Here is a 144179-nt window from a genome sequence, read left to right as displayed (position 1 = left end):
TCCTCAATGAACTGTATCTCCACATGAATCTGAAGTGTACTGCAGAGGATCCAACTTTAGGGAAATCTGTTATATGATTGAAGATCATGCATTTCCTTTGGTCCCCTGTCTTTATAGGATCCAGTAATTGTGTTCTCATGTGACATCTGATGTTATACTTCTTACATACAATTAGAAACTTGGCTTAATCCAGATGTTTCTTTGCTCCTCAGGACGAGGTCCGATTGAAGGTAACTGCAATGGAAGTCCAACCCATCGACCACAGGGAATACAGCAGGAGACTCCTCAGCAATATCCGCAAACTGGCCGGGTAAACTGGTCCCAGTCATCCAAACAGCTGCCTGATGATTAAACCAGTCTTCCGCTGATCTCTGACTGGTTTTCGACTTTTTCCACCAGTGAGATAACAGCATATCTGACTGAGGCAGCAGATGGGTAGTCAGTGATTCATCATGCTTAAATGGCAGCCAAGCAAAAGACTAACATTAAATTGTTATTTTTTTTTTTTTGAACTGGCCTGTTGTAAAACACCCAAATTTTTACTTTAACCTTTTAATTTAATAACTGTTTAAAAAAGAGGTTTGATAAGACTCTGTTTTAATGTATATACATTATTTGTATGTTTATCATGTTTCATATGCACTCTAAAATCAAGGTTTTCTCTTGTTTGATTCATATGATTCATGTCTTTGGTTTCAGATTAGTTATTGCCCAGAGTGAGATATGTGAGATGTAGATGAGTCAGACTTATTTAATTTTTATTGTTTAAAAAAAGACAGCGTGGGAGATGCACGTGTTAGCAATTGTTTTAACGTCTCATTGTCTTTTATGCTTGTTCAACTTATTCGAGTGTTGAGGCTGTGGGTTTGCTTTGTGGGCTTCCAAAACATGTCATGCAAGAAAAGAGTGATTAAAAGAAAGTTCATGTAGAGCTGTGTCACTGTTTCAACAGTTTCCTACTAAAAGAAAATGAAACTTTCTACAATAGGATGTTATCTTCTTCCTGGATGTTCTCTAAATATAAGCAGTTGTGGGCAAGTAAAGCTGGCTACACACTAGACGATTTTGGTGTCGATCCTCCAACAATCGTGCGGGCATGGTGGATTTCTGGTTTTGGTTATTTGTCCAAATAATCCTCCAGTGTGAAGTGTCACTACAGTTATTTTACTGCTCCTCGTCTAGTTGGAGCCTCCCTGATCTGAAATGTTTGATATTTACGATTCCAGATCGGACTGCGTCCATCTAAATACCAGCAGCAGCCAGTAAGAGTGAGCAGATTCAGATTGTTATATTATCTGATTGTGTGTACAGGAGGCTATTAGAGTTTCAACATCATCAGTCCTGTGGCAAATAAAGTCCCTAATGATTGGCTGTCTTCATAGTGAGCAAACCTTTATTAACTGTTTGTCATTGGCATTTATTGCCCTCACTGAGTAGCCTACACATTTCACAGATCATTTAAGCATTTTTCCATCCTAAGTTGCACCACTCATACCTGTTTTACATAGAAGTGGGGAGTCAGTCTGCACTTAAATCTCTGTCTGAACATCTATCACACTTCTTTACGTTCACTGCGAGTATACATTTAGAGACGGGGAAGCAAGGTCAGTGTTTCCGAGGCGTTGTCTCCCCACAAAGGTGTGGCTCAAGGACACGACTGATTTATGTCGTCATCAAGCCGCCTGCTCCACTCACTCAGAGCTCCATCAGCACCATCTCCTGCCTGCTGCCCGCCGAGCTTTGTGTGTGTGTGTGTGTGTGTGTGTGGAGGCTTGGGAGATTAGAAAACACTCACACACTGATCTTTTCATCCCAGTGTCACCTTTCTCCTAACTTTTCATTATCTCTGCCTAACTTGCTTTCTCTTTGTTCCAGCTGTCCAGGGCCTGAGCTTCTGATCATTTTCAGGACAACACAGTATGATGTAATGGTCTAACATTTGCATAAACAAACAGGATTCAAAAGTGATACAAAAAATAGAGATTCATTTTGATGCTTGTGTCACAGGACACCAACTTCCACCAACTATTTCAGAAAAATTCACCATTATCTTTTTAAATTCTGCCAAATGTTTAAGTCTGCTTTACTCTTCAACTGTACCAGGTCAGAAACAAGGAAGTGTTTAATTTGCTGGCATAAGCAAGTACAGAAAGTGTAAAAAAAAATTCAAAAAACGGGTCCATGAGATCAGAAAGTCATTTCCAACTTAAAGCCTTGCTGGTGATTGAGACTTAAGATGGAGACGCGTCGGTCTGCAGCCCGAATAACCCCAAGGCATTATGGGACAGCGGAGGACATCGTGAAGAGATTAAGAAAAATACATTTTTTTGTATTATCCTCAGAGAACTTTATCTGAATGTGATGTGCTAAGCAGTAGTGAACTGAATTCCTAGTAAGCTTGTCATATCTCCTCTTTGGGAATGTGGGACCTCCAGTCTGGTGAATATGCAGTGTGTGTCTATCTGCACAATATGTGTGTGTGTGTGTGTGTGTGTGAGACACTACAAGGACAGCCGATGGAAATGAGCCGCTGTTATCACACAGGTCGTAGCCCTGATCACAGTCTATCTGACCGTAGTCTTATCTTAAAACACACTGTAGTCCAGTTAAGCCTTTCTGTGTGTGTGTGTGTGTGTGTGTGTGTGTGTGTGTGTGTGTGTGTGTGTGTGTGTGTGTGCGTGCGTGCGTGCGTGCGTGCGTGCGTGCGTGCGTGCGTGCGTGCGCGTGCGAGACTGTAAAAGGACCAGTACAGTCAACTCCTCAATTCCATTATGGATTTTTCATAGTCCTAAGTGCTTTTTTTTATCGTGTTTGTAATTTGTAACACCATCAAGAGGACTTACTTTGTTTTTATGGACAAAAGAAAAAAAAGAACCGAAGAAATGGTGTTGGATCATGAAATGAGTGATATAAGTTAATACCATCAAAACAAAGATTCAGCAAACAAAATAACAAAAAAAAAGAAAACATGTTTACTTTCATGGCCTTGGAAACAAGAGGGGATAATGTTCCTCAATAAGTGTTTGTGATTGGTGAACATGAGATTCAGACCTCTGACTCATAAGGTTTAAAAGACACATAACACTGATATGAAGGGCCCTGCTCACCCCCACACGTATTTTCAATCACTCTGGCTGATTAGACCTCTGTTTAGAGGGGAAGCTGGGTGAAGTAAAGCAAGAAACAACATAAAGGGAATATAACTGGAGATGTTCCTGCTATTTTTCTCTTTCCCAATAACAGCAACAGGATTTGCTAAAAAATATCGATACGATGCAAGGACAACAGTCTAAATAGTATGTTATCACACTATCTAAAAAAAAAAAGTTGATCGTGAAATGGGCATTTAAGAGACACGTAAACATGGTCCAACTGAAATCATGCTGTCAAATTTCTCAAAAGGCACAGAAAAATGAGGATCCTCTCTTTTTGCAACTCTTAAACACTTGTTGCTCGTGGCAGCAATATCCGGTATATTGGCTTTACAAAGTGACTTAATCTGCAGTACTTCAGCAGTGTAGATGTTCTCATTTCTAGTAAAAAAAAAAGATTAGTGTAATTTTGTAGGGCTTATGTAATATGATAATTGCTGTGTGCATTGCTTTGCATAGTTGCTGAACCAAAAACATTTAAGGCTGTACCAGAGGCTTTTACCCAAAAAAAATTAAAAATCAGTACAACTCTAAGAATGAACAATGTGTACAGAGTACAATATGGAAAAAATAATAGAGGTGGAAGAAGGCTGTCAGTCAGTTTTTCTTGGCTTCCAGTAGATATCCTAATCACTGATGAGTAGCTGCCATGTGCATTTTGAGAGTATGTATCCAGTTTAAGTCCCTGGATGTATTTAGTTTTCTTTCCATATCTACTTCTGATGCACACAAAGACATTGAAGTGTAAATATAGGCTGTGGATGTTGAGGAGTTGCTTATGATATATGGCCTAATGGGATTTCCATATATTCTAAGCATATTTATGCAATGTAAAATCAACTGATAATAAACCTCTTCATGTTGAGTATAGATTCTTTAATTCCCTATTTAGTCATGTGCTCATTAAGTTTGTGTAAATCTAATGTAACGCTGTGTGATTCCCAGGGCAATTAACTCTTTTGCATTGCTGATGAAGTATGAGCCTGCTAAGTTCACTCTCTGGCTAATAAAAGTTAAAATATACATAGGAAATTGATAGTTAGTATGCAGGTCTCCTTCACTGTAGAGGACCTGGATTTTGAGAGGCTTTAAGTAGCCGTGTAAAGATTCCATGTTTTAGTCATTTATTGAGGATTTGACTGATTTACACATTAATCCAAAGCAATCGGCATTAGAGCGAATAATTCAGCATGTGGGTGAGATAAGACAACGAAAGCTTTGGTGAAGGTTTGAGAAATATCATCATTCAGGTTGAAAGAGTCCTGCTGAGGGCCCCACTTTGGCTAGGAGCAGCCCTGACCAAAAGAATGCTGCATCCATCCAGCACAAGTGGATGGTGTGTTAACAAAAACGCCCTGGACAGTACAACGAATAAGTAATGTAATTGGGGAGGATGGGAGTTAGTGGCTGTAGGCAGTGTTGAAGATGTGAGTTTTCAGGGATTTCTTGAGGGAAGTGAGTGTTATTATAGCTGTATAGTATCAGAATTTTGGCAGCATGTCAGTTATTTTAATACGTTTTTCGTCATCATGTTTTAAGTACATTTTTAAAGGGACAGTGCTGAAATATCCAAATGTAGATTCAAATCCCTTCTGTTTCACTCTCTAGAAACGTATGAATGAAACACCTGGTTCTTTAGCTGCTTAATATGTCTAAGATTTTTATGCAATGCTTTTGACAGCCGAACAGCTATATCAAAGCTGAAACTTATGTAAGGCTGAGGGGAGCTGCATATCCAGGTAATGGTTTTTCACTGTTCAAATTTCCATTTTAATAATTGTTTTAATAAGAATATGGACCAAACCATGAATCACTGAAAATAATCTACAAATCATGAAATAAAAAGGAGGTATAGGAAGGAAAGGAAACGTTTTTTTCCCAACCAAGTCAATAATCGTCGAAACACATTTAAATCTTTATAGGTCTACAAATATTTGACGTTTCACATTTGTAGACCTATAAAGATTTAAAAACGTCAAATATGAAAAGTTTGCATTTGTTCAAGGGGTCACAGTCTCTGTTTTTATATCTTTTTATAAAGACTCAAACAAATATGGGAACACAAAAGTGCTGCAGGGATTCAGATTCAATCAGCCAACAGAATCCCATCGACTACTGTATCAACATGTTGTGCTTTGTAGTGCATGTAACTTAAAAATGCTTGTTTAATCCACGGTATGCATTTTGCTGGCAGTAAAAAGAAGAAGCTCAGCGAGGACAGTGTTCATCTTCATCTTTGTAGGTCTAACTGAACAGTTTGATAGACAGTTTTACTGCCTGTTTCTGCTCAAGGATTTCACCACGAGATCAAGGACACTTCACTCTCACAAGGGTATTTATGGGCTCTGTTTGCTGTGTGTTAGTGTGCATGAATGAGTGTAGGATCTCAGTTATTCCAGTTAAAAGGGGCCTCAAGAGGCAGCTGTGCAGGTGTTCTGCTGCGTGCTGTGCACTTTCATGTCACATGTTCCTGGCAGGGAGCTGTTGCTGCAGATACCTCACTCTTACTCTCTTAACTTTCTTTTCTGTAAGAGGCCATTCTTCCTTCTTTTTTCTTCTCCCTTGCCTCCTTCTACTCTTTACATAAATTACCCCAGCCCCCCCCTAATGCTCATCAACCATATCTTCCTGTCAACCTACAATAGCTGCTGTTTTGTTTTGCTGTTTCCACCAGCATCGTCATCATTTCTTCCTGAGCTGCTGATCGATTTCTTTCTCCACCCTGCGCTGCCTCTTATCTTCTGCCGTCTTTTCTTCCTCCTACCCACCACCAGTTAAATAAACGTTCCCTTTTTGGCCCTCTCTTTCCGTCTGGAAATAGATTTTGACTGAAGGCATTGCTGTACATTTTTGCCGGCTGCACATGCAGACCCAGAGGCCATGCTGACACCAAGGCCAGTATGCACTGTGCAAGCTATATCCCTGTACTTATGTATGATAGCTGCTCAGAGAGGCAAATATTTTAAATATCAATGCAGTGTTAGCCACTTTACAAGTTGAGGAAATTCATGAATCAAGACCTAAATGTTGAATTGAATGCATACAGATAACAAGTAGATCTATACCAGTAGGTATAGTTTACCTACTGTAAGATACAGTACTGAATAGCTGCACGGCTATGATTATCTTTGCTCTTAACAAATCACAGAAATGCTACAATTCAATAGAACAACACAACTTTTCGACTGTTATTGCTTTTAACAGTTGTAAAAACAGTGATAAGCTACAGCGAAGATGAACATTTTTCAATTGGCTCCACCAACTCTACAAGTTTTGCGTCTTTGCTGGAACTGAAGTAAAGCAGAACAAACCAAAAATGTTCTTATACTATTGTTAATTTCTGTTTGTTCAAATATTTTTGTTCAGGTATTAATTCAAAAATAATTTGAGCCAACATGTCCAATTTTGTGGCAATCTGTAATACTAATTTACATTATGAAGACCACCCAGGCAGAGTGATTAACATAGTTAAAAGTCTCAGTGCTGTTATACACTATCAGCACATATGGTTTGTCAACATTTACTGGTATAATATCAGGTATCATCAGTCTGTCATTCAGGGGTTAATTTGTAATGAATCCTTTAAATTATAATTCATTATTTATTTAAAACAGGGACAGTGCACATTTATGAACACAAACATGAATATATGCCAGATTGTAGCCAAAGGCATAGTTTCCATTTGTAGTCCCTTGGCAGGTTGTTGCTACACATGTATACAAATTGACATTAACCATGTAACCAATCCAAAAAAACAACATAAACTGTGCACAAGTTGACAGAGACACACACGCATAAAAAGAGAGAGTGCAGTGCTGTTCAAAACAAAGCAGGATAAAGTGACCTTCACAGTTAAAGTGCGTCAAGTATTGCACATGAATGTTCGGTACTGATGTAAATTGCGCATTTGTGAAGGAGTCTATAACTTTAGAGTGCTGGTGTGATTGACCATAGCCCTATTGCACGGAGCTTGATACGGACATGTGTATGCACATATTGCAATGGGGATAACATACACTGATGTGTTTATGTATGCAGTATTTTACTGGGGATATTTTGGCACAGATCTGATCATCTCCATGTCTGTGTACACATATTTAGTTCTTTGAGTTTGTATCCAAAAACTAATGAATGTCACATTTTTAAAGATCCCCTGCAGACATGTTTTAAACTGTAGAGGCTCTGCCTTGAATTAAAATGTATCAAACATGTTTTGTTCTCCACCCGTCTAATCTAACTCTCATTAGGAAATACTGAATCTATGAATACACCAATAATTTTATTTTAAAAACCACTGGACACAAGAAGTAAAGTTGGTTTACTTGCAAACTGTGACCAATTAATGTGAATGCTATTTCTTGGGCCAAACTTGGCTAATTCATCATTCTGACAGTGAAGGTAAAGAAAAACCCTCCAGTCCACAATTAATGAAACATCAAAATAGTTTTTATAAAGTGCTATATGGTGAAGGATGGATTTTTAGGATAAAACGGAGAATCCAAGAGCCCAAAGTATATTGGACTCTTATATGTCTGTGGCAAAGCAGGAGGTGGTGTGACATTATTTTGAAAAGCTGCTTACTCAAGGAGGTGGACGGATGGGTCAACAAATGGTTGGCCTTTAACACGGTCACATACTGTTCTTTTCCTGTTTCTGCCTGGCTGTCAACATGATTTCTGTCAGCCATGACAGCAGTTGTCCCCTGATAGAAACTGTGTGTGTTCTCATTTTTACAATAAAAACTTTTTTTGTTTTTCTCACAAGCTGTGGTGTAGCATCCAACAACAATTTTGTTATTATTTGTTGTATTGGAGAAAAAAAAAAATTTAGTGTTTAATTTGAAGTGCATGCTGTGCTTTCTACCTGCAAAATCCCTCACAGTTGCATAGTTAGTACAGATAAACAATAATCCCCTTCATAATTCTTTCCACAATTGCCTACTGTATTGGTGCACAGAGGATTTGATTGCATGTTTATAGGTGGGATAGGCTGAGAATGGGTTGCACTTATGAAGTAAGTGAAGACAGCAATAATAATATCAAGAGATTCAAGAGAAGCAGTATGAGACAATTGTGCATGACTAGCAGGCATTACTCAAAACACTGTGTAATATTTTGGTGCATTGTGGCTGCTGTCGATGGATAAATTGGTGTCTCTGGGCTCAGTTTCATAGAGTCAATGGTGCAGAGTGCTGCACTCTCTGTGAGACAGCTGACTTTTGGATATTTTATTGCTAAAGGCATGCGGCACAGCTGAAGTGCATTTGGAAACAGGGTATGATTTGGAAACTGCATTATGAGGACAGGGTAGGGGCTCACGTCAGTCATCATCAATCAAATAAGCTTCTTTTTTTAAAGATTGGTTTCTGCTTCATGGAGCTCAGTCTGTGATATGGATTCATTCCTGGAGCTTATCTGAAGAGGACACTGATGTTCTCTTGTGTGAGGTGCTGAATGAATGAGTGTAAGGCTCCTTAAACCATTTAAAGTTTACACTGATGAGTTGTTGTAGGAAAACTGTTATTCAATGTGAAAAAACATTTGATGCTATGAATTGAAACAGAACATCCTTTCTGAGGAGTGCATTGGTTAGCCAGAATTATCATTATCCACTAATTGATATCATACTTTCCCGCCTCTTTTACATAGTTCATCAGGTTTTCTTAAACTGCATATTATCCCAGCAGAATGTTTCAACCTGTTTTGTCTGGTAGTGCTTGTCGTATCTCTCTTAATTCATTTGCAAAGAGAAGATCTTTTGATGAACATAAAAAGAAACAACTTTTTGGCAATAAGCTTGTGCATTTGTGCATCCTATCAGTTTACATTCTTAAATATTCAAAATTCAAAAAAAGTTTTTTTGTTGTGGTTGCCACAAATAAGGTTAGCCACAAATATGAACTGCTTGTCATCTAATTTACAGCACATCCACCTCTGATTTCTTAATGAAAACATTTAGAATATCTAAATACGTTTACTTGCAGATTGAGGATTTCGCTTCTTTTACTGGGAAAGTTTTCACAAACCTTGAGCCTTGAGAAGAGTTCTATCAACCGGTTGATCAGATCATTGATCTTGGACTCAGTGGGAATATTTGTTATTCCATTTTAACAGTATATACCAAACAAATCTTTAAATGTTTGTTTTATTATTTATCACTGTTTGACACTATAACACTGTTTGTTCCTCACCCATCCATACAACTCTGGTGTTTCCACACCTCTGCACACCTGTCGCTGCTTCCTCATTGGTTGTTGGTTGCCCTCATCTCATATCTTAACACTGCTTCTGTACTGTATCTACCAGTTATATGTACCTGACATTTTGCCTGCTGGCTTTTGTCAGGTTGTCCTGACTTGTCTGTTTTTTTTTGCCACCCACACAACCACCTACACACTTGTTTTTTTTCTTTTGCATGTATGTTCCTACGATTTATTTAGCTCTTCATTTTGCTGAGGTGCTCACTCTAAAACCATTTCCCCCCCTTTTTGAGTCCACAAAACCCCCAATTTTATTCAAACACCACTAACAGGTAGGAGGCTGACAACCATGAAAGATACTGATATAAACAAATCTATGAAAATGGAATTTATTTTTAGTATTTCTATGAAGTCCACAAGCTGTACCCAGTCAGTGGCCCAGTCTCTTTCAGTCTGTCCACATGATGCCACATGATGCCACATGATGCCACACGTAGAGCACCTGTAGTGTGTCAGTGTGAGCCAGTAGATAACTGTCCTAAGCCTCTATCTTCATAACCTGCTATCTGATGGCAGAGAGATGGCTGCGATAACTCTTCCTTGTTTGCTTTGCTTATCTGCAGGATTAGATACCCCCACTGGGACGACACTTTTCTATTAGCAGGTAGAAAGAGGAAGACAGAGGCGGACTCATGCATGAATAATAATAATAATGCTGAGGTTTTAACCCATTCAGGTCTCACTTGATCTGAGGTAAAATGTGTCCAAGATCTATTTATCAAGTGCTGCATTTAAGTACAAGTTTAAATACCTTGTACTTTGAAGTACCTTTCAATTTATACAGCATTTTATTTTATTCTTCTCAATTAAATCTTAAAGGGGAATGTTGAAGTTTTTACTCTACCGCATCTTTCTATTAGAAACATAGAGCTAAAAATAGATTGTGGCTAAAACGCTACTCTGAATGATAAAAGATATCACTTGGTGTTTGCTGGATGTGTAAATGGGCCACTGATGCAAACCTATTGCCAAGTTGGAAAGTTATAAATATGATGTATTCACTGGCTACAAAGTGTTTAAAAAGTTATTATCCATATTCTTAAAATTAGGATCAAAGGCCTCTGGTTTAGCTCAGGCAGTAGAGCAAGCGCCCCATATTCAGAGGCAAAACCCTCTGTTTATCAGCCACTGGTTTGACTCAGGGCCACGGCCCTTTGCTGCATATCTGACCCACTCTTTTCTTTTTAGTTTTCATATTAATAAAGGCATAAAGGCCCCAAAGTTTTTTTTTTTTTTTTAAAGGAATAAAGTGTCAGACAAAAAGAGAAACGTACAGAACTATAGCAGCACAATAGCAAACCAACATCCCCCCGAAAAGCCAAATATATGAAACAGTAAGCTGAACACGGTTTGAAAACTAAATCTATGCGATCATCAGTGTCACACTCATTACACCCTTAAGCAATTTGTTCAAATTCAAAACATTGAAGCGTAATGAATTTCTTGTTATTCATGTTTTAGGAATTCAACATGATTCACATAATCAACCGAACAAGAGAAATGACAAAGTATAGTTCGGGAAATTCTGTCTCAAATCTAAAAGAGAGCATGTATACAATTTAAAGCTCACTTTAGGATTAAGGTGCTGTGTTAGCGTATTCTGGTTTTATCAACCAAATCAGATTTATTCAATGAAAAATGTAAATGCCAGACTGACATGATTCTGCAGATGCCTCTGTGTGCTGTTTGTTTTCTCACAGTGTGTTCGGCTTGGAGGGCGGAGGAGCTGAGCATGAGAGGAAGTTTGTGATTGTACGTGCAGCATATGGATAATTCTCATTATGCTGGCATGTGTTTTGCAATGATTTGTTTCAGTATTGCATTATCCTGCGTTGGAATCAGAGTGAACAGATGTGGTGAAGTCTCTGTCTGCCGCTCTGCTCGCCCCCTCTCCCTGTTTCCAGCTGAGAGCTAAGTGGAGATGCGGCTAATTATCCAGTTTACACCACAAACGTAATTACACCCCTATGGGAAGTTACACCACGAGTGTGCAGTACGTACTGAATGTGAGGAAAGTGGGTGGGAGGATGAGGAGACTCTTTCCTCAGTGTGTGTGTGTGTGTGTGTGTGTGTGTGTGTGTGTGTTTCATCACAGGTACATCAGTAGAGTGGAACTTGGAAGATCTTCAAGTTTTAAGGGGAGGTTTAAATCTTGTCTAGTATTTCAACACCATTGATTTTTTCCATTTCAGTGGGATTAATAGAAAAGAAGTTTGTTGTAGTGAATATATAAGTACCTTTATGACCTTATTGTGAACCTTTAATGTGTATTTTCTAGGAAGATAAATCAGAGCTAAGAGATTAGTCAAACTTGATCTTAAACATAAGAAAAATGATGAATTCAAAAAACAATTATATTCAATTCAAATTTGGATTCAGTTATGGAATCCTTTAAAAACATATAATATTCAGTCTCATGCATAGTCTCATATTTTATTTATTTGTATTTAGTACTTGTTTTTTAAAGTTTTTTTTTCTCCATGTTCAGATCTTTATATTTTGTGCTGACTTTTTCACCCTGATCTAGCATTGGGCCACTGCATCAACTGATTGAGGGATTTGAGTGACACCATCAAAAAGAAGGTTGAGGACCTTCTTTAGTCATTATACCTTCAGGAACTGTTGCCAATAAAAGACTAAGAAGTCAACACTTTCACCATATTGACATTATTTTGGGGGGGAAAAAGACGCAAGCTCCTATGTATCTAACTTGTAATACAAAAACGCAGCTTCAAGTCTAATATCTCTCTCTCTCCCAGCGGTATGTGGCTAATCACTGGAGCACCACATGTCTGCAGTTGCAGTATGTCTGTAATTTAGCCAGATTATCAGTGCAGGAGGTAGAATGCAACAATGCTGCAGGCCACATTTTTAAACACAATGCCTCAGGAGGGGGTGACTGCTGTGAATTTTGCAACCTTTTATTGAGTTACATTTAAAAGAAGGACGAAGACGCTGATATTAAATGGGGGATTGGAGAGTAGAAGCTGTCAGAGTGGAGTTAATGTGTAAAAAATGATCTTTCCTTCCTCGTGCCATTGCATCAAGCTGCTCGCAGACATCCTTTGTCGTGTGGAGCATGTGTGCTCACATATTTTATTAAACACAATCATGCACAAGATCACCCACAAATCAATAACACTTCTCAAAATGCTTCTATTATTTGAGCTCACGGCCTTTTTCTGTCATTACCTCAATCTTTTTCACTTGCCCAAGTATTCATGAATTTCATACAAACACAACTGAAGATATATAAAAAAAACCCACCAGAAATGGAAACCAGAATAACAGTAAAAGCCTCAATCAAAAACCTATCACCGTCTCACATAAGGAGTAAAGCTGGTGCAATATTCAATTATCCCTCTTTGGGTAACCTCTGATGAAGTGTTTTTACTTATACAGAAACTGATGTAACGGATTTAACCAAGGTATTACTCAAAGCAGAGTGCACATCCCAGCACAAAAGAGACAGAAATAAAAAGTCAGACTTGAGTGTCTCTGTCACAAGAGCATGTCTTCATCTTTCAGCACCAGCTGTCTCTCTTCTTTGTGCCCTAAAAATTGATGTTTACCCTCCACCCGGCAAACTGTCTCTAAATCGTTGTGAAGAGAAAAAAGCAGCTTTGTTTGAGGTCACACTTGAGTTTTCCTTTACACAGTCATTTTGCCGGGTAAAACATTTTGTGGCCCTTGTAAAATAGTAAACCAAGTTCAACATCTGGCCAACTGTGCAGGCACTTAAAAGAACAATGCTCAGGTTACCTGTAGACATTGCAAGTGGCAAAGTGTCCTCATGTGCAGACTTCATAAAGCAGTAGTAAATGAGCCTTAATTTAATTTAAAAGTATCAGAACTAAACTGCTTAAAGAGTGGGAAATGTGAGTGTGGTGCAACAAATGCAGGTTTCTACTTGAAGCACACAGACTGCTCTGAATACTAAGCAGGAATCAGCTGTGCCTGTAATATAATCATCACAAAACAAGGTCTGCTGAATATGCCAGATACCACCTGCAGATATATCATGGACTTTCTTTCTGACTGGAGGAAGCACATGAAACTCAGAGAACATATATATCTGACTCCTGGTCCAGTAGCATCAGCTCTCCTCCTCCAAGGCTGCATCATTTCTACTCTTCTATGTCCACAAACAGTTGCACCACCAGTCATTCGTTTGTCAAGTTCCCTGATGTTCGTGGATGACACCCTCATCATTGGGTTCATTTGAGATGGCAAAGCATTTAGGTTGGAGATTAACCATCTGGTGACCTATTTAGGACTAAATAAGCTCAAAACTCTGAGCTCTGAAAAATAACCCTGAGCCACTTATTATCAATACTGTACCTGCTGGTGATGGATATGAGGAAACATTGCGACATCATGCACTTTTACTTGTCTTATTCATCGTTGGAAGGTTGATCTTTTTTTATTTATTTCAATATCCTCCACTATATTGTGGGTTTTTTTGTCACTTGTGTAATTATGTTCCCCAGGAAGCAGTAGAATTTTTAATGGTTTTACTCATTTATATGGGGTCCCAATTAGCAGTTACTACAGTAACAAATAGCCCCCCTGGGGTTCATACAAAAACAAACAAAATTACGAGATCAAACAATTATCAACATCAGTAAAGAAACAAAATTAAAAACCCGAATAAAACAAACAAAGACCTGATCCTACTCCTCAAATCACAGCCATCAACACTGTTCATGGTTAAACCAGTAATTTACCTCATTAGTAATTTAGCATCACTTTTTCTACCTTCAATCAATCCAATGTTATTTTAGTTCATATACAAAATGTTATATGTAGACCAAAAATGATTTATATTTTAATAATCTGTTTTTAAAATGTATCTCATACGTGATCTGGATCAAATGTAGCAGGATTTATTCCAGTTGAACATTGCCCTATGCACGACAGTCCTCTTTTAAGAGGACATATGATACCCCTGTTCCACCTTTTCAAACAGTCCCCTGTGGTCTAAATGAAAAATCTGTGCTAAGCTTTGGTCAAAATATAACATGAATCAAGCACCAGAGGAGGTTTGTGACCCTTGTATAAACCAGTTCTCTCAGAACGCTCCGTTTTGGTGTGTGTGTCTCTTTAAATGCAACGAGCCCCCCTGAGTTTTCACTTCAGTAGCGAGAATAAAAATGGCAGACCTGCGCAAAAGTTTTGCTCTAGTATGGGGGTGGAGTCCATGGGTGTAGATACCAGGGGAGGGGAGGGCATTTCTTTATACCACAATCCCACTGTGACATCACAAGGAGACCAAATTTGAAACGGAGCATTTTTCTTTGTGTTGTAAGACTTGTGCTTTAGTATACCCACAATGCATTTGGGTTAGTTTCATACAGAAAGATAGTACTTAATGTTCCTATCCATTTAACTCCACCAGGCACCTTTTTAACTTTTACTCCAAGAACAGACCGTTCTCTTCTGTAAGTGCTGTAATGTGTTAATGGCAGTTTTACAATACAAATGATTACATAGAAAGACTTTGAAAAGTAACGATGGGTACATTTAGTGTGTGATGTTTGCCTGACTGATTCCTCTAGCATACGCACTCAGTCACCGTGGATGCTCCTTCTTTGTCCAACATTGCTGTGCAAACTTTGATTTTCTGGCTGATTAGAAGGCAGTGAGCGGTAAAGCCAAGCCATAATCTTCAAAATGCCCATTTGGAAACCTGTGAGTGAGAGGCTCAACGCCTTTTCAGAGAGATTTTCACTTCACCACAGCCCGCAAGCACACGTCTTATTAATTCAATTCAAGGTGACATGGTTAAAAGAAAGGACACAGCAGTTATGTGTTCACTGAAAACATCTGAAAGTTCCACTGACAGATGACCATGAATTTCTCTGGTGTAAGCTTTAGTATATGCTTCAAGCTTTCGTGTTTGCAAATATGTTGTTAGCTTTGTGGCCTTTTAAGAGATCACATCTGCATCATTGTTTTGATTGCATGTGTAGACATATTATCTTGATTAATTGTCAAAGTGCAATAAGACAATGGATGCTTTAAGTCATAATTAGTCCTGTAACTGGCCAGTAAACACATGGAAATTGATAATAATAATAATAATAATAATAATAATAACTTTATTTATATAGCACCTTTAAAAACACAGGTTTACAAAGTGCTTTGACAAACAGCAAAAACAAGAACAAAGCAAACTAAACCAAACACAGAAGAACATTAACAACAGCAAGAATATAACAGATGCAAAATACTAAAAATAATTAAATACAATTCAACAGAAAAGAACCCAAAGAGCACGATATCCAACAGACATATATAACCCGACCATCACAAGAATGATGTATTCATATCCAATGAAAAGATAGCAACAGTTTCTCAAGTATTCTCTACCTACTTCTATTCTAGTTCAAATCTTTGGTCATGAGCAGAGCTCTTGACACATTTTTGCAGAGATACTGAAATCTGTGTCAGTCAGTTCTCTTTTAAACTCGAGCACAATGGTCGAGCAGTTTTGCCTCGAGATAACATGAAAGAGAAGAAAGAAATGCTTTGAACTCAATCGGGTTGGACACAATTTGAATTTTTTAAATGAAAAATTCTGTGTGTAGTCCTATTTATAAAACATCTTTAAAGATTAGCATGAAAATAGGGCTGAGCAGTGCTGCAAGTATAGAACCAAGCTTTAGGACAGATCTATCTTTTGTAAAACAAAGATTTTAACTTTGTTGTTTTTATACCGACACACTTCAATGTGAGCATCATGAAATTAGCCAAATGACAGTTTTCATACATCCTCCTCATCATGTTTGTCCACAAACTCCCTCAGCCCAAAGTAGTTGCTGCTCTCTCTCAGATGTAACTCCATCCACCTTTCAAGTCTCCTTCTTTATCAGCATTTAGCTGAATGCCTTTTTTAAAGAACAGGTCTACACCATGATTCAGTAGTTAGCTCGGTTGGTTCCAATACCCTGTCAGACTCGACCTTCCTGTGTGGAGTTTACATGTTCTACTACCCAACGGTTCCCTCAGGCTTCCTCCTACTGACGCTAGGGGACCAGGAGTCCAAAGACACGCTTGTATGGTTAATCGGTGACTCAGACTAAGATTCAGAGAACTTTATTTATCCCAGAAGGGCAATTCAGTTTCACAGCCTACCAAGCCATTGAAGGAAACAAAGATAAACAAACAAACAGAGTCACAGCAGCATTTAGACAGTTACATTCACATGTCAGTAACAACAATTCAACAGACGAACAGGTTGTCAAATGAGAATTGAATTAGTTGTGAAATAGTTGAAACAGTTGTGCATGTGATTGTTTGTTTGTCTGTCTCTTAAAATCGACCATTTTTTTGGGGGGGCGCTGATGACCTAACTGTAAGGTCGTGCGCCATATACTGCGACAGTCCTCCAAGCGGGCAGCCTGGGTTCAAGTCCGACCTGCAGTTCCTTTACCGCAAGTCATTCCCCACTGTCCCTCTCTCTCTCTCTTCTCTCTCTCTCCTGGATTCCTATAATCCACTGTCCTATCTAAATAAAGGCAAAAGCCCCCAAAACATCTTTCAAAATGTTTAAATGTCATGTATTTTGGGCTCTGCTCTATATCAGCTTTGTTGACATTAAACAGCATAATGATCCACATGGACAAACAAAAAGTAATATAATTGTTGCAATAAATGATTTAAAAAAAAAACTGTTATTATTGTTATATATTCCACACGTTTAGGTGTGCTAAAAGTTGTCAACTAATTATGTTTTTAATAAGACTACGTATAAAATTCATGCACTAAAGTCTTCTTAATCCTTAGCAAGTCCTCAGTGGTCTTTTTGTCTTCACTTTATCTCTCCTCAGTCCTCTGCCTCCACATTGCTCATCAACTGTCTGCTAATGAGTTAAGCTTAATCAGGCATCCCATTTCACTTAGAAACCACTGAAATGTTGAGCTCATTCGCCAGGAGTTTCATTTTTGAAGAAAGATTTCTAGCTCTGTCTTTTTTTCAAAATACAGTTGTTCTGTTTGCAGCTGCTTCAGGGTCACAGCAGATTACTTTAACACAATGATGTGCATTCTCGGTTTGTGTTTCTGGAACAAAGACACAATTGCAGGGAAGGTTAGAAAACCGTGGAAGGCAGGCTGAAAGAGGTGTTTCACAGAGGAATGATTACATATTTTACTATGTAGTTACTGTTTCCAGAGGAAAGGTGACTCACTGTGCTTATTTTTATGATTGAGAGGACAATGTGCACAAAGGATTACGTGGCTTGCTCCAATCTTACAGTTCTTCGGACAATAGAACTGGACGACTGTTCACAGACGAAACCTGTTTACTGGTTGCTGTGCATTCAGGAGCAGGATCAAAGTGTGGGATTCAAGCTGATGGGCTAAATTATGGCCCAGCTATGTTTCAAATGCAATGACTCAGAAGGAGACATGTTGTGAGTGGGCTGATGGAATCAGTGACACACCTCCTTCTGTTACGTGTGTGTGAATGAGGTACAAAGAGGTAAGCATTGAGAAACAGAGTGTTGTTAAGAAATAAGGCACTGGACTGATTTCTGTATTAGTATTAGGTCTTTGTTGACAGTTTGGTTTTACTGGTCACCTCTCATGTGTAACTACCTGCACAGGACAGGGGTGTAAGATTTATAGCTGTGCACAGCTAAAGCTGAGTCATTTGCAGATTTGGAAATTGTAAAGCATTTGGGCATTTTTGGATAGTCTGGCACTAATGCTACTATTGAGTGATGATGAAGAGTCCACACAGATCCAGTTGATACTCAGAGCCGCGGAGTCATTCAGTGTCTGGATTACACTTGATCCTCAGGTTGAGAGTGCTGTTAGAATAAGTGTTGGGGCTACGATTAAGAGTGGAGTCAGGATTGGGGTTTCAATTAGTTAAAGGAGAGCAGAAAATGCATTAGGATTTTTGTGTGTGTTAAATAGTCTTTTTTATTGTGTCACACATTTACCTATATCCAGTCTGGACGGGCCTACAAGACTCCAAATGTTTATATAATCTGTGGTTGAAATTCTAAACATTGGAGATAGATATGTGTATTAATTGTCATATGTCATATATCCACCTGCTTACACTAAGCTCCACTCCTAAACCAAAAAAGACCAAAAGAAAATAGGAGAAAATGTTGACCAAATAAAATTGAAGAAATAAGTGGAGGGAAAAATGTCCCTACTGGGGTGGTGCATGGTGGTCGGGTAATTAAAAATACTATGGCTAAGGCTAAGATACTGAAGAGGATGGTGACAGATGAAGCCGAGAGAAAAAGAGAGAAGTGACCGAGCAAGAATCAGAGTGTACATCCCTGCAGATATTATTCATTATAGATTGCGACGGAGCCTTAGGCCGTATCATTATCGGTGTCATCGTTGTCTCATGTTTAGTGGATTTTCTGGGTGCGGTAAGTCATCTAAACCAAGTTGTGTCTCAAGTTTGCACACAAATAAACAAATCCATCCTATGCCAAGAAGTTGTCTCTTTCCTTGTCGAACTTCCAGTGAGCTTCAAAAGTTTGGAACCACCAGCATTAACCTCTTCACTGAGGCCATTTATCCACAGCCCATAGATAACTGTAACTGTTACACAGATACTCAACATGCGAACAGTTTGCAAACATCGGTCTGAAAAGGCTTGCAGAGTCATATTTGTGCAAAATCGACGGGGTTGTCTGACTTCTTACAGCATCTTTGCCAAATTCCCAACCCTCTGTTTGTCAATAAATCCACGTTGTCTAAGAGGGGTAGACATGTGTTTTACGACAATGAAGTTGTAAGCTGAGACCTTTGGTGTGCGCCAAACTGCACCAAATCAAACTCCTCAATGTTGTACCTCACAATTTTTAATCTTCAGACTATACTTGTCCTCTGAAAATTATAAAAATTTATCATAGGCACACAAAAGAGCAGACTCAAAAAAATTGAATAACTACTAATTAAATCATCCATCTTGCGTTCTCTTCAAAAACTTTGTGATAACTTTAACAAATTAAAATTCAGCTGTTTGAATTTTGCTTATTTGTCCAGAGGAATATTTCCGGGTTTTGTTGCTCCATTAAATTGGACATTTGCTGACTTCATAATAATTAATACTGTTCAAAATTAAAGCACGACTCACTTTCTACTTCACTATTAGAAATCAGGGTTGATTTTTCTTTAGAACATTTTCTTCCTATTTAAAGAATCGAGTTTTGTTTATTGGCATTAATTCCTCTAAAAGCCTTCTGTTCACAAGGAAACACAATTGTCTGAAAATACTTAAGATTACAGGTTCAAAGTGTTTGGTTTTATAACTCTTTTTATCAGAAGTAAAGAAAATAGCACAAATCAAATTGTTGCTTATTTTTTGACATGCATTACTTTACATTATATGTATTTTTCTATAGTTATATTTTGCCCATGTTTGCCTTAATTTGATAGGACAGCTGAAGAGAGACAGGAAATGTTGGGAGGAGAGAGTGGGGCTGGACATGCAGCAAAAGGCCGAAGTCGGATTCGAACCCACGGTCGCTGCAATGAGGACTATGTCCTCAGTACATGGAGCGTGCGACATAACTGTTTGGCTATCCGGCGCCTCACATGATATGTTTTTGGTTTAAGGTTGAGTCATTTCTTTGGCTGATTAAATATGGACTAAATCTCTTGGTAGCTTCCTAACACTCCAGGTGCTCCTGAGGACTCATGGGTGTTTTGGGATTGAGTCTGAGTCTCAGCAGTGTTAGGCATAGTCCTATCTAATCATATAATAGTATGTTGTAACAGCTACTCAAGCATATTAACATTCGGGAATAGACATGAGACATTTTTAAGAATATAACGTCACTGCATCTTCTTTGACTTTGATCTTTTCCTCTGCAGCATGTTTGAGATGTCATGATTGGACCTTGTTAATTTGAGGCAGGTGAGTGAGGTCCTACCATTGTACATCGAGTTGAACTTGTTATGTTCATCAGACAGTAATTTGACTGTACTGAGCCATCAGTCCATGTAGTTCACATAAACTCCCAGCATATAAAACTAACCCATGTGTCCTGTCCTGCCTCTCTTCTTTCAGCTAGCATCCTCCACTGCATCTTCTCATCCACCTTCAACACCTCTACAGCACATCACTCACACATCCACGTTATTACTGATGAGCTCATATCCTAGTGTTCACTCTTTGACAACTGCAATTTTAATAGAGTACATCTATTTGTGTAAATGCTTCAGAGAGCTGACATCTCTCTGGTTTGTGACACTTTATCATCCAAAGAGGATTTTCACTTTGTCAGGAGTGCGAAAGATGCAAAAAAGACATTACAATGCTGCAGTTTTCTGTGAGAATGTGATGAATGAATGAAACAAGTTGAATATAATAACATGCAGTGTCACATGAAAAGTGTTTAACTTCAATTGTACATTTTTTTGTTTTTTTTTACCAGATGGTGCATGGAAACCAGTCGCTGCTTTTCCCTGTACAGTTTTCACTCTGGGACAGTAAAAACAGACCTGTCCCAGAAAATCTGAAACATTGGTACTGTTCTTACTGGAACTAAGCAGCAGATCAGAATTTGATTTTAAAGTCAGTTCTTTGAAAGCATGTCAAGAAGTCTGGCTTGCATCAGCACGTTGAATGTCTATTATAACACCAGTTGTCATCAGAAGCACAATATATATACCTCCTAGTTTACCAAGAAAGTGACACATGCAAACAATAAGGTGGCAAAACCAAGCAGCAACTTCAGGTGTGGCAAAATAAAGCCAATCCCTTTAGTGTCCACTTGAGGCTGGTTGCAAAAACCAAGGATACCCATTTAGATCCCATATTAAAATGCCCATTTTAGCAGCAAAAATGTTTACAGTCTGGTTCAAAAAGTTTTCGGTCTTAATACCTAATTTCTGTATCTGTAAAAACTTCATGGAGGGGGAATTTTTCTATCTATTGGACTATATTTAGACCAAGACCAACATTCATTAGCATCATTAGCCACAATAGTGGGTGTGGCCTATTTAACTGACAGGGAGGCACATTGTAGCTGATGGCCAGGACACTTGACTTATGTATCTAAATCTCATTACTGACCTTTAACTGTCATCTTTTTTTCATGTTGTTTTCATCAATTGTCATATGTTAGATGATGACCTAGACTAGCTACATGTTTAATTAGCCTCCATATTGTTTGCCTGTTACTTGGGTGTTTTTATACTTGTATTTAACTTAATACAGAAAGGTAACACAGACCACCAGACAGAACAACATTTGGAACATGTAGGTTAGCATTTATGAGGGAACAAACACTATCCATCTGGGACTATTCACCAGAGACAATGTGTGCGTAGAACTGTGTATGTGTGTGTATAACCTAAAGACTTATACTTTAGAAGCCTTCTTATTTGTGTCTGCTACCCAGAAGTCCTGGTAGAGAACATGTGCGAGAGTTCCCCCGGCCTGTAGAGTAAGTTAACTGTCATCAATAAATAGCTGCCTGTGTGGTACTGTGGGCCACTGGGCGGGCAGAAATAACGAGGACCGAGGACCAAGCCAGATGGAGCTTCACACACACACACTGTCTCTGCTCAACGTCCTAATGGACAGCGTTTTGTTAAGGAGCAGAAAAAAAAACTTGGGTCCATTTTCTGTCAGTTGTGTTTACTTCCAAAAATAGAGGGATCTTTATTAGTGGTACAAAAATGCTGATGTGGAAATACTGCAGGATGATAAAAACATGCACATGGCTCAGCAGTCAGCATATTGTAACAGTCTGGAGCCTTGTAAGATCAGCATTATTTTCACCTCAGGAGATAAAATTACAAAGCAGTTTGTGATTAAATAAACTTATATAGTAAATCATTCAAGCAAAAATAGAAAGGGCTAAATAGCCTGTACATTGCAGGATCCCATAGCCCTTTGAACTGTCTGAAGACGAAAACATCTTTTTTAAAAAATGATGCCAATTTCTCACAGAATTTTACATAACTGAAGATGACTACACTGGATTGTTTTTGCCATAAGTGAACATCTTCCATGTTCATGTTGGCATTTATGAGCTTGCATGTTTGTTTTCGTGTCTGGAGCGTTGACATTTATGTTTGCAGAACAAATGGTTTAGTGGAGTGTACAAGCAAAGCCAGCTGTATTTCCCTGCTATAAAAAAAACAACCAAAAAAACAATCTGGTATCACCAGAGCACATTGTCTGAGTCACCCGAGTGTGTTTGCATGCATGTGTGTCTGACTTAAGCTTAAACTCATTGTGAAACGAAGGAAATTACATGAAAAAAACAAATGCACTGTGTTTCTGTGAGCGCTCTTATAAACTTTTGAACAGCAGCCACACAGTAGTCACAGAGCATGAAGTGAATGTGGGGAAGCTGGATGTGGTTATTGGATGCTGTAATACATTGCCTGCAGTGAGGGCAAATATTACATCAGACTGTAGTGCTCACACAACAAAAACGGTTAGTAGGAGCAACTATTTTTACCCAGCGAAAAGAACATTCTTTGTACAACCCTGTTCAGAGCAAACTATTGTTGTAGAAGGATGTACATTTGTGGTTAAATGATGTATCAGGTCATACCTCACAGGGTGGTGACAAAGCCAACATTTGCCTAGCACATACTTATTTGGATAAACATATAACATATATCAGACTTTCATAATAAAAGTGTCATTACTTTCATACCTGAGGTCTAAATCAGTGATTCCTGAAATCAAAGGGCACATCCACTAAATGCACAAACACGCAGTGAAGCAGCTCTCCAAACATCTGTTCACATGTCCCTGCAGAGGTAATAAATCAGGGGAGTTTTCAAAGGTTGATGCAAAATTAGAGCACACAAGAGAGAGAGTCCAACTCAAAGAAAAGGACTCTGTTGTTTTGAGAATTTTTTAAAAACAGACTTTTGTTTCAGTATGCAAACAGAAATAGTGCTGATTTCGGCGGTCACAAAGCAACAACAGGGTGGATTGTATCCAGGTATTTTCCTTTCTATCCTTGACTTGAAACTAACATCTATCAGGTCTAAAACAATCATGTGTAAATGTATGATTAATAAACTAAGCCTGATAAAGCTTGATAAAGTTGGAACCTTTGGCTAGCAAAAAGACGGACAAACAGGCTCTTACTGAAAGTTATGATGATTATGGAGATAATGTGGACCTGCCAAAACGGCAGCACAACTCTCACAGCTTTATTTCAATAATAGAAGTGACACATGCAGAGTGAAAGGTCAAAAATTAGCTTAAAATCTTTCATATATATTTTAGCTCTGAAGGGGAAGTTCCTCAGGCGGAATAATGGGGTAAATAGAAACCTCAGACATTTCTATTAAGTCTGTACTGAGGTGGAGTTTAGGCAACTTTGTCACAGCAGAGCATAGAAAAGTCTTACAAAGTAACAAGAAGGAGAGATGGTTTTTTTTTACTTGACAGGGATGGAGGAAGTGATGGATCACAGAAAGTTGCTGCAGAAGAATAGATCCTCATAAAGGGATGAAGAGGGAGTGACAGGGTGACATGGCTGGCTGTTGCACCCTCCTCCCTTTCCATTGGTCTTACACTGATGAAAGTGTCAGCAGCGAAGACAGTTATCTAGGAGGCACAGGAGGAGGGAGAGAAGCAGTAGGAGAAGAGGGAGGAGAAGAAATCGAGAAGAGAAAAGAAGAGGAAGGAGGATAAGACAGAGAGAGAGAGGAAGGGAGCTGAAAGAGAAGGAGGTAACCATGAGGATGAAGTGAGAGTGTAAGGGTGGGAGGAAAAGGAGGAACAGCAGGAGGCATAAACACTTCGAATGTGAATCATAGACATCTGGCAGGAACGGAGAGGTAGCGGGGAGGGAGGGGGGGATTGAGATGTGAGACATAAGGAGAGGTGACAGAGTTGGAGTGGGTGAGTGAGATGAAAGTAGGCAGACTGATGGAGGAAATGAGAGGCACATAGGGAACAAAATGCGGGAACTGAGAAATAAGCGACGAGCAGAGAAATAGATTGTAATACATGAAGATCAGCACGTTTATTCTCGTGTCCTTTTCCATGGCTTTCTTATTTATTTGGTTAGAGCTTGTGAGCGTGATGGGCTTCCCTACTCAAATGTGTTGCAGTGTGTTTATGCAAGAAAGCAAGCAGGAGGGAGGGAGGGAGGGAGGGAGGAAAGAGATTGAAATGTGACAAATCTTGTCAACTTGCTGTCCTCCCACATAATCTGCAGACGGCTTTTTCTGTCCAGTAAAAAAAAAAAAAAAGAAGTAAAAAAGACAGATTTCATTTTTCTACAGACATTAATGGGCTCTCAGATGGGGAGCTAAGAGAAGATTTTAGAGAGAAACAGTGAGTGACAATGAGAAGCCAGTTGCTTTCTTGGGGGTCTGTTAAGCAGAGTATAAGGAATTCACAGCTTTCCTGTATTTATCACAAAACACGCAAAGGTTTTCTATTGATTTCTTAGATTTTAACCTTATATAATACAGTCTGTCTTTTGCGTCAAATAAAGAGAAATGAGGCATGTTATGACAGCTTTGCATGAGTCACAATCAAACTTGTGCATCTTTCTTGTTTTGGGGAGTAAGAATACAGGGGCGTCTTAATTAAGAGGGTTTTCCCTGCAGGTTCTGCTTTTGATAAAATGCCTGTTTGAACTCAGTGAAATTCAGGCTGAGCTCCATTTGAAGAGCTTGAAAGGTTTGTCAAAAAAAAGTCAGATTTTTGGGAGCTTTTACCTGACAGTTTGCCTCGCAACAGATTTTATCCATGCATTTATCCATTGCCTTCCAACAACGTTTTCCAGCTCCCTCAGGAGGACCCAAGTGCTGCCCAGGCCAGGTGGGATATTTAATACCTCCAGGGGGGGCCTGGGTCTACCTCATTCGATGCCCAAATTAACCCAAAAGGCCCCTAATTCAGACTCTAATATATGCACAAAATAGTCTCTCCAATAAGGCATTAAAAGCCTGTCAATCAATCTTATCTTAATCCAATTTATTCCTCAAACTAAAATTAACAGGCATCAATGATATTCTTAGATCTTCAAAAATTTAGAAAAATGGTTAGTCTGAGTTAGCATATCAACTGAACTTGCTCTTGGAAGTTAAAAAAAATATCCCTGTTTATACTTAATTTAAATTACTAAGTGGGTCCAAAGAAAGTCAGGTTCGTCTCATATTTAGAGCGATTGTATCATAGTAGTTCTACAGTTGTAAATGCTCTCTGTGTCTGACACTGGATCATAATAACCTTTTGTTTGAGGATACATCAGAGTCTTTCACTATAAATCACTGTCACAAAAGCAGTTCATATGACAGCGGGACAACAAAACAATCTCACAAACAAACTCAAGCACCACTTGCTCCATAAATAAATCATTAAAAACTCAAAATAATCTCAACTCAAGTGGGCTGTGAGTTGAGATTATTTCTATCACGCATTCTCATTCCAAGGTCAAGAATAAACTCATATGGTCAAAATGAATTTGATAAGAGCAGTGGCGTCGCCAGCAGTAATCCTGTACGCACTGAGCACACATTTTATTACCGGTCTAACTTTTTTATATCAAAACTGAACTGTGACAATGGCAGATCCTGTGTTTACATTTTTTCCCCCTTTCTTTCCTCTCTTCTGTTGAGCTGCAGTCTGTGGCTGTGTCAACTCAACGTCATGACAAATACATTTGAAGGCATATGTTTTGTGCGTGACTTGTAGCAGTAACTGTCAAGGATTGTTAGACTATCAAAACCTTTCTGCCGCTGAACTGTGACGTTAGCTACCTGTCTGTAAAATAAGTTTATTGTGGGTGTGTTGGGAAACATTTTGTGGCAACACTTTACAGTGAAGCTCGGGTGCTACTAGCACATAGTCTGCTATAGTGCTGACAGAAGGCAGCAGCCTTCTGCTGAAGTCTGGGAGGAAATCTAAGATTGCAGATGCCTCTATCAGCGACTGTTTGCAAGCTCAGAAGACTCAGATAGTTTCCCCACACAGCAGCTAATATCCATAGTATGTGATACCTCAGCTTCTCCAGGTGAGGCTGATGAGCTACAAAGGGCATTGGACTCAAACTAAATATGTTGCAGGCTAGATTCAAGTGACGTTCCGACTTTTATTTTCCATTCCTCTGGATTATCTGATTATGATTATGATGATTGAATAATAATTATTATTATGGTGTATGATACTACAATAAATTGCTCCTATCAATTGGCTGTTTGTTGTTTTAAGGCCAGTTTTGGTTCATCCGAGTTTTGGTGTTGTGTAGATAACGTGCACTGGCTTTCTCTCTCTCTCGCTCTCTTTCAGTCACTGTGATTACTTATGTGTGTGGTAACCGAGAAGATAAAGGTGTCCTACATGCATTGGAATGGTTCTTGTGCGTGCTATGAAATGTAATCCTGCCCGTGCCACTGCGTAAGAGTGTTTAAAGCTCAAGAGGTTCTAGAATTTGCATTGTGCTCTACATTTGCTAGTATGCAGACAGGCAACTTTGACAACATTTATTGATGGAAACAAATAGATTCCCTACTCAATGAACCAGCTATAGGTCGATCTTGTTGTAATGAGGGAAACGTAAAAATAAATAGTGACTTATTATTTTATGGAACGACTGGTACCTGTGTTAGAATGTCTGTAGCGATAAAACCAATAAAAAGTGTGAAACAAAAGATTCAAATGTTTTGTGTTTTCTAATCAGAAGCTGCTGGAGATAAGGTTTGGGTTTAAGCATTAAAATATTTGGTAAAGAAAAGTAATCAAAAGATCGGAGTAAAAGTTAAAAGAAAAAAAACATATAGCCTACAGTTTGAAGGAAACAGAATGTAAACAGTTGATGTTGAACTTGCCGAGTCTTTTTTCGGACACGAAAGGGTTTTAATTCACCCAACCAAAGGAAGTCCTTCTCAGGCAACAGTAAACCGACAAATATATTTGAAATTTTGGAAATTTGAACCAAAAGCATATATTTTAAAGATTTTGAAATTCTTATTCAACACTATCGCACGTGATAAAAAATGTGTATCTGTATCAGCTTCTTTAAAGTATTCATGGAGGCTAAAATTTTGGTTAAAAAAAAATGTTTTTGAAGTCGTATTAATTGAACAACTTCTTCTGGAGTCATAGCTAGTAGACCCTTGGGTTAAAAAAAAAAAATGTTCGGCCTGTGTAGAAAACTCAAACAGTGTGGCCATAGCGGCTTGTTGTGAAATTCAACGTCTCCCCCTGAAACAGAAAAACCTTCTATGTTCAGACAGACCCCTGTTTAACCTACTGGTAAGAGATAGTACAACTTGGCTGACATGCAACATTTGGTTACCATAAAATATAAAATATGTTGTCAGCACTTGATAGTGTGTCGAAGACAAACAACTATTAGGTCAAGAGTGAAGTACACTGTGCGACTGTACCACACCCTGATGCCTTCTGAGGTGGTCTGTTAAGAGTAAAAAGGTCTTCAAAAGTTACTCTGAACTGTTTAAGGCTCTTTAACCAAATGTAGCGATTGGACAGTTTGTGGGATTTGGGTTTTGTTGTAATTATAATACAACTTTTACCTGCTTGAATAAAGGAAAAGAAAATGAAGGGAAGCAGCTCTAATGACTGCAGATGCTGCACACAAAAGTGATAGTGGTACTCGGGAACTATTTGTTGGTGTATTTCGCATTCTGTCTTCAATTGTGGAAGCCAGCAATTATCTTCTCAAACAGTTCTGTGAAGCTTGCGCACATCCACCGGTTAAAAATATATTTTCTTCCACTAAACAAGGAAACTGCCCATCATCCAAACGATGATAAGTACCGTGGCAACCATTTCTGCGAAGGATTTATCAATAAATACCATGGCAACATGTCTTCAGTAGTATTCCTGCTGTGTGGAGTTACATGATTGCTACATCAATGGCAATCTCTAAGGACACTGAGCAGTCTTGTGACTTTGAATTGTTGATAACCAAATCAACATTGCATTCTTTGTAGTAACCAGCCCCTTGCTACACAAACACATACACTTTAAGGTGTTTGGGACACACAAGTCCCATGCAGGCTCATAAAAACAGATTAAACTATGATGGATCAGGAAATGTGCAACACCAGTCAGATAAACAGGGCAAGGTTATGAAGAGGAGGAGGAGAAAGGGATGATAATGACAAGAAGATCTTTTGTTTCTCGTTTATTTTCTTAGTCCTGCACCCACCAAGCTTTCTTCCTCCCCCTGACTGTTTTCCCTGCCATTATGCACACACTTAAAATGTGCACCCATACACACACACACACAAAAAGCTCAAGGCACAAACCACCTACACTTTAGTCATTGTTCTCTCGCTCTCTCCCTCACTCAATGCGGTTTTAATTTTCCAAATGCTTAGGCTTTAATTAATAAGGGAAAGGGAGAAGCCCTTAATTGAAAGCATTCCTGCGAATATCAACTACTACTCCTGAGGACTGCTCCATTTTCTCACTGTTAACAACACAACGTCCAACCACATCCTTATACTCCGTGTCTCTCTCCCAAGTTGTACTATGAAGTAACTGCACTCCAAGTGTATTTCTGTGGGACTTTCTGTGTTGAAGGAATTTGTTCAAAACAAATACTTTCTTACATTGTGCAGGCATATGGGTATTACATGTATTACTTAAAAAACAAAGGGTTGTAGATATTGAGGTATCTCATGAGCTAGAGTATAGATTCGATAAAATACCCCAAAATGTATTAAGTCAAACACCAGACAACAGTATAGGATGAAATAATAGCTCCAAAAGCAGCTGCAGAAAACTGACATAGCATGAAAACACATTTTTGGCCCAGCATAACCTTACAGCAAATTTCTACAGCAGCTGATCAAACTGGAGCAGTTCAGAGTTGAAACCCTCACACACACACACACACACACACACACACACACACACACACACACACACATCCCCCCCCCCCCCCCCCACAGACTAAGAGGATTAGTGCTGAACATCATCCGTCGTCCGCAGACAGACCAAAGTCATTCTTGACTTTAAGAAGGACAATCTCAGTATTGTGTGCTCTGAGACCTGATTGGCCCTTTTGTACATTGGCCTATTGCTCTTTGAGACACTTTCAACTCTGCACTGTTAGCAGCTGTGCCAGAGCTGCCACACTGGCTGGAAATGCAAACTTTCATTTGGTTTCCACTCACATGCAGCCCATTTTCTCAGTAATTAGAAATTTCAATAAATTTCAGTCTCACAAAACAAGTCAACCGATATGAGTGAGATGAACATGAGTGCATGATAGTGGGTTTTGTACAGGACTAAAGGGGTTTTGAACACTCTGAAGTGGCAAAAACTTAAAAGGGCCCTCTGGGGGACAACAGCTTGAAACAGAAACCCAAGCCGACCTGCCAACCAGCAGCTTTGAACCAACAACCTTTTTATTGTGAGGCAATCGTGCTGACAACCAAACCACCCTCCTGCTCTGTAGTAATTTATTTTTCCATTACACTATTCAAATTCAACATTGTGTTGTAACAGACTCCAACGTGGGGAAGCCAGAACAAGCAAGCTCCAAACACAGGGCTGTAACCCATGGACGTGAAACCACAACTTTGTTGGAAAAATGACTTTGCTGACCTCGACAAGAATGTGCCACAAAGCAGCATTCATTATTTCCATAGTTTACAATAAAGGCCCCCATCGAGGATATTCAAACTTTTTGCTGTGAGGCTACAGCAATAACCACTACATCTCTTGTCTTTATACATTCTCTGTAACTGAAGTCCCAACATTTTCACCGCTATAATAAACTCTACTACTCTACTACTTTACCCCTCACTATACTCAAGTGGTTCAACGCCACAATAAAAGTTTGATAGCTGATTTAGGCTACTTACAGTCCAAATGTTCTTTCATTTCATAATTTGTGATAACACTATTTTCTTAACTTTGCTTTGTGTACTTTGGTTCAAATTGGTTCAATCAATTGTCTTTGTTGTTTCTTACCTTACTGCTGTGCTCTCCTCACTGGTTTGGCAAAAGCTTCTTTTCAGGGCATTCATTTAGTTGCATTACAGCCATCTTCCCTTGGGTGGAAAGGCAAAGAAGTATGTGATCTGACAGTAATTATTATTATGATAATTATTTAGGCTATATATTTATATGATACAACTTTTACATTTCTCTATCGCTGAGCTGACAGAGCTGAGCTGTTTGAGCAAACATCAGCTGCTTAAATCTACCTGGCTGTTTCACATCCCTGAACAGGCCTAGTGGACGACCTGTAACTGTTAAGGTGACAAGACCTAAACAACAACCTGTTTTTAAGATGATTTCACAGTGAGACAGCAGCTAGTCGCACCCGATGATGCGAGATACCTTCAGCTGTCTGACAGCAAGTGAAGATATCACATACTGTAGATCGTTTATGATGTGAAAGACTCACCACTTTGTTTTTAAATAGCACAAAAACGACACTTATTCATAAGTATTCAAGGTCATGATTTTCAATAACAAACGAAGGCAGAGTGGTGCCTCTTCCTTTAATAACACTATCTTTGACCAGGACAGGTGTAACTTTGCCAACAACTACTAGGAGGAGGAGGCGATATCTGATTTATGTTAGCTACATCAACAAAACTTGACAGTGACGGATAACATGCTGGTAGTTGTTAAAACTAATTTAGGCTGTCTTTAGTTTGACAGTTGTACAGTTGAAATTGTATATTTGATATGAAGACAATTAGTCTTTCACTAACTAATGGCCTCCTGAGGTCTGTAGCTAAGCCTACTCTACTTGTTACAACATAGGCTTACTGTCCATCCAAAAACAAGTCAATATTTCTTTCAGAAATACCTTTTTAGTTAGTAGGCCATATGAAATCAGTCATGCTTAGCCTATCATTTCATTTACAACACCTGCTCATACAGCCTTTTATAAAGAAAAATAACCTGAGCAGAGTACTATCCTTTGCTCCAGGATGTTCTCTTTTCTTTGGAGGGAAATGTCTGTGTGTGTCCACTCTGACTAACCAACTGGAAGCCCAAAGCAATGCTGATTTGGCTTACAAAGGTAAGTTTGCTTTGCTTATGCCTGCAAACATAGACATCTGGGATGTCTGATTATTCTTTTTTTTTTGTGTGTGTGTGTGTGCTTTGCAATATGGTCGCTGTGTATTTCTATAAATCTTTGTCCATGAACTGTGCTGTGTTGTTTACATATTCTAGTTGTCTCATGCTAATTTAATCTTGTCGCAGACTGGTTGTTGGATATCAGATATCAGTGTCTGCCTTTTAAGAAAGATATAGTGGCCTATTGTGTTGGCTCAAGTCATGGTTGTAATTTTTGTGTCTGCTTGCTGTGACCGTCTTTATTGGAGTAGCCTATTTTATGCATTTGTTTTCATTTCGACTAACTGTTTTGTTGTGGTTTATTTTTCGGCTTCTATAATGTTCCAGTTTTTCAACGCATCTTTTCAATATTGACTGCTGGTGTTGTAATCTGGATTTCCTGTCTGATAGATGCAAACTTGGCATAATGATAAACAATTGTTTGAAATGCACCAATTGTAAAATTCAGGGCAGATAGCCTTGCCAGTATTTAAAATAACAATTCAGCTGATTCTGATAACAATGTTGTTGTTTTTTTCATACCTTCTATTTTCAGTGATGAGCAAGCTATCTGTAAAGTGTGTACTAAGCTACTAGTTACTTAAACTTAGCTTCACTACTCAAAAGAGAAATATAACAAGCTGAGCTACAGCAACATATCAAAGGATGTTTTATTAGTTAATTTATTTACTATTTTTATTGAACTAATTTAATACAATATTTTTGTACTTAAAGTTGGACTGCCTTGAACTGAAATAATAAGCTTTATCTACATTTGAAGCAAACAACTTTGGCCAGCTACTGAAAGTTAACTTAACTAACCTATGATTTAGTTTGAATTGACCAACGGACACATATCAGCTACTGACATCAGTGCATGCCACATTATTTGAGGATGGGCTGATGTCTGTAAACAGTGTCATCATGGGCTGATGTTCAGCTGATACATCGGTGTATCCCTAAAAAAAAGAATGACATTCAAATGTTAATTGTTATCATGCAAACAACAAACTAAGATAATCACTGTATGGCTTTATAATTTTAAAAAAATCAAGCAGACAATGTTATTAACGTTTTCCTCCTGAGCTTAACATTAATTCAGCATTTTGTTTTGATTGCTCCTATTCTGTGGCTTGTCCTGCTCTGGCGTCCGCTGCACCTGTTCTCAGTCTTTACCGTGGGATTGTTTACTGACGGCCATCTGCAGCTTATCTTGGCTTGGTCCCAGCCATTCATCTGTGATTTGTAAGAGAATAATCTAAGTGCAATGCAGTTTGTGTGTCTGATCCTGCTGCTGCAAGTCAGATGGACCGTTGGATTTAGATTGTTCTGTATCAGAGGCCTAAATCCTTCATTTTCTGCGCTGCTTTGATGTTGTTCTTGTGGGAAGTATCTCCATTACCTTTCCGTAATGTCTGCTGTTGAACCCTGTTATGTGGTTTGTAGGTTGTTTTTTCATCACTGTGGGATCACTGCGGGATCTCTGCTGAGCTTGTGGATAGTGATACATTCAGATATCATTTTTTACATGTCGTATTCACATGAGTAGTCTTTGTCTGTGTATTTATAATATATATTATAGTATTTATATGTGTGATACAGTCAGCAAAGTTTTAAGATAATAGTTTAGGCAATCGATCAATGTTTTACAAAATTACAGCACGCACCTTTTTACATTTTCACCTTGATGTATATTTCTTCTAACAACATTTGAGTCAAATTGACATATTTATATAGCTCTTCTTAAAATAAAAAATACATGCATCCCTGAAAGCCACTTAAACACTCCCCTTTAGTAACCAATGGGTGATGTCACTGAGACTGTTTGTCCATGTTTGTCCAACATGTCCATGTTTCTGTCCATGTCTATGATCCTTACAAGTCCAGTTGGATCTTGACCATGGTTGCTTTATAACATTTGAAATGTATTTTTAATCAGAGCAATACTTAGTCCTCTTCAGAGGAGTAGCTTAGTTTCGAAGTGAGGAAATCTAGCCTTTGTTTAATACTCAAACTGATGGATGTTATGTAAAATGAAACACTTCTGCTCTCTCTTGTTCAGTAAGAAGGTCAGATGGCACAATTTCATTCATTACAAAGCCAGTGGAAGGTTTTTGATATGAATGCAAGCTTGAGTCAAGTCAAGTTTTTTTTTGTCATTGGATGGGTTAAACAAGCATCTAAAAAATGTAAAATAGAGAGACTCACTCCCCAAAGAAGCTAACAATAATTTATTATATAAAGGGTCTTATGGTGTATGAATTAAGCCGGGACAGCATCTAAATGACAGATGGAGGACTAAAAGTGAGATGCTTGCTCGTCTGGGAATGGTTTCAAACCATTCAGCACAGCAGTGCACTCAGAAATAATAGATAGGACCCCATTAGCGGGGGAGCTCTGGGTGATGTTTCTTACTTTTTCATTTCTTTTTTTTAGAGGAAAAGTAGGGGGAAATACAGTAAAAGTCTTTTCTGAATTCTCAGGGAAGGTTTGAAGTGGGAGGAGCTGAGAAGTATGAGGCAGAAACATTCAAAATACTCCACAACTGTGGGCAAGTTTTTTTTTTTTCAATGATGATGCTTTTCTATTTACACCTTGACCTTGAAGTGTGTCACTAAACTGGACTATACTGATGCCTGACCGGTGTCTAACCTTTGAGATCTGATGGATTCTAATGCAGTCAGGGTTTTTTTTGTAGATGTCTAAAAATCATCTTAACTAACTAGAAAAAAAAAAAACCTTTGATGTGCTGCAGAAGACAGTTGCCCCGGGGTCATTGTTCAGGTAAACCGCTCACAAGCACATCCTCTCGAGGTCTTGATGTGAGATATGACTGCTAGCTCAAGTAGCCACTTATTTATATCCAAAAAGTGTTTGCTGTAACGTATTCAGGTCAACCATTTCCAAATTCATAGTAAAGATACAAGATAGTGCTATCTGCTAGTTCTTGCATTGGAGGTAATTTCGACATGATTTGTTTGTGTTTTTTTTTGCATTTTTTGAGTCACTATTTGAAAGAAGCAACACATCAGCAAGAATCCTCAAGATGATTGTCTGCTAAGCTGATCTCTTTATGTCTCGCATTAAAAGTCACATTTTTGCAAACAAAATTAAAGATTTGTAATTGTCAGAGGTTATATTCTTGAATATTGTCTTGGAAGACATTGTGCTAAAAGTTGCTTATTTATTATGACTTTTATATCACAAGAGAAACAAATGCTTGTTGGTTTATCTTTGGCAGTACTATTATAAGTTACCATTGCATTATAAAGCCAGTTTCAATAGCAAACATTAAGTGCAAGTAGTTGGTGATGTTTTGCCCTGTACCCGTTTCATTCCAGCCAGCCTGTAGGTGGCAACTACAGCACAAGCAAAGACCTGACCGGAAACAATTACAGAAAAAAAGTTTACACCAAGAACTGCTGGAAGAGTCCAGAGGGAATGTGAGGGAGAGGTGAGGGGTTAAACAGGTTACAGTCAAAGTAATTGGCAGTTATGTCTACAGGAAGTCTCTACTCTCATGCAGTGTCTGGAGAAAATCAATAGTGAGTGAGTGATAGAAGGTCTACAAATGCATGAGCACATGTGTTCCACACAGGTATTTTCACACAGCCAGGTTTTTTCAATGTTTTGGGACATGATTGCATTGATATGCAATGCTTATATTCATTTCTGGATATCAAATCAAAAATTCAAATAAAGAATACTCATGATCTGACAAATAAGCAACATTAAAAAAGCCAAGAAAACAGTGAAGTAAATTTAGCAAAGAATATTTGAAATCAGAAATGGCTAACATTGGGAGAAACATGATCTATTCAGACGACGATAAAATATACTTACTATGATCTTACTGAGAATGGCTCAGTAAAGGGAAGTGACAAGTAGGAAGCAAGAGTTGAGCTAAATTGAGTAGTGCAGTATCCCTTTTTGACTCGCAAATAACACACAAAAGATGTGGATTTGCTGAATCAAGATGATTGGATGAGATTAATTCCGGTGTCGCTCGAAGAAGTGATGGAGTTGGAGCTTCTTTCTCTGTGCTGACAATTTTCATGGAGGAAAAAAATGAGGAGAAAAACATTGACAGCCAAGTACAGTACAGAGTGGCTTCAAAGAGTGGCTGGAGGACCTGGCACAGGAACTTGTTATCCCGGTGACAGCAAGAATTGCTCCTCAACCAACAGTACCTGAGGGAGCCATATCTGAGCATGACTGAGAAACTCTCTAAAGAGAAACACTGCAGGGAGTTACACTGATGTTCATGCCAGTGGGATCATCTGAGTACAGACAGTGCAAAGACTCTGTGTGGATCTTACTCTGGCAAGAATGTCCCTAGATTTCTTATACAGCGTTGATAAAATACACTGTATTCACTGTCTTCAAACTATGAGATGCAGATATCATCCTACCAGTGAGTGGCTGTGGCTCAGTTGGTAGAGTTGTTGCAAGACACTTAACCCCAAGTTGCTCCCGCTGCTTCAGTGGTGGTGCACTATATAAGCTCAAGTCCATTTACCACTACCAGCTTGTTCAACTGATCTTCATAGATCTATCTACTGCAAAGGCTGAGAAATGAAGTTGTAATCGATGGTTTGTTGGATGGTAATGTGTTATTAAAAACCTCTGGCCTTAGGTTGTAATCTTTATCTAGAGGGCACTAGCTGAAATTTACGAAACACATCCACGTTCACACATTCACACCTGAAAATTGTCCTGCTTATCTCCTTTTACATATTATAAGATGAGACATCTTTTAGGTGGGGACAGAAATAGAAACACTTTGGAGGACTGTTCTATGGTACATACCATGGTACATACTGTAGTATATGAAGAAACACTGAGTGGTATGGACACCTCATGTGTATGATGGTTAATTGTGGCTCATATTAAGTATGCCCTTTTACATTGTTTATAGATTCATATTAGTCAATGCAATGTCGACCTAGTTGAGTTGGAGCAGACAAACTTGGAATCCTATCCATCACACAGAAAATAATACAACCCACTAGTAATGTTGGTGCCAACATTTAATCATTTAGTGTTCTAATCAGGCAGATCAATAGTATGAGACCACCAATTAAGATTTGGAACCTTCTCCTAAAGGCACTGGACTGCTTCCATGAATTAGAATTGTATATTGTGTTCACTGTTTTTCAGTATTGCATATAACATTAACATGCTGGATATTATAGATGTTGGCAGCTTCTAAACATTTTTTCCTACGAGTGTGTCTTTTTTTCAGAATTGATGTATTCATACAAACAGACAAATTTACAAATGGCTGGATGTATACTCTTTCAGGATTGATTTCGATTTGAATTACAATAAGGACAACTCTTGTTACTTTCTTTCTGAGTTCCATCATTGTTATATCACTGTTTGTCATAATATTCAGAACTAGCATGGTGACAATTATGCCTGAAAAGTGTCACTTTCATTCAGATGTGTTTGAATTAATGTTGACATCTCTTTCAAGACTGTTTGGTTGAGGGAAGGTTCATTAAAAATGCATTTAGAAACACAAATATTGTTTCTGTGGGCGCACAGTGCAGATAGAGAGGCTTCACTGATTTAAAACATTAATCCAGGGTGATGAAACATTTAATAAAGCTGCAGCAAGACTCTAAAACTGATGAAAACACATCGACACTCTTGATTTAAAATGCACACACAGCAGATGATGAAGACATAAACTGTGTGTTCAAAAGTCACTTCTAAGATTTCCTTATGTAAGCCTCTGCTGCTGAAATGTTAAAAATACCTGTACGGGTTTCCCTTTTTCGTTCAAATACACATTCAACCCTTTAAATCTGCAATAGTTAGACTTGTCCATTTACAATTATATGTTGACATACTGAACAAAGGAACCTCCCAGTATGGTGGAGTGTATTCGAAGAAAGAATAAAGGAAGCTGTCCATAAAGGTAAAAATGTGAATTAATTTGATGAAAGTTTTGACCTGAAACAGACAGAAATTCAATTTTCCAACAAATCAAAACTAGATCAAGCAGAGTATAGGCCTCTGGTTTCAAAGCTGCAGGTCCTCTTTGGCTCCATTGCGGTTCCATACTTTGACCTTGGTCCTAATTAGAATCAGATATATGCCTATAATGAGTGTAATGAAGCCTGATGGAGTTATGGCAGCGACAAGGCGGCTGGTGTTAAATGGTGCTTACAGGAAGGTAGCTGGTGTAAGGCATGTGAGCTGGCGCGTGATAGATGCAATGCGCTTGGCTGGTGATCGGAACAAAAATCCAATCATATTGTGGGAATATTTCGCTTGCATTCCTCTGGAGAAAGAATGCAGTGAAGAACAATGTGTGGATCAGTTTGTTTGAAACATTTGCATTTCACTGAAGGTGTCTCATTTCTCAGTTTTCCGCTTGTTTCACAAAATCTATCACTGTTTTTTTTTTTTTTTTTTTTTTAGGAGCTGTGCTTTATTCCTTTTTTTTATAAATCTTCCTTGCTCTCTTCAGTTTTTTCTCTTGCTGAGTCTCAACTCTTCAGGGATTCACACAGAGAAATCAATTTTGCTTGGCCTCTTTGCCTTTGGAAGGGAACACAGGCATGTATAAATATTCACATGCGGCTATTTCAGATCCTCAGCTTAGGGACTGAACTAGTGGATGAGCTGTTCTTCTGTTTGATCATGAAGCCTGTATACATGGGCCTCTATGGATGATTTCTCCCTCTCTCCCTGTCCATACCTCTTTTTCTCAGCTCTTTCCTCGCTGCCTTGTTTTCTCCTTTAATACCTTTCCTCGCATACTTTTGATCGTCCTCAACATGTACTTTATATCTTCACTTTCTTTTGCCTCCTATTGCCTTCACTCTTTGTCCTCTTGTGCTTTCTTTTTCTTCTCTTCCTCTCACTCCTCTCCTGTCAATTTATCATTGAATCCCATCCGTCTTTGCCTTTATCCTTCCTCACCTCCACACTTATCATGTTTTTCATAAACTTTGTTCATTGCTTTAACTGATTTACATCTACATTCCTTTTCAACTGGGTATCTTTCCGACATCTTCTTCCCTTTATCACTTCATTTCTTCATCCCTCTACTTCTTTAATGAGACTCTGGCTTGATTTATGATTCCCTTTATTTTTGTTTTTTAAATCTCCCTTCCTTTTTTTTAATTCTTAGTCTTCCTTTCCTCAATGCTACACTCATTTCTTGTTTCTTCTGTCCTTCCACTCACTTGGCCTTGAACGCTCAACATCATTGGTCTTTTTTTCCATTGTTCTTAAAAACGTGCATTATTTATATACCTTTTAATTTTGAGTCTCTTAATAATGAATGTGCATTTCCCATGGCCTCTTCTAGAGACTGCTTCATATTTCACATTTTACCAGAGCTCATGTCTATAGTACACACATCTTCTGTCTTTTCATAGGTTGATATAGACTGAATACAAGGCTTTGGATAGAACGCATGCTGTGATTGGCTAGCCATATTATTATTGCCCCTCCCGGTCCCCTGGCTGCTGGTCTGTTTTGGTACTGATAACTGCTTCATGGACTTCTTTGGTAGATATCTCCAACCCCCTGCCTTTAAATCCTTGTGCGTTACTTATTCCCCCTCTCTCTCTCTCTCTCTCTCACTGTCTCTTTCTCTTTCTCTCTCTCTCTCTCTCTCCCAATTGTCAGCTTAGTTTTACAAACCGAGCAGTGATACTGTCTCTCAGAGGCACACCTCTTCCCCTGCCCTGGCCAGCTGTCAGACTGGATCTGCCTGACAATGGCGTGACAATGGGCATCCTTTGTGAACCGGTGGACTCGCGTCACACATCTAACACACAAACACATACAGAAATAGAGCATTTCAATGCTGCACAGTGTTCACATGCATTAACGTGAACACTGTGCAAACAATTAAAGTAGACTTGGCATAGGCTAGCGCTCTGTTTGACCTCACCTTGACCTCACACAAGACACATCCCTCTCTCCCTCACTGCTAACACAGCTCGACAGGTGTGTATGTGTGAGTGGGTTTTTGTGTGAGTGTGTGCGTGTGTCATTCTGATATATATTTCATACAAGTCTGCTGAGTGCACAAGTTAAACTAGGACATGAAGCAGGCCAAAATATACCCTGGTTTAATGTGGGCGTGTTTTTCTCCCAGTAATAGATGAATTTGTGTCCTTATTCCATTACCATTTTTAATTTTTAACCATTTTTTTCTCTTTCATTTCATGACTTTATCACGAAGCCTTGGGACTCTTTTTTGAGGTCTGTCTATTAGCCATTCACACACATACATTCACCAACACACAGATGTGCATATGCGCTAACAAAAGGGAAGCAAACAAACAGACCACCTCAGCCGTTTGAGGACACTTTCTGTTTAATGTTATTTATAAACAGCTTTTGAGTCTGGCATTGTTTGATAACCACATACAAAACATTTGGGTTGCACAAATGAAGAGAGGAGTGGAAAGAATAAGGAGGAGAGGACGGAGAAGATTGAGAAGAAGGAGAAGAATAGGTAGACAGACTGAAAGAGAAGGGGTGGGTAAAAGAGGGAGGAAAAGACAGGATGAATAGGAGGATAGGAAAGAATAGAGGAGGTGCAGGAGGGGGCAAGTGCAGTGTACGGCTTATCTTGAATGAGTCAGCAAAACCAAAAAGGCAGAACTGAAAAAGTATTAAATAATGATAATGATCACATTAAATAAAAAATTAAGTTCCAGCCCCAAGCTCCCTGTTTATTTTTTTTAGGGAACTACAGAGACACAATGGAACATTTCTCTTTTTTTTTTCTATCTTTTTTTTTTTTTTTTATACAAAAAAAAATCATCCTCACAGGAATAAACAGACACAATTTACATCACCTCTGGGTTCACAGCAGCACAAACAAGTTCACCAGTAGGGGTCTCTAATCCTACATTTCATGAGAACGACACCAGTGACAGGCTTCTGTTCATCCCCGACATTTAGATAGACATGAAAAGATGTGGCTCAGCAGGAAACACAAACATGCAGGGTACAAAAGTGGTCCCTGCTCTTGGCTTCCTATCCAAACTGCACATTTTTAGGTTAACAGCAAACCAGATGAATAATTTTTGTGCTTTCTGTCAGCATGTCAGGAATTTATCTTTTAGCTTAGTCATCCAATGCACACAAGGGCAACCCCTTTTAAAAGTAGAACTTGTATACTTGTAATGCTTTAAGACTACGAGAGAGTTTTAGCATCAATAGTTAAGGTATCAGGATGGCTTTGTAAATCTCTACTGGTTTCCATCTCTACAGGATTTGCAATCGAGCACTTGAGAGTGAGTGACTGGAATGGTCCGGGTCAAAGATCAAAACATACACAACATATTGTGCTCTGCTGTGGGATTTGAAAGCCCTGAACTTAACAAGGGTTAATGGTTGCAGTGGGAGAGGACCACTGTGAAGGTGACTGGGCTTTGTTAGGGGTGTGTGCTTGAACCACTCCAGTTCATATTGGGTAGTGTTACCCACAGTCTTTTCTGTTCTTTGTATTTCCTGACGAAGAATCCCAACACTGAGAAAAAGGATTTTCTCAGACGTAGCAGCATTAAAATCCAACTCTCCAATCAGGGCTTAGAGGATGTTCAGTCCATCTGTTTGGAGCACACTAAATACACCAAAGAGAACAAAAATAAGAACTCCAGTAGCAGGTTGTCATTTCCGTTCCCCTTTTTCTTTCTGTGATGATCATCAGAGATTCTGAACTGCTTTTGTTATCCAGTTCAGCAACTGATTAGACAATTGCAGGTGATATATTGCAAAGTTGTTGTGGTGCAATGTTGTATTCCTCCCCGATTAGGACCTTTTTTTCCCCCCAGCATTCAAAACCCTCCTGTGACTTTTTGGATTGAATCTTCTGTTTTTGAAGGATATATGTTTGTCCTTTTAGCCAGCACAGCATTGCAAAGAAACTCACATACAGGTTTTGGGGTCAGAAGTTCTTGGAGCAAAGGCTATGGCCTCAGCTTTTCCTTTTCCTCCTTCCGTTGACCTCTTAGGCTTGTTGGGGCCTTTTTTTTTTGTAGCCTGTGAGAGTGAATGAAACCATCCGCTTTTTTTGTCCTCTTTGGCTCACTGGCTCTTGTTAGGCACTCTTGCTAATCTAGTGTCGTTCTACCTGCATGGCTTTAGTATTTATTGTAAGTGGACACACACTCGTACAAAAAACAGAAATCTTCACATGTTCACTCACTCACTCATTTTAACTGACTGTGACCAGTTGGCTCTTATAATGATAGGTCAGTTCTGAATGGCTTTTAAGGGCAATGATAATGAAAGAGTAATGTTATGTATAAAGATGTGTCACATCTCCAATGGTGTTTTTTTCACAGTCTCGTCTCTCGACTAAACGTCAAGCATAGTGTGATGCCATCAAGTGGGTCCACCTTACTGTGCGACATGTCAAAATAAAACCACTTTGATGATATATCGTGTTAGAGTTTTTACTGCTAAAGCAATGACTCATGTTACTGCCACTTGTGTCTGCAGTGTTTTGGATCTTAAGGTGCTGTTGAGTGATTAGTGTGACAGTTAAGAATGACTGTGCCTCTGTCTCAGCATGAGTGACAGATGGATGGTGAGCTGAGAGAGCAGTATTGTGTGAAGAGGGCTAAACATGGAGAACGAGCCTTGAACTATTTTGATTTGAATTGTGTATTCTTCTTGTAATCATTTGAATAAATCATTGGCTCCTTATTTTATGTGGCTGTACAGTTTGTTTTTTAAGTTCATCAATTTTGTGAGGCAATCAGTGCCACGCAGAGAGATGTAAAGTTTTTTTTTTTTTTCCTGTTGTTTCCCTTGGTGACATCATCAAAGAAATGGGCTTTGCTAAATTGATTTCCCTGACTGCCTTTATTGTGACTCGTAAAGACTCCTGCCACAATACCACAGGGATACTTCGACAGTAGATATTTGATAATGTTCTTTGTACAGAGTCATGTACACACACACAGTTTTGCATGTGCCTCATTTAAAGAGCTGGGGCAGAGTGGTTCAGCAGAGTGAATCCATTGGCTGCATCACCTGCAAAAACGTGTCCACTCCCTTTCTCAGCGTAGGATCACCGAGATGAGTGATAGCAGCAGAGTTGATGGTAAACAGAAAATAGAATCTGCAAAGGTGGACTCTGCTCTGTTATTTGCTCTCTGGACCCCACTTGGTGGGCGGACAGAAGTTCTGGGGATGCACTTGTTCTTCCTTCTTGCAGTTCCAGAAATGCCATATTTACCTGCCTCTGGAGAATAGTCCTTCTCACCTTCCACCTGGTGTACCTGCACCTCATTGAGCCCGCCCTTTGCCTTACGCCCCCTGCGAGTACAGTTTCTGCGACCTCCCTTTGGCGGCCGTGGCAGAGGCGAGGGCGAGGGCAGGCTGTACTGGTCCCCGTGGGGCAAATATGGCCGCTGATGGTGGTTGTGATGATTCCTGTGACGATTCAGATGGTTCAAAGACTCTCCGTGCTCCATCTCCCTACCAGGGCCACCATGACCATGACCCTCGACCGACAAGCAACTGGGCAGCTCTTCTTTCTTCAGCTCTTTCAGGTCCTTTCCAACCAGCTCTGGTGGTGACACACACACAAGAGAGGAGGTGGAGCCTCTGAACCTTCTCAGCCAATCCCAAAGTGACAGGGCCTTACAGTCACACTCCCAGGGGTTGTTGTTAAGTCGTAGATACTCCAGGGCTGTCAGTAGAGTCAAGCTGGCACCAGATAGCTCAGTCAAGGAGTTATTAAACAAGTACAGTGTGGTGAGGCGTCGCAGGTCATGGAAAGCCTGTCGATCCACCCACTGGATTCGGTTCTGGTGGAGTAGAAGGCGGTCTAAGACCCCCAGACCACGGAAAGTGTTCTGGCGTAGACTCCATAGTCGATTGCCATGTAGGAAGAGATGACTGAGGTTGAGCAGGTCAATGAACAGGTCGTCCTCCAGGAATTCCAACTGGTTGTCCTGTAAGGGTGAAGAGGAAGAAGGCAACGTTAAGACTAAGGCTCCAGCATTTGCAGCAACTATCTTTAGTCCAGCCTCAGTTTAAGTATAGTCACACTAAACTCCTACATGAGTCTAATCATTTGACACTCAAGATTTAATATCTTTTTGGGTCATTGTAATATGGAAACTTCAGAACACCACAAAGTCAGAGAAAGTACAGGTATGTGTACCACAAGATCCGAGCACCAAGGAGCGTCTCTCCCACCAGCTGTTGAATGTTATCAGCCAAAGATTCAATCAGAGTGGAGGACAGCAGAACAGGTTGTAAAAGAATGTAATGTTACCACATTCTGGTTCAAATGTGGCTTAGCCAACCTCAATGACAGTCATCACCGAAGTGTTGGGGAAGCTGACAGTTTGGAGTCATGCTGTCCTGCCTCACACTGTCCAATGTCATACTTCCCTTTTATTCTAACACCCTTTTCCACTTCAATCAAAGCTAGTTATTTTTCAGTTTTCAGTTAGTTGGTTAAGTTAGTCACACTGTTGTTACTGCATTGCGGGACAATCAATTACGTAGTTTATATTTAGAGAGCATAAATTCCACTGGCTGTGGTCATTAATTCAGGACAAAATATATAATAAAGTACTTTCAATTTGTGTTCCTAAAATATTCAGTACCATTGATAAGTCAGACATGTGGTATCCATAGAATATGCAAAAACTAGTAGAAGTGAGAGTATCTTTAAGTATCAGATAAGCACAATCAGTATTAACGTCATAGTCAATGGAATGACTTTGTACATAATAAATTAAAGAATGCACTGTACATGCAGGGCATAGCTTGAAGTTCAAGGTATTTTGGATTCAGTGTTATTTTAAATGCAGTATGGCTGGCTATTCAGTGATCGATACAGCCTGTGGAGTGTAACTTTCTTTCCCTTTGATCAGTGCTTTGAAATTCAAGAAGTCTATTAAAGATTGGAGACCTATGGCCAAAGATTGTACAATCTAGTCAAGACTAGCTTTTGTTGTCTGTACATTTGACAAGCTGTTGTACCACAAGGTTATAGATGACATGCAAATGCTTTCAGACATTCAAGAGCTAACCTTTACCTCACACTCTGTCGATATTAGATTGATTTTCCCATCAATAATATGAATATGAGATCTTTTTTTATAAACTAGAAGCTGTTCTCCCAATAACCCTGACATATAATGAATTATTTAATTCAAATCCTTCATCCTGGATTTGAGCGCCTGTCCTGTTTGCCTTCAGCGGTTAACCACAGGAGCTATTCTGAAAACTGCTTTGTAGTATTTTCCCTGCACTTAGGATAACAGGGAGCATTTGATCAGCGTCCAATTCATAGGCAGCAAGTGCTGAGCCAGGCTGATGGACAGATTACACTATAATGCGATTGTGGCTGCTGCTGCAATATACAGTAGAGATAAAAGGTGGCTGTTATCCATGTACCTGTAGGTAGAGATACTGGAGATTATGGAGCCCCGCAAAGATCCCTGGAGGCAGGCTGATCAGACCACAGTGGTACAGATGCAGCGCGTGTAGCCGACCCAGGCCAATAAAGGTGTCTGAAGCGATGGCTTTCAGGTGTTTGTTGTCCCCAAGGTCGAGCTCCTCCAGGCGGTCGAAGCCGTGGAAGGTGGACGGCTGTATGTAAGAGATGTTGTTGGAGTAAAGCCACAACATGGTGGTGGTTGGTGAGAAGTGGCCACGCAGAAGCCGCTGGATTTTGTTGTTCTGTAGGAAGACACGCTCACTCTGGGCGGGGATGCCCTCGGGCACGGCATGGTAGTTGTGGGCCTGGCAGGAGACGGTGCTAGGTGAAGTGTAGCAGATGCAGTGGCGAGGGCACGGCAGAGAGAGATCCAGGCCACAGAGCACCAAGAGTAACTCCACCCCGCCATAACCTTTGAGGACAGGAAAGATGAGGAGAAGAGGATGAATGGGAAGTGGAGATGGAGAGAAAGAGAGTTGGAGAGAAAACACAAGCCACATTAATTGAATTCATACAGCAGAGCTCCTGTTATCAGACGCATCTTAAGTGAAAACTCATTGCTCTCAGTTTACAAGGACAACAATAGCCATGGTTCAGTGCAGACAAATTACAATGCTGACACAAATCTCTTTGCAACACACGCACCCAGACAAACATTCATGTATTGTTTCGTGTGCCAATTCTCCTGACAGACTTTTCAATCATTCCCAAACTGTTTACCCTTAACCTTGAATTCCCTTGACAGTTATCTTCATTTTAAACTGTTTCAAAACCCTAAATCCAAACTCAGGGGACTGTTGTTCTTGTTTTGACTATCCTTAATACCCTTTGCCACTCCACACAGGTGCTAAAAAAGCCTGCTCAGGTCACCCTTTCTGGTGCAGAATGTGTGTGGTCTTGTGTTTTTTTTTTGTTTTTTTTATTGTTCGGTTGTGTGATTGTCACAGAGGTACCCACATTTTTATTTTTCCCTTCCTCTAACCAATCTTGATGATACGGCGCACACACTCACACGTGCAGCGTTCTGTCACACACCGCACAATGTTATATTCTTTGGTTATCCTCTAAAGGCGACAGAAAATCGATGCTACTCCTGCTTACAAGCAAACACGCACCACACCTGTAATACATTCCCACAATAAGAGGAAACCACAGAATAGAGAGAGAGAGAGAGGAGGTGGAGTATAGAGCTGGAATCACTTGCATTATTCCTCTGAAGTGGATATAACTTTTTGTTTTCAGACTCCCCTCACTCCCTTTTGATTCATTTTTTACCCCTCCCATCCCCTCTGGTGTTCGATGTATAGTGGGGCCGCAGATAAAAAAGCGGGTTAAGGGAAAAAGGGCTGAAGGTGGGGACATGCTGATCCAACAGGGAGATCCAACCCAATATGAATATCAAGTGCTGACATGTGTCCAGCCTTCTGTGTGTGTCAGTGACACGGGCAGATGTGAGAGACAGATGTCCAGATCACCGTGACACTGCTGCTCTGTTAAGAACGGCATGTTCTGAAACATCCGCAGAGGACACAGCAGTATTACTCAGAGAGGAACACATGTGTCTCTATAGCTGGGTACGCTTGTGTAACCTTATACGCACAGGTACACACTGTGCGTGTGGGTACGTCCGTGTGTTTCTCTGTATATGTTACATTTAATCTGAAACATTGTGACAGCAGTGTCTGTTGTGGTTGACAAGTATGACCTTTTTCATCAAAAAAAGGAAAACAACAACTAACAGCTGTTGTCACGGCATCCTGTCTGCAGTGCTGTTGTGTACACAACCAATAAATGCTGCACTGTCGTCTGTAGTTTGAGCTTTTATATGTGGTTTGTTGAAAACAATCACAAAACCTTACACTGAGACACACACTTATAGCTTATTTCAAATCTTTTTTAGGTGTCTAAAGTTTATGTTAATGTAAATATAATTATAAACCTTAGTTTAATGGGGATTTATTATTTCATTATATTTAGCGACACTGGCTGTGGATTGGGATGCCAGCCGTTTTAGTTGGGACAAAAAAAATCGTAACTATTAAACATGACATTTTTATTGAGTCATTTGTGTCTGCAGAGCTTGAACCTTGCTTATTTTTGCGTTTCCTCTGACTTTTCAGCTATATCAGGAGGTTGACAGTTTTGATTGGAGCAGAAATGTTCATCCATCTCCTGTATGGATTGCTGACAAATTTAAGACAGATATTCACAAACGGTACAAATTAGTTACCGCTTTAATGATTCTCTATAGTTCCACCATCAGGTCAGTATTTGTATGTCTAACACTTTGGTTTGTGAGATTAACAACAACAGCAGCGGCTGCAATGTTCTTTAGTTCTAACAAGAAAATGTTAGAAGAGCAACATTTTAAATGAAAAAGAAGAATGGACAAAATACACATAATCAACTATCTGCAATATTAACAATTATATTTAGCAATACTATCAATCATAAGAATACAATTAACCCTATTCTGGATTCCCCACTGCCATGTTTTTCTGTATCATAATGCAGGTTATTATTAAATGTGATCCATAATATCACATGGTAAAATGTGACTTTGTTTTTACACATACTAAGCATGAGGAGATCTTTTTGTAGGTTTGTTTGTATTTATAGACCAACTGTCGACTCTGAGATGGGTTGACTAATGAATATCAAACACATCAATCACATCGCAAATTACGAATAGTTCTTGACAGCAGTGCAGATAAAAACCTTCTTCCTCTCTCGTCTCCCTTTTCTATCCCGCCCCCATTCACAGACACAACTGTGACTGTTATCTGTTTCCCGTACGTTTTTTTTTCTCACATGCTGCCTATAGCTTAAATTGGTGGAATATGATTGTTATGAGCTGTAACATACAGTGTGTATGTCCCTCAGGGTTGCAAAGTCATTTTTTTATCTCTCTGTGCTTTCCTTGTCTGTTGTATCTGTCCATCTGGACTGTCCTTTGCTTCATGCTTCTCTGCCTCCCTTTCTGCACAGCTTTTACACTTCCACAGCTTTATCTCTGCACACTGCTCTGCCCCGCCTGCTGGCTCTCTTAATTAGATATACGGCTGCTATTAGTCACTTTGTGCTTGTAAGTGTGTAAAAATGTGTGTATTTGTTTGCCTACATGAATCACTGACTCTGTGTCGTTGTGTCTTAGTGATTCTTCAGGAGAATCAGTGTACGGCACTTGACTTCGCTGTAGTTTCTTCAAGTGAATAACAACGTTTGCTCTTCATTTTATTACTTATTATCTGTATCGAGGGGTCTGGCTTTAAGGATATGAAGTTTTCTGGTTTTCTGTTTCTATTACATTGAGTACTATTGACCAATCTTGAATCAGCTGGCTTTGCTCTATGCAGGGAAAAAACAGAACGTGAGGAAACAAGAAGAAGGCGGAACACAATCAATGCAGTGATGGCATTTAAGCTCCCATTGACACTTATCTGACAACAAATGTAATGATCTCTATATTTAGATATCTGCATGAAAGTGCAGCTCACAATACGTACAAGATTCAAATTTTAACTTGAGCTATTAATCTGTTTGACGCTGTTCCACAAAAGCAGATGTGTAGCAGTCGTGTTTGGATTTACAGACGTGCTTGAATGCATCACAAAAGATCGATATGACCTCCACTTAGAAGTTGTTTTCTCCCCCTCGTTAGGAAAGACCTGACCGAGCTTACATTTTAATTTTCACAAATAAGCATCATAATATTGTTGTTTTTTTTTTTGACAAACTTAAGAACAGTTGATTTCAGGTAAATCACAAGAAATCTTTTTATTGGTGTCATACTGCTGAAGTTAGCCAGAATCGAGCCTCTTTGTGACTTTTCTTTAACTTTACTGTTAAACTGAGCCAGAAACAGATGAACGGGCACAACTCTGGCGATGTAATGAACCAAGAAATGACAGGTTTTGCAGACAGTTTTATTTTGCACACATGTCTGGAGGGGCGACTTTTCCCTGCAGACACAGTTGCTTCTCAAGATGCTAGGTGGGTAAACACTCACAGCTCACAGAAAAGGAAGTGTTGTCTGGAAGTGGTTTATGGGTAAGGGCTTGCTACACCAGAATGCCCGAAACAATTTGGCCATTGTTCCTATAAGCATATATCATCTTCTGAGATCAAACGACTTTAAACATATTTGTAAGAAAACTTAAAGGAAGGTGACATTCAGCTCTTGTTGTTTATGTTAAGGTCTTCACGTCTTGATAAATACATGAACATAGCAGCTACAAAGGGGACTTTAAATTGGAACACACTTATTTTTTATGCTTAAATTTCACCTACGTCATGAATAATGTTTGAGACTCCTCAGCCAATACAAGTACAAGTTAAGTTTGATTTCACCAATGAGCTGCTCCCACTGGTCCCATTTTCTTTCTTTAAAAAAAAAAAAAAAGATTCAAACTGTGTGCTTGACACATTCTTGTGAGAGTGCCTATAGCGTTAGTTTGCATTTCCAATTGCTTTTGCTTCCTTGTTGGCTTCTGTTTACCCCTGCAGTCTTTTGTGTGTGTGTGTATGTTTTCATCATCTTCTCCTTATATCTGACTATCTTATTCTGCCCCTTTGCCTCCCTTATTCATTCCAACAATATTCTCTATCTTTCTGCTATTAGACATGCAAGATAATGTATGCACGGGGTGGAAAAATGAAAGCGTGTTGTCTTTAGTTGTGTGAGTACACCTGGAGTATCTTCGCATCTTCAGAGCATCTTTGCAAAACCGTGTGCAGATTTGTGAGTCTCTGCTTGAATGTGTGTTGTGGGAGTGGAGTTTACAGAATGAAGGATGGATGTGAAAGGTGATATAAAAATTCTGCCCTCTGTAAAATGCCTCTGACACTGAGGGCAGCATTCAGTTGTTCAGACATCTCAGTTATTTATCATTTGCCTCGTAAAACATGGAATTATCCTTGTTGTGTCCTTGTATCCTAATTCTAGAGTTATTCTGCTCTTGATAGTAAGGCGGCAAATGAGAAAAAAAAAATCTTTCAATAGTGGAAACATTTAGATGATGCCTAAGCTGTTTTCAGGGGAAATCTCAAATCCCACTTCAGAAACAAAATCCATGATACCTGGTTTCCCCAAAAGCATTTTTCCAAACATTTTTACTCCCAGTCAGCACATTCTTGGATAGACAACAGTAGATTGTAGACTGTCTTAAGCTCCACAGCATGTGCACAGCCTGATATACATAAATAGTCATCTAATTGCAAAACAGCAATTACATGAGGCATCAATCTGGCATTAAGCCAAGCCTTAAACCTGTAGCTAGTGCCAGTTAGGAGCATCAAGGTACATGAAAATCAGTTTCACCAGTAATTCTTCTGAACACATTTCCCCATGAACTGCTGTTCAATAGAAACATGAATCAGGGTGAGCCCCATTTAAGTACTTTGTGCCTGGTGTGAATCCTTAGTGAAAGGGTGTAAAGTTATATTTTATTGCTCATCTGATATGATCAACGTGATAATGTCAACGATGTGCAATGTTGAACAAAGATGGTCTGTATGTGGGCTGCATTTTAATTGGTTTAAGTTTTCAGTGCGAAGTCATTTGCTAATTTGATCCCTGAACTCTGGGAAAAGAAAAACATTCAGGAATGAAAATACATATTTTTTCTTCTGCTCATTAAATGTATGAACAAGTTTGTTACACAATTACCGTCAACTTTAAATTTACAATGTACAGACAGCCTTTCAGTAAGTTGACGTCTTAACATGACACCCAAAGGGTTTTCATTTCAGCTATCAGGTGCCCTGCCTGTGAACTTTACAGTCTGACGTTTTAATCCACAGACCTTTGTTGTATCTCTCTCTCTCCTCATTTGTCATCTTTCACATTGTCTGTAATAAAGGCTTAAAAAATGGGCAAAAAAATACTTAAAAATAATCTGCTGCCACAGTATAACAGCCTCCACTCCTCTGCAAAAGCCTTTCATAAGGTTTTTGAACCGGCTGCAGGGATTTGCATTAGTGAGATCATACACTGATGTCCAATGATAGACCTGGCTCACAGTCGGCGTTCGAGTTAATCCCAGAGGTGTTAGATCAGGTGAGGGTCAGTGCTTTGTGCAGACCTGCATCTCACAGCAAACATGGAAAACCCTTTATTTACGGACCTGTGACTGTGCCTGGAGGTATGGTCATGTTGAGGCAGGAAAGCAACTCCCCTAAAACCATAAGCACACTTTTGTCTTATACACAAGAATATATAAATATCACAATTTCTTTATCTATGCAAGTTTGTTGGCTAAAATTGTAGTCTGGCTTCAAGTGATAGTGCTGGCACTCTTAACTGATTGGTTCAATATGAATGTGGGCGGAAAACAGAAAAAAGAAAATAAATGTCACAATGATGATTTAATGATATTTAAAGGCTGACCCAAATCATTAGCCATTGCATTTGGCCTTCATTCAAACTGGACCTGTAAACCTTAAAAAAGAATCTTGTTTGTGCAACATGTCGCTTCAGTCATGTACCTGTGGTTCTTCTCAAGTTTGAACTGCTCATCCTTTTAAAAGCTATGCTCGCTAAGAACCTCAGCTGAGATTTGGCAAAAAAAAGACAGAGAGCTGTAACCAGAAGTGGAAATTCAGTGTTGAAAGACCCTTCTTTTAGAGCTACAGAACATGCTAGCTTTAACTCTCACACTTTCGGAAATACTCACTTAAGTGATCAATTGGTCCTCTTAAAAGCCCTTAAGCAACAGATTTGTTGAATTAGTAATTGTACATGCCCACACATGTGACCAATAAAATACTTAACACAGGCATCATATTATTAGTATCCTTTCAGATGTTACCCCCTTACACAGCTCAAATTTGTTTCACTTTAAGTTAGCACAGAATACAGTAACATTAATATAGCCCACATATGAATTGATACACCGAATCATAATCATCTCTGAGGGCTGTCCACAAACGTTTGACCATATCCTTCAAATCTACCCTTAAAAAGTGATGCAGTAGTGTCCACTTAGTCAAAGAGTTTTTGCTGTTCTAATAACAGCTCCATTGGATCATTATCACACGGTGGATGGCGTCTTTTTTGTCCTCTGGGTTAGTAGACTTGCACTGCGATCACTTTCTGCCAGTAATTGTCCATTTCAGCAAGTGATGCCTTTTATAATCAAAAATCTCTCTCCCTCTCTTTTTCTCATTTTCTCTGTTGCGCTCTCTGTGTCTCTGCGTCCATTTCCCGCTGGTTGTTTTGTCTAAATTCTCATCTTAGCGTTCCTGGTTGGATATTTGCTGAAAGCTTCATCAAGCACAGCCAGGGTTCAATTACAAGAGCCGTCTCCTTCTTTTGTCTCTCTCTCACCCATTTCTGCACACCAGTCCTAATGTGCACATACACAGAAATGCACAACGCACTGCTTGTCAGACAATCATCACAACCGCCTCACAAGTACAAGCTGGCATCTGGAGGAGGCACCTGCCACTCATTCTGGCAAACACAAGTAGAGAGTAGTAGAGAGAGAGAGGAGGGAGAGGGAGGGGCAAGGAGAGGGGGTAGCCAAGAGAGGAGGAATGGGCAATATCGTACTCAAAGGGAATGAGGAGCTCTTAAAACATGAAAGCGAAGGCAGGGGAAGAGAGGCACAGTGTGGCGGTGTGGGAGGGAAGAGAGCAGAGCAAGTAAGACTGGAGCTAAAAAAGGATGATGGGGATGACAGGGATCTTCTGCTGAGCGTAGACCATTATACGGGAAGATGTGTAAATGCCTGTCTGCTCTGCACACAACACCACTGTGACTTCTGCTGAAATCCCAAGTAATTCTGTGACCTTGGGGGGGGGGGGGGGGGAGTCAGGTAAATACTTGCAAATTGATTACACGTAACACACATGTATCGTCACTCGAAGACAAAACAGAAGCACATGTTTTCTCTTGTGCATCCAGGTGCTCAAATACACCCGTGTACACGTAGGCTTCAGGCGCATGCACCCACATTCAGACACAGATAATCAACTCTAATTAAGGAGCAGTGGCAGGATTAAAAATGAAAAAAAAAGTAAGAGCAAAAAAAAAAAAAAGAAAGAAAAGAGTGCAAAATAAGAGTGGAATTTACAAAAACGGCGAGGAGGCTGAGAGTGAGAAAAATGGTGCAGGAGGGACGTCAGCTATATCTCACTCACTCAATATAGATGCTGCTCCTCTCTTGTTGGTGGTTGATTTAGCTTAGCATAATCCCAAAGATCATTTAGCGTTGCTCATTCAAATGGTGATAAATCTCTGGCAGAGTTAATGAGAGATTTAAATGGCGTCACTGCCTCAAAGACAGAGCTGAAATATCTCCACACTATATAATCCTCCCCTCTCATGTAATATAGTAACCAGTACATCCATCTCCATATTGGAGACCAAATCAGCCCAGTAGTTTGTGATCTGCACAAAAAAAGGACTACAAATGACTATCTTGTAGTTCTACGTGTTCCTGCCTCTTGACACCAAATAAAACACTCAAATAGAGCTCGGAAAAACAACTGACTGATCAGGCAGAGTTGAGTAACAATTGATTTCTTGACACAAAGGTGAGCTGACTTTCCTTTCATGTCCCTGTCTGACTGTTTACAGAACATGATAGGAGTTCAGCGGGAGCATTTTGGAAATGGATACCTATTAGATTACAACCAAAAATAACCTGTGCTGTCAATATCCAGGGATGAGTGGGTCTATGTAGGCCATCACTTCTTTTAAAGGATACAGGAATTCCCTCAAGACATTGACGAGGCCAAAAAGATTACAGACAGGGAATGCAATGTGACAGTTTATCTTTATCTAGCCCTAACCCTTTTCTAGCATGTATTTGGATTGATTTTGATTGAGTTCATGTACTTGAATTGTGCACTTTACAGTTGTATTATCTTGTAAAAATGCAGCTACAGGTCTAAGATTTAATCAACGATACCAGATCCAAATTCAGTCTTGACAGATAATCAGTTTTAAAAGACCCACATAGGATTAAGGGACATTTTTTTCTTGCTTGAAAAAAAGGATAAATATTTGAGAAGTAGGAATGTTTCAGCTCATGTTCCACATTTCTGTATTTTGCTTCAAACTATTAATCTGTTAGTCACTCAGAGGAAATGAAATGGCAACAGTTATCAAATTTGATCAATCACTTGACTAATGATTTATGCTAAAATGAAACTGGCTCAAGCTCCCAATGTGCTCATGAGACTGGACTGAAGATATTAGAGTTTATACCAAACAAGACATTTACAGGCATGGTTCTACTGGCTGTTTTTCTTTTTTTTTTTTTACATTTTCCTGACATTTTCTTAGAGCAATCCTAAGATACATAAAGATTTCTTGGACTAATAATGATGAATTTAAGCGTGACCATCAGCCAGAAAGTCAGCTCTCGTTACTACTGGCCATTTTTAAGGCTCACTATAGTCTTTGGATCTTGCGCTTAAACAGCCATTGGGTTTTTTACTTAATGGTAATGACGGGCTCAGTGTGATGCACCGGCAATCTCAAGCAAGATGACAGCTCAGCTAGCTCAGTGGATGCCTAAGGGAAGATATCTTAAGAAACATTATATGAGAATGGTATATAGCCATTGTTGAAGTGCCTAAGCATGCATATCAACCACTTTCAGTCCTGTTTAATTCTGTATTACAAAAGTTAACCGCAGGCACTCAAACACGAGGATCACCAGCATGCGCTGTTGTCTGTCTCTGCCCAGCAGGGAGGCAAAGTGCTTAAAGTTGAAAGAAAAATCGATGTTCATTATCATGAAGCACCTTAAGTGGTACTCTTACTGTTTAACAAATCTGAGAAGACTTGTTTTAAAGCTATTTTTCAAGGTATCTTATAATTAGAGCAGCTCCTGTGTGGTCTATTCTGCTCATCCTGACAATCCTGACTGATCCTCTGCTGCGGCATCCTCAGCCTCTGGAGCGGCATGGTGACATCTGTTCCACACACAACATTCTGGCCCAATAAAAACACACACACACACACACTCTTTACTATGATTGGAGTGAGTGCATGTGTGTGTGTGTGTGTGACAGTGATGCTAAGACATGGAGAGAGAGAGAGAGAAAATGCAAAAATAACCTCTACCCTCTTTGCATGCAGTAATTGGGTCATTTGAAAGGCTAAGCTTATCTCAACACTAATCAAGCTCTAATTATACTCAGAAAACTTTGCCCACCCCTTTCCTCCATACACACACACACACGCGCACTCACACACACACACACACACACACACACACACACACACACACACTCACATGCTCCTCATGCATAATCAGATGATGCAGGTCACAGCGCTCCCTATTTAACTTCTTCCTATTAGAGGATGTAAGATGTGAGATGGGAGTTCAGAGCTGCCACCGCTTGCTGCCCTGCATCTTGTCCTGCCATGCTGAGGCCACAACGATAACACAGATTGACAGGGTGGCGTGGAAACAGGGGTTGCCTTCAAACTTTGATGAGCAGGTGTGACACCCCCCCCTCCAGGCAACAAAGTCTAATGGTTTCAGGCACGCAAGGACACAAAAGGCAAAGACCCATGAACTCCTTTATTCATTCGATAAGCATAATAAAAAAGCATACTTTGGTGCATTGTTTTGAAAAAGAAACTGGAAAATCGACTTCTGCACAGTAGTGCAAGTTAAATATTTAATTTCAGACAGATATTCCAATATCAATTTTGGGGGATAAATGTTTATAAGTATCAGATTTTCTATTGACTGGCATACCAGCTGATACCAAAACTGATAGCGGGAGTTATACTGATGTTTATCGATTATGATACTGATATCATATAAGGTTGTATCAGAGGCCGGTACTAATACAGTATTGGCAGTGTTGTGTTGTAATGAAGTATTACTTGAATTGTTGTATTTTTGGCAACATCTATTTTTGCTCGACCACAGTGACCAGATAAAAAGTGTACCTTTCCTCTGATACATTTTCCCTAAGAAGCTGTGTTACTTGTTACTCTAAATCGAAAGCATTTGGTGTTCTGTTTATTTCAGATTTGTTTTTAATGAAAGTGTGGCTTCAAGTGAATAAAAAAAATAACTAAGAACTGAGAGTGACAGACATGTAACATCTTGGATGCCGACTGGCGTAAAAAAAACCTCAAAAAATATGAAGAAGAATTACATTGTCATCCCTCATTCCTTTCTCTCTGCTTCGCTTCATTCAGCATCACTCTGCCGCTCTCTCTTTCATTCACATAACCTTTCCTTCACTACATCCCTCCGGACACAAACAGGGGAGAGGAGAAATGATGCAGTGTTCATGTCCTTTCAGAAAAAATCAAATGCATCTCAGTCTCCTCTGATTGTTCCACAACAATTGTAGGCTGAGAGTTAGGAGTTAGACTCTAAAGTAGAAAATGTAGACAAATACGATGTTGTGCCTTTGTCTTAATCCTGATTGTAGGTGCTATTGTTAAGCCCAGTGGTGTGATCACACAGCTTTTATGCGAACCCTTCAGATAGGCAGACAGACAGCTGCTGATGATGAATAGAAAGAGAAGAGAGAAACATCAGCAGACGAGAGAGAGAGAGAGAGAGAGAGAGAGAGAGAGAGAGAGAGAGAGAGAGAGAGAGAGAGAGAGGTGAACAGTGCTGCTGCATCTGAAAATGAGTGAAATTGTAGGAAAACCATGAACTCTATAATTTGCTCGATTACTGTTTGGTGTTTATTTATAAATCACATGTTGCTTTGTTCCCTTAAAAGGCATACCTGAAAACATTTTTGTTCACTAGCCGATTGCTTTAAGCAAAATGAGGAATGGCCTCATTACTGAAAAACAACTGATCACTGACTAACAAGGTTAAAAACAGGATTTTTAGGGGTCATTAAGTTGTGAAGACTTTGATTTATTCATGAGACTCAATTTCTAAAGGTGGTATACAGTTAAAAATAAAGTTAATGACCCTTTAGTCCTGAGAACTTGATTTTTGATTAACATCATTTATGTTTTTATTAGCCTTTTGATACTTGTAAACAATATGAGATTAGAATAGTAGCAGAATAAATTACTATCCCTTCTACCAAACTCATTTGTCTGGTATAATATCCGTTCTTTTACTCAAGGCTTTCAGGTGCTTCATCAACCACTGTATTGGTAAAGGTGTAACTCTGATTTAAGAATCACATTTTAGGTTTCAGGCAAAGAACTGCCCGTTCACTGCCTCTTTTCTAAGTAGTAAGAAGTATTCTTGTGCAGTAGTTGCTCATTTTCATTGTCCTAAATTCTCTTCAATTTCTGCTACAAGAAGTCTTGTTTTACTTTTTGAACTGTTGGTATTGATGGACAATAACTTGTTGACTGTAAATCCTCGTGATCAGGCTCCTCAAAAATGTGGAAAGCAGTGATAAAATAAAATCAGCTTGGAAGTGTTTCGCTGAAAATCGGTAAACAAGTGATAACGATGACCGAACATGCACAGTAACATCAAGATTTACACCCCCGGTGAGAGCCAATACACAGCAGTCACAGGAATTTCACAGCTGACTGACCCTGATCTGGCAGAAGGCATCTGTTTCTGCTGAGATGGTGTGCATAAACGTGTGCTCTTTAAACATCGCTGTGTGTCTGTGCGTGGCGGAGGTTCTGGCCACTCTCCTGTGTCTTGCCATCGCCAGATCTGGAACGCTCTTTGGCAGATATCCTCAGCGGAGAGCGGGCGAGAAATGAGCCTGTCCAACGCGCCGGTGAGAAGCTGAAGAGAGAGTGCATCATGGGGGTGAACTGGTTCTTCTCTTAATAGCTGTTTGTCCAATTCCCCCAGCAAGAGGGAAAGCTCTCTTCCACTTCTTGTGACTAAATCATTCCTTGCTCTGTGCTCCACACTGCAGGTATGAATCACCCTTTGTCACCCTCCTCCACTCTCCTCCATGTTGTTCCTTTAGTTTCCCATCTGTCTCTATTACAAAGACTGTTAAAAGTACATCAGGACTTATTATTGCATAAATCTTTCACAGCACTGACTGTTTGCGCTCTTGCACCTTGTTTCCACAGTATTTGTTTCAGAGGCTCTCGGAGGGTGTCATTTCCTTCATGCGCAGGGATTACACTTGTAAATCAGACACTCACAGACTCAAGAAATGAGAAAAGATGAATAAGATGATGGGTTGCAAATTCAAACATCCAGAATGACAAGTGAAGTGACATGTCATCTGTCACCAGGGTTGTGTCACGAAAAAGGCTGCGCACTTTCTGAGCCAATCGCAGGGAAGTGTTGGCCACTTTTCAGTCTGCCTGGCCAAAAACAGAAAGCAAGAGATATCGGCATTGGGTCTCTCATTAAGCAGCCTCCCTGTGGAGAATAATTTTAAGCACCATGGAGCTGTCAATGCTTGATGCAATCACTTTGGTTCCAAAATGACTTATCCAGCAGCTGACAAATGTGAGACCTACAGCGACAAAATGATTAATGACTTGAGAGCACAACTACATATACAGTAAACCGCAGTGGAATGAAAATGCTGGATCAACCCCCCTTCGTCTAAATCCAGAGTGTCAAGCTGAACTGTTTCTAATAGCTTTCAACTGACAGCAATTCAACCGTTCTCACAACACCATTAGCATGATATTAGCTTATAGCAAAGTGCTCTGCTTCCCCCTTCGGCCTGCTTTTTTTGTTGTTGACATGTTTCACACCGTGCCACTTGAGGAAAGTACATTGAGGTGGAATGACAGGGAAATAGTGCAGAAGAGACATCAGTCAGGAAATATGAGAAGGGCAACGGGAGGGAGGGGGAAAGGGAAGGATGTATGACGGGAGAACAGGAGGAGGTGTCACAGCTTTTCTCCATCAGCTAAAGAGAGATGGATGAGATGGAGAGCATTGTCAGTTTCAACTCCCCCCATTACTCATCGGACTTGGCTAATCTGAAGGTTGCCGGTTAAAGTCCACCATCAGTCATGGTGTTTGGCTTCTTTGAAGGTTAGAATCATCTGGAAATGTCTTGTCCTGCTCCCCTGGTCTTTGTGATCACACTGCGCCCCGTCTAAAGTGTTCCGTTTTATTTCTCAAGTCCTCGTTTTATACGTGACGAGATACTCTGCTGTCTGGGGTATGAAATATTTACCGCCTGAAGGATTGAAAAGTGATTCTGTAAAGTTTTGTAGCCTGCTCCTCCGCTGAGGACGGCCGCCGTACAGCTTGGCTTCACAGCAGTGACAATGGATTCCAGTGATGACTCAGTCACAGCATGAAAACGTCTGTAAACGTACCAAAACATTCTGAAACATTTCAAACCCCTCCTGCAGTACAATCTTTTTCTCTGCTGTTGAGCTATATGCCCCCCATGTTCCAGATGATCTCACTGTCATTTAATCACTAAATATTCTGCTTCACTTTTCAGCCAAAGGGAGTCGATGCAGAGGAAAAGGCTTTCAGCAAGGGTTTTAAAAAGCTGTCGCTATTGTTGCTGTTTGGGAAAGGGAAAGATTAAAGCCTATAGCACAAAATCTGCTCTGTATTTTTCAAAGGCTGTTGTGCTGTGGAAAATAACTTTTCGTGTTGCCTATACCTAGCAAATCAACAAGCTTCCTTTGTGGTTTCTGTATTCAAAGGTTAAAGTTACTACTATAACGATTAATTGATTTATCAGTCAACACAATTAATTGCCAATTATTTTGCCGACCGATATCTACCTTGGTTTCAAAAGCCATGCAGTGATCGTCAGGTAAACAGAGGGGAGGAAGCAGAAGGGGTTCGAACTGTGTGTCATGACGATTGTCTTTCATACACCACGAATCGATGCATTCAGAAAAAGTCTTTGTATTGAGCATTATTGCTCCCGTTTAACACACCACCCATGTTTGGCTTTTTTCCATGATCTCGAGCTTTGGTTCCTATACATTAAGATAACACGTGGCACTTAAAGAGGCCTGACATTGTTATGTATGGCAAGCATGTGTTGTAGCAGAGATTTCAACGTAGAGCCTGATGCAAACATCACACAATGTAGTGGGCGATTCCATATAGCAAAGGTATGGTGCCTTGACCATGATCATAAGTAGCCCATAGATTTAATATAAGCTTTCTACAGCATCACTGCCTCTGATGTCTATCACACAACAACATCAAACCTGCCTCTTCACATAACAACTGCACTCTATTTAAACACATTTTCTTTTCTTTGATAATATGTCACGACAAGCAGCACCAAATGCAGGCATGGACACTGGAAATATTCTCTTTTTCAACCATCCTCCACCCCCAATGCTTCCAGTTTTTATATGCTGTAACCCACCATCTTCATAACTTTAAAGGAATTTAACAAGACTTGTGGTCTTATTTTTATTCATAAATGTGATGTCAAAATCCCTTCAGTTGAAACAAGCAATGAAGACATATAACATTTCTCATCCTGGGTTTTGTTGCTGATCTAAACTGTGCTGTGTGCTTTGTACATTTGGCACCCTGAGAGAAGACTCCATAAAAATAGCCAAAGGCTTGTTGGCACTGATAGGTGTGGAAAGTTGATTATTCTAAAAATAAATACGCTTTTCAAATGGAACATCAGACACTTCATGCAGTATGAATTCAAAGTAGGTTTAAAATCCAGACAGGTATATGGACTTTTGGTTAAGTCCTATATTTTTGATAATTTTGACCTCTAAAATGTCAATGTGCATTAAGATCTCAACCAGGCTATGAAAGCATTCCTTTTTTTTTGGAATATGTGTTCACAATCAATATATAATAAATAACCAATTATGAAGTTAAGAGACTTTTTCTTGTGAATATACCCAAGGGGTTCTTGAATTTAGCATCTTGTTGGCCTCCACATGTGTCCAAACTGGTGGGTTGAAAAAACATCTGAACTTAAATTTCACTTTTAAAACAATAGTGTCAGAAAAGAACAAGAACATTTTAATGTTTGAGTGCTTGTTCTTTTGTTTCCTCATTTGAATTGAATGTTGGTGAGAGGAACAGAGGGATTTCAAGCAACCCTCGTTATCTTTCTCTCTATGACTCTTCTGAAGGATATTGTAGCAGCTCATGGTTCCAAAATGTCTTTTGGTAGAAGTAGGCAGAATGAAATCAGATCACAGAGAGGTCAGAGGATTATCCAGTGTAACTGGGACATAGTTTCTAGAAAGACATGTCCATGTGGAGGTTTTCATATGGCTTTTATCTGTGCTTTGAGCACTGCAAAATTAAATTGGACTCACCTACATTGACTTCGGGGTGGCGGCAGGAGTTTAAGAGAAAAATAGAAAATTATCTGCATGGTGAGATACTCACTAGGGGCATATGAGGAAATGGTTTATCAGATGTGGGTGTAACAACCCTTTTTGAGATTGGTTCTGTCAGTTTGAGTTGGGTCATGACTGGGTTTGGGTCAACCACAATTTGTACACACTGCCTTCAAGGCTAAATTCAGGGCAAGAAACTTCCCCTTCTTTTTACTATTCAACAAATTCCCATCTATTTTTACACTCGCACACAAGGAAGAGAACTCTTCAACAAAAGAAATCCTCATGAATGAGAATTTTGAACTACATAAAACATTTTATTCCAGACATAGTGGTTCAGCTCTCTCCCTCACCTGAGGCGAGTACAGCAGAGAAAAGCGTACCCACAGTGCTGTGCGTCCCTGATCTTTTTTTCCAGCGCGGGGGCAACAGCACTCACCACAACACCGTAAATGTTTTGAATGTTTTCCTCAAGGCTACAAAACACACCTCCAATGGCTGACCTATGCGATCAGCCATTGAAAAAACACAAACATGAGGCACACGCAGGCCCCCACATGTAAGCACACACACTACCACACTGGAGAATAACACTCTCAATAGCCCCCTTTCTATGCCAGGAAGCGTCCATGAAGACACATTTTTTGCTTCTACTATGTGCTTAGTTTTGTGACACACACACACACGCATGTTTAAATAAAAACTCCAGCTGGAAAATTAATTAAGAATTTATATTCTCTTCTCCATCCTACGTTATTACTAACCCTCACCTTGGCTTCATAATCCTTTTAATTTCACCCGTGTTTTCTCCTGTACATCCCTCTTCTGTTACCCCATCACCTCTCTTCTCTCTCTCTCCCCCCCCCCCTTCTCCGTTGTGTCTTTGTACCTGAATAAGAGGCCAACTTATTGCTGGTTGGTTCTGAATTCTGATCAAGTAATGCATTTGTTGCATCGGTGCAAGACTGAGTCCACATTTTCACAGATACAGATAAAGTTAAAGTAATTGTATACAGGTTACCATATATCAGCTGTCTTAGGCTGTGTTTCAAGTTTTGTTTTCATGCTTGAACATGAGATAAATTGTGCATCTACCCCTGCTCTCCATCATCAGTGTTTCAACACAACTGAACCAACGCTGCAGTTATTTTCATAAACACTACCTGCTAACCATGCAATCAGTATTTACTGTGCTACTGCACCAACACGTCAATCTAATCCCAATTTTATGATCGCATAGAGTGACAGCAGCTGCGGCGAGTAATCAGCTAAATAGACATTTAAGATGAGTGATCACAGGAAAAGTTAGAGGCAACAGAAAGTCACAATGTCGCCAAGCAGCCTTTGAATGCATCAGCAGTTTTTTAGAAGCCTCTGTTCTTTTGTCTGCGCTGAAACAAGAGGCCTAAATTTGCTCTGCTGTGCAGTGAATCAGAGCTGAAGCGCTTAGTTAATAACTAATTGGTCAACAAAAAATAAAAAAAAACTGCTTGATAATCATTTTTACATTTCACAGGGTGCAGGTGGCCTAATGGTTAGTTCTCACGCCCTATGTACATAGGCTACTGTCCTCTAAGCGGGCTGGCCAGATTTGAATCCGAGCTGTGGCTCATTTGCCACGAGTCAATCCCCACTCTCTCAAAAATGTACCTTAATGATATCTTCTACAAAAGTAACGCGTCTCAATCATCCCTTATGGGCCTCCATACATAATGGGGAATGTGTCTGCAGACCATGTCTTCTGTCTGTATTTTGATGGGTTTTTTTATGCTTTGTGTTTAAGAGGAGTTCAGCATATTGTGTTTAAAAAGCTACATCTACACTCACAGATTGAAAATTGTTATTACAGTAAGTTCTGTGCTGCAGGGTTACACGCACACACACACACACGCACACACACACACACAAACTGTCTTTCTGTCCCTCTGTCTCTCCCTCTATTTGTCTTCTTCCCTCGATTAGAGTCCATATGCTAGAAGCCCTCCAGCTCTCCGTTTGCCCCCTCGAAGGGAAGTTGACTTAAAAAACAAATGTTAAAAAAAACCCAGCATTCACAGAGCTGAGATAGGGTAGCACACACACATACTGTACACACACACAAATTCATAAAAAAATATTCATTTACATGCATGTCTTACGGCCTCACATACGTGTGTGCAGAAACACATCTCGCTTGGATGAGTTATGAATAAATTCAGCCTACATTTAAATACATAATGCAGACACAAACAAACTGTTACCATATTAATGTGTCATTAAATATTCAATCTGACCTCTGCCTGTTTCGTGAATGTACAGAATGAAACATGCTGAGAGATGCATAAATAGAAAAGAAAAGTCAAAGTAAGTGGCATGCTGAATGTACTTCAACGCTGAAGTCTGCTGCATTAGGGTTAAGCGCTCCCTGCTGAATGTAGAGCATGCAGGTTTGGGAAATTGGATTTTTGAAGTTATTTTGTCCTCTCTCTCTCTCTCTTTTTGACTTCATAGATTTGTCTGCTCAAAGAGTTCACTGCACAGGGATTTGTTACCCTCTCTGTCTCCCTCAGGTCTGCCCTGACCAAACATACACAGTGATGTTAGAGTTTGCAAAATTCACAGAGCTGCATGCACTCAGGCAGAAACAGACATGGGGAAAAAAAAGGTTGGTTTGGCAAATTTGTATGTCCCCTCATAAAAGGCCTTGCAATCACCCTCCTGCAGTGTCTAAATACAATCTAATTAACAGCACTATATCTGGTTGTGTGAAACAAACCAGAAATAAATAAACTTAATCTTAACTCATGTTCAGATGTTTCTGGAGTTTTCATAATTGCTTCTAGTTAAATAAAGATTTATACAATACAATATAAGAAGCCCCTCCCCATTATGGTTGCTTTGTCGATCAGGTCTTCTTTTCTTGAGCTTTTGCATTGTGTAAAGAGGAACAGTCCTCCTCTAGAAATTACCGTAACATTTAACAAATGGATTTGATTTCAAACAGAATCAAACAAAGTCAAGTTTCTCTTGTTGGGTCAAACACAGAAGATAAAGTCAGCTAAAACTGAAGATCTTATTTAGTTGAGCTTGCTTGTGGGATCATGCCAACTCTGGTATGCCATTATAGGATTCTTACAGAAAATATGCGGACTGCTATATTATTACATGCTTAAAGACTGAACTTAAATCTATATCTTACAGTCAAAAAGGTCAGTTTCCTGGGGATGGAGCTATAGGTGCCTAGGTCTGTATGGTAGTACAGTATTGTTTAGTCAAAATGGAATTATAGACTGAAGTTAAGAAGTTAAGCTTAAATGTTTGTTTCAGCAGTTCCCTTCACTACTAATATCAGAAAGTATGGTAATATATATATGGGTAGAAACGGATGTAAGCTCTATTCTAGATCGCTAAAGACATGCATCATTCCTCTGATATTACACAAGGTGTCTACTGTTAAAAACAACAAACAACAAAAAGGCCCGTCACACAAACAGACTTTAGCGCTTGTAAATAGAAACCTAGGTGACACCCATGCAATTCCAATTTCAAGAGCAATCTTCTCTGCGACTCCTGTGATAGGACAGAGTCTGAAAGCACTCCAGGAGGGGAGAGGAGAGTATTTTCTTTCTCCTCCGGTCTCCGGAGGTTAAACTATTAGATTTTTACTTTTTAACGGCGTTGAGTCATACATCCTTTATGAAATGACTTTAACAGGGACATGAAGGTGAGAAGGGAGTAGCAGATGCTCGTTGCATGCATGCGCGGCCTCTCTACATACATGTGACATGTGTCTTAACACATCCAGGCATGTTTCTGTGTGTGGGTGAGTGTATGTCAGTGATTCTCATATTCCTGTTCTCTGGTGCTGCATGTAATTAACCAGGTCACCTGTCAGCTCAGGTGTAAATCACATCCTAATTAGACTGCGAGAATGAAAAGTGCTTTGACAGACTGAAAACCCAGAATGAGAGGATTTGGGGAACTCTGGTGCATATATTCAAACCTGACAGCGTGGTGCTCTGAATCACACCCGCCTCTTGACAGGAGTGACTTCTCCTCACTGACTACATTTACATGCCCACCAGAAAACAGATTACTGTGAGAAATACGTTCAAGGGGAGAAATTACCTGAAGAGTTCACACATAGTTAAGTTTTCTCATAATTGCAAAACCCACAATGATCCGATTTCTTCCATTTCAACCAAATGCACTTCTCCTGAATCAATACTAAACCATGCATGAAACTTTACTGAACAAACTTTCTTCCATAAGAGTTCCCATACCCATGAATTTAGAGTTTTTGCAAACCAACCATTTTTTTTATCACTGGTTTCTCATTATTGTTAAAGGTAGGTATCATATTATACAAAATACACTTTACCATGTTCTTCGAACACTATATATGTGTCCCTAGTTTGTCTACAAACCCCCCAATTATGAGAAAAGTCCATCCTCTCTGTCTTTTGCCTGCTCCACTTTTAAGAAAAATGTGTGCTCAAACATTCTGTTTAGAGATTTTCCCTTCATGACATCACAAAGGGTAGTAACCCCTCCCCCAGATGGGTGACACTCCCACAGCTAGGTGTTTGTTCTGCCCTCTGAGTCTGCCTTCTCACCGTAAACAATAGGGCAAGCCCAAGAGAAAGCCCAAGTCACATCCTCTTCCAGAGGGGTGTGGTCAGACACAGCTCACTTGCATTTAAAGCTACAGACACAGAAACAGTCTGTTCTGTGCAGGGCTGAAATAGAGGGGTTTATTGGCATGATCAAATATTGGATCAGAGTGGATTTATAACAAGAAACATGTTTTTAGGAGGTCTGAGATTTATTTAATCTTGTTGAAAAGGTGTAATATATGTGAACTTTAACTTGCGTCCAAAGTGTTTTATTTTTGTTGGGCTGTCTATTTTTCTTTCCCTGCTGTTCTGACAATAAGGAGCCACATTCCCTTCTTGCATTTTGAATTTAAACAAGAAAGTAAATCCATGTAAATATTTTAGAGGTTTGGATTTGTAGTGTGTTGTAGCTTGTTTTGCTCCTTATCTAATCCGCTATGGTTATGTGTGATATCTGCTTTGATCAGACAGTATTGTGAGTTATTTCAGATTTTTGGCTGGATAACATGTTTGTGTATGATAAAATAGAACATCATGTTCCGTTGCTTTCTAGTGCATTGACATATATTGTTGTCTTTTACACCGTCTTCCATTATACCCCACACTGCATATGTTTAACAATTTCTTGAGTGGAAGGTTATAATTACAATTTTTAGTGTAAAATGCAAATTCTTGCCATCATGCAAAGAGTCCTCATATAAAACTAGTGGGGGTTTAGTATTGAACCTTTTTGCTCTCTAAGAAAGTGTCACTCTGTCTCTACTTGTGCAGCGCAATAAATAATCAATATCATCTTAATAATTTGAGAAACATATTTTAAAAAAGAAGTCTGCTAGTCTTTAATTTATGAAATTTTGATGTTTTGAGAATCATTTTGTTCACATAACAGCAACAAACGCAGTGTCTGGGTTTTATGTACATGGATGTTGGTTAATTTATCAGTCGACGAGTCTCGGAGCACAATTTGAAATGCGCGTCTCTGTGTGACGTGGAGATACACACATGGGTGAATGGGTTTACTGAAGACATCCATGAAACTAAACAGAAGAGCAGAGAGAGGAAGCAGATGGGAGGATCATGCTAATGTAAACATGTGTCGAGTGAACTTTGAAGATCACAAGAAAAATCTGTTGCTCTCGAGCAACATTATCTCCAAAACGTCTCTTCTGACCTTTTGAAGTTTTCCTACGACAGCAACTCGGTGGCAAATAGTTTACTGAACATCTGTCATGTATGATAAAGTTAACTGCTTGGATGATCACAAAGTTTAGATTAATGTGCAGGTTTATCGAGGGTAAACTTGAAAGTTTCAGTGCAAACAAGAAATGATAATTCAATCTAAGAGATAGAAGTGTGGTTGAGATGTTGCCATAAAAGAGTGGGGACATAAAGTATCATGTATAAAAGCTGACCTTGCTGTGTGTAGCATTACATTTTCACTCTCAATTTACCTCTTAACCAAGAATGAACCTACAGTTACAGAGGTGGGAAAAAAAAAAAACGTTTATGTAAAAATCGAGATTCTTATCTCCTGAGATTTTAAATCGATTCATAACTTCCAAAAAATGTTGGGGGGCTAATCAGTCACTCCCTGCTAAGTGCTAAGGCTCTTTAACTCAGTAGAATGCCAAATAGAGCAGCGAGAAATTCAGCCAGTCTCACAGGTGACTGGAGTATGTACTCATTCAAAAATAGACTTTGACTCCATGGATTCAAAATCGTTTTGAATCGTTAATAGACTCTGAATCGGGTCGTGAGACACCCAAAGATTCCCAGCCCAATGTTCGATTCACTAAACATTACTTGTGTTCATTCAGACTGTAGGAAAATCAGATTATTTTCTCAAATTGCATACTTAAGACGAACTGCTTACAGGTATTTGCAATGGATCACGTCAGATGTGTGTGCATCACTACCTACCTATCTGCATGGATTGCTGTCCAGACAATGTTGACAACAGATAACTTAGATTTACAAAGCAGTAATCACCAATCATTTAAAGGCACCTCCATCTGTTGATTAGATCCAATGTCAATCCAATGTCATTGGAGTTTAATATGAATTTTTGTTGTCCAAACTATGTAAAATGATTACAATACATCGTGGATTGCAGTCTGAGGATACTGCGTATGCTGCAAACATTTTTGAAAATCATGAACCATATTAATATGAGGAGTTTCATGTGGAGTTTTATCTGTTTTCATTTTTAGTTTGTGGGGGATTTTCCAGATTTCTGGAAAAAATAAAGAACGTGGATTTACACGTCAGTTTACACGAAAGCTGTTGTAATTACTTAAAATAGGGAAGCATTCAAAAGACAAGACACAGAGTGTGTTTGTGTCAGAGATCTAAAAATGAAGGAGGCATGTCAGCAAAATGCTCTTCATCTTCGTATTTGTATTTCAGATCTTAGTTCTTGACATCATCCCGTCTGATATGAGCATGAAATGATTACATTGTTATCACAAGTGTGCTGTGGAAGCATTCAACTTCTTCCTCCACTCAGTCCAGGCTTTGGTTTGAGGGCGGTTTTCTCTTTATTTTTCTCTTTTTTTTTTTTTTTATCTTTGCACACTTACAGTCCACTGTATTTGTGATGTGTGTGTGTTGTAGAAAGTGCACGTTACTACACTTTACTGTAAGCGGGTCGAGCATTATCCAGATCTTAAAATACTGCACAGTGGGTTATCTGCCTAGAGACAGACGAAGACGCACATGGAGAGATTGAGTAAGAGAGTGAAGATGAAAGGGGGAGAACAGCACAGTACAAGGCAGGCTGAATGGATAATAGGCTATCTATAATGGATGACAAGTTGACCAAGTTCTTTCTGTCTTTTCCTATCAGTATTTCTCCCTCCCTTTTTTTTATTGTTGTTGCTTTTTTTTATTGTCGTTCTCCTGTCTTCCTCTGTGCATCTCTCTCGCTGTGACACCATGTCACTGCTTTGAGGCACATGTTCTGGAAGAAGACGGCGACTGCCATCCTCCCCTGAGCCTCTTAGCTGCCTTTGGAAGCGAGCCGCATTGCTTTGTGGGCCGTTCAAATCTCTTGGAGACGTTCTCCTCTCTCTACTTCTGGAAGGAGTACGATTAGAGGACGAGGGATGTAGCAAAGACAGAGGAAAGAAGAATGACTGCGAAGCCATATAGTAAACACCTATAGATTCTCACTAAAAAGTCAAAAGGGAAACCGTGTAAATGACAAGAAGGTGAAACAATTGACACCTGTTTATGGTCTCCTGCACTTTGCGGGACTTTGTCATTATCCACTAAAAATGGATAAATTGATTCTAAACATTCAGTGAATCATCAATGAATGAGCGCTTTATTGCCCCTACTCTCCTGTTGTACAATACACTGTAAAAAATATTGATTTTGTTCTTTTCTGGATGCTTTTTACAACTTTTCTCTGTTATTCCAAACACCAAGAATAACGATACAAGACTAAACTGTCTCCGAAACGTGTCATTGAAATTTACAGGACAATAAAATTAGTAAATATCTGTAGACATTTTCAAGCACCCCTACAGCCAGAACTTCTTCATCCATGTTTCTGCTAATTTATATTTCTCCTTCGTTGTCTGTGAAACATTTGCCCTTGTTACGAGTGAGCGCCGCATGGAAAAATGTTCCATGTTGGGGATAGAGCGGGACGCAGACGGCAGCAGCTCTGTGTTGTTTTGTCTAACAGCTGTGTTGGTTGTCCATGTAAGCTTCTAAGCTTTCTACCCTGCCGTGCCTCTCACAGACCGCCTGTAGAGCTTCTCTGGTAAGTTGATTGTACACATCAAAACAGAGCACTGAGCGTATAGTGACGTGTAGAGAGCTGGAAATAAGAGGCCGGCAAACATATACACTCTTTGTCTCAATGCACCTTTGTTTTTTTTGGTTGAGGCGGAGATATGATTTCTTCTTCATGGATCCGATATGTGCTTGTTATTGGATTTTAATGCTATAGCTGAACAAACAGAAATATTCAAGTGGGGGTATGTGTCGCTGGCAGAGGCAGAGGGAGTAAACATAGTGAAAAAAGACAGCGATAAGAGAAAAGTAAATCTACATCAACTAGTCCCTGTTGTTGTAACAGTTTTTCAGAAGTCAACGACTCAATAAGCAGCAATGTAGAGGACTTCTCTCCTCCAGAGCTGTATCAGTTTGAACTTGAAGCACAGGCAGTGAGTGCTGAGACATTGCAGAGGACGGTAAGGGACAGGAGAGGATGGGGGACGTCTCTGATTGGTAGAAGCTGCCCCCATATTTCACATCAAGCCACTGAGATTTGAGTTGTAATCAACCCCGCACAATTCTCTCAATCCACTTGACTCCCAACAGTTTGCTGAGTCGGCTGAGGTAGTTTTAATGGTGACGGAAGCTGGTACCACATACGTCACCAAACTCCAGATCAGCCAATAGAAAAATCAAATTGCAGTAGCCGGATTTCGACAGTTGCTATGTATATTTGTAACACAATATGTAGAATTTCTATACTTTGTACTAACATGTTGAGATTTGGACCAGTATTGCTCAACGGCACTACTTATTAATCATATACATATTCGATTTTAGCTGGAAAAAAAATGGTCCAGGGGGTTTAGTTACTCTCCAAAACATATTTTGCCCCACAAGTTTTATCAGCTCACACTTTTAACAAAATCGGTACTCAAATCAGTTTCTATTCTAAGATAAACAAAGATTAGAAACTGATATATCTATTTTGATTCAGTTTGATCTGTACTCTTCTATCTTTCAGCTGTTCACCACATCAATACCATCTCTCTCTCTCTCTCTCTTTCTCTCTCTCGCTCTCTCTCTCAGTACAGCAAACTCCTGTGAGAACATCCGCTGAAATATTTAAAACTCCTCTCCCTAAATCCACACTCAGCATACGAGAGGTGCTATGTTAGCGGCATAAAATGCACTCAGAACCATGCTGATGTTCTGTTCAATGCATCGCTCTCACTACCTGTAACTAATTGGTATTGTGTGAGATTAACGAGGTCACAGACTTATTTTAAAATTAGTTCAGCACATCCAATTCTAGGACGAGCTGAAGCCAGTACTCTGACACAAACATTTGTCAGCCGAAGCATTTGACAACATATATTCACACTTGACGCACACACTGATTCTAGTTGACGAAGATGCATCTTTTTGTGAAATGTAAACAAAATACTTTTGTCAAAGATTGTGAATGTTGGCTGAAACTGTGGTTTTGCATGCCAAACATCCAAATTCCATTTTACAATTTAACATACTGGATAACGGATGCTTCTGATGGCTGACTGAGTAGATTTGCAATTATTTCAAAATTGGGCGTGTAGGATTTTCTTTCAGGGAAATCTTTCTCCATTTACTGTTATCATACCCCAAAGATGTCTCTCTTTGTAACATTCTGCACACCATTAACTTAATACCAAATCCCTGGCCTACAGATATTTTGTTTTATACTGTAGTACGCCCACCGCCATCCCTAGCCTCGCAAGAAAAAAAACCCCTTCAAAAATATCAGCTAGAAACGCCTAATTAGTTGCATATTTTTCTGATGTGGAAGGTTTCCTCAAGCGACGCACTTACAAGCCGAGCAAAAATCTAAAAAGATGACCTTTGGAGACCAGAAAGAGTCTTGATCATGAGTCAGCTGAGGCAAAAGTGCCCAAAGTTATCGTCAGCATTGTTAGGAAAACTACAAAATCAAGCAAATACATGCACATACACAAACGGGAACAAAAATATGAAACGCATTTACACATTAAACACCAGATAATAAGTCTTTTCCTCATGAATCTGCCTCTGTGGTAGCAGCATAAGAAAGCCGGGGCACAGCAGGATGTTGGGTATAGAAACAGAAGTGTTAGAATGTTCCTGCATAAAGTAAAAGAACCAAACGTACAATTCTTCTGTCTTTACAAAAGTCCTCTTTTATACATATTTGCGTGCGTGTGTGTGTGTGCATTTGTGTTGGGTACCACGACTGTTTGACTGACAGCGGAGGTAATTATAGTTCCACAGTGGGAGTAACCCCCACACAACCTCTCAGGCTGAGTCCTCAGCACTGATGAACCCCAGCATGCAGGCTAATGCCAAAACTCACGCTACCTCTGCTGAAAATATACCTACTAAATGACCGCGGGAGGAGAGAGACAGACCGAGTGAGGCAGAAGGAAATAAAAGAGAAGAAGAAGTTTGACTGAAATTGAACTGACCAGCCATGAGGAGGGAAAGAGAAGAGATGAAGATTAGCAGGAGGAAATAAGTTAAGGTGTTAAAGAGAGGGAGGGAAGGAGTGAGTAAAGTGGTGGTAGATAAGGTTGACAACTACGGCGCGCTGCTGGGCTAATAGGCACAGGACCAAAATAGACGTGCAAGACCGAGCAGAGGTGAGAAGAGGCAAGTCTCTTTAATACAGAAGCCGGGACGAAAAACAAGAGCGGTGAAGAGCGAGGGAGGCTGAGGGGAAGGAGAACGGAGTAAGTGGTTGTGTGAGCAGAGGGAAAACAAGTGTAATAGAATAAAAGGTAAAGGGAAGATATAAAAGAGAGTGAGCACTGGACTGAGTTGCAGCAGCTATTAGTCAATTGATTTCTTTTAATTTTAAATATAAGTGTGTGTAACTCCCTGCAAAGGTAGCATGAAGCTGGTCTGAAAACTAGCCATTAACAACACCAGGTTACAGCTTTCGGTCTTAAAATCTATATTTGTAAATAAAGAAAGGGTGAAATTATGTTGTAATTTTATGAGTTTTTACTTATCGGTTATAAATCCTCAGGAAACTAACATCTATGACTAAAGCTCCCCTCAGGTATACTGTGTGTGTTGAATGTGTTTAAGATCATAATTTAATGACTAAACCTCTTTTTGGGATTGCATCAGTGTTATTTTCAGCGGCAGTGGGCAGTTGTTTCCAGGGAAAAATCTCTAATAAATTTCTTGCTATCTGCCTTGCACTAAAAAAAAATAACAATAAAAGACGGCCCTTTCAAAATGAGCGACTAGCCGGTTAATAAAGTTTAGCATAACACACTTCAAGAGCCAGAAAGTTCCTTTAGGAGTTGGTGGAAATTGCATTGCATCTGCGGCCGTGGCTCGGTTGGTAGAGTCGGTTGTCTCTCTTACCAGAAGGTTGTTACTTTACATAACAACCACTGCCTTCAGTGTGTGAACGGGTAGGTGTGATCTAGAAGACTGGAAAGAACAATACAAGCTCAAGTCCATTTATCATTTACACCAAATGTAACAGAATTTCCTTTAATGTACTTTGTTACCACAGCAAATATTAACCGGCCGTGGTTGATCAGGATATGGTCATACAGATCTTTATTTTGTTGTGCTGCTGCAGATAATACTCTTTTTAGGGAAAAGAAATGACAAACTCATTTTAAGTTTGGAGGAGAAGGTGTTTTTGTTGAAGCATTTTAATTAAGTAAGGCACCGGCCACCTCTTCGTTGAGGTACAACTACACTAAAGTTTGAATTCATGGACAGCTGGTATCAACTGGATTCAGCTGAAGATGCACTTTATTTTTTTTCCTTAACTCTCCCCCACCTCTCTCACTTTCTCTTCCTCTGTTTCCATCTTTTTGCAAGTTTAATAAAATATTCATCTTCTCCTTGCGTAGTCCGGCTCTTACCCCCTCCCTTTCTCTTCACATGTTTCCCTCTGCCTTTAAAACCCAAATCACAGTCATCCTGTCCTACCTCATCCTGAACCCATCTGTGCTTCCTCTCCTTTTCTATCACTCCCTCCATCCCCGTCCACCTCTCCCTGATGTCTCTTGTCCTCCTCCTGTCATCTTTTAATCTAACTATGCTCAAATAATCCATAATCGCTGGGTTTAGTCAGTGCAACCGCTGTACTAGACATAAAGAATCACAGAGCGGGGGATTACATAAATTAATGTGATGTACAGTAACAGAACAGCTCAGTGAAGCTATGTTAGTCTGCCATCTGATATACAGCAGAGGGAAATGTGCTCTGCTCAGCCTCACAGGACTCTGTAGCAGAAGAAAATTGAAAAAAATATCATAGGTAGAAATAATGTATCTCTTCAAAATGTCATACTTTAACTTATTTTAAATCATCTTCATGTGGAGTGGATTCAGGAGATCAACATCCTTAAAAGAGAAGTCACAATTCAGCTGAAAGTGGGCACATGCATCCCATCATAGGATTTGACATATTAAGGTCAAATTTTGATTATATTTTAGGATGTGAGCTTTAGGTCCCACTCAGTAGAAATCTGTTTGCTTAGGCTTTCTGCTGCATCTGTAACTTTTGCTAAGCAGCTATAAACCATCCAGACAGCACTCAGTGAATGCATTCCTCCGCTAAGACGGCGCAATCCTCCCGTTTTAATGACAAGGTTTTAGTATGCGGACATTTATTTATAGACCGTCATGGGACATATTCACCATTAAAGTAAGTGCAGCAATTTTAAAGAAAATGATGCAAATGTCAAAATGACCTCAATTTCAGATCAGATTTGAAACCCGTTCTAACCCACGAAAATAAAGATGTTCTGATTAAATGTTTGTCCTTTTTAAATACAAATTCCAACACCTGCATTTGTGAATTGGCCTATTGCAAGAACCGATCTGATACCAGGGAAATAATCCTTAACTACCTTTTACTTTATACCCTTTACTTAATTTACGAATGCTTCCACTTTTATGTGGCTCCTCGCAGAGAATGTATGACAGGTGACTTTTCACTATTTGGTGTTTTGAAAGTTAGGCCTTCTAAGAAATAACCTCATAAATCTCTGATAAAATTACAATCCTGGATGGACAAGATTTATTGAGTTCCCCTTTGCTGCTCTAGTAGGTTCTGGTTACAGCTATAAAACCTGCCTGTTGGCAGGACAGCTCAGCTGTAAATACTGTTTTGAAGTTGACTTTTTTGGGCTAATAAATTACAATATTTAGATAATTATAGTTGTTGCATGGACTGGCGTAAATGCTGATCTCTTATCCTGCATTATAGACAGTATATGAGAAGGTGAAGTCATTAACGATACTGGATACTAGCTTTGATTCATTTAAAGTCATATCTTCCGCTCTTTTACTCACTTAACAATTTGAAATCTTGAAGGCTTAGTCCAGAGGTCGGCAACCTTTTTCAATCAAAAGAGCCAGTTTTGCCTGCCGCTCCTCCCAAAAAATCTGTCTGGCTCCGTAAAACATATTTATACCTTTCACTTTAGAGACTGTAAAAAAAAACTTCAAAGTAGAAAATCATAAGTAAAAAAAAAAAAGATTTTCCCTTTTAGCAAAACTACAGAGAGCTCCAGGAGAGGGGCAAAAGAGCCGCAGGTTGCTGACCCCATGGCTTAGTCAGTATGATAATTAATGTCTTAAAATCACATAATGTCAAGAACTGTTATGGGGTCATGTGTAGTTACTGTCTGAAAACTTGTCCTATAACTCCTAAAATATCCTCATTTTCAAAGGTTGTTCAATTTGCAGGTTTGTTTCCAAAAAGGGAACAATCAGAAAGCATATCAAATCTTGTAGAGGAAAGAAAGAGTAACCAGGACAGTTCTCTATTTTGGAGAGTATTAAGTCGTGACAGTTTTATCGTGTAAGGATAATACTTGAACAGGAGTTGAGATCAGCTGTGCTCCCACAGGAATGTCTTTGGATAGAAATAAAGATCATCAGATCATTTTTCTTTGAAGGAATTCTCATGCCTCTGTGCGCCTTTGCTTTGCCATGACATTGTGAGACATGTTTGTGAGAACATGAAACTAAAAGAACAAGATGATTTACATGACGACAACATGGACCTGATGTATGCACTCTCAATCACATGCTCTTCATGATTACTTTGGGGAGTAGAGTGCAGATATGACTCCATTTCAATAATTTAGATTCAATATCATTACATTGAAGTGCTTTGGTGAAAAGCAGAGAAAAAATAGCCCCCTTGTGTGTGTGTGTGTGTGTGTGTGTGTGTGTGTGTGTGTGTGTGTGTGTGTGTGATTCCTCATGCTTTTCTGTGTTCCTAAATGTGTGAGCTCCTTCAAGAGTGTCAGACACAGAGACACACAAGCCCTGTCTGCGTATCACATAGAAACTGCACGGCAATGCTCAGAGCCAATCAGAATCTCTGGAATGGAGCTTGTCCAATCAAGGCAGAGTTTTATTATGAGGTGGAGGGAGAGAAAAAACTTAAGCGGTGCAGTGAAAGGAGGCAAGAAAAAGAGAACGATGTTGGCCATGAGGCTTAAAGCGAACATATTTCAAGTTTTCTTCTGTCAAGGAAGCAAAATAGAATTTTGAACAGGAAAAATTACTCACAATTGACCTCCAATGACTGGAAACCAAAATAACCGTCTGAAGTTTCCTTTTAGTCTTTCCATTCTGCTAGCTCCAACTCGTAATTGGCTGTTTCCATGTTGATTGCAGTGTTTGTATTAAACTGTCAGCACTTATTTTCCTGGCTGTCCATGCTGGGGGAGTTTCAGATGTGTGAATGTGCAATCTCATTTGTAAATAAACCATTAACACCATAGAGAATTGCAAAGTTTTTCTCATTTACATTCACAGCAGAGAAGATAAGACATCACAAGTTCACCCTGATAAATAAATGTATTGATTCGGACGTCCGTTTTTTTTTGTTTTTTTTTAAAATCCCCACTGCAGAGCGAGCACCGTTCAGCACTCACATGCGAGCGACTATTTGTCTACTCGGCTGTCAGCCTGTGATGGAAACATGGTGCATGTGTGACTTTAAATAACACCACACGCTGGTCTCTCTTTCTCTGTTACACACACACACACACACACACACACACACACACACACACACACACACACACACACACACACACACCCCCACTTACAAAAACACACACGCATGCAGTGAGGCAGAACTGCTGACAACAGTCTCCGGATTATCTTTGAGCCTCTCCATCCTTCTTTACGATTCTCACCACTGCCGCTGTCCTTCTCTGTCCACCTCTGCATCCGCTCAGTCGCTGGTGCTTATTTTCGATTCCATCTCCCATATTTTCCTTGTATTCCTTTATGTTCTATGTATGTGTGCATGTAAGTACAGAATGTAGAATAAAAGGTGGACTCGCTGCTTCCTAGCAAGCGCGTTTTCTAATGATCATACTCACATCTAGATTAATTTTCGAATATTGTGCAAAATAAGCAAATCTATGGCTGTAGTTGAATCAGTTTTTCTTGACTCAATTTAAAGATTGTGCGATGAGAATATTGTTACCAGTGCGTTGGCAGCAGTGGCTGATGTGCGTGTGTCACTTCAATGTCTGTCAGGTGCATCAGTCATACTGCTGAACAGGGGCCGGGCTACACAGGAAGGCCAAGACACGGCGACCAGTGGTTAATGAGGTGTGTTCAGCACACTGGCAACTCTAACCATTATCTAGCATGCAGGGGAACAAAGCCGCGGGAGGCTATCGATTATCTATTTGACATGCTGCTGAAGCCAGGAGGGCAGGAAGAAAAAGGGCAAGGACACACATACACAAACAGAAGGGGAAAAAAAAAAAAACAGAGTAAGAAAAGTGGCTGGAGACACGGACAAACCGGACAGTAAGACAGTGAAACAGGAGTCAAACAGCGAGCTATGATTAAAATTAGCAGGGTCTGCAGAAAAATCAAACACAAGGGAGACACAAAAATGGACGTTCTTGCAAGATTACAGTAATTTTCCTCTCTTCTAATGATTAGTTTGAAGACGAATGCACTTTAATTTTTTGACAAGATTCACACTCTTGTAAAGTCAAAGTAATAAAACAGGATTTTTGCTGGATGATAAGCAGCTAAGTGGGTATACACAGCCAACTTTCTGTCATTGCCCAGCTCTGTTGAAATACTGTAAACACAGTCAACGTGCTGTATCCATTCCAAAAGTGTGAATATGTACACACCACTGCTGACCACGTTTATCCTCGACGCAACACCAGCTCAGATACTCTGCAGCAAGCTAGCCCACTCAAGTCTCAGTGAGCCATGACAGTGTGAGTCTGAGCCAACGAGCACTACACCAGGACCTTTTGACTAAAGGAGCTTAATTGAATTCTTCCATCATTAACTTTATCTATACCTGTTCTTTAATACTGATTGAAACTACTGTCCTAATGTCTTCTATGATGGCCTCTTCATTAGTTACATTACGGCCACTAATCCTAACACTGTCTCTTACTTTGACGTTTCAAACAGTAAACACGTTTACAAAGAAGAATTCATAATCTCATGTTTTTTTTCCTCAGGTAGTTTGCGTCTGATTCCTCCTGTTCACACACATTTTCAAACAACCTCAGTCTTTAGGGGCCAATCTGAACTGTTCATCTAATATGGGGCGGGACTTTTGCGTTAATGAATTGGTCGGTGTTCAGTGGACAGACTGGTCCAGAGTTTGCGAGCGGAGTACAGTGGCTGCCTGAAGGAGGGAAGAAGGAAGGTGCTTTTTTGGTTTTTACACAAAAGTTGTCTTATTTACTGTTTTTGTCTTTTTAGCTGCTGGCCTCCTCTTCTTGTTCCTTGTTTGCTTGTTAATCTACATGTAGGATGCTGTTGACATGGAGGCGGCGTTGGAGTTGTTGAATGGCACCTCAAAAAGAGATGCTTCGAGATTGTCACTCATTCCGGTGGGTTGAGTGACAGAGTTATGTAATGAGTCATGTAACTAATTACCTCTGCGGCTGAGAAAAAAAAGCAATATAATTACTGTTCAGTTTGTTAAAAGAAGAAGAAAAAAAAAGCGTACAACAATGACTCGCCAACTTGTGAATTAGGAATACAGCAGTGTTTGGTGTGCTTGTCATCTGCAGAAAATCAGGCAATAAAAATGGTAATAAATAGTTGATGCAAGAAACAGTATAAAAAACATCACACCAAAGTCTACATAAAAGCTGCAATAATCCGACAGATGTGTCAGTTCAGGGCTAACCATGCTTCGAGAGTGTGACTTCTTTCTTAAGTAGGACATCACCATCAGTTCATGTTTTTGTGTGTGTGTGTGTGTGTGTGTGTGTGTGTCTTTGTCAGTGTCTCTTTCACAGCTGGAAACCAGAAAATCAAGACTTAAGTCTGTGATGTTTTGCTGATTTACATCTTAGTGTTGCTCATATCACAGTTAATCAGGGTCTAACATTGAGGAATCCTGATTGAATATCATATTCAGATCATTTAAAATGCATCATTATAATTGGTTCTGAAAAAGATTTGTAAAAAAAAAAAAGCAAAGACCTGAATTCCTTCTTAAAATGTGCATACAAATAAGACAATTTTCACATAGCTGTCATGCAAAACAGTTTCGTCGTGTACCTGAGGACGGGTGAATTATATTTTCATAACACTAAATAAACAAAAGAGAGAGGAGTGTAGGGTAAAGGATTTTACTTGACTATAAAACGGGGCAATACAAAGCAAGGCTGTAATTGGGGTAACATTTCTTACTTCGTGAAAGAAACGTGTTCGATGTCAGTGTTTGGTATTTACAGGCACCCTGTGGAGTTTCTACAAGTGCCGCCGTGGAGCACTGCTTTCTGTGAGCGGGTACCAGCTTTACTTTTAACACCTGCACGATGGCACTGTGATGCCACTCAGAGGAATGTTATTTAAAGTACTGCGTAATGAGAGTTGTATTAAAGCATTTGTATTCTTCACAATGCTACAGTAAGACACGTTGTAAGATTCGGCTTGATGTTGTCTTCACTTCAGAATCACATGTTTGTTTTTTCAGAGGCGGCGGCTGTACTGTAGTGGCAGTGTTTCATTTGTGAAGACAACAAAGTATTGTCAGTTACCACTAGTGAATGATCTTCTTTTTTTTTTTTTTTTTGTCCGACATGAGTTGAACTTTCTTGAATCTCATACAATCCAACCTTTAAAGTTTGTTATTAAGGACTGTGGAGAGCTTCAGGACAAGAGATAGAAGCAATACCACTGCGTTATCTGTATTCACATTCTGAAAACAATATCCTAACCGTTTGATGTGGAGCCTATTCTCCACAAATAATCAACCCTGTGGTCAATTGTTAATTCTTATGGTTCAAAGGAATTTCTTGTCTTCAAAGAAATCTTGTTTTCTAGCTGAGCTGAGGTGTGGTCCGGTACCAGTTTACTTATCAGGGATCTTTCTATCTGACTTTAATTACACATGTTATGTTAGCACTGATAGCTTCAGCTTGATCGACATCAAGTTTTCTTAGATTCCATTTAGATTATTTCTTAGAATCCCTGTTTCCCTTTGTATTTCTTCACAATATATTACAACTTGAAATGTACAAATGTGATATTGGTTGGGTTATTATCCATGTTTGAGGCCCATTCACTGCTTTTGTTGTCGTTATGGGGACAGTTGCCTTTTTAGTAAGCTCGTTCAGATAATGCCTGAAATGCTGCCTTGGAGTACTTGTGATAATGTCAGTCAGTGCATCGATCTGATACCAAAATAAACACCACTGGTTACAGCAAAATGATGATATAGTCATACACTCTGCATTTTACAGTTTAATTCCTGCATGTCATTAACGTTTCCCAGACTGTGCTGTTTCTAAGTTGCTGGGTGTTGGGAGCATTAGTGGAAAGGTCAGTTGGTTGCCATTACTTAAACTGTTGTTTTTCTGCCCAACGCAGCACAATGTGACACACCATCCATCCCTTCTCAAAATAACTGCTCCCTTAGGGATGGAACCCCCCCCCCCCCCCCCAAACCCCCCTCACACAGGCCCTCCATTATCAAAGACTCCAGCTAAAGACCTACATCAATACCTTCAAATTGACCGGCTGTGTCAAAGAGAAGCCGTGTTACTTCAGGGTCACAGGATCATCTTCATATTAAATGTTCAGTCTTACAGTCATTCAGGTGTAGAGGTCAGTGCTTCTGTCCGTGTGTGTGTCTGTGTGCTTGTGTGAGTGAGTGTGTGTGTCTCCAGGCCTGAATAAATGTTAGTGTGCAGGGATCTGTAAAAAGACCTCAAGTAACTGGCTTCATGTTTCATTTCCCCACAGCACTTTTCACTGGCTTAGCCAAGGTCAGAGGTTATCGAGGAGTGAGGAAAAATAGGATTTGGTGTGCGATGTTTGCTACCTTTAGCAGGGCGCAGACAGACGTTAGAGCAAGATTAAAATGTTGAACGCGGCGAGAGCAGTACTCAGACGTGCAGATTACAGCAAACACAAAAGAAAAGGCAGAGAAAGTGAAAGGAGACATGAAACTAGGGGAATTATTTTGAAATATGCAAAAGGCTTGAGAAAATTGTCTCTTTTCTGTTGCACTAATTGCCCCATTTTCACACACACAAATGTAAACATCATGTTTATTCTCATTCTAAGAAAATTTTGGTAAAAGTTGATGGGGAAAAAGGTTCAGTGAAGCCATACTGATGTTTGTTAGGCATTTTACCCTTCCTGAGAGAGGGAAAAATAGCTCTAAATGTAAGAGGATATAATAGTTGACGCATGTGGGTATTAGTGCTGTGAGATTAACTGCTATGATAACATATCAGATGATGGTAAATAAATAAGCTAGCCCGCCTGCCAACATGGAAAGTCCCCCTCACGATGAAGCAGAACATAGCAGCTGAGGGACATTATGTTCGGTTAGCCGTGCTGCTTGTTCGGAGTGCACCGATTAAGAGAAAACGTCACAGACTTGTTCCTGGAAAGCATGCAGTACCATTGTCTTTTTTAAAGGTTAGGATGTTCAGTTTCAGACTTAGAAACATTTTGAATTTAAAAAAGTGCATACGTGAAAGTCATATCTGCCTCCCATCTGAGCTCATGCTTCTTAAAATTTTGTCATTGTAGTGATAGGGAAAGATTTCTTGCAGAACAGGGAGATGTAACTCAACACATCTGAGTGATCACCTAATGAAGCGTGGCGCTGGATGGTTATTGGACGGTCACTAAGCAAGGAGGTCAGAGGTGGAGAAAAAAAATGTAGATGAAAGCTATAAGGAGGACGGGTTTATACATTAAACATAATGTCGAGTAGGTCAGCTTCAAAGTGTCAAACTCGATGTGCAGGAGGTACAGAAACATGACCGTAGTTCATGGCTCTTTATGTATGTTCATGTTGGTGGCATATCGCCTTGAGAAAACATGGCAGAGGAAGCCTTACAGTCATCAAACAGGATGCTCTGAGCTGTAAAATGCACATACGGTATCCGCATAATCACCTCCAGTGACATCGATGGAGAATATGATAATTGTGAATCGCTGTGGGGACTCATGAAACATGTGTTCTGTAATGGCACAACGCAACTCTCAGCTCCACAGTAAACGTTCAGGTCACTCTGGATGAACTGTGGAGAGTGTGAGATGTTGGTGGAACACAACCGGGACTTATAGTCAGTGATTTTGTTCCTGTAGCTTGAACAGGAATTCAAGTTATAGCTGCTGTTTAAAGCTAATATTTCTGCTGTTTTGTGTTCTCTGTTCCTTATTCTCTATTTTATCCAGCAGTTTTTTCTGCCACTTAGCAATTGTTATAACGTTTAACTAGTCATAACTTTAACTGAAAGATATTGCTGTGTTAAAGACACAGTTTGTGTGTCTATGTCTCAAGTGCCTTGTTAGCGTCTCTGAGGTTGCAGATTGGCAAATGCTAATGTCAGCACATGCTACAACGTGATGTAGATATATTCAACTGTTACCATCAACCACTTTTTTTGTGTGCATGCTCGTGATTGCTAACCAGCACTCCTAATTGCAGCTGAATTTGACATGCAATTCCGAAAGTGAAATTCTGGTGCAAGAAGAAACTTCTTCTTGGTGATTACCAAGGTTTGTACAATTCACTCTGTTAACATTGTGAATGCTAATGAATTCATTTCATGGAAATCCGACTGATATTTGTTGTAGTGTGTCAGCTTTGACCAACACGCTCTACCTTCAGGACCTGCCAGTGTTGCTTAAACCAAAGCAAAGTGAAGAACACTGCGTATGAGCAAGAGTTGATGTCACAAGTGTTTTGCTGCTGAGCATAAGACGCTAACAGTTACAGGCAGGGACCAGCAGTGATATGACTCATCCGTAATGAGCATCAGCTCCAAAACTGAACCATGACTGGTCCTGACTGTACATCATTTAAATGTACAACTGGAACCAACGCAGATGGAAATGCAGAGTGACTCTTGTGGGTCAAACATGATGAGAGTTACATACGGACCATGGCATGTATATAGCAGACACTTCGAAAGTATTACATGCAAACACTAGTTTGTGCACTAAATCACAGTGCAACACAACTGTCCATCTATTATACCCTCTTTAATGCTGCAGTGCTGCAGGCAGAGGCCAATGGCATGAATACTGACAGGGAAAAATGCTGCTGTACAAATCATAATTATGGAAATATTAATGATATGGAAATAACTAAAGGAAACAATGCATATATGTCATTGTATAAGAGCAGAGTTAAGGAATTCCTGCACTCAGACAGGCATATGGCGAAAATTAATTCAAGTATAAGTGCAGAATGAGACGGGCTTGGACCAGAATAAGCATGTTTTTCTGCAGCAAAAAAACACTTGAATCCCAGCAGAACATTTGCATATTGTTTTAAGCCGAAAGACAGCATCTGAACGGCTGCAAGTTAACGCATACAGGCATTTGGAAGAATCAAAGCCTCGACTCTTGCATTATGCAAAAGTACATGTTCTGAACAATGATAATTCTATAATATCCCCTTCTTAACAATTCCCTGCTCTGTCTCTCTTACTGCTCGCCCTTGAGATGCACAAACTTCGGCTGTACTCACTTCTGTCACTTTGCTGTCACGCAGTCAAATTGTGGGCTTATTCTTTCATGAAATATTGTGATTTTACCCAGAGTGCAGTGGATGATCACTGCATAGAAGAAACTGATTGTGTCTTTGTGATATTGCCTCTTTTTTTTTTGGTTTGAATCCCCCTACTGACAAAATCTTGGCTGGGAAAGTGAATGAGTAATGCTTTATCCCTCTTTTTATGCATTCATTCCACAGAAGGGGAGAGGTTTAAGCATGCAGACTCAACCCATAGACCATTTGTTGGTCTTGTATTTCAGCCTTTACTAGAGGGAAGCAAACATTTAGTCCAGCAGCAGCTCAGAAAACCAGCTAAAACGACAACTGTTGAGATTTTCAGAAAACAAATTCAAAAAGTTGCCAAATTCTCTGCAAGCAATCCCATTTAGACTTGACTTCTTTGATGCATAAAATGTGTGTGTAAAAATCCAAAATGAGACCCCCTGCTCCTTTTGAGGTCCCCCCTCCCGCCCCCACCCTTCTCCCCTCTCTTCATAGTGAAGAGTATACTGTATGTAGTACCACTATTCCCAAACTGGGGTAAGTGTACCTCCAGGAGTTTTTTCGTTCTCCAGAGGGGGTGCAAGAGGAGATTCTAAATTCGGCATCAAATTATTAACGATGAACCTCATTAACTTTGAGAGCCTCCTGCTTATCATCGCCTCCCATAAATGCGAGCACGACTTGAATCCTTAAAAATGTAAATGCAAAATAAGTTGAAAGCTACAGCAATTTTCTGTTCTCACTCCTCGGTAGTCTTAAATCCTTTCTTTAAAATCTTAAAGTGCCTACATTCTTTTCGACTGTCCGCTCTATTTTTTGTCCTGCTTCTTTCTTAACAATCACGTTGTAGTTTTCTTTTAATAAATCTCACTGCTCAGGTTGTACTTCCAGGATGAGTGCATTACTATCTCTCTCTCTCTCTCTGACATACGATGATGTTTTATTTATTTATTTTTTCATCAAGGAGTCCAAATGAGAAGTCGAGAAGAATCTTGTTTAAAATCTTGTTGCAACATTGCAGATTAGCTTCCTCTTTGATCTGCACTGTTTCAGTGTGAGCCCACGGCAACAGAGGGATGCAAAGCAGCAGGCAAACAGTAGATCTGTCAGACACACAGCACATTTGATATTCCTGAATCTCATCCGCTGGTAGTCCAGCCTGTGACGGTGTGCTGCTCGTTGTTGTTGTTGTTGTTGTGAAGAATTGCCTGTTCCATCTCCTCTCACACGGACAAGGCTGTACGTCATCCATTAAAAGCAGCTGTAGATGAAAGTGTGGTCAAACATAAAAGCACAAACACTGTCAGTCTAAAATACCAAACCTGCGAAAAACCTTTTGTTGAACTGAGGAGATATTGATCACTAGCAGCATTACTGGAAATGATTCAGTTTCAAGCAATTGATTGCCTGAGATGACAACCAGTGCTGATCCATCCTCAAATTGACACTCCAAAAGTATCATTCCCAGTATGTATTGAATGCTTCCCTTTCAAATGTCCCTAATGTGACCCACACGAGCATGGGGGAGAGAGCTTTCTAACTCTGGAACTCACTGCCTTTGGACATTAAAACACAAGCTCTCTGGGTGGTGTTAAAAGTAAACTCAAGATTTACCTTTTTAATCTGGCGTTACATTTGGAGTCATTTTGTAGCTCTGTTATAGCCTTGGTCAATGTTTTTATTGTTTTTACATTATCTTTGATTTTAATGTATTAGTTCCTACTAGGGCTGGGTATATCCCACAACCCCAGGATACGATACGTATCACAATACGATACATATCGTGATATACATTGATTTTGGATAATGATCATGTCCTTTACAGAATTCACTACAACAGCTGTTCTTTATTGTTGAGAATAACAGCAGAGGCAAGTATCCTACAACTTCACTTCAGTTCAGGTCCTCAAAGATCCTAGAAATACATTCAAATATTTGAATCCCAGAGCTCTGGCTATGGTGTCAATGTGAACTGCACCATAGGTCAATTGTCTTTCAAAACTGTCATCACAGCTCTGCAGCCATATCGACTCTGTAACATCTACATTAACTTGCAAGGAGCACATGACGATATATTACCATCAATTTTTTGAGAACAGAAAGTTCCTACATATTTTATTATTTCCTTCTGTATTTCATTTGTATTTTAATTACCGACTCTCCTGTTTGAGTCTTTCAGGATTTTAGCTATCGTTGTTTAATTTCTGTTTTTGTCTGTTCTTTTTTGAAGCACTTTGGGCTGCATGCTTATAGTGTGGTTGAAGAAATGGAGTATTTATTCAGTACTTGCCCATTTTTACTAAGAAGTAATAGTGATGATAACAAGAAGAAGTAGGAGGGGGGAGAGGGAGAAGAAGGAGGAGAGAGAGGAAGAAGAAGTCAGAAAGAGGAGAAGGTAAAGAAGACAGAAAATGAGAGAAAAGGGAGAATGAGAAGGAGTAGGATACGAAGAAGAAGGTGGAAAAGGAGGAGTAGAGGAAGTACTGTCCCTCAGATGTTCGTTGTTTTGAGATGCTCAATTGAATTACATAAAAAAACTTGTGATGGTCTTCAAATCAAAATCAAAAACTGTCTGCTTAATAGACAACTCTGACTACAAATAATTAAATTGTATGTTTTCTCATATAATTAGAAAACAAGGAAGTTAAAACATTTACATACAGAAAAAATGTTCAAACTTCTGTTAAGTAAAGTGTTTTGAACCAAGCAGCTCACTAAACAAAACATTATCTCCAACCCCCCCAAAAATGTAATCAAATGTTATTTTGCTCTCAAGGTTTATCAGTCCACCAAGTTTAATGGAAATCCAATTATTTCTCTTGTTAAACCTCTTTTTTAGCGGGTCCAAATAAAAGCCTTCTTCTTCTTCTTTCCCCAGAATTATAATAATGCATGTACCACTTGTTACAACAAGTACGATATATTAAAATGTTCGATTTGAAAATATATTTATGGGTAGGATGAAGTAACAGCAAAAAATATTCAAAGATAATCCAATACGATGAAATCACAAAGATGTAAACCTGACAGCTCTGGAGAGATTTAGATGTCAAGGTATCTTTTAAAAAAGGGGATTAAGATGAACCTTTTCTTCTTAAGCTTTTCCGTTAGTTCTTCACTTGTCTTGCAAAGCTGCAAAACACCGCCTGCAGCTAAAGGCTATATGAGTGAACAGAGAGGTGACAAAGTGTAGGAAATAAACATCTAAATTTATGAGTGTGGAAGCACTAAAAAAAAAAAAAAAGGAAGATTCTCCCAAACATAGCATACGAGCTGGCTGGATGATCTAATGAGTCTGAAAAAAGGAGTGAATCACGTACTACGGCCTTCACAGTCAACAGATTCCATCGCTTAGAAACATGTTCGACGGCATCAGTGCCAAAGAGCATGAAAGCTGATCTGGCAGCTCATGTTGACCTAAAATCTCTGCAAGTCCTCAAATGAAAAGACAAACCCATTGTTTGTGCGTGCCCTGGAGTAGACACACAGGAGGGCGTTCTGATCTGATCCGATCCGCCTGTGACGTCCAAACCTGTTATGAAACTACTCGTTTTCTTTATGACGTGACAGCGTGTAAAGGTTAACATTCTTTGGGTTTGGGGGGGGGGGAGTAAAAAAATCATGGTATGGGATAAAATCAGGTAGCCATAAAGGTAAGAGGGACCTTCGTTGTCATGGTAACAATAATAAACACTTGGTAAAGGTTAAGGTGTGACGATCATGCTTTTGAAAAACACAATGTTGATGGAGAGTGGGACTCCAATATGAGAGTCCAAGTTGACCTATGTATCCATCAGTCCCCATTTTCACTCTAATGCTTTAGAATAAAATAAATAGTACAGTGTAGACCTACTCTTTTTGTTAAGTTTCTTGAGATAACATTTGTTATGATGCGATTTAGCGCTATACAAATTGCAAAAAGATTGAAAGATGAATTGAATACCTGATTTGGATTTAAATATTTCTGCTTAGGTTTCTTAATGGAAAAAAAAAAACCCAAAGAAGTCTTGCAATTTTATCAGACTCACTGGGAGGGTACAAGAGAAGAAGAGCATTAGCAGCTTTGGCTTTTCACAGCCCCTGCTTCAGTAATTCATGTTTATGCGGGTGTGCTGTGTGGACCCATCAGTAAGATAACTAAAGAGGCACTGATAGAAAACATTTAGAAAACAACATCATATGGTTCAGACAATACCAACATTTTAGACTAAGATATCAGTAAAAATCCAACAATTTTGATACCAGTTTCCAGACCACAATTACTCTCAAAAAATTCCTTAGCAACCAAATAATGGGTAATTGTCTTGTTTTTACGACGCTGCATACAGTGTTGGTACAAAGGAAGTCGCTGAACATGTAACAACATTTGAACGTACTGTTCTTTGTAATGCAAGGAACAAAAATGATGCATTGACTCATTTAAAATGCCCCCTCTTAATTATTACATGACATCCAGATCATGTCTGTACATGCAGAGAGTGTGTTCTCAGGCTGCATTTTCTTATTTTAGCATTATGTTGTTTTATGTGTTTAGGACATTTTTAAGGGTCAGTTACTGGGAAGTGTGTAATCCTGAAGGTTTCAGTTGTGATCTCTCTCTCTCTCTCTCTCTCTCTCTCTCCCTCTCTACATTTTCAAAGGTTCAGTTTTCATTTGAATTTTTTGTGTGTGAGGAATCTGTCTCTGCAGGATGGAAATCGATCAAACACACCCTTCATTAATCCTACCATCACTTGTGTAAGAATTCTTAAAAAAAAAAAAAAAAAAAAAGTATTTCTCCCTCCTCACTGCCTCTGCGGGCTCCCAGGGGTGCTGCTCAGTGGGCAGACTGTGCTAACACAGGCATACGCACTGACCGTATACGCCCGCAAACACACTCTCTCACACACACTCTGATGCACCCTCACATAAACACAAAGACACACACAGAGCGGGTAATCTGTCTGATTGAAAGAGCTTTCAGACGGGTAATTAAATTTCCCAATGATCCGCCGCGGTGGTTACACACGGATCTGGCTTTCAGAGGTGAGCAGACGAGCGAGACCCACAGCAAAAAACACACACACCCGCTACTGCCACACACACAACCACATATACAGCCAGAAAGAGAGAGAGGTTATATTTCATGTTGACAAGGACAGGATAAACACTGGGACCTTTAACGACCATTAGCTCAAAGCTAACCTTCATCTTCAGCACTTCTACCATCCCAGCGTAATCCAAAAACAAACACACACACACACACACACACACACACACACACACACACACACACACACACACACACACACACACACACACTCAAAAGCAACACATATCAGTGCTGCCTGCCACCAGTAGTGACAGTAATGCCATACACAGCATAAACTATAAATAAAACATTTTAGAATACCTTTTCTGAAGAGAAGAAACACATATGCAGTGACACCCCTTCACCTGCGATACACAAAAGTAATCGGGGTGAAGCTTCAGCTTCGTCAAGCATATTCATTTTTAGATTTTCAAAGAGGACTGACAAGATTTCGTAGTAGTTTATTGCCTTAGTGTTTCAATGAAGTTTAACTTTATAGGACAAGCACAAAGCTCTTTTTCTTTTCTTTCACAGAGCGAGTTAAGCAAATCAATAGTAATCTTGTTCATTAAAGGGAGTTTGCACCTTGTTTAATAGGGATGTCTAATCATGTTGATGGTAAATGTAGTCAATTTAAGCAATAAAGTCCTAAGTGTGTGCATATTGATTGTGAAAGCTGAGTTTCCCTGTGCTGGCTACATGTTCCAGGCTCTTGTTCTCGCATGCAGGCTCGGTCTCGCCAAGCTTCAGTTCTTGGCCTTCATGATATTTCTAATAAAAAAATAAATAAAAAAACATGGCTCAGCACATTAGGCAGCCAAAACAGCAATAAAGGTTTCCTCGTCAATAAACATCATCTGTGCTGATGCTGTGTCCACTGATTGTAGGATTGTAGTTTCATTGTTAGATTAATGAAAAAAAGATGAAAGACTAATGGGGCTGGACAAAAAAAAAAAAAAAACACTTTTATTGACAAATCGCATTTGTGGAAAATCTAGATTTTTAGAAATGGAAATCTGGATTTTCTCTTTAATGTACTGCGCCACTCCCATGGGGCTAGTTCACATCCTTCGTCCTTGTTTACTTCCTACAGAGTGTCTGGTTGGTCCTGGGTAAGTATTTTTCTTCAGTTGCTCTGCTTCATCTGTACATTTGCTTTACCCTGAAACTACATAGTGCACTTATAAAGATAAAGTTTACAGCTTGCACTTTAACCCCTAGAGATAAATTAAGGGTACTTTATTAATCCTTGGAGGAAAATTTATAAAATAAAAGCAAAACTTGTTTTGAGCCATTTCTTTGTCATTAATAGTTTTTTCTTTATAATAATTTAAAAAAAAACATTCAATCGTAAATGAAGTTTGGTGTGATTAGGGTTCTGTATAATGCTGGTGATCGCCATTTTCGCTGTGCTGAGGCAGCAAGCAGAGCGCAAAGGATGATGGTCTCTGTAGTTCCCACTTCTGTCTGCTCTGCTCTTCTGCGGCTGAAGCAAAACACACCTGTCGTTTTATACTGTCACAACAGAATCCAGACACATAGGAGACATTTGTGTTCTTGCGATATCGTAAAATTGCCGATACATTTAAATACCTAATTAGTATATTCTATTTCCGTAGTTAGAAGACACTGCTCACCAGTGTACAGTCAATGTGTTCCATTTCACAGCTTCTCGACAAGCTTCCCGCAATCAAAAAGATTAAAAACGATGAAAAAAGCAAATAAGCTGCTAAGAGTGCGCCAGAAGGCTTCAAAGCAATTAAATGAAATAAAAAATTAAACTGATCTGTTAAACTGCTATCCAATCTCCTCACGGTTAATTTGTTCTGAAAAGGAAAATGCAAAAATAATGAGCCCACAATTAGCTAATCAATGATCACAACATTGGTTTCGGGGGGGGGGGGGGGGGGGGGATCATCTTGTTAATCCCTCCTGTTTCTTAGCGTGTGTCTGGTTTCACTTGCTTCCAGGTGGAAAGAAGCGGGCAGCGTTATTAGAAGAACATGTTGTCTCCTCAAAGCACATAAAGGCTCAGGAACACAATAACAGCCGCCCAGCGGGTTTAATGTAGCGATGAGAAGAACAGAGGTTATAAAAGCAGCGATGTGATTTGATAACCAATCGACCTGGCAACAAGCCCTGGCCAAGCAGCCTATTAATGAAGGTCTCCCATGTGAGACAAAGGCCAAGCTAATCGAGCTCAGACCCCATCCTGCACAGTTTGTTAAGCTCAAAAGGCAATAACAACTGAATCTGTCATCAAACACCAATCAAACAACTCGCTGAGTTTTTGCAACTTAATTTTGAGAGTGTGAATTTTTGTGAGAAAATTCTGCACTTTCCCTTCCAAGCATGTCCTCTACACAGAAAAGTCAGAGTGCAGAGTACAGCACTGAACACATCCCTATAACAGATTCAGATGCACTGTGTTAATTAAGGACCGTCATAAGGTGTGTGTGTTTGATTGTGTGCAAGTGTGTGCAAGAGAGTACATTTTTATAGTGTTTAGATGATATTGCTGTTTTTCTTACTTGTCAGTTTTACTGAATTTTTCAAGGATGGGCAATTTGGATGGACACACACACACACACACACACACACACACACACTGAGACAAGCAATGTGCCTGTCACTGCTCTTCCTTTCTTTTGAGAAATTTTCTTTTTGAGAAATCTGTTGATGATAACAGCTCACGTCTACAAAATGTGCACAGTGTACGACACAACTGTTTTTTTTTCTTCTTTTGAATGTGTGTAATGTGTTTTGAGTTTTGAAGAGAAGAAAACCAGAGGGTGAAATGATAGAAAGCACAGGCAGAACAAGCAAAAAGGAGGCTCATAGGGGTGGAGACAGGGATGTGTCTTGTTCTTTCTTGTTCTGTCTCTACTTTTTTTTTTTTTCCTTTTCCTGCTGTAATTAGACAGGTCTATGTGAGCCGCATAGCAAGCAGAATGATGGAGGAGCCACTGGGAGGTGCTGGGGTAAAGAATTAGTCAACGGTGGGGGGGGGTGAGACAAGATGAAGCCAAATACTAGAACAGAGAGAGGCGATTAGATCAGAAGGATGAAGAACGGTGTGTAAAGACTCAGATGAGACAAAAAGAAAAAAAAAAAAAGGAAGATGATACGCTGAATTCTGAATTCTACAAAGGTAGCCTGTTAATGGAACAATCAGAAGAGGATGCTCAAACTCAGCCACTACAGCTACTCCATCTGTGGTGTTTATCTGATATCTGATTTCAGCTGTAATGGGAAATTGGGACACGAGAGAGAGAGAGAGAGAGAGAGAGAGGCTGAAGGATGATCGAAAGAATGGTAGCTTAAGGGAGAAGAGAAAAAGAGAGAGAGAGAGGTGCGAGGGACAGAGAGAAAGAGGTGAGGAGGGATGGGACTGGGAGCAATTCACAAGCTTGTTAAAATATCACTAATTAGCAGCTGGCCTTGCAACATAATGAGTCCACCTGAATGCTGAGAGCTAAGGGGGCAACCGTAAGACAGATAGAATATCAGGAAATGAGAGCAGAGGGAACAGAGGAACGATGGGAGATAAAGATGGGAGAATGTTGGACACGACAAATGATGATGTCAAGTGTTCATGTAAACAGCTAAACACATAAAGACGGGGAAAAAGTTGCTGGACTCAAAAAGAAAACACAGCCAAGACTGTAATTACTGAAGGAAATGTGTCATATTTCTGAACTACAGTACGGCTGCAGCTAATGATACTTTTAATTATTGATTCCTCTCCTAATTATGATATTTGATTGATGAATTAATCATGTGATACATAAATTGCCTGAAAGTAGGGGAAAGCTATGCTAGCTACGCTTTGAGACTGTCCACAAGGCACAGCACTGCTCTGATATATATGTGAGCATTTGAACATGATGATGATATTTAATGAATAATGCTCATTAGGTTAGCATCTTAGTTGAATGTGCCAACATTTGCAAAGTAGAGAAAAAAAAACAAAAACAGAGAGGTTAGGATTATAATTTATTCAGATATTTGATCATTAAAGAAAGAGTGAGGAGTTTTTTTACTAAAAAATAAAATATAGACTTATATGTAATGCCGCTCAATCAACACCTATGATCTTCCATACATGTGTGTTGGTGACTGTGTCTTCAGAGTTGATGTCCTCTGTCTGGCTTTGGATGTTTTGTGTTGTTTTGGTTGACGTGGGGCGTTGCTGAGCGGGGAGCTGGTGTGTTTCCCCTCAGACCGCAAGAGAGCTTAGGAGACAATAAAATATAATCATAGCGAGGTGAAACGCCACGCAGATAAAAATTTGTTCTAAAATGAGGGTGACCCTTGGATTGGCTTTTGATCCCCAGACGCAGAGTTGGCCTGCTTTCTGTTGGACAGCCATGTGCCAAACATCGGTGATTAGCTTGTGGTAGCTGGCAGTGTATGTACAATCAGTTAATGAAACTCGCTAAAGTCCTGCAGCGAGTGCACTTCTGGGGATGATGAGCACAGAAGAACGGGCCCAGTTTGAGCGTTGTGTTTAGTGCGTGTGCAACGAACATTTTTACTGACTCTACCTTTAACCAATGTGTTGGACAAAATATAACTTTGACTTTATGTTGCAGTTGAGTAAGTGAATCACCAAAGCGAGACAAAAAAGTGATCAATCTGTGGTCAATGTGAGAAATTAATGTCCAGCTTGTCGTCACAAATCACGCCATAAAAATGTTCCTAAACAGAATAGCTCCACTTGTGCCATCACATACATTCAACATATATCAAAAGTTTTGAAAAAAGGGAATTCGTGGTGGTTTTCTGGACGGGAACATGAAGATATTTGGCAAATTTATGGAAATCCATCAAGTGTAATGATCTCCGAATCATGATGTTACATTCATGGTAGTGCTTGAGCCAAAACAGGAAGATCAACGTTAGAATTCAACATGACTGTCTGTGTCATATTTCATCACAATCCTTCCAAATACAGATTGACAAATCAAAGTGCGTGCCAAAGTGGTGGGCAGGCATGAACTATGCGGAAAAAAAACATTTTCAAGTCTCCCAGATCTTCCAATCAACAAGCATTATCCTAATAAACTACGCTGAACTCAACAAGCATGCCAAGACTCAACGATATGTTGTGAACATTGAAATGAAAGCAGAAGATCCTCACAGAGAAACAAGAAACAAGCAAAAACAATTAATCTGTGATCAACATATTCATTAACTTTCCATAAACTACTAAAATAATTCACCTTATTATTCCTTTGCAGCACCAGCGTTAATATTGCAGCAGGTATCCAACTTGAGCCTACCTAAGTACATACTGTACTGTAGATCGGCCTGAATGTCAGGGTTCGTAAAGTGTGCAATAAACTAAAGCATGAAGATGACTGTTGTGCTACTTTGCGGCTTTATTGTGAAATAAAGTTTCTGCTCCAGCAGGCGTGCACACTAACCAGGGAAGACGGAGACCCTGGGGATGGAAATAGACTTAAAAAGGTCAGCGCTTACAGCAGCATTGACAGAACTAAATGCAGTGTCCTTGTGGAGGGTGGCAGCAACAGAGCGGAGACTGCAGCACCTTGTTGGAAGCACAAAGGTTTGAACTACTCTTTTAATGAATCCTGAGTGTTTAAGTGTGGCTGGAGGAAGGTTGCAGCACATTGTACTTATAGTTCTGGCCAGTTTACAATAGGATGAGAAAGAGAAAAAAAAGAGGCTGGGATTGATGTTAATAAGGGACAAATATGACAAAGCAGACATGAAACCAGGACATCGCTGGTACATGGAAAACTGCTGAGCCAACTGATACCCATGATGCCCTGAGGACTTCATGTGGGCCTTTTTATTCACATTGAAGGAACATTTGAAAGAGAAAAAAAAAAAGCGAGCACATACATCTACTCTTTAAATCCATTTTTAAATGCAGATGTAGGACAGGCTCTTCACATTTCATTAAAACACTCAGAGATCTGGATGTAGCTCGAGGGTAAGCTTCCGTTTTATATGATGTACTCAGTGATGGAGCTTCAGCCGTTGAAAGATACATGGTGCCAAAAGCATTAGCTGTTTAATAAAACAGTGAATTTGTAGTCTACTGTCACATTAGCAGAGATGAAGAGCCAATCGGAGCCGTCTTGTAGCTCTCATTTATCTTTCAAGCATCATCTGATTTAATTTTAGCATATCTATCGGCCTCTTGCAGATACTTTAAGTTCTCTGGAGACATGTTTAAGACTCCGACAAATACTGTAAGAGAGTATAATTTGTGTCTATAGTGTAACATTTATCCTCAAAGAACTTGAGTTATCTGTACATGCGTAAGCAAACCTCAATCCGCTGGTTTTGACCAACGAATATGTGTGATTGCTAGACAGAATGTCCGCATTTTCATTGAAAGGTGTAGTCTGAATGGCTTCTTCAAGTCTCCACATCACACCTTCAACTTGAACTTCATCCTTTGGTGCCTGGGGGGGAAATTTATCTTGCAGCCAAGATAAAATATAAATCACAGAAAGAGATAGGGGTATAAACTCAGTGGCTCTGGTACAAAAAAAAACATGGTACAGTACAAAAATACACGAAGTGACGACAGGAAACCTAGAGTATGTTTTACCAATACTAACTACATCATCGGCCATCATTCATGGAATAATTACAAAACCAAGCTGTGATGTCGGCAACCTCCTGCGTTGAAAAATGAAGCCAATGCAGAAGTGCAAAACACATTAGTTCCTCAAGTGTCCCCTCGAGGCTGGCTCCAAAAGACCCTAAAGTCACATACACACCACATAATAAAATGCCCTTTGTAACAGCAGAAATTAACATGTTTACTGCCTCGTACTAAAAATGATTTTTGTTCTTAATTGTTTATTTCTTTAGTGGCACAAACTGTTCAGGAGGTTAACTTTTTTTTATAACTCACCAGTCTTGAGTTTGTAAAGGATATGAGTAATGCATTATAAGGGGAGTGGCAGATCTGACTGCAAGCGGCGGCATTGTAGCGGTTTATCAGGAGGTCTTAGCACTGCCTCAGCTCCAACTCTTGCCTGTTGTTAGGTTAACCAAAAAGTTGATCGTCAGATGAGGTAAAACGTGACTTTGAGTCTACTACACGAAGCTATAATGACAATATTTGCCTTTATATCAATAACATGTGTGTAGACCAACGGAATTACATCATCAAGCGTGGAGAAGAACATACTGGTGAACAGAAAACGTAATGCAGTCGTTTAATTACGTTGCACAGAGATCACAGTGGGTGCGTGCAGACACTCTATGCACTGTGCAGCAGTCACAGTATCGAAACGTCACCCCCTCCCCTCCAATTGGCTTGAGGTGAATTCTCCAGGGAATATCCTGCAGCGTTCTCACATCAGCTCACTCTTGACTTGCTGCGGAAAAAACACGAGGGGTCTGGATGGAGAAAACCCCGGGTGAAGTCCGAGTGAAACATTTGGCTGTTTGCGTTCACACATACAGCTCCTCGGGGAAATATCCTGAGTTTTTCAGGACATTTCTGTGGCTGTTTAAGTGTGAAAGCCCTATATATGAACCACAACAGTTTGCCTCCAATTTGTAAAGAAAACAGAAAAACAACAACACACAGTCACGATGTATGTTAATGACAGGCCTTACAAAAAGAGCGAGTTACGAAACACATGATTCATAGGCAACATTCCACTGCCGCGTTGATGAGTAATTACGCTGCTGCTTTCATGAGTAGAATATGCATAATGAATTCTGGATTATTCTGATGCATGCAGTGAGCACAGCTTCTGTGCCTCAAGACAGTGTTGAGTAAGCTAGTGTACCTGTAGTCTGAAGTAGTGTTAAAGTATGGAAAGAAGTCTTAAAGCACAGAAGCATGCTCACATGTGGGGCACAGCGGGGTAAACACAAACTATTTCCTGTGCAGACTCACTGAAAAGACTGATTCAGGCTGGAATAATTGTTGATGAATCACCCGCACCAAGACTTATAAATGAATAAGACGAGAATAACACGTACAAGACTGTGTGAAGAATGTTATGCATACACCCCTTCTTTGAGCATTACGTGGCGTGCATTGTTACAAAAGCCCATCCGGAAGTCAAAGACAATACATCATTTTTTTTTCATTGTTCAGTCAACTGACGCTGCAGGAGGTGCTGTAAACAAAAAAAAAGAACAACACTTTGTACTTTGTAATCATCTCAGTCACAAAGGGTTGGTATTCAGAGAGGATTTCACCTACACCGGGGACAGATGAACACTCAAGTTGAATCTATAGGACGTTCTCCGACTGCTTGGCATGCTGAGTCATGAACGCAGGATCAAGGCAGCTCATGCGTCTGACAGCAGCACACATCAGAGCGGCTCCCTCAATCTACTTCTCACTGATGGTGACAGTGGGGGAGATGCGCTTCATCTACTTTAAACTCTGCCGCTCTTCCAGGTGGTTTTACGATGTTATATCAATAGACTTCTTTTATGCAAAGATGTCCTTTACAGCTTTATTACACGGTCTCTCCAAGGTGGTCCGGAATCTCTGCTTTGAGTGTTTCTTCAGTTTACATGCATTAACAGGATTACAAATCTATGTGTTCCAGCTCATTTACATAAAAGGTAATAAGTGGGCCATCTATCTAAAATAACAGAACTCAGAAGACAAAAAAAAAAGTTGCCTCTACCTCTAAGGGATATGCACTAGAGGGGGCCGTCTGTCATCCCACTCATGTGCACAGGCAGCAGTGTCCTTTCCCAGAGTACTGAAACATGCTGATGAGGTGTCTGGATGAGGACGCTTTGACATCTTCTGCTTTGCAAGTTTTATTTTTATCTGGCTGGGAATGTGTGCCTGCAAGATCCTTAACTGTTAAATTTTTCAACCATCCATTGACACAAAAACTTTGAAGGAAATTTGAAAGGAAATAGTGAAGTGCAAAAATATCTAGTGGTGTATCGGGGAGAAGTCCCAGAGTGGCTCTCAGGGCTGTCACTGTGTCTGGTTGTTTGAATATTCTGAAAGTGTTAATCTCATCCATCTCAACCGGCTTTCATTTTGAGCTCCTATGCAATCCTGCTGTGCAGGGGAATTTGAACGCTTACATTTTAATTGTTGAGGTTCAAGTCCTATTTGGTTTGAAGACACCAAACTGTATATTCACATACAGTGTATATCTAACATACAGAGGAGCAACAGTTTGACCTGTTTAAAAGGGAGACCAACTTGTTTTGACAATGTTGTTAATCAAAAATAACGTTTTCAACAAAAGACCTTACTTGTGCACTTAATGGGATTAGTTTTCATTGCAGGGCAGCAGGTTACCAACTTTTTGTTTCCAACTTCTCACTCACTGAAAATGACTTTATACACAATGTACATTGTGTAAATAAAGTCCTAACATGGCGATGAATGATGAAATGTAATTCTGGATTATGTGTATGCATCAATAATAGAGTATCCTTTGTACGGTGTAAGAATGAAGGACATTACTGAAAATATTGATAGGTACTGTATAAAATGCAAATGCATTGACTGTTGCTAACAAACGGATGTTAACTTATTAAAAACCTGAGGAATTCTGACCTCTACATATTGGGGTATGAAGTGACTGTTGTGCAGGATAGGGTGCTTGGGTTTGATCACTTTAGAGATTTATACATAGATTATTGGAATTTCTTCAGTCTGATGATAGAATTACTTTTGGAAGTGACGGCCTATTTCTTCACATCGGCAGGAGGCGGTTTGTAAAAACCAATCAAATCTGGCGTCTGTCCGGCGCTTACGTTTGCTCGTCATTGTTTGCAGTTGAACGAGCACATTTTTATGCTATCTTGAGTTGGAGTTGAGAGTCAACGTCTATAACAGGGATGTTTAGTACAGAGGTCTGTGTGTAGATAGTAATAAAAGCTAAATTGTCATCATACTGTAGTCAATGGCTTTCAGGAGATAAGTTGTCTCTTTTTTCTTTCCACACAGTAGATGACACTTCTCTCACAACCAGTGCAAACCAGAAAAGTGCCGACGCCCAACATCTTGTCCCTTCCCTGCAGATTCAGTTTGCAGAATCTGTTTATAGAGATTAGAGCTGCAGATGCAAGTAAATGCAGATAAATGGCAGCAATCTGGCAGCTTGAGTACATTTGGGCATTGTTTCTTCGAGCATCCAATCTTGGTCTCTTTCCACTCTTAATGAAAACTGCAATGCATTGTGGACCACAGCTGCCAAGACTGATCAACCCTGACATGTCTGGCTCTTCAGGACTTCTGGGCTTGTAAGAGTGTCTGTACAATCCTCAAGGTACAGATTGAAGCACTTCAAAACAGACATCTTCCACATTTTGAAAATAAAATGTGTTTTTAACTCATTTCAGGTGACACACAACAAGCAGTGTGTGTTTTTTTTTTTTTTTTACACCCCAGCAGTGTAAAACTATCTTTTCAGACTGTCACTTTGGTTAATCCTTCCTCAAATGATATGACATCGCTTTATGACAACCTTGTGGCTGAGTGCCGATCCTCTGAAATCAGATGACAGATCCAAACATAAAAGGGATGCTGTTTTTGTTGCACAGCATGAATATAGCTGTGCAAGTTCAGTATCTTGAAACATTTGCACATGAATGTCAGACAAAAAATAAGAAAAATTCAAAACAAAAAATCAGCATAAGTTTGACATGAAGTGTCAGTGACCCTGAGAATCTCTGCTTCATGCGCTGCTTGGTTTTAGAGTCAAACCTTGAACTTGAAGTCTTGCAGGGTTCCGACATTTTGACGTGGAGTTGGATACTTCTTTGAGAAATTCACATTTGTTTCATTTTTGTCTTCACTGGCCACCTTGAACATGGACCGGTCTGGATCTCCAGTTTCCTACTTCTTTGTTATTTATTTTTCTTTATTTTCCAGCAGATAATAAAATGTCTTTCTTTGATGTAAAGGTCTTTCTGAAATTGTGCGAGAGCATGAGAAGAGGTTGACCTTGTGCACATCTCTTGAGTGCTCAAAGGTCTATTATCATAATTACAGACACTGAATGATTTTCTTCACAATTTCTGCAGTATCATCTTTTTTGTAACATCATCCATCCACTTCAAAACTGCAACACTGTCTCTCTGTTAAATGCAACTTAAAAGACAACCAGTAGAGAATCAAAAGTTGTAGCCCCGTTCCCTACAACATTTAAGGTTTCTGTAATGTGGAGCTTTTCAAATTGACGTTAGAACAATGTTACCCAACATTGTTACCCAATATAAAGCCATCGATGACTTTTGTCAACAGGGCTAAATCTTCTTATTGTACTTTTTCCATTTAAAGTGTTTGAAAAGGCCACACCTTCCCCCTTACTGAAGCCTTCATTCTTCACCAGCTACACACCCCCAGCCCCTCTCCGCCCGAAGGAGTGAAGCACAAGCTGTGGACAAACTGCCTTGGCTAAAGCTGCAATTACCTGTGGCCTGCATTATTGCATAAGCAGGCTAATGTTAGCACATTTACACAGAATGGCCGTGATCTAAAAACACTTACTTGTCATACACAAAGCAGTGAGTATGTTGTTCTTCTTTTCTCTAGTCCTTGACTTAAACAGCTTTTATATGCAAGGGGGAGGAGCCGGCAGTCCCGCCCATACTTAATTTCTGCTTTATTTATATGTTAAATGTCACACATTCTTCCTTTAATGTGAACAGCATTGCTCAAACCCTGAGAAATCTCAGGAGTAAGAATTAACTTTCAACCTGAGCTAAGATGACGAGCTGCCGATTCATCAAAATGAAACACTGTGTGGTAGATCAGCGCCATTAAAGTGAATACAACTACTTCACAACTTCCCCATGCAAACTCTTGTCTGGGTCACGTCAGACAGATTTAAATCTGCAATCTTCATTGTTAAACTATGAAGTCAACAACTCCCATGATCTCACACTTGTCTGCAAAGTTCTCAAACTACGTCTTTTGTGTTTGTTTAGTCCCTTTGTGACTTCAGAATTGCACACTGTGCCTTTAACATTAGAAAGTTGAGTCTAGGACGAGAAGCCTGCCATCTCGGTTAAGATATAAAGAGTCAGCGCAAAGTGTTTAAATTTTAATGAGCTCTAAATGTTTTAGTGTTTTTCAGCAGAACAGACTTAATTGTTAACACCTCCCACACTTCAACCAACCTACAGCTATTGTTTGTGCCTCAAACTTACTTTTCTTTCTTCCCATTTAAAGGATCATTCTTTTATTTATTGTTTGCCTACATAAAGTGTTTACAATCCTCCATGTCCGTGTTCATTTGACTCATTTAATTAAAAAGCCATCAACAAAGATGTTAATGCACATAGTTTTTGTCATTAATGAGATCAGTTTGAGTGCGGTGTTGACCTCAGAAAGTGGATTAGCTGATGTGTAAAATAAGAGCAGTCACGGTTAGTTTTATAGCTGCGACTGAACAAAATGCTCAACAGCTTTTTGAAAACAGGTCTGTGTTTACTCAGGATGCAGATTGCTTGAGGCTATGCTTGACAGAAAAAAAAAAGAAGTTTAATAGAGGAACTTGGCTGGTCACATAAAGGCTGAATTTTCAATTTCTTTACAGCTTTTTTTCAGAGCAGTGCCGGCAGGACTCAGGTGTTTGAGGTCACGACTGTTTTAGGCGTCCTATCACGTTCGCCGCAACCAGCCTGCCGTGTTCGCTGGTGGAGATCTCACAGATTCGAGAACAGGAAAGGTTTGTCACAGGGGTGAAAACTGACAGGGCTGGAGAAGATGAAGGAGAAAAAGCGTTTGGCTGCAGGAGCTGTGTGGGGAAATCTCGACACGAGTTACATTTGTCAGCAGTAATAGAGCGGATTTCCGGAGTGTGATTCGGTGATGTACAGAAATGGACAGAGCTGTCACAGCTGACGGGATCTCGCTATATTTCTTGCAGTCACAGTGTGCATGTGTGTGTAGCTTTGCTCTGAATGCACAACACATTAGGGATGGTATAGCTGCTTTCATTAAGAACACTGATGAGGTGAAAAGCCATTATCCCTTATGGAGTTTTCTTATTAAAATATCAATCACATAGTTGGACACAACATGCAAACATGCTGATGAATAGAAGCATACGAGGAAAACAGCAAATAATTAAAATTCAACTGCAGCTCCAAACTCAGGAAGGTTCAAACTCTGTGGGAAAGGAAAACTGAACCGAACCAAAACTAAAAATCATATCAAATCAATTGAAATTGGAATATCTGACACCGACATGACAGGCCTGAAAACTGTCCTATCTACTTTAAACTATTTTACATTTTTTTTCAAACCTAGAACCAGTAGTGTTGCTGCAGACCTTTTTCTGCATGTTGTTACTGATCTCACTCCATGTCTGTTATTGTCATTTAAGTCCTGAAAGCCCACCTGTGTACCAATATCTGGACACGTATTGTTATAAGCCTCTGATACAGTATAAGATGAAATATAGAGAATCAGTGAACATCACAGTCAAAGCGACAATCTGATATGATTCATGAGCATGCACAAAAAAAACAACAGTTTTAAGGTAAAGTATCAAGAAACCGCAACAACAAAAATACTCAGATGCTAGTAGGGAGTGTAATGTTTGTCAAAGCTTGAAAATATTAGTAATTATTGTGTTTACACCAAATCAGAATGATTATATGAGGGGTTATTATAATTGGCTAATTCTTTCTTCTAGGTTTCAGAATTGCTATTTGTGAAGAAAAATAATTTAAAAATCTAATTTCTGACCTTGAAATGAACTCCCTGCACACTGATAGTCCTCCTTTCACTCGCCATGTTTCTCACCTATTATCAGGTTGTGCTGCTGCAGAGCTTCTCAGCCTATTGCAAGCAATTTTTCTCTTTCATTTAAAGCCCACATCACACACCTGTTTACACACCATGTGCACGCAGACTTCACACATTTCCTTTTGTCTCTGCAGGCGACTTTACAAAATGAACGTGCTGCTGTGATGTGACGTTCTGCCACCGCCGTTTTATCATGTCTAGTCTCGGACAGATTTTTCATTGCTGCTACCTCTCATAGTTTGTCGGGGTAGATGTGCTGGTGTGTCTTGGTTGTGGTGCGTGTGCGGGTAACGTGACAAAAAAAAGAAAAGAAAATAGGACGAACTGAAATGATTTCTTGATGGGTAGGCATTCATTTCAAACGAGTTCTGGATTTGCACACAGTGATGGCAGTGAAATCTCCTGTAAAACTGCTGTAATAATTGGCACCTTTTCATCGGGGACACAACTGGAGAGAAAGAGCGCGTGCTTGTGCACGTGTGTGTTTGTGTGTGTGTAGGTATGATTGTGTGTGTGTGTGTGTGTGTGTGTGTGTGTGTGTGTGTGTGTGTGTGTGTGTGTGTGTGTGTGTGCTTGTCTGTGTATCTCCATATTAGTGCACTGGGTTGTGATTTGCATAAACGCCTTCCTCCTGCGGCCTTGGGAAAGGAGATGTGGATCAGGACAATAAAGGAGGATTAGATTGTGTCTGAGGGTGTGTGTGTGTGTGTGTGTGTGTGTGTGTGTGTGTGTGTGTGTGTGTGTGTGTGTGTGTGTGTTTTGGCTGTTGTCTGTGCCATATGGGAAAGCGATTTAATGTGAACCTCCAGGCGACTAAAAGATGATGAGAAAGCATTTCACACAAAAGGCATCAAATAGCCGATATGACCGTTTTAGAGAAGTTGTGTCTTTGATTCTGACTTGGATGCTAATGTTTGATTTAAAAAGTGATTACATCCTAATCTTTGTTCATAAGCACAAGTATGTCAGTGTTTCGATCAGTGTGTGAGTGTTTTCTTTTTACAGAGAGATTATTGTGCGATCTTGTTCCTGGGGTGTTGATCCCCCACAAATGGGATCAGACTGATGTATCTGACAGCTGAACAGCATTCGCCCAGGGTTTGAACATCTCCCATTTTTTTTTCCTGCTTGTGTCTTTATAGGATTACAGACATGATGTGACATGATCCTGGTAACTTTTTCACTTAAAACGCCCAAAGACCTGGCTCAAATAATTTTCTCATGAAAATATTAGCATTTGGTTTAACCTCACTGCGCTGGGTTTAAAATGTCAGGTCAAATTAGCTAAGCAGTGAGTCCCGGAGAAGCATGCTGAAATTGCTCTCAAATGCTTCCCCTCTGAATGTCAAAATCGCTAAATTTGGCGTCTCAGAGAGTCATGGCAAACTATGAGAAGTTTCTGTAAATGCTGTTTGACCCAAACTGTATTTCATTAAGTCGCTTCAGCCGTCTCCCATTTCTGCCCCGGCTTCTTTCCTCCCACTGTCGCCTTTTCCTTTTTGTTTTTTTTGTTTTTTTGTTTTTTTTCTGTCACAACTTAGACATCTCATGAAATATGAAACAGAGTTACATAAGGAGGAGGATTCAGGCAGCTGCAGAGAGTTGAGACGAGTTAAACATCTGGGTACAAGAAAACACACTCTCACTCTCTCGCATGCACAAATGCACACAACGAGCTCTTGGCAAAACACATTGTGTGTATTGTTGAGGTCTGAAACATGATGAATACATTTTCTTCCTCCATAGAAAAGTGACCGAGCCGATTTTTGAGATATTTATAGTTACCTACACTTTATTTTGCGTTCTTCTTCTGGCATGCTTATTCACCTGTTTATCAGTTATGCTGTGCACCTCCAGGGTTAGTTAGAAACCTCTGAATGGTCAGTAGAAATGTTCGTAGCAGCTTTTAAACTAAACATTTAAACGACAGGCTCCTCCTCCTGGGCTCATTGCCCCCCCTAGAAGTGCACACTCACTGCAGGACTTTAGCGTGGACGTTTACTGCTTGTACTGTACCTAAACTGCCAGCTACCTGAGAGTAGGCCTATTACTTTTGATGTAATGTAAAAGCTAATAATTTAGCAAGCTAGCACAAGCTAACCGCCAGTGTTTGGCAGTTGCCTGTCCAACAGAATGCAGGCCTACGCCGCGCCCCACGAGTGAAAACCAACCCAAGGTTCACCCTGGTCTTGGAACAAGCTTTCTCCACGTGGTCTTTTGCCTCACTGTGATTATATTTCCACTTCTTTGCCACTACATCCACATCTGCAGTATTTGACGCCTTGAATCACGTCCAATTGCTGAAATGTATCCACCTCTAAACTCTCCTTGGCGATGTTATTGGCCGGGGGAAACACATCCACTCCACATCCAAGTCAACCAAAACAACACAAGACATCAAAATCCAGGCAGAGGACACGACCTCTTCAGACACAGATATGTAGGGAGGCCCATAAGTGATGATCGAGCGGCATTACTTTTGTATAAATCTGTATTTTATATTTGAGGAAAAAGCTACTGACTCCATCACAAAAAAGTTGATCTTCTTGATGATTTCTTCCAACCGTTATTCCCTCATACTGTCTGCTGGCTTTTATAAACAACTATGTGATCTCAACTCTTGACCCTCTGACACAATACAGAGTCAGATCTGTAGAAAAAAGCTTATATACAGAACATAGAGAGAAAGAGAGGGTTCTATTTCCCCTTTATCTTCTCTTCAGTCTTTATTACACAACATAAGCCCGACAGACTCTTCTCCTGACACTGCACACTCTGGCACCAGACAGTGTTACTGTATATGAAACCTCCTCCCTGTGATCAGCAGCATGTCCTCTTTGACCTCCAGAGGTTTCTCTCTGTGTGTGCGCACACTCATATTTTGCATGACTGATCTGAAAGATCAAATCGTGAGAAGTGTTTTTGTCCAGAGAATTCGACACTGTGAACAACAATGTTGAAATAAATATACAAAAGGAAACCTAACAACCTAAAAAAATCAATCAGCCAACCGTCTATGATACTTAACTATGATACTTACTATGTGCAGGATGACATTTTCTCGTGCTCACCATAATCAGAGACCACACTGAATACACTCGCTTTCAAAGACCCATCCTTGTCATACAAAGTTTCAAAAATAATGGCTGCAACCTCCCAGTCGGAAGAAGAAAAATCGGACTTTGCTCGTGCACCATGAATATTCAATCATGCCCAAGAAGACTTGAGGATGCCCACTGGCCGTGACAAGTTTGTGTTTTCTTCATGGTTTTAATGAGAGGAAGTCAATGAGTTAAAAACAGTCAAACTCCCCTCAAAAAGTAAGAGAGCAGGGAAAAACCTTCAAATGTAGAATGATTCATTTTTGTTCATTCGTCTTATTATATAACATCAAACATTCCTTTATTTGCCTTAAAACACAAAAGTGATTGGGTCACAGCTCAAGGAATGCAGAAAAGTATCGGTGCAGACGCGTGGAGAGAGTGTTTGTAGCCGTTCTGTGTTTGTGTTTTCTCTGCAACGCATGCATATGAGCGCATTTATGGATTTGAACTGCATTTCAGTGTGTGTGTTTGTGTGTGTGCGCTATGTGCCCCTTAGAAAAAAAAGAAAGTTTTTCTTGAATATTTGATCACCTCCTGCAGCTCTGAGGCTGGATCACAGCCCCACTGCCTGTTAAAACGATGTAAACAAGTTATGCTAAGAGTACCACACTTTTCTGGAAACTCTCATTTGACATGGCTCTACTTATATTAAAAAAAAAACTGTATGTGTGAGCCACCTCTGCAGCCAATAAGACCCAACATGGCCTCTCAACAGAAAACCTCCAGTCAAAGCAAAGCTCTACAACCAAGTCGCGCTGACTCTCACAAGGCTATTTTTGGGTTTACTCCATGTCAACTAGGTAGACTCTCCTCAGTCGTAGCTTCAATAATGGGAACATTTCTTGGTCCCATTGCAGCATGGCTGTCAGGGATGCTGTGTGAAAACATCAAAGCCACCTCAGCCCCATTTTCTTTTAACACCTCATCAATTCTGCTCCAAATTCCTCATTTTCTTCTCTCACCGTGCTTTTTAATTCCCCACCTGTGAGATAGATTACTAAACTTGAATTTGATCTCCGTGCACTCACAGTACAAGCATTGTTACGTGCTCAATGGTCATATAGACACACTTAGTAAAGTAAAAAATAAACACATTTGTAGCCTGAAAACAGACAGAAACTAAAAGGAATACCATAAAACTGTTTTAGAAAAAGAGAATTTAACAAATGTGCTTTTTCAGCTGTTACAAATTTTAAATAAAGGGTGAAAGACCTTCCTGACCAAATATCTCTTTCAGTCTGATACGTGCCTTAGCTGAATGTGTGATGTCATGAGGTAAATGCAGCAGGATCAAGAAGTGTCTCTCATCAGCAGCATGAGTTAAAAGGAAGTGTTACAGAAGCAATCATTTTCTATCTGCGTAGCTGGACTGACAACCTGTTCACTGCCTGTCCTTTTCTTCTTTTCTGCTGCATGCTGGGTTATATATATACATGTATATATATACATATACTATATATACTGTATGTGCGTGCTTGTGTCTGTGTAAAAAGTTGTAGGTGTGGAAGTCATAACACTGCAAACGCTCAGCATATTTCTCCAAAGCTGAAGTTGTGAACAGAACTTGGCACGAATGAGACTCTGAGCTGTTTTATTTTGCATCTAATCTACTTTAAGTAGTAAAATAAAGAGGGGGTATAAATATCTAACATTTTTCAGCTCCATAGGTTCAGTACAAATGAGATTTTATTACTCTTTTACTGAAGCACCACACTCAGTAAAAAAAAAAAAACAACAACTGTGTGGCCCTGTGACTGAAAAGGCAAAAAATGAACTTGATCAATATATTGGTCAACACGTTTAGATCCTGTAATGACACTTTATTTTTGCCTCGTTATTTTTCCCTGTGGTACTCCAACCAGCCATAGTGTGCATTAACTCAAATGATCTATGCTCTTGTTAAATGTGCCTGTTATGGAAAATGAAATAATATCCGGTGAATCCCCACTGCTTTCCTTCTCACTTAAAAGGTTTTGTTCAGCCGAGGCTACATCATCCGGCCCTGCACATTTGAGTGAGCCCATTAACTTTGCATTTCTTGCATTTCTTTGATGTCCTGCTCTCGTAAGTCTTCGCAGAGACCGGCCTTCAATCCCCGCTGCACTTCAAGCTTGCTCTTTGCTCCTTCTTGATCCTCCCTCTCACGGTAACGCTGCCCCGTCCTACCCAAACACGCTCCTAATGAGGCCAACGATTCCGTTTTCACACGCAGACGCACGTATGCACAAACAACCCTCGATCAGTTTTTTTCAGGGTGGTGGTATGCATCCTTAGGGCTTTGGTGCCCCTCCAATCTGTCAGGATTTTACACCTCTATCTCTCTGTGGGTCCTCCTGCCCCCCTGCATTTGCACCTCTGTAAAGTGGGACAGCAAAATAGGCCACAAGTGGTGGTGACACAGATAAGATGGTCACTGTGACATACAGTATAGTAGGGGACCCCTGCCCTGCACTTACGCTTGTTTTCTCTCTCTCTCTCTCTCTCTCTCTCTCTGTACAGTGTTTTCCAGCGGTCTGCTCTCTGCGGACACCAGAGCAGCAGATGTTGCCGAGTTAAGCTGTAATCGTTCTGCTTAAGCTGTAGGCGACAGCTGTGCTTATAGTATATTCAAACAGTAGTGTCTCCTCCACCCTACCGTCTCTCCTCCTGCTGGGAGAGAGAGAGAGAGAGAGAGCTGTTGGAGCCAGGTGCAAAAATGCACTCCCTGTTCCGACACACTTTTATGTTGTTTATTTACATTGATTCCTATCCGCTGGCTTGATTTTTTTTAACAGACACAATCAATCTGACTCGTGTTTCATCTCTTCTATTTGTTGTTTTTATAGTGATGACAATAAAGATCTACTGTATTCTATTATATTTCATAGTTCTTCTGCCTCAGTGTCTCGTCTCGGACCAGAGTTCTGCCTTCCGTCTGGTCTGTCCCTAATGCTTAATGCCACTCTGCAGACATGCTTAGTGCCTCTCTAGCTTCCTCTCAGATGAAGGAGGAGGAATTGATTGGTTTATTCCAGATATCATGGTGACAGTCAATGAACATGCTGACATGAACCTCATTCACTGTGGCCAATAGTTGTTTTTGTGTGTGCAAGAGAGAGAGAGAGCGAGAGAGAGAGAGTGGGAGAGAAGCGAGACAGTGTCAGCGGTGAAGTCTGAAAGTCTAAAAATAAAAGTTTTTTTTCGGGTGGAGGCTGTTCTATAATAGAAACCAGCACAGTGAGCGGCTCTTTTTCCGAGAACACTTCAGCGCATTTAATATTTACTACGATGAAGCTCTTCCTCTGAGTACTTTGCAATTAGCACCACGGTAGAATGACTTTCTGTTTACGCCTCACTAGCTGTTCAAGAAACTGTTTACATTTCTGGATTATAGGTTCTATAGCTGTACACCGACGTGTGAGCCAGCTTCAGTAACAACAGCAGGTACTTTTCTAACTTTTGCAGGAGACTACTGACTTTTCAAAGAACCCTTGTATGTCCCAGTTCTTTCAAAATGGTGAAACACAAACCTGCATCTGAACTCTGCAGTGATGTCATAGCACAGCAGGGAGTTACAGGTGATTTGGTTTTAAATGTTCCAACCACCGATCCACCAGTCCTCCAATATAAAGACCATCCTTTTTATCTATTTAGGCAAATTCTTGGACACAAAATTTAAAGATGTTCTCTTGGTCTCCGGGAAAAAATATGACTTTTTTTGCATTGACAATTAAAAAAGCTAAATGACAAACAATTTGATTTAACCAGAAAATCATTAGTTGCAGTCCTTATTTACTATATAAATCATTCTGTCAGTGCCCTCAAATCAGATAGGACTGAGACGGTTAATCCAAATTGATGCACACTGCAACCAACCTATCATTCTGCAAGTAAACAGTGCTGTATAAAATACAAATGAAAAACATTTCCACGGTTCTATATAATAGTTTGCATCGTTTATAATAGCTGCTAGGATAAGTTAGAGGCAGAAATGTTACAGCTATAGCTCTGCAGGCTGGTGTCCAATATCCACTCAGCACTAATGGCTGACCACACATATGCTAGCTGAGGATGTATTATGTTGCTGCATGCTCTGTTGATGCTGCTAGTAATGAGAAATTGGCATCTATCTACCTCTTCTATTATCAGTTTTATGTGATTATCAAATGGCAGCTGTAGTGGTAAAACCGTTTTTTTCCTGAAACTTCATGAAGATTCTCTATATTTAGCTCTATGGGAAATAATGCAACTTGTTATATCTGATAAAATGTAATGTGTTCTAATTACCTGTAAATACACGGAGTGGACACAGTCGCCTCATGTTTGCAATCACAATGAGTAAAGTCACAGTAATGCGTTCTTTTGTTATTATTTAGTAATCTTGTCTCCCAGGAACTTCTCAAGTGTCTTTGCAGTAAGTCTGTGTGGATGTTCGTTGAACTGTTAGTACTGGCAGTAAACATCTGAGTGCTTTGTTGATATGTTGTCATAATGAAAGCAGTCTGTCGATAAAAGCCCTCAGAAACTAGGTCTCATCATTTTCTTATAACACTTAGGATTCCTGGCTAAGTGAGGAACAAACAAGATGTTAAAGTTGAGAAAAACGTCTTTTGTTACTGATAATACGAAGTTTAGAATGCAGGAGGTCAGCTTGTTCCTCCATGGTTACGAGGAAGAGAAGATTTCATAACGTACTCTGGACAATCATCGACAATATGATTTAAATGCAGCTAAACTGTGATTTGTGTAGAGAAACAAATATTTCCAATTTTCTCAAATGAGCCCAGACGCTTATTTATATTTTCCCCTTTTCCAATTTTTAGGATGTTTGTGACCCAGTATAAACCAGGTTTCTTAGAACACTCCGTTTTGGTGTGTGTGTCTCTTTAAATGCAACGATTCCCCCCCCGAGTTTTCCCGGTAAAGATCACTCCTTCTCTAGTGACAAAATGGCTGACTGAAAAGTTTTGCTCTCAGCTGGGGGTGTAGTCCATGGGTGGAGATATCAGGGGAAGGGCCAGAATCCCACTGTGACATCACAAGGAGGGCAAATTTGAAACGGAGCATATGGCTTGTTAGTGTAGCACTCAGTAAAGTAAGAAGCTTATTGAAGAAACAGGTTGTCAAGGCCTTAAGTAGAAGCATGTAATTGTAATCCTAAAGAGAAATGGTTGAATTAGTCCCTTCTTGTGTCAACAGCAACAGCACAGACATATCTATGTGGACACACATGCTTGTGCTTTGGATATCAGTTGCTCATTTAGCAATAAACTGATGCTCATATCCAGATAAGAGGCTTATTGTGTGGTGCGACCATCTCATAATTAAAGTAGAGTATAAATAATCTCCGGGGAACATGTTTCATTAATGCGATCTAACTGGAGCGTTTACTCCAACATTAATGTATGACACGTTACCATGCGGACGTCATCCTACGATAACATCTCTGCAAAAACAACGGCTGATAATCCGTCCATTAGACACCCCGAGTGCTTAAGTCAAAGTAACAGTGCAGATGGACGCTGCAGGTAAATTGTCATAGCCGAGATATATATATATATATATAAGAAAAGAGAAACAACCTGCAACAAACACAACTTTGTCCTCCCAAAATGGATCGATTTTCTCCTGTCCCCGTGGAGAAGCTTTCAATTAAAAATGCAACAGCAGCAGCGCATGAATCAGCTCGCACAAAGCGGGATTGATAAACAATAAGCTGTCAGGATGATAAAATATGCCTTTAAAGTGAGGAAAGGTAAGGTTGGCACAAAGGGCCCAAACTCCCTCTCACTCACACAATTTCTACACACACACACACACACACACACACACACACACACACACACACAGAACCACACACGTGGGCACACACACACCTTGGGAAGTGATGAGACAGCTCTACTTTTGAATTGAAGCTGCCCATCTTCGGCCAGGCCATAAAATTCCCCTCAGAATCACAGGTCTGAACCGTAAAATTCCCTGTGATAAAGGGAGTATATGACAGCTCCCACCCTCCCCCACCCCCCCCACCCCCCCCCCCATCTTTCACTCCGTCTCTCTCTCTCTCTCATCCCCTTTGATGTTAGCAGAGCGAGGGCTTAACTCTGCTGAGGCCTGGCTGGCTGACTGACTCTCGACTCCACAAGGTATTACCATGCTAACTCTTAAAGGTGAGCCTGTGCTCCGTCTACTGTGGACCACAGGGGGCTTAGGGGTTAACATGGTGGGAATGGAAAAAAAAAAAAACACATGGAGGAAACGTAGTCAGAATGATGAAAAGTGGGATGTAGTGGCAGCTTTTTCAGGTGCAAGAAATAAGATTTTTTTTTTTTTTTTTTTTTTTTTACTTTGCCACCGAATATTTAAATTATTACACTTTCTGAACAAAAGTTTGCTTGCGTTCAAACACACCCATACACAACAATCCACACCTCCTCTTAAATATAGGAAATACATGCTTTTACATATAGTATATTTCCTGTATGTATGTAATCCAGTAGTTGGATGTATTTTACATGGTTTACATGGTCAACCATACTTGCCATCTAAGAGCTACCGAGCAGATTGGTGTTTGTTATCATTATGAACATGCAAAGTGGATTCAATTTCCCTAAAGGATCACCTTGATTAATCATGCAGGTTGTTGTTTTGTCACCCTGCCTCGATGTAATGTGCGTAAAGCTACCCTCCTTCAAAATATCAATCAATCAATCAAGCTTTATTTATATAGCACCTTTCATACAAATCAAATGCAATTCTAAGTGCTTTACAGCGACTGAAAAATAAAAAAGAAGAAACAACATTGTCACAAAAACAGGGTAGAAATAAAAATTGATTTGGAAGTAGAGAATTGTCCAGGCTTGGACAAAAAGTTTGAGCGAGCTTACAGTTTAAGCATCTATTCCACACATTTAATCCAATTAATCTACCTCCGCCGAAGTGTTCTTGTCATTATTAAGGCGTCAAAGAAGCATCCAAACAACTGGCAGCAGTAGGAGGGAATTGAAAAAGTGGATTACACGTTATTACCCTCTCTTCTGGTGACATCTCAGGATGATTAAGCAGGAATTAAGTCGCTCCATCTCTGACTGCACCATTTAAACAACACAATACTTTATTTAACCCACACTTGTCTCCTCGCTGTGGAAATATGTACGTGTATATGTAATCCATTTAGCACACTGATGTCGTTCATGTGGGACATAATTGGTCATTACCCCGGCTGATCCACGCTACTCCATGTGGTGCCTTTCCAAACTCCCACACGCCACAAGCACGCACATGTGACTACATGAGAGAACCTCTCCTGTGAACACGTTTGGGGAAACGTTTGTGAAATGGCATTTGGAGAAGATGTAGCTGTCTTGATCTGTTGCCGAGCGGAGCGTGTAAGGTCCCTGAGACTTGCCGAGGAGACAGATGGAAAGAGACGGGGCAGGTAGGAGCAGGCGGAGGGAAACGCAGACCAAAACACATCCTGAGAGGGAGGCAGGGACCCTGGCACTCTGGATCAGTGTCATATTTAAAATGCTTCCACTTTTCTTTTCTTTTTTTCTTTTTTTTTTTACATTCGTGATTGGGAACACAAATCTATTATTCAATTTGGGTTTCATTTTTTAATGTTTCATTTCATTGTTCATTTGTTTTTCTTCCTTACAGAGACCTACTTTCTCTCTCTGGTGTATCACAAAACAATGAAAAACAGATTAGTTGTGTGTTTTCTGACTCAAAAATGGGTTTATTTTGATGCTGACAACAGGAATCAATATTGTTTTTCCTTGCAGTTCGTGGCCTCAAGTAACTTTTCATGTAAATAAATTAAAGTTGGCTTTTCAGCGCTGCAGCAGTTCCCGGGAGTTGTCTATATCAATTAGTTTTTTTGCAAGTTCAGAGTCAATGAACGCGAGTGTCGCTGATTCTGCTCGATACGAACCGAAAGCTTTCCAGGATTGCACACACTCAGATCGATTCCCCGCTGACTGATTAGGTTATGGCAAAAGACTCACTTTGACTTACGGGGCGTATTTATCTTGGCAGTAAAATACATTCATGTTAATAGTGTCGGATCCTCCCTTCAGCATATGGATCCATCGTCAGTTACTGTGAAGGTGAAGAAGAACCTGTCTTTACAATGTAGACAAATGTACTCATCTCGGTTATTTGCTCTAAATCTTGAGCGGTGCCGAACACATCTGCCCCAAGGTCGCTTAATATGCTCTGAGAGGCGGCCACGATGTTAGTCACACATACTGAGGGAGATGTGGGAGAGAAAAGGGCATGGTGGGAATGGGAAAGATAGTGCAGGTCAGCAGGTAGCAGAGAAAGAAAGACAAAGGCGCACCGTAATGATGTTTGTTTTCACAAAAGGTCAACTGATTCCACCTCAGTTTAACGTTTACTTTGACATTCGGTTGAGTTCATTAAAAGATGTTAACTGCAGTCACACCTTTTTGGTGATGTTTGTACCTGAGCAGCTGCTCCAAGTCGACCAGAATCTACTCCCTGCCCAATTTAAGAGTGCTGCTATTTTGTCTGGTTGCATATATATACAGCTCCTGCTATGACGAGCGACTTGGAGGGGTATAGATCCAGCCTGCACCGAAATCGAACAAAAACATGCTTGACATTCTTCACCTCAGTTTGGCTCCATCTCTTTCAGGGGATGTCCTCAGTCCTTTTCATCATCTCGCAGTGTAGGCCGTATTACTTCACCTCCATACTTTACCTCTTTTTACAAATCACTCTCTCACCTCTCCTCTCCATCACACTCGTAGCCAGAACTCTTTCCCTCCAACACTCACCCTCAACGCTCAATCTCTGTTCCACTTCTTACTCCACTTTTTATTACATATCACAGCGCTGAGTTTTCTTCATGGACCCATTCCTCCCTTGCACACCTTCCTTCTTTCCTTCTATCTTATTACCTTCCTTCTTAGCAACACATCCTAACTCCTCTTTCGTCAAGAGTGGAACTTGGTTTTGTAGCCGACTGCTTCGATATATGTAGGATGCACTCTGTACATCACTGCATTGTGTTACATTACATAAAATAAGCTAAAGAAAACATACAGTTTTGCCTCACATTTTAAAATTAAAGTCAAAATAAAGCTTGTTGACGAACATACCACGTTATATGACTTTTTGACCACCACTTTTCTGTCTCTTTGACGTGCAGTCACGTTAGCAAGGACATAAGTAACAGTACAGCTTCGATTTTCAATGTGAAGCTTTCTACCTCACTTCTCACATTTTACATCTTTTTTAAAAAAATGTCTGAACTTCTCACTGATGGTTGCAGAAGTAGTTTAGTTAGGATTAAACACTACCATCATTTCTTTGGTAATTTAAGAACAGAAACGAGTTTGTGTTAAAAATGTACATACGCTGGAAACGCAGCTAGCATGTTACACACCATGTCTGACATATTAATGTACGTAATTAACATAAATTACCCCCCCAAAAAAGTCAACATCTTAAAGAAAATGAAAATCAATTTTGTTATGCTAAACCCGAGGCCTCGTGAATAAAATTTGCATTTCCTCAGCATCATAACAAAACAATACTCTAAAAGAACAGCGCCCACATATGATGTCAGAATGATACCTACAACTTCTTATTTTTTAGTCTTAATTATTACTAGAGTTGGGGATATGGCGGGCTCCTGACAAACCCGACATATCCCCCTCCTCTTTACTGTCCTCTTTCTCCTCCATGGTTCCTCACCCGACACTCTTTATCTCCCTTTCTTATTACAACACCTCACCCCAACAACTTTCCTCTTACTTTTTGTAACCTGGCAACTCATCCTCCCTCCCCCTTCCTCCCTCCTTTTCTCCTTCCCTCCCAGGGTGATTAAGTGATGGTTGGGCTGGCACAGCTGGTGTAGTTGGGCAGGCAGCCCATCTTCATGACAGCTGTGCTGCAGTGTGGCCAGATCCTTATTGGGGCAGTAGCACTGTAGCAATCATAACAACAACACAGGTCATACAGGTTTTTTGGGGGGATTCACTGTGTTATTATTAGGATGGCATCTGTTGTGTGGTGATTATCTCTCAGGTCGCTTTATCATTTAATAACAGGTGCAAGCAAAGGTGTAAAAAAAAAAAAAAAAAGAAATGCAGCCCTGTGAAGCACACGAGCGCCGTGACTGTTTCCCTGTCAAGTTCATTTCCATTTCATTTGCTTTTCACACATCCTCACCTTGTTGCAGCTTCACACTGCTACCCCTTGCAAACACGCCGTGCTTTATCTCACACCTGCAAACAACATGAGTGTCTCTGGCTGTGTCTCTGGGTCTGTTGGGATGAGCTGACATTAACTTATGAGCTAGTAGTGCCATCTGTTAAAACTGCACATCTGCAGAAACAAAAAAAAAAAAAAACAGTCTTAAAAGTCAAAGTTCTCCCGCCAGTCCAGGTTCACAGCGAGGTCACACACACACACACACACACACACACACACACACACACACACACACACACACACACACACACACACACACGCACACAGCGGGCAGAGAGTTATGAGCGATCAAGAATATCTGAGGTAAGCACCTTCCTCAAAGCAGTAATTGAATTGTGCCAAGGTGATGGTGCTACAACTCAGTTATGAGCTTGGTGAGCTGTGCTAAACTCACGATTAGTCACAAGCTGTTGTCTTCTTGGCGGGAGTTTTTCCCCCTCTTCTCCGCACGCTTGTGCATCATCAGTTTTAGGTCACGCTGACAGCTTAAGAAGATTAATGCAGTATTGGTTAAAGGGGGAGAGGGAGTTCGGAGGGTGCGCTGTGGATGTCTTCGCCCTTTTCTCCCTCTCTGTAACACTCTGTTCACGTGCGGGACGAGCGGTAATCACCCCCCCCTAACACACAATAACCCTCTGACACACAGGTGTGTCTCCCATAAACACCCCTCACACGAGACAGCCGCACACCCATAAAGCAGCTCTATCAACGACGCCTATACACTCATGACACTTTTACTTAAAGCTGGCTATATTTAATGTTGTCTCTCGTTGTGCTGCAGCTCTGGGGAAACATTCAGCTCCATTTCTTGTGTTATCATTCTGCAATAATCCGTCCATGATTCAAAGATAATGTACTGTATGCTTGCTGACATGCACTAAATGAGATGTTTTCTCCCTCAGCCATGAGCCAGGGTCTGAAGGAATAATGAAAAAAAAAACAATCAAAGCTTGCTACTTAAAGATGGATTATTAGAGCCAACACCTTGAAACAATCATGTGCAAGTTATTTACAGTTTGAAATACAGAGCTGTCAAAGATGTCTTCGTTTGTATTTGCTGTCAGAGCTATAGTGTCTAATACATTTCTACCATTTTAATCTTGCTTTTTTTTTTTTTTATCTTTATTGTATTTTATAATCCAGTTGCATTTCATGGCTTGAATTCAAAATGGCAAAGGGGGAAAACAGCAAAAAAAAAAAAAAAAAAAAAACTAAACATGCAAAAGCTCCTTTTCTGACTGAAGTATTCTGACTCACCCATTCTGGAAAATAGCACCAGCTCTGCCTAAAATATAAATGCAATGTCATGAAAATTATTGCAGATTTGTGAAGTGGTGTATAATGATGATGTGGGTTTACCTCAATATTGCAGTGAGTACACATTTATGACTTTTCCTGCTCTGTAGAAGTTTGTTTTTGATTACTTTTTTTCGCTTGTGTTCCAGAAAACCCTCCACACTAGATCCAATAAAAGGGCCGTCCTGGGATTCATCTGTACAGTGTCCCCAGCTGAGCAACTGATTGTTATGTAAGCCTAACTATGACATACACACACACACACACACACATGAATACACGCAAGTCCATACGCACACACAAGTGCCTGTGTGTTCTAATGAGAGTCAGACTGAAGACACAAACAAGCTGTGGCAGCAGACAAACACGTCCCTCATCTCCTGTTCTCTCACATCACTCCATCTTTACTTTCCCTCGTCACTCTGAGGCGGCATCAAACGCACACTCCCACTCAGAAGAAGCTTCTTCTAATTTCAGCCATTTCATGCGTCAGTGTCTTTGGATGGTGTGCGCCGGTGCACCTTTTGTGTGGGCTTTGCGAATGTGAGTCTTTTTTTATTTATTTTTTTGGCTTTTCCCCGTGTGTTCCAGGACTATTTCAGGATCTGAGACAGGGCTTGGATTAAGCCTCAGTGAAAATGGATCAGGATGAACTTTATTAAACCCACTGGTGGATCCTGGCAAATATCAGAGATTTGTATTAGCGTGTGTGTGTGTGTGTGTGTGTGTGTGTGTGTGTGTGTGGCATTTAACCCATAAATGCGCTGCAGAGCAAACACTGTCTCTCTGTATATTGGTGCTGGTTGCATGTGTTTAAATGAACCATTATGCAGCCATATGGGGAAAAATGTGCCCCTTTTTTTTGCAAATAAGCCTCATTACACAAAAGTATCTTAATTCACAGAAAACATGGTAATAGCGCTGCAGTATTTGAAAGACATGAATTCTCGATATATAAAGAATGTTACTAGTATTACTAGTGTGGTAGTACTCAAGATTGGTCTTGGTCTCAAGATCAGTCTAGAGACCACTTTTTGAAGGTCTCGGTCTTTTCTCGGCCTTGGACTGGGCAGACTCCAGATTTTAAATCAAGACCGGTCAAGACCACTGCTAAAAGGCTTCCATCTCACGTCATTACTGTGATTAGAAGACGTCCCTTTCTAAAACAACCGAATACCTTAAATTAATTAATTTTGATATTTTGATATTTATGGTCTTGGTCTTGTCTCTGTCTTGTCCTTGGTCTCGATCCCTACAGTATATGTCTTAGTCTTGTCACAGTCTCGGAGCAGTCTAAACTCGGGGAGGTCTTGGTTAGTGTGGTCTTGACTTCAACACTACATATTACTATTGTTATTACTATATTACTTTTATTAATTTAAACAGGTTGATTCAGTCCAGCTATCAATGGCTCGACACTTCATCCACATCTGTGGAGACAGTCTGGAGGATGCTGTTCTTATTTCTTCTTTTTTTTTTTCATTAATGGCCGCTATCCATTGTTAATGAATGAGGCCCTCGGACTGTTTTTTTCACCTTTACCCTGTGTTGGCACCGGGGGGGACTTTTCACCGGTACTCTCAAACGGTTATATTTGGTTTCAAAAGTAATTTCAAACTGACCTCTTCTGTCAATCAGGATGAACAAGTGTTGCCTTTAAGACAAGGAAAGTATGCTCAACAGCGAAAAACAATGGAGCTTCTTTAGTCTGGTTGCATCTGACCAGAGTGCTTGTAAATACACTTGGGGTCCTTTTTTTGTGCCTCAAGTGTGCATCAGAGTTCCAAAGTGTGAGCACCAGTCAGACACAGATGGGCTCGTTAATGCAGTGATGTGGTTATGTAAGACCTGCTACTGCTGCCACTCCTGCCATGCCTTTGCTGCAGCACAGAGAGAGAGAGAGAAAAGGCTGAATGTCTTGCTGCTCCATTTGGCAATAGCTAGCCTTAGCTCTTAGCAGGGAGTGACTTATTAGTCTAAACGTTATTAATCTATTTAAAATCTCAGAAGATAAGATCCTCGATTCCCCCCCCACACACACACACCTCTATATGCAGAAAACACACATACACACTCATTTAAAGGTGTGGGACAAATGTGGAGTCATGTAGTTAATCAGGAGAATTGACTTGTTGTCCTGCCTTTGATGAACTCGTCTTCCTCTTTAACCCATCTTCTTCAATCACCACATGCTGGGTAACAGCCAGCACAGACTCTAAACACTTTACTGCATCCAGGGAGAGGGACAAGCAGAGGGACAGGGAAGGGGGAGAGCCTCAGAAACTGAGGGAACAAATAAATGAGGAAAGTTGAGAAGGCAGTTTCTGTGCATGCATATTAATGTATGTTTACATTTCAGCACACCCAGGTGCTCCATTTGAGATATGCAGCAGGCGGTAGACAAAACAACATCAATAATGAATGAAAATGGCTTTTAAATAGAAAGTTAACTAAAGTACAAGGATTGCTTCAGTGTGAGTTTTTGCAGAATTTCTTTAACTACAAAATAAAATGCAAAGTTATGACAATAAGGCGCCATGGAGACAAAATAACCACAAAGTGGTCTGAACAAGTTGGTTTATAAGAACATAAATTCAAAAGAATAGCAGTAGAAATGTTGGTAACACTTTATAATAACCATCATCAACATTGATAGTTAATTAACCTGTAGTTAACATTTGTTTACTGTTAACAAAGAAAGAAATTAAAGTTAATAATGTTGTTATTAATTGTAATGCTGTAATTTATCTTATGTTAACAGTTTATTGTTGCACACATTATAACATGTTATACATGATATAAAGTGTTTGTTTGTTCAGCCCCACTGGAGGTCCTTGTCAGAAAAGCATAGATATAGAATACACCAGTCATAGCCCTACATAATATCAAAAAGTGACACCTCTGGGGTAGGGGTTGTTTGACTACTAAAAGAGGGAATATGATGGTGCGCAGTGGTTAGAGTGCCCGCCCCATGTATGGAGGCTGTGGTCCTCCAAGCGGGTGGCCCAGGTTCGAGGCCAGCCTGTGGCTCCTTTCCCGCATGTCAATCACCACTGCCTCTCTCCCATATTTCCGACTCTGTCCACTGTCCTTTCTCTCTAATAAAGGCACAAGGTGCCCAAAAATAAATCTTAAAATAAATAAATAAATAAAAATACCACCAAATACCAAACACATTCACATTTGGCTGGGATGGAAAGTCATCACACTCACTACATTTGTCACTTTTGTCCTAAACAAAAAAAATAACAAATTTGAGTTTAAAATGATAATTTATGTGCTTGCAGCCATAGTGCTAACAGGGACAAAGACAATAGAACACATTAGACCGATTCTGAAAAATCTTCATTGCTTCCAGTTCAGTACAGAATCAAATTTAAACTATTCATCTGGTTTAAAAAGCATTAAATGGTATGGCACTCCAATATCTTTCTGACCTGCTAACTGACTGTGTGTGTGTGTGTGTGTGTGTGTGTGTGTGTGTGTGTGTGTGTGTGTGTGTGTGTGTGTGTGTGTGTGTGTGTGTGTGTGTGTGTGTGTGTGTCTGTGTCTATATGTATCCTTGGTGTACGGTGCCATTTGTGCGCTCTAGTAGAAACAGGTGTGTATATGTTGTATGGGATGATGCGGGGTCATTTTGTGTTTAGGATTTAAAAACAAAAAATGTTTAGGACTTAAAATCTGCTTTTGATTCTATGTGTTCATTTTTTAATAAGTTTGTATTATGCTTGTTTAATTTTATCTTCTGTAAAGCACATTGAGTTTACAGTCGGAAATGTGCGATGCAAATAAAATTGAATTGAACATAACCTGAGGCAGATGAACAACAGAACGTTTTTTATTTCCTCAAGAGAACAGTTACACAACATTTGACCTTCTCTCGAAAGAAAGTAAGTGTCAGGCTTTAACTAACGTACAGGTTGTTGCCAACTTCCATGCTAACATTTCTGATACTTCAACAAGTCCAAAGTTTTTGTTTTCCCCTCTCTCTCTCTCTCTCTCTCTCTCTCTCTCTCTCTCTCTCTCTCTCTCTCTCTCCCCCCCCTCTCTCTCTCTCTCTCTATCTCTCTCTCTCTCTCTCTCTCTCGCGCACCAGGGCAAAGCTAAAATCCCAGATCAGATCCAGTACCACAGCAGGGCTCCAGCTGTAGACCAGCTTACAGAGGCATGTTAAATGTCTTATCCTCTTTACTTGTTTTTCTGTCTCTTACGTTCTGTTTCCATGGAAATTTTTAGAAAAATCTGTATTTATATTTGCAGAGCCCTTTGGAATGAGGAGAAAAAAGATAGCTATCAAGAGCTTATCTAGAGTAAAATCTGAAACAGGGGCTGTTGGATACAATACTGTACGGGTCTGTAAACATGCTACAGAGAATGCAGCTGCTGCATGTCAAAAAAAAAGAAATAAAAAATGAAGATAAAAAAAAAAAAGTGGAGGGTGGCAGAGTGGGGGAAAGAGAAGGAGAGGAGAGGGTGGGGAAAGATGGACTGAGCCCTGTGATGTGCCGTGAGGAAAAAGCAGCGAGCCCGTACTGCTGAGAGCTGTGGACCCCGAACGCCTTATCGGAAACCAAAACAGCGATCAATTATTCAACAGGTACAGAGCGAACCAGCTACAGAGGAGAAGACAGGGGAGGAGAGGAGATTTGAGGGGAGAGGGGGCGGATGGAGGAGATATATCCTGCCAGGGAGTAAGGACATGCAGTAAAAAGATTGGAAATATTTTTTTGTGAATACGTTCAGAAAGTTGCTACGTTGTGCTGTGGGTTCATCACTAATACTTTTAGAATAATGCAGCAACAATAAACAAGTATTGGATTGAGTGCCCTGTCAAGCATCATGTGCAACGGCTGCACGCTGGGAAGTAAATGATCAAAGTCTGTGGATGTTGCATTTATCAACAGCTAGCCTTTTTGTAATCAAAGTAAAAAAAAAAAAAACAACAACCTTAAAAGCTCTATTTTGTTGTTTCTCATTTGATCGGCAACGAGAAATGTAGAAGGACCACTTGTGGGTTTTAGCAGTGCTACATATTGTAACTATTTCTTAAGTAAGTGCAGTGACCCCCCTGCAGTCATGTTGTTACTGAGAGGTTGTTTTTGAGTTTGGGCATTGTTAAAAAGTTGTCTAAAAGTTGTACTAGAACACACCGTAAGGACCACCGCCGCATGCGTTCTGCGCATGCATGAGGGGCGGCGGTAGAAGACCATTTCCACACCGCTGTCACGCACCACTCGTGTTATAGGTAGCCTACTAATCGGGAATAATGTCTGATAAAAAGTTGAAAATGGCGCTGTCTTTGTCAGTCCTTGGTCTTTCAGTGGAAAAAGAAAAGACGAGGCGGAGGCCACAAATAAGGAGAAACCGCACCGATGGTTGTGACAGCATGGATACTACAGCGGCATGCTCATCGGGCTTTCCCGAAACTTTTTGTCGAGCGCTGGAGATAAACGAAAGCCTCCGAACAGCCAATCAGAGAGATCCCTCTCACAGACGACCGACGCCGATTCGACCGTCGCCCTACGATCTCCTGGGTGTGTCAGGGCGTGATCTTTGGACAGAGGGAGCTGTTTCACGCTGCCTCCTGCTTTAATGCTACGGTGCTCTATTAGCTCTACACAGACGTCGTCTTTGTAGAAGAAAGAAAGCTCATTCTGCCCCTTATAGTTCAGGTTAAGCTTAAAAAAAATAGAAAGTGCATGTATTATTGTGAAAATCAGTGGCCTCATTGTGTACAGCTGCAAACAAGCTGGAAGCACTCATTTGTCCAACAGTCTCTTGCTCTGTACTCAAAAATACCGAAGTTTCAGGGCAAGAGAGAGAAGAGAGAAACACACACACACACACACACACACACACACATATACGCACATACAATCAGTTCCCATCAGCTCAGTTTTTTACTCCCCACTGGCTCTCTCTCTGCACTTTCGTTTATCCGCCAGGTGAAGTCAGCTTTCAAATAATCGCTCATTTTCTACGTGTCCATGCCTCTGTCACAATCTCTCTGCCTCTCCTCTCTTTCCCGTTATCAGCATCTGCCTGCCATACAGTAAAACTCCTCTAGTCCTATACAGCTCTGACATTAACTATACTGATCCCTGACTCAAGCACACACTACAAACAAACTCACATAGCATGGTCTTTAAGAGTGATCACATACGCGGTTAATTGCACAACTAGCCATCGCTGTGGCTAAGCTAACCTAAGGCCTCCACAGGACTCCTGTTGTGTAGTAATGTCTCGTTTGATGGACACTCTGCACACTCAGGACCTTCCCCGCTGTGTTTGCGCTGGGCTCTCAAGGTGAACTGATGTGATTCATAAGCAAATGAATGCACCATATTCACCAACAAAATCAGCAATAACTTAACAGCTGCGATTACACGAGTAGCACGAGTCTAATTAGAGGGAATTGATGCACAAAGCGGGTTTACTTTGGTTAATTTGCTTTGCAAGCTTCATGTTTTTTTTTTTGTTTTTTTTTAATCTTTTTTTTCTGGAGTGAACAATGTAGAATCATTCAGAGTAATGTTTCCTTTGTGATGGCTGGCTTAATTAACATGTGTTCTAACCTTGTCAGAAGGATTGGAATTGCAGTGAAGTGTTTGTACACAAAGATTAATGGGCGATGGAGCTTTATTTGGTGAGAAAGTTGGGGGAAAAAATCACTGCAGGACTACTGTGGGACGCCATTTCCTGCTCCGTACGGCGTAATTTGCTGCACTTGCTGTTTGTTTATTTAGCATCGAAAACAATTCCAGCTCATGCCGGGTTTGTTGTTATGCCTTTTGTGGCGCTGGGGTTTGTGTGAGAGTTCACCAGTGTAAAAGCTAGGAGCTGTAGAACATCCGTCCCTGTGATTAGTTAAACATATTTCAACACAGTGCGTGGAGTTTGAAATGCTGTGGACGTTCCGGACTATTGTGGTGCAACTTAAATGATTAAATGGAATTCAGCAGGCTGGACCACACTTAGCTCGGGATTCAGGAGAAGAAAGGAGGAGTCTGTATGCGACCTTGAGATCAGGCAAGAAGAGCGGTTGCAAAGGTCATTGATATGCACGGCCATCGCACGCTCACTGTGTGTGTGTGTGTGTGTGTGTGCTGATGCGTTTCATCCCCACTTGGATCTGACTTGCATTAGAGATGTAATTGATTATCATATGAATCCTATTCAAGCCATCAAAACCTGTGATGATTTAGGTCTTTCTATATAGCGTACGACTTTTACTCTCAGCTGTAAAAATCTGTCCACTGCCTCAGGATGATGGCACTGCAAGAGCACATTTGGATCAATCTCAGCTCCCAATTATCCCGCCATTTGGTGCTTCACGACCCGAATAAATATTTTGTCACTAATCCATATGTTATTATCATCCACCAAGGCTATCATAGATTCAAGTAAACACACACACACACACAAACACAGCGACAGATAGCAGCAACAGCTCCAGCTTTTAATCGTCTGACTGTAGACTTGAAATTGGCCTGCGGGCAAAATATGTGCGTAAAACTGTGTGTACAGAGAGAAAGTAGAGATGTGACATAAAATTCAGCCAATGGGAAAGCAGGCTGATTCAGCTAATTACCATGAATAACTTGTACACACATCATGGAGCATTTAAACATGGACATACAGTTTGTGATGACAATGTTGGGGTAAATCAGGTCAAACTTCTCGTTCATTTAGGATCAAGTTGAGCAGGAAGTCCATAATCCTGCTGCAAAGTTTTATAATGAGGACGGACTTTGTTCACAGTTAAGCCCGGAGAAAAGACGCTGGCCCTCAAGCAAGGCTGAAGCTGGAGTCTGGAAGAAGAATGACTTGCAAATTTTACCATCCTACATTGATATTGATCTGTGAATTTGAGCACACAGCTGGAGTTATGTATGCATAATCATCACAGATCATTTCATGTATTGCAAATCTCAGTGGATTATAGAATATTCCTTGCTGGGAGCGAGAGTGAAAGTAAGGGGATGAACTCATATTAAGAAGATTGGAAGAAGAGACCGTGTCATGCCGTTAGAAGTTCAAGTTCACAATGAGGAAGGAATTTCATTCTGGATAAGCTCTTGATGACCATCTTTTACTCCAGCTCAAATATACCCCCTAAATGTACAAATATATGGGCAAAACCATGCTGCATCCACAAAGCTCAACTTAAAGTCATACTATTCCCATTAGAATTAAAAGAATGTGGACTTACATTGAAACATCAATCAAATTGTAGGAAACTAAACTCTAATGTGAAGTTACCATTGTCTTGTATCTGCAATTTTCAAAATCACTGTTCCTATTTCTTCCAACAGAAAAAAAACAAGTAAAACGTAAAAGTAAGTACAGATCAATCATAGTCTTATTCACAATTGTCACGACTCCAAAGCTTTGTCCACTTTAATGCTTCCACATAGCAAATCCAGAAACTGATCATTTCTTCTACTGTTTTTGAAAAATGTATTCCCATTTTAAATTTTATCCAGCAACACCTTTCCAGAAAAGTTGAGACAGTGGCAACTAAAGACCTGAGAAGTTGAGAAATGCTAATAAAATCACTATCTCACAGTTAGTAAGGTTAACTGGCAACAGGTTAGTAACATGATTGGGTATAAAAACGACCATCCCAGATAGGCTGAGTCTGTCTGAATTAAGAATCCACTTTGTGGAAGACTGCACTGGAAGATAGTGCAACAGTTCAAGAAAATGGTTTCTCAACAAAAAAAAAAAATTGCAAGGAATCTTGGGATTTCATTATCTACATTACATCCAGCTTGTTATCAGCGCTCTATTCAAAAGCCAGGATTCATGAATGTATAGGGTACATTAGAGCACTAGCACGGGTAACCTGCACATTTGTGAAGGCTCCATTAATGCTGAATGATACATTACAGGTTGTGGAGCAGTATATGCTGCAGAATAGATAAAGTCTTTTTCGGGGGAAGGCCTCCCACAAGACAATGCAAAACCACATTCTGCACGTATTTCAACAGCACGGCTCTGTAGTAAAAGAGTCTGGGTGTTTAACTGTCCTGCCTGCAGTTATGACTTATGAATCATTTAAAATATTTGGTCCCTTATGAAACGTGAAACACGACAGTGGGAGACCGGAAACTGTTGAAAAGCTACAATCCTACATCAAGCAAGAATGGTAAAAAAGAAAAAATCACTGGATGAATTGGTAAGATAGTTTGTTGCAGGCCATAGCTGGAGAGAAAAATCCAAATTCAGCTCTAAATGTTTTCTAAGGGCCAAATAAGGCTTTTGAGTGGGTTCTTTAAAAATAAAAAAAAGAATACACTCTACTTAAATGAATTGTTAGTTTTGGCACGTCACTTCTGTTCACAAGGTGTCCGTATGTTCCTTACTGTGTAAACTTTAGAAATAACTACTGAGGACTGGCAGAAGCGGGGGCAAAGTCAAGTAAGGGAAACAAATCCAGCTTCAAACACGCTGGGAAACAAAGCTTCGGCAGCTTCCCAAACCAGCCAGCTAGTCGCCAATCAGCCTGCCAGGCCTCTCTGCTCTCAGACTGAGGCTGGCAGTGAGAGCCAGCCAAGCAGAGAGATAGAGAGAGACAAAGAGAGAAAGAGAGAGGGAGTTTTCATTACACAAAAACACTTATCCTCCCTCTCCTCCCTCTCTCTCACTTGTTTTATCCCGCTGCAGAGAGATACTGTGGGTAAAGGTGACAGACATAGATAACTGTATCTCAGGCTGGCTGAACAATTACTCTGGATTTTTTTTATTGTCTCTGACAGCCACATATTTGTAGGAGGAGATACAAAGCCATCACCGCTGTGTGTCCTGTGTGTGTGTGTGGGTGGGTGGGTACTCTCCATCTGAAATTACAGAAAAATTAAAGATGGTTTCCCTCTAGCAAACAAGCTCACTGTGTCTCCTCGTCATAACCACACTCATACGCACACAATGACAGCTCTAATCAGCCCTCTGTCAAGCCCATTAGGTCCCACCCTTAATGAGGAGATCGCCCAGCTTGTGCCCGGACTCAAGCCAACCATGTGAGCTAATAGATAATGATGTGCATGGATGTATGAGTGTTCTCGTCCTCCTTGGCGTCGGGTTGCAGTGAAATGACAAATGACAGACTTCGAGTGTCGCCATTAAAGAATGATTTTCTACTATGTTCTCAGGGTCAGCTGTGTGCTACACTCATCACCAAACAGCAGCCTGACAATCTGCCTCTCACCAGAATCCCGCTGCTTCATTCAGAGTGATTGATAGATGAGTCACCACAAATACTTTTCTTTAAATTCCTCTTAATAGTGTGTGGTGTGTATCATTCATATTTCATATCTGAAGTCTTAGAATAACAAGTGGAGTTTCAAACATGAAACATCCATTTTCAAAGGCTTTTTATGATTTGAGACAAGTGATGCTAATTGCACCTGCTGTGCGCATGCAAGCCGAGAAAAGAAAAGGCTGACAGTGAGAATAGAGGCTCACAGTACACAGGCAAGGTCATTTAGGTAAAACTTAACAGCCTGCCCCTTCTCACCACAAAACAACCGAGTGCTGATATGTAAACAGCACGGCAATAGGCGCGCGCAGTTATACTCTTGTGTACTATTCCGCCACCCTCTCTCGCCGCGCGGACAGAAGTCAAAATGTATTTATGTTGGTAGACTGGCCGCCTCTTTCTCTCACGGTAAGGCTGGCCGCCTCTTTCTCTCACGGTAAGGCTGGCCGCCTCTTTCTCTTACGGTTAGGCTGGCCGCCTCTTTCTGTCACGCCAACATATCCACACGAGCGCACAAGCGCACCGGCATTTCTGGCAGAGTTGCGTGTGCACACACAAAGTCCCAAAAAACCGATGGAAGTTTTGTTCCAAAATGAACAATTATGAACTTATTCCCAACGCACTCTTTTTCCTTTTGCTCTCTCGCGCACTCAGGCGCGCGCAGCAGCAGCAACAGCACCGACCATCCTCGCGCAGGTAGGTCCTACAAACTGCAGTGCGGCAGCGGTTCGCTATTTTAAGGATCATTTTTTACCATGAAGTGGATAAATATTTAATATCCCTTTCTATTCTTGGCTCTTGTGCGGATCAAGGACGGATGGCAAGTTGTTAAATAAGCACGAGAGAAGGCTCATCTGTGACACCATTTAGCAAAAGTCTCACAGTTAAGAGCATGAAAACTCTAGGAATGTGTATTAACTTGAAGGCACACACACATCAGCGACAGTAAACAGCTCAGCAATCGTAGAAAACAAGTAAAATCCTCTTTCTCTTACCTCGCCTGAACATGTTGGCAGCGGCTGTTTGGACCGTCTAGGAGTGTCGGTGCGGGAGTAGCATCCTTGTTGAAGGTCCAATCCGGTGTCTTAGTAGACTAAATTGTTATTTTGATTCCTTTTTTTTTTATTTTATTTTTTTACCGCCGGCAGTGAAGTCTTGTCTCCGCGGTGGCTGATGTGTTTTACAAGTGATGACAGTTGAAGAAAGAGAAGGGAGAAGTGGCGTTTGGAGGAGGGAAAGAAAGGTGTCGTTGATGTTTGAGGAAAATAAGCGATGAAAATAGGCTACAAGGTCCGCGCGCAACCAGAGGAAGAAAAAAAAGAAAGAAAACAAGTTCACTCGTCCGTAGTTGTTATGAAAGAGGTTAGGAAAACACCTTGTCCCGTCCCAGCACTCTGTGATGTGTTTTATTTCAACCACCCGCCATCTGGTGTTTATGAAGCAATAACATGCATTCTGACTTTGTTTGATGCCCGGGATACAAGAGAAATATGCCGCCAAGGGCAGGATGAAGGAAGGGGAAAAAAAACAAAACAAAAAAACAGAAAGCCGAGTTAAAGTTGCCCTAAGCCTTCATCAAATACCTCCTGTCAGGTTGCAGGTCAGGTGGAGTCTGATATGTTGCTGTGTGCGGATCGTCAGCGTGAGTCAGAGCCGTCTACCGTCTCTGTTACCGGAGAGCTCCGAGGCAGCCGCTTCAATCCCCCTCCCACTGCGAGATGTGACTGATGAAAGCCAGAACAACTCTCTCTCTCTCTCTCTCTCTCTCTCTCCCTCCCACCCCCCCCCCCCCCCCCCCCATCTCCCTCTTCAAATTCAAATAGGCTATGCTTTATTGGCGTGACAGACGAGAAGCCTAGCTATATGTTGATGAAGCTGCAGTTATAGGTTCATATTAAAATCGTCCTTTTATCAGTTCTTGCACCCTCTCACTATTTTCACTCATGTCCTTGTGTGAACCACTCCTTTATCTTCCCCTTCAATTTCATTTCAACAACCGCAGCCTGCTTTATGGGTATGGATCTGACACAAACAGTATAACCAATTACAATTAGCCTACAATTTCATTAACGTACTCTCTCTGCTACTGATCTTCCTCTGTTTCGCTCAATTCTAGTCCAGAATGTTGTATTAACAGGGTTTATAATGTAGAATTAGAGAATTACAAAAAAACAACTGTAACTTACATTTCAAGGAGTACACAAAAGTGAAAGGGATTATCAGGCTACCCAAAAAAGTGAATATCTAAAAAAATACGATATAATTGAACAATTAACTGTATAGCCCAAGAGGCCTACTTATTATGAGGGTGTTGAACAAACAAGATTGTTTCTTAAGCAACTACAGGAATCTAATTATTCACATATACTTCAATTCTGCATTTAAGTATCACCGCATGCTTATACTTTACATTTAATGCAACTATACTGTGGATATACTCTCACTCAATGACATTTCACTCAATGGCATTTCAGAGAAATCGAAGAGAGCCTATTTTCTCTGAAGACCTGTACATATAAAATCTAATCTACAATATTGTTTTATAAAATATTATAAATTAAAGTACTTACACCGTTATAAAATTGTAAATTGGGCCCACCTCAACTATTTACACCATTAAAATGCTAATCTGCTGTTATATAATAGATGCCTTTCTTCACTTCGACTTTGAAATCCATGGCAACTTTCACAGCCCGAGTAAATGTTTCTTTTTGGTTTGACTTTAAAGTGTGTAATCCTGAGTTTAATCTTGTGAAATAACCTCACAATAATGTCCTCTGACAGACTGCGATGAGGCAGGAAGTGCTGTTTTTTTGTCTCCTATTCCGGTTGTTGACAGAGCTAGCTCTGTCTGTTGTCTTTACGTTGTCCAGGTTTGTCTGTTTCCACCGGCCTCACTGGCCAGGTTGTAGCCTCTCAGTCTGAATTTACTTCTCAGCTCCTAGTCGCTCACTGAGCCCAGATGGTCACTGCCACTCTTGAGTGTCTTTTCAGGGCTAACTTGCATTGAAGTTCACATTAAGATTTGGCAATACTGTCCAATACTGTTCATTTTTTCAGTTATAATGTGGTTTGTCCATATTTTTTGAGAACCTTGCTTTCTCAGTCCCCCCCAACCCCGATTTTCCTCCATTTTTATTGGTTTAACAAATTAAACCATGTAATTGATAAAGCAATCAGCCCACATTTGACGGATGACAAAACCTTGTGCTGTATCAGTGTTTTCCTGATTGTGTATTTGTGAACATGTAAAGCACGATTGGCCATAACTAAAGCATGTTGATCATGTGAAGTATCATAAAAACAAAAACAAATGAGCTGATGGGAGTAATTACAGTTTTCATGTGTTTCACAAATGGTTTTCTATTTCGTTGTGTAATGGCATGGATATATTTAGCTGTCTCTGGGGGTCTTTTATTCTCTATCAGACGCATTGCATTTCAATGTGGTAAAAAAGGGCTTGTTCTTGTTAAATCATATCTTTTCATTTTGGTTTGGTCCCTTTCCGTATAATATTTGCTGCAGCAGAGAAGAAAATGTTTCTCATCTCATTTTGACGGCTGATCTAACACATCCTGCCTCTCTCCTCCGTCTGATACGTCTTTTTGTCGGCCAGTTTTGTGTCTCTGTTGCTGATGAGTGGGGTTTTTTTTTATTGTGTTTAAATTGTTACATTAAAGGTTTTAGTCCCCAGAAGCTGTTCTCTTTCCCTCTGTTTAAAGTCTTCATCTCTCCCACTCAGTTTCTCCTTTGTTTGTTTCTTCAGAATTTATATCTTCTTATGCTACAATAAAGCAACAAACCTCACAAAAACATTATAGTCTGAACAATAAGAAAGTGACTTGTTCCTGTATTGTTGTGAATGGAAATTCCAGTAAATGTGTAATTAAAATACACGTGTCTGATGTGACTGTTGTGTTGGTGGACAGGTTGTTGTGTTCATGTGTGCGTGTTTTTGTCTCTTTGGATTAGTTGTGTGCAGCATGTGATCAGTTTAGGACTGTGAAATGAGGTGTATGTCTCACCCTGAGTGGTTAATTTATGAGGTAGATGTTAGTTAACCAGTTCACAGCTACTTCCTCATATAGTGACTGTTTACCTTGCAAAAATGGTGCTTTTTTATATTCATTTCTGTAACCCTGATTTAAACTTCGATATGCATTGTTGTGACTGAAAGATTCAAAAATATAAGAGTTTATACTGATGGAGGACATGTGTGATAAAATATGATAAGATCTGAATCGAAACAATATGATATATGTTACAATATGTTATACTACGTTAACGTTATGCTACGTTAACTTTAAGTTACGATACAAAACAATATGATGTCAATGGCTCAGAATTGAATTTGATGTTCACATTAATTAGAGTGCAGCAGAAGCATTCCTTTTGAGTCATGTTTCCAGCCAACGAACAAACGGTTACAGTTCTCATGCTAGTAACATTACGTTTTTCTAGGAGAAGAGAGGAGACACGGTGAGGTTGTTTTTCTTTCTCTATGTTCAGTAGCTAGTCACTAACTAAGCCTGTTGTTGTCACTTGGCAGGTAGATCAGAGGCTTGCTTTTCCTGGTAACAAACCAACCATAGAAAGCAGCTGTAAAGCCCAATCTTCACACAGGTTTGAGCTCAAACCAACTGTAATAGCTGTATGGATTAAAATGTAGTTTATTACCCCTACCACTCTTGGCAAGACTGACGTACCCCAATAGCTGTAGCATTCAAGTCATGACATTCGGTACAGAAATATATGTTCCACAGAAGGTGACTCCTACAGATTTTGCTGATGTTCTGAATTTTCTTTTAGTGCCACAATGACCCTCACGTTCTGTATTTACATGAATTTCTCCTTATGATGATTTGTCATCTCTCCTGTGGTCCCTTTACCCCTCATGTCATCATCAAACTCTAATTTGTCCAGCACTTTGGTTCCTGACTAAATACTTGATAAAGTGATGACATTTCCCGTCACCCTCAGCAGGTTTTTAAAAAAAGTTGCAACCATTCATAGTAGTTGTTTTGAAGGTCAGTATGAGAATGGGCCAACAAAGTGTGCTTGGGAACTACAGTGATACAGATGAAGGACTTAAGGTCCAAAAGAACATTTCTTCCCAGAAGTTTAGGAAGAGTAAGAGCCGTTAGCTTCTTACCATTTCTCTGAATCACTTCTGCTTCTGTCTTTATCTTTCCAACCAATTTCCCCCACTTTCCCAGACCTTAAGTTGATTTGGAAATCCTTTCTCTATATGTGGAGTTGAGTTTCATAACTTCAGTTAGATGACTGTGTCCCATATTCAATCAGTAAAATAGACTTCCTTTGGCACAAAGGGATTTGCCTCAATGATATTGAAGTTCCCTATTCAGCAATATAAGGATGATATAGCAGAGAGACTCTATAGCAGATTTTTATCATACATATTTATTAACTCAGTATGAAGAGTACTGTCTGCTGCTTAATGCAAATCCTGGGTGTTAATTGTACTCAGAGATTGAAGAATAAACACTTCACTAGGGCTCCTATCAGTCCATGCCACCTGAATCCATTTATCTTTTAAACAGTTCTGGGTAGCTGCCCTTGGGCAAAATTAGCTCTTAATGGACAATCTCAAATAAACAAAAATCATTGTTACAGAAAAACTAATACAAGCCATTTTTCCATTTGGAAAATAGTAATGTTTGTAGTCTTGTTCCGACTTGCTGCAAAGAATTGATTACAGTTAATAAACCAGCCAATACATTTGTGGAGAAATAAATCATAAGTCTATGTAAAGAAACCCTCAACCTTTCATATTTTGATCTTGACATAGAACATCAGTATTTATTAGTGCACAAGCAGAAAAAATATTTTAATATTTTTGTTCAGTGTTGAAGTCAATTCTCCCCTATTCCAGTCAATTCTCCAACCTCATTAAGCCTGCACTCTGTTTATTTTATAGCTCCATAAGTGTGTTTTTGTGAACATTTTAAATGTAACACTTTAGTAAATGGGAGGTTAACACAACTGATAAATGTTCAGTTATTTTAAGCACTCTTGTATAAAACATGGGTCTATGCAAAGAAGGTCCTTATGATACATTTATTTCAATGATGCTACAGTGAGACAAATGTGTGTATGTATTGTGTAAGTGGCCGAATAATATATGATCCACATTTTTCTATAATGACCATACATCTTTAGAATCCATTTCAGCTTCATTAAGGCCATAACAATTTGAAAATCTAATTCTGGTTTGTACAGATTATAATGTTGTATAAGTTCAGCAGCTCTCTATGAGCAAACGGGGAAAGTAATTAGTATGGGTGCTGGATACTCGGCTTAATACATCAATTTTATACTTCAAAGTAATGGGCTTTTGGGCCCTTTTAAAATAAATGTGCATATTTTTATGAAATTAATTTGATGACTGATTCAGAGATGTACTTGAGTCTTGCGGTCAGTAAGATAGTCCGATATTGAAGCTCAGTATTAAACTAATGTAATATTTTATTAAAAGAGGTGCTAATTGTCAAATAATACTCCTAAATGTGTGAGAATTTGTCTAAAGAATACTGCACATGTGAGAAAAGTTGAATTAAGCCAGTCATGGTTGCAAAGGGAGCTGGGAGAAGAGTGAATGTCACATTAGAGAGGAACGTTTTTAAGGTGAATATGATATGTTTGAAAGATTTAAGTTTTGACCTCAGCTCCTGATCACTGCTTTGTTTATGGCCCGAGGCTACATTAGCTAGTACTAGCATAACACAACCGGAATCTCTAAGGCTGTGTGCGAAACCACACACTGAGGAACTGCCAACTAACCTGACTGTTAATATGCTTTTAACAACATACTAAACAACGGGTCATGTATCTTTATCAAACACATCGGAGCTACATTGGATAAGCTAGCACCAAGCTAGCAGATCCATTGGTCCATTAAGAGAATTCAACAACAATAAATCAATTTCTAGGAATATATATATTCTTTTCTACAGCTATGCAGTTGTTTAGATATTATTTGGCAACATGTAAAATGTATTACAGTATGGTTGCTTTTATTTGTACGCCGCTTGGGTACTGGCTGGCCGCCTACGCCATGGCATCTGAGAAAGGCAATGCATTTTGGGGCAGAATAGGATGACCAGTGTGCTCCTGTTGCATACAAAATCGGCCAATCTATACATCTGGGGAACTTCTCGCATTGACAGAATTGCATTCTGTTATTTTCATACTGAAGTCATGAAGTCACTAAGTATGAGTTGTTTGAAAGTATGCAGTTTCAGATACAGCCTCTGACTGTAGTGATCAAGTTGCATTATGGGGAATGCAAGGGAAAAAATATTAAAAAAAAGAAACATTATCTTTGATAAAGATAATCTGCCAGTTTTTTAACATTGCTTTGTAACTAAAAACATACCAGCGCTGTTGCAAATTGTTATTGATGTCCAAGACACAAGATCATGAAGAATGCAAAGGTGGGGTAGATATTTTGAGTTCTTGAACCTGAATGTTTAAAAGCCTCATTTTGAAACATTGCAACTAGCTTGAAACTCAGTCCTTGTTTAATTTGCAACTTATAGAATGTGTAAATGTAAAGCCTCCGCAGTCGATGTGCTTCAAACCATGGCAGACTCCAATTGTTATTCAAAGCGTAGTGTTTAATAAATGTCTGGAGGGTCTTGGTACTCCACAGTTGAAAACCAGCCAGTCAAAAAGTGCATTGAATATAAAAAACAAACAGATAATCTCACTCATGTATTCATTACACCCTCACCTCCTGCCAGTTGCTATTTTTCTATTTAAAAAAAAGATCTGCAGTTATGCAACAATGTAGTGTAGTGAATAAATTATCTCCAAACCCGGTCAAACTTCTGCGTGAGGAATCTTTTAGCCAAATATGGTCTCCTGGTTTGGATGTCAGCTCCGGTCAGCTACCATCTGTCTCTCCGGTCACTCATCTGCCAGATGTTGTTGAGTATTATCTACTTACTGGTTACTCTGGCAGGTAACCAACCATTGTTTGAGGATTGTTTTTTGTGATTAAAACTGGCTGGTGGGTAAGCATTCCAAATCTTCAGTAAATAGTGGTAAACTTTGTGACTCATCCTGATCATACAAGACTTTTTATAAACAATCTGAGAGAAACGTGGCCTTTAGCTCATGATGCGGTAGCACTTACTTGTTTTGGTAAAGTTTTGTACTGTACAGGTGAAAGGAGGGCATCAGGGCACCTGTCCGGTTTTTCATTCATTGTCAACAATTCTCTCAATATGTCTGACTAACATTTAGTTCCTTCACTTCATGTGTAATTTTTCTTTGTTAATAATAGGTTATGTTCCCCACTCAGTCCTTTTTTTACTTCATGCCATCTGAGTTCAGACTCAGTTCTGGATTGGTTTAATTGCAGACATTTTTTTCCGTTGCCCTCCCATGTGTCTATCCTGCATCCCTGATTTGAGTGCTACAAATTTCTTGCCTCCCTTCTTGTTATCTGTTCTTGTGACACTAATTTTTCCAACCACATGAGCGGGTACCTATTCTCAGTGAACGCTGTGCTATAGTCCTTCCTAAGCATGTATGCAACACAGAGACATTAATAACTCTTCTCCATCTCTGCTCTCTTGCCCACCTTGCAAGGATAGGTCATTCGCTGAGATGATGGACAGGTGATCTGTGCTGGGCTGCTGTGACCTCTACAACCTTTGAATGACCTTTCACGACCTTCCGACCAGCCGATTAGTGTCTCTCCCGTTCCTCTCTGATTAGCCTGAAAATTGGAGCTATTTGGACGACCTTTTCAGCCGAAAGGTCCGTTCCTCACTTTCCCTCTTCATGCACTCTTTACTTCTTTACCACAGACTTCATTTGCAGCAGTGCACAATCACACACACACACGCTCACTCGAACACAGACACAGACAAACACACACACACACACACACACACACACACACACACATACACACAAATCCAACACTCAAGCAGCCCATCTCCCATCTCCTCTTTCTGCTTCTGAAGGGTAACATGATGAAGCTCATCGACCACCGTGTTGTTAACCACAGCAAATTTGTAGTTGCATTCTCCTACATTTCACTGAGGACTTCAGCCTGAGTATGTTCTTCAATTACCCTTTAGTCCCTGTACCTGTTTTCACTTCATACAAACTCATTCACAAGCCCTATTTCTTTGAATTTTTTAAATTCACAATATTCCTTTCCTTTATTTCCTGAACTGTGATTCCTAACAAAACCCTGGTTCCTGCTACATGCTACATGATAAAACTGGTTTATCCCACTGCAATGTGTCCCTTTTATAAAGCAAAGGGAGACAGCATTTTCTAAATCAAACCCAAGCAAAGAAAAGGTTGCCAAACAAAATACACTTTAAACTCCAAGGCATCCCTTAATAAAGCAAAAGGAAACCACATTTGTTATCAGACCCACATAAAGAAAAGGTTGTCAAATAGTATACAAAGACCACCAACAGACCTCACAATGCAACTTTGTCCTATGCGATCGATTGACAGCCCAGTCGGACTCATTTTCAGGTGGGAACAATGCCACCGCTGCCCATGGAAATGTTCAATAGATTATATAAAGCAGTTACTCTAGGCTTTGTTGTAAACCATCAGCCCACACACTGCATTTTAGTCCTCCGAGACTCACCCCAAATGAACGAGTTATTTTATCTCCCCCAATCCATATCTCTCACTCGTCCTATCGTTTATCTTCCTCTCCCTGTTGTATTTTATCACTGTCTATCTTGTTTTACAGGGTTTGGGGGAAATGAGATACAGGGAGCGAGAGAGAGAGAGAGGAAGACAAAGCGGTGAGTCTACGGCAGAGCTTTTGCAGCAATATGCATGTGTGGGTCCCTGTGGGAGAGCCAGATGGCCTTCACCTTGAGGTATGAACATGCACACAAACATGTTCGATGCATGAGTGATTTAAGTGGCTGTAGAGGGAAGCCATACAAATTTATTGTCTCTTAATTAGGTTTGTTGAACCCACTGCTCCTAAAAAATAAATAGAGAGCCAGTCAATTTTTTTTATATATAGTATATGTATAGATATATTGTGCTAAGTCAAAATGGAACACAGTATTTTGTGTAACATTTACTAAAGTCTAATCCTTGTCTTGGCATTTGCTATATACTTTATATACTTAAGTCAATAAACTGTCAGGTTGTCAGTAAAGCAAGAGCACTGGGACAAGGGTGGTCCGTGTACCTTCCGTTCATTCTATTTCCAATGCTGAAACGCAAATCGGAAAACAAAAAAAACAGGCATTTTTCTTTTTCAATGTATGGAGCAGATTTTAAAACAACCAAACAAGAGCCGTTTTCCATTAAAATATAGCCATAAAATTGGATTTTGTGTTGTTTTCCTACTATGGATTTTTATATTCCCAGATAACCACGAAGAATCCAATCTATGTTGATCCAAAATGCAAAAATGCGGGGATATCTGTATTATTACCGGTATTATAAGGAGAACCGGAAGCAGTATTTTAGCTTTTTTTCCCGCGATTAGCACGTCTTTAGCACAACAGTAGCAGATTCGGTTGGCAGGAGTCTGAAGACTGGACGAGATGGTGTCACTCGAGCCCTATGGAAATTTAATTAGAGAAATGATTGCTCAAAATCTCTCGCACGCGGATATTTCCACAAATTTGTTACAATTAGGTGTGCAGCAAGGATGTTCTGAAATGAGTGTCAGGAGATTTTGTGCACATCACAACATTTCCAGGAGGGGACATGTATCCGACACACAATTAGAGGTTGCTATCAGCAGAGCAATAAATCAGGTAGGCCTAAGTTATTTTGGATTTCTTTGAGTTACAGAGGTGGGTAGTAACAAGTTACATTTACTATGTTACATTTACCTGATTAAGTTTTTGGATGAATTGTACTTCGAAGATAGTTTTACGTCATCTCCATACTTTTTACTTTTACTTGAATAAATTTGTGAAGAAGAATGTACTCTTACTACACTCCATTAGGCTAAACTGAGCTAGTTACTTTTTTCTTTACCCATTCACTATTCTACGCATTATTATTATTATTATTATTATTATTATTATTATTATTATTATTATTATTATTATTATTATTATCCCCCCTACGCATCAATATAATGTTTTATTTTGTCGAACAGAGGGACTTCCGCCATAGGCTCTACCACCTGACTGTGTTTCACCAATCACATTTGGAAATGTGTGTTTCTTGTGCTGTAATTTGTTATTTTGTAAATATTCAATTTATTTTTCATTTTTATTTATTCTATTATTTTATTGATTGGAAGTACTCAAATTTACCTGAAGATTAGTATTTTGTATTTTTTTCTGATTAAATGCATGTCTTCACAAATTAATCAGATGTTACTCAACAGTTGCTCAGTACTTCAGTAGTTTTTTCCCCCAAGTACTTTTTTGCTCTAACTCAAATATTATTTGGATGACTACTTTTTACTTCTACTTGAGTCATATTATGCTGAAGTAACAATACTCTTACTTGAGTACAATTTTTGGCTCCTCTACCCACCTCTGTTGATTTATTTCTAGACTACGTATATTTTATGAAATATAAATCCATGAAGACTAGGCCTACATGTTACAGCTTACTTATGTTGATTCGTCAGACAGGGTCAACATATGGTCGAAAGATGGTGACAGGGTACCTGTCTGCAATGGGAGTGGTTGCTGGTGAACTCCGGGTGGGGAAGATTTTGAGAACAACTCATTGTCCCTATCACGAAATGCGCAAACGTGTAAGTATCTTTTGGAAGCCTTTAATGTTGTGGTATATTGTATAATGTATTTTACTAGCTAACTTTTACTTACTTTTCCCCCAAAGGGTGCACGTAACCTTAACCCCGTCCCCTACAGTGCTGCATACATGGGACACAAAATCCACATCGACCAGAATGAAAAATTGGTCATGTTTGGAGTGACACATGTTCTCGCAATAGATGGGTACAGCAGTAAGGTCGTTGCCCACGCAACCATGCCAGTCAAGAATAACCTCACGATATATGAAGAAGTTTACAGGTTAGTCCAGTACTTCTTAACTTTTCTTTTCTCAACCTTTCTCTGATTTCAGAATCCAGGGCAAAAATTCAGGCAGGCATAATTTTTTGTGAAAAAGTCCATGGAAAAGTTAGTCTTTATAAATACGTACTTTTTTTTACTTTGTATGTAATACTAACTTTTCTCTCAACTTCACTTTTCTGCAAGTTTTTTTGTGACTTTGTGACTATTTTCAATTTTTTTGACATTTTTTAAAACTGTTAGTGACTTTTTAGAAAAACGGTTGAATCCATATAACAAACTATTATACGTTATATGGATTCTAACGTTTTTTTTTTGTCTTTTTTATTTGTGATAGGCATACTGACCCATTATTTCTCAAATGGGGGTCCGTGTACCCCAAGGGGTACTCTGAGGTACAACAGGGGGTACATTTTGGATTGACCAAAAGCACTGTAGTTGTTAAATAATAAAATGAATCCTGAAAAATACAGTGCTTTCGGTCAATCCAAAATGTTAATAAACCTCAAACCTGAAAGTAAAAGTAAGGTTTTGGCTTTCTTAGAATCTGTGTGCACAATTATTAGGCAACTATAAGTGTGTAGAACTATTATGCAACTGAATGAAAAATGAAAATGTTCCCATCTCACCTGTTTACATTCTTCTGTTAAAGTGAGAATAATAAACAAACAACTCAAAATTTCCAAATAAACGTTTCTGACAGTAAAAAAAAAAAATCTGTGACCAATATAGCCACCCTTCTTTTCAATAAGTCACAAAAACGGTGCACTAGTAGATTGCAATATTGTTGGTCTATCCTACATTGCAGACTCAACATTTGATGAGTCAACATTTGATTGAGTCATGTTTCACTATTTCACAGATCAGCAGTTCTTGGATGTGGGACCAGGTCAGGGTGGACCATGGCCGGGAATTTTACTTGTCCCTCTACATGCAGGAGATGCTGTCTAACCACAGACACAACTTGCAAAGGCAACCATATTGCCAAACTCAGTCAACAAAGGTGAGGTAACGGTCTCCTTAATGTACAAAATGTGGGGGGGGCGCTACAAGGAGATCTGGCAAAAAACACTGTGGTGAGTTGAATATCTATAGCATATCACCCGATAGGACACAACTTTGTGCAAACCGAAATATCACTTTAACCAGATGCACCCTTGAATGGGGGTGCTTGTAGGTACCCATACGCATCAATGGTCCTGCTCCTTGGACTCCTAATCAAACCTCTTCATACTGTCTGGAAATTTTTTACATCTGATATAATCCTGTTTCCTCTCACCATGTTGATTTTGCAGACTAAATGTAGTGGGGATTCTTTTAATTGAGTATTGTTTTTATATTATCTACCTTTTAGTTTAAAAAAAAATCTACCCTTTTCTTGTCTACAGAATCATACGGTAGAGCGAACATGGGTAGAGATAAATAACCGGGTAAATTACCCAGTGAAGGAGGCCCTCATACAGCTGCAGGATCAGGAAGTCCTCAACATGGATGACAACGTGACTAGATACTGTACATCTAACCTTACTGCTGAGCTTTGCAAGATTGGTATAACAAGAGCTGTACATGCATGGAATGCACACAGAATCCCAGGTGAGTTAAATAAAAAAAACATGTATCACACAATCCAGTCCTTTTTTGTGAATGTCTTATTTTAAAGTTGACAGTGAATTTTAACAATAATCACATTTTGTGACCTATGCTTTGCTTCACAGGCAAAGGAACACCCAATTGTTCGGCAGCAGGAGGATGTCCAAAAAAACTGGGAGAGGAGTTGTTGCCACATGCCTCCCAAGCAGCAGACATGTACCAGCAGGATGTTGGCTCTTCACTGACTAGAGTCTCCTGCTTTGGAACTGACCCCTTCTCAACTGAGGAGGACAAAATATCAGCAGAACAACTTTTTGCTGTAGAGTACCCTGATATTTCAGTTTTATTAGATAATGTGGTAAACTGTAACTTTGTACCTTTTCAAGATGCATTGCTGTATCTGATAAACATTACGCAGAAATATGTCAAATAAAGACAAGTTGGTCCTGGATATACTGTATATTTTGTCACTTTCCTTTAACAAATAAAATCAAACACTTGCAAAAATTGCAACAATAGCAATGTTAAACATTACACAATATTTGTCTTAAGTGCAACATGAAATACAAAAAATGTATAAAAATAAAACTATTCTGTATCCTCTACAGCTGCTGAACAAGTGCAAAATTACAACTGACTTTAGAACAAGGCAATTAGCTAGATGTAACAGAGGTAATCAAGCTTAAAGCATAGAATGTGATACAATCACACTTAAAGGGTTAATCCATCTTAATTACACCAGCCAATATGGAGAGAACATTGTCAAGACTGGTCAGCCTGTGTACATTGACAGAGAACTCGTGCCCTGCATTTGAGGCACTGGTCGGATGTCAGCATCCACTGGTCAACGCAGTTTTTGCAGCATACGGCAATCACAGGCTCTTCCATTAGCCCTGTTTGATGAAAAAAATAAAAAGGACAATACATATGCAATATTAGAGTTCAATATATTATCTTGTCTTTACTTAAAGGAACAGTTCACCCAAAAATGAACAGTCTGTCATCATCTACTCACCCTCATGCCAGTTAAAACACAGGTGTAGTTTGTCCATATAACACACAAGGAGGTTGCAGCACTACTGGAGAGCAAGTGGGTCTCCATTGACTTCAACACAGTGCATAGAAAGTCAATGGAGACCCACTTGCTACTTGTGTTTTAACTGGCATGAGGGTGAGTAGATGATGACAGAATTTTAATTTTTGGGTGAACTGTTCCTTTAATCTACATATTACATATGTGTAAAAGCTTGGCAAGGGACAGTTTCACTATAACATTAAATGATTGATAACAAATTAATGATTGATTCACTTGAACATTCAACTAGATCCTGCTTAAAAGGTAGATTTTAATATAGATCAAACAACAAATTATGTTACAGACCTTTGCATACAATACAACCAAAGGCATCCTTCATGTGTGTTATCATGGTGTTGGTCAGAACCAGCATGGGGCCCCTGGTGCTGCTGGCATGTGTTGACAGGTCTTTTATGACTGTGGTGACTTCCCTCAGTCCTTGAGCAGCCAAGATCACTTCTTCTATTGTATCATGGACCCCCTGAAGACCTGTGGAGTCCATATCTTTATTACTACAAGGAGGGTTAAAAACAAAAAAACAAATGTATTATACAATATTCATATAACTCTTTCTTGTTTTTTTGTTTTTTTTAAGAGAGATGTTATTTAAAACAATATAAAGACAAATATTGATAGGCAGTAACTCAAATGTTTACCTCAGTTTCTTTCCCTTTGTTCCTTGTTGGAACTCATGGAAGATCTGCTCTGGGACAGCAAGAAACTTTTTTGCATTTTGCTTCCAATACTTGGATCCTAGCAAGAGAATGTAACAGATATAATGTAAACACATTTACAGCTGAACAGAATACTTTGTGGGTCCAAAAAATTAAGAGATAAAGAGAGCATAGTATTGAAGTAGATGGGGCATGTAGTTTATCAAACAAAGCATTTTCATTTATTTTTATGCAATTATTCATTTATTCAATTAGTACCTCTTGTCCCTTCGGAGTCCACAATCTCATTTCCCCGGGCATCAGTCAGGATGAGATGAGATATTTTTGCTAGGATACCTGTGGTTGTGGCTTCAAACTCAAACAGTCTGAGTACAACCATACGGGCAGGCTTCAGTTTCCCCTGGCTGAGCTCAGCAATGAAAACAGACCTAGAAAGATTGTTGTGAGAGTGGTTTACATCAAGTCAAATCAATTAATTCCATCTCAAATACATAGCCTACATTACAATGGATCCAATTACAACTGATTCAAGTTTTTAAATTATCTTGGTTACAAAGGATCACAAAAACAAATACAATGATGTTGATGTATTCTTATGTAGCTAGCCTTGGCCCAAACGAACCCCCTTTTTAATATGTAGCTTGCTAGTCAAGGGTAGGGGCTCTGAAGTGATGGAACTGGGGGTACCTTTGGAAGGTGTTACTCATGCTTGCTCGCGGGGTAGTGGGAGCAATAGCCTGAGCAGGTGATCCTAGAGCAGCAGTGGGCTGTGCTATACGATGGAACTGGAAACGGTTCTGGCCTGACAATGGAGGAGTCTGCTCGGCGACTTGTAGAGCAATATCATCCCCATGAACCTCATAGTGGCCACGAGGTCTAAGGTCCAAGCAGCTGAAATGTCCAGCCGATCCCGGGAATATCTCCACATTGTCATCATCAGTTATGTACAGGCTAGGAGCATATACCTTTGAAAGAAAACATTGAGAAGCCTTAATCAGTCGGCTATTCGTGGGCTATGCATAGCATCCTTTGATTTTAGCATGTTCTCCAAGCAAACGAAAAAAAGTGTTACTTACCTGGAATATTCTGGCGATTTTGTCTCCAATCATGTCGTCCTCCTTAAGCGTTAGCCTTTTGTTTCCTTTAAAAAGGATATAACTGGTTGAGTCCATTGCACACAAGGAATTGTTACTGTACCGACACCAAGTTGAAATTAAACTGGACGAGCACCGCGACCTTCCTGACCCTTCCTGACAAGCGGACCAATCCGCGCGATTATTTATTTATTTCCGGGCCACAGACTGAAAAGCGTAAAATTGAAAATTGAAAATGGAAAAACTGAAATTTAAGGCCTTTCCCCGAAAATTAAAATTTGAGTCAGAAAATGCAATAGTTTTTTTAAAAAAGGGTAATTAAATAGTTGTCCGATTTTTGTTTCAGAAATGGAAATAGAAAAAATGGCCCTAAATTTGTTGTTTGATTTGCGTTTCAGAATTGGAAATAGAATGAACGGAAGGTACACGGACCGTTTGATGTCATGAGGTGGCTAAAACTTTGACTCGTCAACTGAGCTGTCTGAGAGTTTTTTAAAGTGTGATGAGACATTCAAAGATGCACCAGTGTCGTTCCTTTCCAGCCTTATCCACGCCTTACACCTTAAGGGACAAAAAAA

General features: G+C 39.9%; 3 protein-coding genes across 3 annotated transcripts in view; 2 read left to right on the top strand and 1 right to left on the bottom strand.

The window, feature by feature from the left end:
• Positions 1–929, top strand: part of LOC109991731 (replication protein A 70 kDa DNA-binding subunit) — a 41665-nt gene extending 40736 nt beyond the window's left edge. The window contains exon 17 of the mRNA XM_020644087.3: positions 213–929. Within this exon, the coding sequence (XP_020499743.1) occupies positions 213–314 (102 nt within the window). The 3' untranslated portion in view covers positions 315–929. The remainder of the gene's footprint in view (positions 1–212) is intronic.
• Positions 930–39764: 38835 nt separating this feature from the next.
• Positions 39765–128866, bottom strand: LOC109991736 (reticulon-4 receptor-like 1). The gene is made up of 3 exons (XM_020644092.3): positions 128138–128866; positions 44843–45297; positions 39765–43383 (listed from the first exon to the last, which is right to left on the bottom strand). Exons 1-3 carry the CDS (start codon positions 128148–128150, stop codon positions 42484–42486), a joined length of 1368 nt encoding a protein of 455 aa, XP_020499748.1. The 5' UTR covers positions 128151–128866; the 3' UTR covers positions 39765–42483.
• An 8376-nt stretch (positions 128867–137242) lies between these two features.
• LOC114920860 (uncharacterized) lies at positions 137243–141203 on the top strand. The gene is made up of 6 exons (XM_029279389.2): positions 137243–137926; positions 138760–138888; positions 138975–139168; positions 140031–140171; positions 140557–140761; positions 140884–141203. Exons 4-6 carry the CDS (start codon positions 140046–140048, stop codon positions 141189–141191), a joined length of 639 nt encoding a protein of 212 aa, XP_029135222.2. The 5' UTR covers positions 137243–137926; positions 138760–138888; positions 138975–139168; positions 140031–140045; the 3' UTR covers positions 141192–141203.
• Positions 141204–144179: the final 2976 nt, after the last annotated feature.

This window comes from Labrus bergylta, chromosome 14, assembly GCF_963930695.1.
Source record: "Labrus bergylta chromosome 14, fLabBer1.1, whole genome shotgun sequence".
Classification (NCBI taxonomy): domain Eukaryota; kingdom Metazoa; phylum Chordata; class Actinopteri; order Labriformes; family Labridae; genus Labrus; species Labrus bergylta.
This window is presented reverse-complemented; position numbering and strand designations above follow the sequence as displayed.

Excerpts from the sequence above, each read along its gene's own strand:
- LOC114920860 (XM_029279389.2), top strand. The coding sequence starts at position 140,046 with ATGTGGGACCAGGTCAGGGTGGACCATGGCCGGGAATTTTACTTGTCC. Across the intron at positions 140,172-140,556 it reads GCCAAACTCAGTCAACAAAG|AATCATACGGTAGAGCGAAC; the intron begins GTGAGGTAACGG and ends TCTTGTCTACAG. Across the intron at positions 140,762-140,883 it reads GAATGCACACAGAATCCCAG|GCAAAGGAACACCCAATTGT; the intron begins GTGAGTTAAATA and ends TTTGCTTCACAG.
- LOC109991736 (XM_020644092.3), bottom strand. Across the intron at positions 43,384-44,842 it reads TCCAGTATCTCTACCTACAG|GACAACCAGTTGGAATTCCT; the intron begins GTACATGGATAA and ends TCACCCTTACAG.